The 144,179-nt window shown below is 39.3% G+C and overlaps 5 protein-coding genes and 1 long non-coding RNA gene across 15 annotated transcripts; 4 read left to right on the top strand and 2 right to left on the bottom strand.

Annotated features, from left to right (window-relative positions):
- The first annotated feature begins 19,688 nt into the window (after nt 1-19,688).
- Nucleotides 19,689-27,125, top strand: LOC146768194 (uncharacterized). The gene is made up of 2 exons (XM_085568911.1): nt 19,689-19,827; nt 25,604-27,125. The coding sequence occupies exon 2, from the start codon at nt 25,613-25,615 to the stop codon at nt 26,981-26,983; it is 1,371 nt and encodes a 456-aa protein (XP_085425037.1). The 5' UTR covers nt 19,689-19,827; nt 25,604-25,612; the 3' UTR covers nt 26,984-27,125.
- A 14,582-nt stretch (nt 27,126-41,707) lies between these two features.
- On the top strand, nt 41,708-46,721 carry SGO1 (shugoshin 1). 2 transcript variants are annotated; one of them, XM_085568900.1, is made up of 9 exons: nt 41,720-42,015; nt 42,378-42,520; nt 42,604-42,800; nt 43,212-43,316; nt 43,781-43,845; nt 44,005-44,144; nt 44,726-45,571; nt 45,756-45,933; nt 46,170-46,721. In XM_085568900.1, exons 2-9 carry the CDS (start codon nt 42,385-42,387, stop codon nt 46,309-46,311), a joined length of 1,809 nt encoding a protein of 602 aa, XP_085425026.1. In that variant the 5' UTR covers nt 41,720-42,015; nt 42,378-42,384; the 3' UTR covers nt 46,312-46,721. The 2 variants fall into 2 exon arrangements, with proteins under 2 accessions (XP_085425032.1, XP_085425026.1); XM_085568906.1 differs by lacking the exon at nt 43,212-43,316 and having other exon boundaries at nt 41,708-42,015.
- Nucleotides 46,722-49,373: 2,652 nt separating this feature from the next.
- Nucleotides 49,374-87,552, bottom strand: KAT2B (lysine acetyltransferase 2B). 3 transcript variants are annotated; one of them, XM_085568885.1, is made up of 18 exons: nt 87,316-87,552; nt 78,886-79,012; nt 73,828-73,973; nt 73,266-73,355; nt 71,356-71,537; nt 69,017-69,208; nt 66,513-66,619; nt 65,750-65,875; nt 64,209-64,345; nt 62,699-62,907; nt 60,511-60,637; nt 58,255-58,365; nt 57,108-57,251; nt 54,248-54,362; nt 53,445-53,481; nt 53,021-53,084; nt 52,839-52,949; nt 49,374-49,755 (listed from the first exon to the last, which is right to left on the bottom strand). In XM_085568885.1, exons 1-17 carry the CDS (start codon nt 87,535-87,537, stop codon nt 52,887-52,889), a joined length of 2,199 nt encoding a protein of 732 aa, XP_085425011.1. In that variant the 5' UTR covers nt 87,538-87,552; the 3' UTR covers nt 49,374-49,755; nt 52,839-52,886. The 3 variants fall into 3 exon arrangements, with proteins under 3 accessions (XP_085425011.1, XP_021393730.1, XP_085425017.1); XM_021538055.3 differs by having other exon boundaries at nt 52,839-52,923; XM_085568891.1 differs by lacking the exon at nt 52,839-52,949.
- Nucleotides 87,553-88,237: 685 nt separating this feature from the next.
- Nucleotides 88,238-97,480, top strand: LOC146768193 (uncharacterized). Its single transcript, XR_014951956.1, has 3 exons — nt 88,238-88,319; nt 92,925-92,999; nt 97,355-97,480. It is a non-coding gene; the product is annotated as an uncharacterized LOC146768193 (long non-coding RNA).
- A 5,077-nt stretch (nt 97,481-102,557) lies between these two features.
- RAB5A (RAB5A, member RAS oncogene family) lies at nt 102,558-119,443 on the bottom strand. Of its 7 annotated transcripts, none has more exons than XM_031503869.3 (6): nt 119,312-119,443; nt 112,647-112,899; nt 109,224-109,375; nt 108,029-108,151; nt 106,124-106,217; nt 102,558-103,748 (listed from the first exon to the last, which is right to left on the bottom strand). In XM_031503869.3, exons 2-6 carry the CDS (start codon nt 112,807-112,809, stop codon nt 103,633-103,635), a joined length of 648 nt encoding a protein of 215 aa, XP_031359729.1. In that variant the 5' UTR covers nt 112,810-112,899; nt 119,312-119,443; the 3' UTR covers nt 102,558-103,632. The 7 variants fall into 7 exon arrangements, with proteins under 7 accessions (XP_031359729.1, XP_021393792.1, XP_085425077.1 ...); XM_021538117.4 differs by lacking the exon at nt 119,312-119,443 and adding an exon at nt 118,855-119,096; XM_085568951.1 differs by lacking the exon at nt 119,312-119,443 and adding an exon at nt 119,018-119,096.
- Nucleotides 119,444-126,119: 6,676 nt separating this feature from the next.
- Nucleotides 126,120-141,272, top strand: EFHB (EF-hand domain family member B). The gene is made up of 13 exons (XM_077790945.2): nt 126,120-126,185; nt 126,472-126,531; nt 127,362-127,505; nt 128,844-129,024; nt 129,615-129,725; nt 131,286-131,412; nt 131,775-131,858; nt 133,579-133,646; nt 135,013-135,167; nt 135,963-136,170; nt 136,540-136,743; nt 137,235-137,416; nt 140,273-141,272. Exons 1-13 carry the CDS (start codon nt 126,120-126,122, stop codon nt 140,435-140,437), a joined length of 1,755 nt encoding a protein of 584 aa, XP_077647071.2. The 3' UTR covers nt 140,438-141,272.
- The last annotated feature ends 2,907 nt before the right edge of the window (nt 141,273-144,179 follow it).

The following is a 144,179-nucleotide window of genomic DNA, read 5'->3' as shown; positions in this document are numbered from 1 at the left end:
GAAGCATAAAAATATTTTTCATAAAAAATTATTAATTAATTAGTAGAAACCAGGGACATCAGATGAGATTGTGGCAATAAAACTGCTTAGGTTTTCTGGAAAGGAAATTTTTAATATAGAATGGGACCAGTTTACTGACAGGGCTGCCAGCAAACTTGAACTGTTTTGTATACCAGAGTAACTAGATTTTTTTAGTAACTAGTTTATTTCCCCATAGTGCTTATCCAGTTGACATTATTGATATAAATGCTTATAAAATGATAGCAAATGCTTCCAGTTAAGTTTTAAAAAATTAAATTAAAAATACATTTATCATTTCTACCCCCTTCCTCTTGCCCTTGTACTTTCTGGGAGATCATGTAATTCAGTTTCCTAAATAACTATTTCTTTAGAGATGAAATTAAATTCTCTTTTTCCAGCTGCCAATATCATATCATATCATATCATATCATATCATATCATATCAATCATATCATATCATCATATCTTAATCAGGTATCTTAATCAAGACACTCATATTTACCACTGGAAAGCCCTAATTATCAGACCATTAGAACAGCCTATCCCAGGATATCCATTCTCTCCTTTTGTGTTACACTTAATATTACTTAATATCATATGCAAATGGGACAGCAATACTCCTGTCTCCACTGAAAGATTATACTACCCATCATGCCCACCCTCCCCAAAGCTGCTAGGACTCAATTATTTATGTCCCAAAGAAGTTTAAGAATCAATCCCAAGTGACACACATAACCAGTTCTTTCTCTCTTTTGTGAATACCTCGTTTATTTCTGCATGTGTTCCAAAAGTAAGACCATCTAAATGCAGAGCAGAGCAGAATCAGGAAAGAGGACATAATATATTTTTATTCCTAAACAGACCAGTTCAGGATCTGCATATTTTTGTGTTGACCAACTTTACATCAAATGATCTGCTCTGGTTTTAACTTTGTTTCTGGTGGAAACCTGGTATTTTCTAGTTCCTAAGTTGTAAGACCACAAGCAGACCATGGATAAATGCCTAACTGTGCTCCCTCTGGGTCAAAGTCCCACCTGGATGTTTAGAAGTTCAAGGACCTTCCTTAAAGAAACACCAGATCATACAACCATATCTATTTGGTTTTAGGTTTTAGGAAAACTCTTCTGTTTTGCTAAAACAGATGTCAAAATTTGGAAAAGTCAAGGGTATCCCTTAACCCCTTTGCTGGAATGGCATGCATGTCTGCACCAGACCCACAAGACAGAATAATCTCAGGAATAAAGAAGGCGTTTACTTGGAGTATGCAGTAGTTCCTAAAAGGCAAAATTGGTTGGCTTCAACAACCTTGGTTCAAACAATTTCTTGCAAGATGTTTCATTTTAAAGATATTGAAGAACTTACGATCATCCAAGATTGCTAATGAAATCTAGAAGGTTTTCTGTAGGTTCTCCAGGAGATTTTTTTCATCATTCTTCTCAAACACTTATTTTACTTTCAGGAAAAAAAAGAATATACTCCTTTTGCTTGTTATAGTTTTTTTTTAGGTAGGATGTATGTATTTTTCATTCCTTTTATATTCTCTTAGGTTCCTCTTGTTCGCTCTTACCCATCTCTATTCAATAGTCTTGTTACTGAATGATTTCATCTCTTTTTAATTTTTTTTACCATATATTTTTGTGGTTATGTTAAAGAAAATTCTCTGAAAAAAAATAACAAGGTATCTAAGCAAACATTACTACACCACCTAAAGTTAGGGGCAATTGGTAGGGTTTTTTTGGGGGATGAGGTGATTCAGCCATAACTCTCAAGAAATAAATAAGAATCCCATTCAGGATGTTGGATTAGTCATTGGCTCTTTCCTTGACCATAAGTCTTTCTTTGAACAATTGGACTACAAAATTAACAGGCTGAATAACCATGCTGTTGAATTAATTAACATGTTACATTTATTAAACATATTGTTACAAATGCGTATAAATAGAGCAATTCAAGTGTTCAAGGAGGATTTAAAGGAAAGGAAATTTCAATTATTTCCTGAAGTTACAAAGCGAAAAAATTGAGCTATTTCCATACCAGGATCATTTTATCCTTGCTATAAGATGAAAAGACACATAACATAATTTAAAGAATAGCTGAGATTTAAGGACACCACAGGAAATTTCTTCAATAGTTTTGCAAAGAAGATATTATGATGAAGGGATCAAGTGCACCCTCAGCAAATTTCCAGATGACACCAAGTTGAGTGGTGCAGTTGGAGCACCTGAAGACTGGGAAGCCATCCAGAGGGACCTGGACAAGATCAAGAAGTGGACCCATGGGAATCTCATGCAGTTTAACAAGACCAAATGCAAGTGCTGCACCTGGGTCAGAACAACTCATGGTATCAACACAGGCTGGGGGATGAACAGATCAAATGCAGCCCTGGAGAAAAGGACTTGGGGGTGCTGGTGGGTGAGAGGCTGGACATGACCAAGCATTCACAGCCCAAAAAGCCAAACTTGTCCTGGGCTGCATGAAATGGAGTGTGGCCAGCAGGGCAAGGGAGTGATTCTGGCCCTCTGCTCTGCTCTGGTGACACCTCACCTGCAGTGCTGCGTTCAACTCTGGTATCCCCAGCACAGGAACCTGATGGAGCAAGTCCAGAGGAGAGCCACCAAAAATGATTAGAGGGCTGGAACACCTCTCCTACAATGGAACTCTGAAAGAATTGGGATTGTTCAGCCTGGAGAAGGCCCCATGGTGGCCTGATTGCAGCATTCCAATACCTAAAGGAACCCCACAAGAAAGATGGAGAGGAACCTTTTTACAAAGACCTGTAGTGACAGGAAAATAGGGAATGGTTTCTAAGTGAAAGTAGGTGGGTTTAGATTTGATATTAGGAAGAAATTCTTAACTGTGAGGTTGGTGAGGCAATGGAACAGGCTGCCCAGAGAAATTGTGGATGCATGATGCCTAGAAGTATTTAAGGACACTCCTGTTTAAGGACAGTGCCACATACCCATGGAAATCCAGGAAAGTTGTAAACCAGATTCCTGTGGCAGTATTACAGATTTCTCATGACAGAAATACTAAATACCATGGCTTGCTTTAAACTTGCACAATACAAACACACTATGGCTCCCTCCACAGAGATTATTGTATGTGGTTGGTTACTGTAATGACCTTTAAATTTTATTCAGATAAAGGTAAACCAGAATAGCACCTGAACTCTCCAAACCTTTTAATTCTCCACTGGAATTATGGTTCTATGCCACTTAACAAAAACATTTGCATTAATCAGTCCCAGGCACACTTTTAATCAATTAATATCATAGGCTTTCTATGAGTCAATGGAGACAGAAAAGCTCCTACAAGGGGAGAAACCCATAACACTCAAAATGAACTCACAATTTAAATTTCCCTTTTGTACAATGCTGTGATGACCCTTTTTTCCAGATGCAGAGAACACAAAGGAAACTGTGAGGTATCTGTCCTGGTTGTGATTTTCCAGCAGTGGCATTGGCTTCCCATCCCAATCCCAATACATGCCTCACCAGTCTAGCAGATCCAGATTTGCTCCAATTTATCATATGGTCATTTAGCCTCTGCTGCATGCTCTTTGCTTTTTATTTCTGTCAGAAAGATGTACAGAACTTTTTACAGCCCTGAAAGATATAGGAATGTCATTAAAATGAACATAACATTACTAGAATAGCAGAAGGAGAAAATGAGCTCTTACTGTTTAATCAGCCCACTTAACAGTTTAGATTTGTTTTATTATTCTAATTTTACCACTCTAATTTTATGAACATTTATCCTAACCCTCATCTTGTTCAGAATCCTCCTCTAGTCCCAATTCATGACTGTTTGCTTAATACTTGAGGGATTAAGCCAGTGGAATTTAAACAATTTACCACAGGTTTCTTTTCAGTTTTACTAGCGGCTTACTCACTTGATAGATCAGCCTACTTCTAAAGCCTGCCTCTGGTCCTGACATATTACCACAGTGGACAAGTGCATTTATCCAAAAGAGATCTTACGGAATTCAAGTCTCAGGCTGCAGCGTTTGCAGGCTCAAGCTTGAAGGTGTGCTGCAATTTCAGCTGTGATTTCCAGGTTGTGGAAGGTCCTCTGTCACAGAGGACAAGAGTGGAACATTTGGCTTGAAAATGAGAATGAAATTGTAAATTGAGGCCATGAAAACTGAAGAGAAGTTTGGGCATCCTTCTTTAAAGTTCCCCTGATCTGTTTGAGAGTTTGAGCTGGAACAAAAAGGATGATGGAGCAGAGTGTGGAAGGCTGTGACACACAGAACATGCCACTTGGGCCAAACTGCAAATATACCGATAGCCATGAAGTGGAAGCAAAAAATAATACTGATAATAATAGTGTCTTTGTGCTTACTATGCTTTGATAGAGGTAACAATGTGAGATACAAATTAGCTGAGAACCAGAAATTCTACATGATAACATACCACTTGCTTAGCAGAGTTTGGCTATCTGAAGGTAAATGGAAGTCAATCAGGTTAACTCCTACCCTGCATTCTCCTAAGCTGTCAGTCATATAAACAGACAGAATGCAAATGTGTTAAGATGATGTGAACCGAAATGAAAAAAAACAATAATGACACCAGAATATTTTGAACAAAACCTCAGACTTGCATTCATTCGACTTTTTCATTTTCCTGCATTTAAAATTTATGTTTTGCTTCATGTTATGGGAAATGTAATAAAAGCAGTTAACAACATGATGTTAAGCTTCATTTGTGAACTGTTTGAGAAGAATCAGAATCTGCCCAGCCCATTAGTGAAGTGAAAATTGTACAGGCAGAATTCCAGCACTTTTGAATAATTGAATCTAGATTTGTTCATTACAATAACCTTCAGGGAACTATAATGCAGATCCATGACATCAGCAGCTTTAATAGGAACAAAAATGTGAATTTGTCCAGAAGAGCACCATAAGGCTGAGCAGGGGGCTGGAGCAACTCTCCTATGAAGACAGATGGAAAGTGTTGGGATTGTTCTGCCTGCAGAAGAGACGGCTTCAGGGAGAACTTACAGCACCTTCCAGTGCCTAAAGGGGGTTACAAGAGAGTTGGGAAGGGATTTTTTACAAGGACATGCATTGACAGGACAAGGGATGATGGCTTCAAGATGAAAGTGGGTAAGTTTAGATTAGATATTAGGAAGAAATTCTTTACCACGAGGGTGGTGAGGCACTGGAACAAGTTTGCCCAGAGAAGTTGTGGATGCATGATACCTGGAAGTGTTTAAAGCCAGGTTGGATGGGGCTTTGAGCAATGTTTTCTAGTGGAAGGTGTCCCTGCCCATGGCAGGGGGATTGGAACTGAATTATCTGGTACTTCTGGTGCTTCCAACTCAAACCACTCTAGGATTCTATGGTGACAAATATTCTCAAAATTTTTCAATGCTAAATTTCGCTTTGCCTACATACAAGTATACACTCTATAACCCCTTACACAGAAAGTGATTAACTTTGTCTCATGCCACTTGTCAGTGGGAGAAAGTGACAAATATAAATATATACAAATGTTTTTTCAAGCATGAGGGCAGCAGCTGGGGTGTCAGTCTCCTCTGCCTTCTCCCATTACAGGGTTCTCAAGAGGCAGTGACCGTGACAGCATCTCAATCTCAATCATCTATACCTACCAGTCACACTTTTCCACTGATTTCTCCTCTGCCTGAGCACATCTTCATTTTTTGCCCAATCCTATGACCCATCAGAAATCTCTATTTTCTAGGCCTGTATGTCTGCAACAGATTTCTAATATCTTGTTCTCAACTTCTAAGTCTTACCTTACTTCACTTGATTCTAAAAGTTTGGCACTAAATTGGATGGGAAAAAAGTTTCCAAGTGGAAGTATATGGATCTCTTACTGTATTACACCTTACACCTTAGCCTAATGACTGTATATCTTAATCCTTCTCTATCTTGACTTCTTTCCGGATTAAGTCAGACTCCTTTGAAAGGGATAGGAACATTTCCTTTAATGTGGGAGCAGGGTGGCAGGGGAAGAGCAAAACTGGTGTCACATCTACCAGATCATCTCTTGCTTTTCTAGTCCATCAGTAAGGTACAAAGAAACACATGAAAAATGGTTGTGGGACTGCTTTATGTGGATAGCTGAAGCAGACCTGTGAAAATGACAAAATACCACCCTACTTTTGTAAGCAAGTGATGCTACATAAATTGGGTATTTTACTAAATTTGGTGGTCTATGCACTATTCCCCAACTACAAAACTGCCTGAGTTTCTACAGTTTGAAACTATTGCATAATAGAAATGACAGGGCAATCAAAATGCAAACAGTTTTTACTGGTTATGGCTTTCCATTATTTATAGCTTCATGTCCCTTTTGGGAAATGCCATCCCAAAATTAAACTTAATTTTAGTCTCCAAAATTAAGCAAGTCCTATGACTCAGTGGAGGAGAGAATGTTACACATGCATGCTTCTAAATGGAGCGGGCAGTTTAGTCTATTAGAATTCATTAGAGACTGAGTCATAATTGTGAAACTGAATTTACTTAGGACAATAACCTTCAAGAGAAAATAAGTATGACAGTGAGCCAGTTCTCATTTCAACAAGAAGTCAGGCAGCCTCCAAGCTTCCTTAAGTGTGCTAATCCCTTCAAGTTCCTGCCTGGCGGGATTTAGGCTGCCTCCTCTTCTTTCATATATAAGAACTTTACCACATATGACACCTGCAAAAAATGTCACATGAAACTGGCATTTGGCTGCCTGGAGTGTTTAGTCTATGTAACATCATTATCAAGACACTAAGAATTCATTCCCAGTCTAGTTAAGGAGTAAAATTAGAAAGGGACCACATACAAAAATAACATGAATAAGTGGAAACAGCTGAAATAATTCCCTCTGCACACAGCAAATAAAGTCTAATAATAATTTATTAAAATAAAATATTAAATGTCAGCTGAAGATCCAAGGTTAAGTATTGGGAGTAGTATTCCAAGAATGAGAAGACATGAGTGCATTACACTTGATCACAGATTATTGACTGTTGCTGACTTAAAAATCAGCACTTAAAGAATGAACTCATTGTCTGTCAACAGCTTTTCTGTTTGGCAGGAGAGAGCTGCACCCCACTATGGAAGGGTTTATTTCGGTACTTAATTCTCCCAGGTTGAGTACAGCAGATTCTTCAGAGTCAGATTCTTTCTCCGTTCTGACTTTGGAAAATATTTGGGGAAAGGGAACAGTAGAGAATTTCCATCTATTTGGCCTGTTACGTTATCATAGAAGTAACACTGGTGAAGACAGGTTAGCTGACTTACAAACTTTGACAGTGATTGCAGAACAGCAAGCACTCACTTTTCATTCATTCCTGGTTGAGTGGCTGCACAGTGTGTGATATTCATGTACACTCAGGTGGTTCCGAATTTAATTTTGTCCCTAAAGTACATCATTTACAATTAATAGTGATGCTTCACAATTCATTTAAGCATACAGCAGTCTTCTGTTTTCCACAGTGGCAGTTGCGTTCCAACTCAATTGGGACCCTCCCTAAATCTATCCTCTAATAGCTTGCTTAATTTTATTTTTGTATTCCACAGTCCTTGATAACAGCAAGCTAATTTCTGTAACTCCATTTGATGAAAATGTGCTGATGGAACTCATATTTCACTTCATTGACTGTAATGAGCTATTTCATCAAACTGTCCATGTGACACTATTATAGAGAAAATGATAAATTTACTAATTTATTCACTAGAAATTTCATTGGAAATTTAAAAAGGAAAAGAAAAGAGCCATGAAGTGAGTTACATTAGACTTCCACCAAATGATATGTCAGGGTCTACATGAAACAAAAGCACTGACTACTGCTACACTTAATGAGGTGTAAACATTAAGTATGTGTTGATTAATCAGTAGTTTGCTTGAAACTAAGAACAAAAACCTGCACCACAATACAGGTTTTCCCTTGTAAATATTTACAAGCTTTACCCTTTCATCATATGGGCTGCTGCTACCATTAGAAATCAGTTTCATTCACGCACCTCCTGCCTGCCAGTGAGACCTCTTACCATGTTAGGCACATGGATTGGGATGAATTCAGCAGCTGACAACCAAGCTGTCATAGCAAATAAGTATTTCCTCCAAAGATAATTTTTACAAAGATTATTTGCATTTACCTCTTTTAAAGAGGAGGAACTTACAACTACAACGTTGTGTGGGATGAAACACTATTTTGGAAGAACATTAGGAAGTATGTAATTATATGAGGCGATTCATCTCATGCTAATATTAGGCCTGGAAATAGAGAGAAGTATCACATGGCCTGCCTGGCTTATTTTAATTAGATGTCCTCCATCTGCTATTACAGTTATGATCCACATCTTTGATTGCTCTGCCACAGACCATCCGGAAAGCCAGGAACTAGCCTGGAGAGCATGCCACTGGAAATGCACAAAACCAACTAGGACAATTATTCATAATTATTCCTTGCATCACATTTTGTACATATTCAGTGGCTTTCTTCATCTGTACTCAAACCTTCAGCACACTCCTCCTGCAATACTAACTTCCTACACTTGTTCATTGTGGAAAAGGATTTTGTAGGAGGTTAAAAAATAATTTTAATACCCATAAAATTTTAATTACCTTCAAGAAATTGTAAAAGCAATAACAAGACTCAAAATAAAATAATATTTCATATAATGGTTAATTAATTAGTTTTCTGGTCCATATAGTTTAGAGGAAACCATTTTACACAGGGAAGTGTACTAGGGGCTTTTTTTTTTTTTTTTTTTTTTTTTTTGTTGGTTTGGGTTTTTAAATACACTTTACTTTCAGAAACTGCTTTCTTTGCTAGTATATCCTAGTCTTTGCTTGAGGGAGATAAAGTCTTTCCCTTTTTAGTCTGGAAGACTAAAATCCAAAACAGATGATTGCATCAGCCCAAGTAACTATTTGTAGGACATATCTTGTGTTCACTTAAAGATATGCCATTCAGCATAAATAGAAAACTACCATGGGGAGACAGAAAGAAGGCTTGTCTTTTCCCTCAGAAAAGACATTTTAAGACAGCCTACTCCCTACTCAAAGCTGAAGATAGCCACCTGAAGGCAGTGACTGAGGAGCAATCACCTTGCTGCTGCACAAAGGATGTCTTTTTAGGGTACATTACAAGAAAAAACTGCTCAATTCACATGCTTTAAATCAAACTATGAACAATGAAACCAGTGATTTAATATTGATGTGATTAGCTGGCAGTCAGTAAACTATACATTCAGGATTCACAACTTATAAACCACAATATTAGAATGAAATGTTAACTAATTCCTATAAATTTCTAAGCACACTGTAACTAATCCCAAGAGTTACAGCATCCCCCACATTCATAGTTACATACACACCACTCTCTCACAGGGCTCGAGGACAATGAGCCCTCACCATTCTCTTCTGGGGATGCAGTTTCTCCTACTTGCACCCCCATCTTGCTGGAAATGCAGGTGCTCTTGCTTTGTTTGTATCCCTCTACAATCCCTATGTGACTGAGACATCACACCACAAGTTAACATACACAGACCCTTATTTTTTTGCTCCCTGCCCTGTGACCACAGTGGCTGTATCACTCCGATGTAAAGGATGCTCTGCTATGTCTAGACAGAAATTGTCATGCCAGAAGATGACTTTTGGAAGCATCAAAATAGGCTTTGACTGCTGCTTTCTTCCAACTTCCCTCCCCCATCCTGTCACAAATTTACATGGTGCTTTCATACTTCTTTTCGAGTTGACTCATTCATTTATTATAAAAAATCCTTGGTTAGATGGAGGGCCATGTGGGTAACAAATGAGGTTATACCAACTGGTCTAAATAGGGAAAGAAGCCAGTGAGGAAGCTCTTCTGGAGAAGAATTTGTCAGTTTGGATATATTTCTACCCTTATCCATTTGAATAGCATCTCACAGTCCATCCAGGCAGCATTTGGGGCAGGCAGACTCATGGCAGGGGTTAGCTGACCAAGAACATGGTGCATTATAATGCTACCAGTCTCCTGCTGGATTGCACTCTCCTGGCTTGGATCAGGCACTGGGAAAGCCACATTTAACCTCCCACTCTGGCTTCAGCTTTAATTAGTTCTCAAATTGTCACATATATTCACATTAGTGAGCAGCACCTTGTTCTGCTAAGGTACCCAGTCCTCAGGAAGGTAACCTCCATAGAAGGTACTCTAGAAGTTCAAACTTGGCTTTAAAACTAGGCAAACATTGGAGAACGGAAGCTGCTCTCTTTTTATGAGAGCAAGTTCACCATGCTACAATTAAGATATATAATTATATAAGTCCTGAGTGCATCAAGTAGCAAGAGAGTCTTCCTAAGAGAATTGTGTGTAATAGGCCAATTAGTCTCTAGATCCCTATCCTGGATTTTGAAAACAGTGGGAAGATCCAAGAAAGACTAATTTTTTTTTTTTTTTTGCTATTAGTAATACATACCACATACCCATCTTCATACATGGTCAACCACTATGCTGATGATACTTGTTCAGTATCTGTCTGAGGAGAAAAGTTGTCTTTCAGCAGGCTTTTCATAACACATAATTAGATGAATTAAACTGTTCCTGCTAAATCTGCAGTCTCCAGCATTCCACTGTATGGTTAATTTTCTTGTCTTTGTTCCAGACCTATTGTGTTGGTTTTTGTATTCCATGGATTGATGTAGCAACCATCATAAACATGAATATAGTCCTGGCATAATAGGAAAAACACACAAACAAACAAACAGTTTCCTCTGCCATGCAAAGGAATACCTTTAGCTCAGGCCAGATAATTTTTATGCAGAGCATGGAGGTAACTAGGAGAAGCAATGCCCTCTGAAAATCACTTTTGCTCTCTTTGCTATATCAGGGAAGCAGAAGACACAAAATAAAGGAGGTATTAAAGATAGTTTCATCCTCTTCACCAAAGAGCTGAGTCTGGAGGCTGTTACTATAGGGGTTTAGGCTAGTCTAGGCTACTTTAAGGGATTTTCCTAGTCTGTTAACAGCAAACAGAATGAGAACACAGCAGAAATATCAGAAGCCTCCCAGTTCAATGCAATCAATATTAAATATTTAATCAAGTTTATTAAAATGGATAGCAATGCAATTCTTCAAGGAAAACAAGAACAAAAGCAATTTAACAGAAAAGCCTTATAAAATAGTTTTCAGAAGCTTATTCTGAAAGCAGAGTAACCAAGCATCAGAGACTACAGATTAGACAAGTCTTTTCCTTTTCCTGGTCTCATTACACATGTTCCAACTCATAGTTCAACTTTACAGCAAGACAGGTAGGACCCATCTATATGAATATGAAATAACCCACTTGCAACAGTCTCAGACCATGGTCTGCCCACAATCCCTCAAGCATCAACCATGTACATCATCCCAGTGCCTCTAATTTATGTCTAGTTTCTTAACAGCAGTGAGGAGAGTGATCCCAGAACCACTTTGTAGAGCAATGGACTATTAATGTGAGTAAAAACTGATCAAAGAAAGCTCACATTAAAAAGTCAACTATCCACCTGTCAGTCAAACATCTAAAACATACATTCTTTAATGGTGGTAAATGTAAGATCCTTGAAATTGAAGGGCTATTCAAGTAGCTCTATATAAGTATATATATAAGTAGAGGCATACAGAAGTAAAAAATTATTAACAAATCTCAGAATTAAAAGTGCATACAAATTTTGACTTTGACTGTCAAGCTGTTGGCAGTGGAACTGAAACAGCCATTCCTTGACTGAAGTGCTGTTATACCATGAATATCATACTCAATAAATACAAAGTAAACTTAGCAAAGAAGAGACCAGTCAGAACAGAATGATGCTTGACAATCACCAGGGTGACCTTTCAACCACATGGAAATTGCCAGCATTCAATTCCAATACTGAAATATCTTGTTTCACAACAATTAACATAGCACAAAAATTATTTCAAGTTACAAGTCATCATAAAATACAATCTTTCTATAAGGTGGTAAATTCTACCAACACTAAGGCCTGCCTATATTTTGCAGCATGCAATTCACCTAGAATTTCAAATTTAAGGCCCAGTTACTAAGATGAAGCCAAAACACTTTAAGTCAGCAGCCCTGGTACTAAAACACACCTTTGCACTGATTCAAGTGCACTCTTGCTTTGAGTTGGCACAAACCATTCTTTGGGCAGCTCAAGACAAAGTTTGCAAGCCCAACCAAACAGGTTTTTTTCATCAGCTCAGAAGAAACTCTTGTTTACATGGCTGTCCTTGTGGCAGTATAACTTGTTGGGTCCTGTTTGCACAGACAAGATCAAAACACTGGTCATGGTACTTGGAAGCCAACTGCAACTTGCATGTTCTATATCTGTAGGGAAAATATGAGCAAATTAGTTTTAAGAATGCTCCTAAAAATGCCAAGTTTTCTTTCAGAAGAGAGAAGGAAATTTTTAAGTTTTGGACATCTAATCTGAGTCATATTACATACTTGAACAATTTTGAGAGCTCAGAAAGAATAAAAATTAACTGCATTTAATAAAAGCAAAATTTCTTTGGCAATTTCTATCTTGCTAACCTTAAAACACCAGTTCCAAACTACATTCATGGGACACTTTATTGGTACAGCAGGCACTTTCTTGCACTGTATCACTGTTTGGTGATGGACATTTAACAACCTGGCTGATCAAGTGTATTAATGAGGCACTAAAATGTTTTAAAGCATAAAGTAGGTATTAAAATTTCTTTGATACATTGTATGCATTTAAAGGCAACTAATTTAATAGTTTCAGGTCTTCTTGATGGGCATATAAAAAGGTTTGTTATCCAGAGATTTTTCTCATTATTCGCTTTTGGAGTTCATTTACCCTTAATTCACTTATTAATTCCAGCAGGCTTCAGTGTTCTCAGACCAGGAAAAAACACCATTTCATATACTTTGGCACAGTTATGGTAGATTAGGAAAGAAAAAGACAGGAAAAAGAACAATCCATAACCCAAAAATGACAATAAACTTCACCCATATTGCTCATTCCTCCCCTAATTTATCTATCTTGCAACAATGATATACCTAAGGGCTGAATTCAGAAGGCTTCAGAAGAGAGAGACACTACTCTTTTCAGGGGCAATGTCAACTGGCCCTAACCATTCCAGGGATAATTATGTTTCACTAGCTAGTGAGGAGTTTTCAATGAACCCATTCATTAATTGAAATTCAGGGAGATTTTTCTGCAGTGCAAACCAGCAAGAGTTTTGCTTTATTTCCTGTACAAACAAGCAGAGGGTATGAAACTGAATTAACTGCTCTTCAGGAAGAAAGGAAATAACTAAGCAAGGCTCTGAATAGTTATCAGCTAGGGAAAAGCTGTAAGGAATAGCAAGCAACAAAATTGTCTGAATTACAATGGGTTGCCTTACCTACTCCTAGAGAAATATTACAAAACTTTAGGGAGGTTTTCAGGACTGTATCCTTAAAGTCTAGATGCTTATACTCACTAACAGCATTATAAACTTTTTTTTTTTTTTTTGAGATCTAAGGAGATCCACTGCAAGGCACCTGTAGTTTTTTTGCCCTACTATCATAGGCACGCTATTCTAAAACCTGCTTGTAAAAATAGCTACAAGCCTTTGTAAAGTCTAAGGCTATTTTTCCTTATGGCCAGATTTTACTTGTTTCCCTTTATACCAAGGCCAGCACTTGCCATTCTTTTACATTTTTTTTTCTCTCCTCTGTAGTGTATCTGGACTCAGAAGCTTTGCCTCCACCTCCTGCTTATTTTATTGAACAAGAAAACCAGGTTCTTCAAAATCATTACCTTGGCAAGAGCTGCCCACAAACAGTGCAAGTGTATCAAGGTGGTTTTACAGCTGAAGCAAATAGCCCTGCTGAGAAACAACAACTCCTAGCCCAGGGATTCAGTTAACTCACCCATGCTGCCCCAGACAGGCTAATATAATTGGACACTGCTTTTGGGGACAGGGCCATTCTTGGTGATGGACCATTTTGTTCTGGGATCTGCCAATAAATCCCTACTTCTCTTTTATATGATGTAGTTTCCGTAGAGCTTGCCAAAAGTCGCATTTGGCGAGTCAATTGATCAGGAAAAGCAACACATCTCTGTGAAACTGCATAAAGGACAGAACGGAAGCAGATGTGAAGCACAGATAAGCCAAGATGCCTTTTACCATTTGAGGTACTGATAAACTGTGCAGAGTTTTAAGGTAGAGTTGAATCACTGAGTTCTGCCCAGAAATGAAATTCCAAAGGTTTTACTTGGTTTAAATGTATTAGTTGTAATTTTCTGTTAGTAGTTTACTAGATGTTGGGACAAAAGGCAAAAGAGAATATGAGCAGTGGTTCATTTTTCATAATGGTTATTATTTTAAGGGGTTGACAGGGGCTTTTTTTTCCCTGATTATAGCTGCTGCTTTGAGAAGACAGTCAAATAACAATCCCCATATCCATGGCATAAATCTTTTTTTGTTAGGCTATGTTTTACCATTAGTGTTTGGCCTTCCTATGCAATTACAGTTCATCAAGCACAAAAAGTATTTGTCAATCTATTAACTTTCTGCTGGAATTCTCCATTATTGCTCACTTGAGTGTGCAGATCAAGCTTCTTCAGGATCCAGCTGGTACTGACCCCTGTCATTAAAGAGGAATTCCATCCACTGCTCAGCCCTCCTTTGCATCAGTGGCTCCTAACTTTCTTATGCAAATTCTGTCAAGCCAAAAATGTCTGTGCCTGTTCTCAGTCCAGTGATGAATTATTTTGGAAAGCATGAGTAAAATCAATTCAGTCACTTGAGTTAAGCCAGCATGAAAAATAAGCTGCGCTTTCACCATATGTGCTGATTGAAATTTTCAAGCATGGAAATCTTAAAAATGGCTAATTCTCCACATGTCATTCCAGGTTGTTTTATAAATCCTCACAGAGGAAGGAAAAATTATTCATGGCTAATGAAAAATGGTTCAATAATTGTAAACTTATGAGCATTTAAACTCACACATTTATTTCACTTTTCCCTGAAATAAGGGATAAGTTAATGCTACTCAACTTTAAAGCTAATCAATTATCAATAATGCCCCTTGCTTTAAGTCTGTTTTAGCATACAATAAGTGGGGCTGTATCACATTTTTAAGTACTTTTTCTTTAAAAATATACAATAAATAACACTGACACAACATTCATGATTCAAGATCTAGGATTCTAAGATATTCCTAGAAATATGTGATTCCTCCAATATCAACTCTACGATATTCAAAACACTCAGTACTTACACTGACTGTTCTTCACTCTGTAAATCTTGATAACCTTTTTTTTTCTGTTATTTAAACTGTTGTCTTGCATACAATATACAGAAAGAATACAGTGGCTAAAACAAGAAAATTATGCTAGTGGTCATGTGTCACGGGTTGGGATAGAGACAGCTCCAGCCAGTAGGGAGGGAGGGAGGAAGAATGGGCTGTGCAGTCAACACAACCATATTATCTACAAGTCAGGGTACACCAAGCTGTGAGGCACCACTTACAGAGAAAAGGGGAAGGAGCTTTGAGATTTTGGACACCACCCCACTAAACTGGCATTTGCTCATACAATGCAGGAGCCAAAACCTCCTTTGGACTCCATTGAGTCAAATGGAGGGAGACAAATCCTACTTTAAGAGCTTTCAGCTTTGAAGATAATTGAGGGCAAGGGAAAGTGAGATATGTCTTTGGACCATTACAGGTATGACAGTAACTGTCATCTATTTATTTTATTTGACAGCCATGGATGTAAGTCCAGACTTATGGCAGATATAGGGTTAAAACAGTCAAAGAAGTATAAAATAAGAAAATAGGGTCAAAATACTGAGATTAAGCAAATGAAAAGAGCTATAGTGCAGAGCATATGAAAAGATTAAAATGCCTACAATCCTTTAAGGAAATACCACTACCTAAAATGTAAATTAGTGAAGAGTATTGAGCTAACAACTATTTTTCTCTCCCAATTTCCTAACTGATCTCTCTGTAAAAAGTTTGATCCATCTAAAATAAAAAAGAGAAAAAAGTGCATTAAAATGAAATAAGGATCTCAGAGTTAGGCCTCTAGTATTTTCACCTGACCTATTTTTCACATCATCACTAACAAGCTACAGCTTTATGTTAGAAAGGTAAAGCATCTGTGTAATCTTAGTCAATAGTGTTCTCATTAGGAGTAACTAATGTTCTTACAATTGTTTGAAATGGTGTATTTGCTATAGGAGCAAGGTCAAAGTCTTGCAGAAGTAAATTAATTGTAGGAGTGTTTGTGCTAGTTGAGAACACCTACAGCTATTCCTGAGACCCAGTGGTCAATGACACTAACCTAACTGGGGAAGCAATCATATGAAAGTAATGACCTTGTCAGTTAAATAATCTTGCTGGTTTTAAAGATAAGGAATTTCAAAAAAACACCCCCCTCTCACAACCCTACAATATTTTAGCATAGCTAATATCTTTTAAATTATGATTCATCTGTAAAATCAACATCATGGAATCAGCACCTTCCATGGTGCTTTTTCATCTACATTTATTCCTTTATATTTCATTTTAGTGGGGTTGCATGTGTTCAACTGTGCCAAATATACAAGTGTACACTGTTCCAAGTTTACATTGAAGGCAGTGTCCACACAGGTTTGTTGACAGGTCTGCTGGATCTGATCAGAGCACAGGCTCTTTCCCCCAGACAGTGTCTAAATGAAACAGTCCATGGAATAGTGGAGCTCAGTAGTGAACTGAGTCTGTGACAGAGCTAATACCTTGATGCTAGTCAATGATCAAATGCTCTCAATGAGAAAATGCCTGCTGCCTCAGGCTATGTTTCAGATAAAAGTCATATCCAGTGTTAGGTTTTATATATATTATATATTTGTATTACATTTTTAAACTTTTATTGAAAGTTTTTAACAATATAAAAATATAATTGAGAGATTCATATATTTTGACCATTTTGATTCTCTCACAACATTTCATAAGTGTGAAGTCCTCATGTAACCACTTCCTGTAAAAACCAATAACAAAAAAAAAAATCTTTCATCTTGTTAATAGAGTGAACAGATGCCAGTAACAGTGGATCCTTCTACCCTAACAGAGCAGACATTACTGGACAGATGATCCATCCATATGAGAAACTAGCAGCAAGACACCTGATACGTATCTGCCCCATGCTAAGACAGCAGGGATTCCCTGATTTGCACAGGATTTTGAACCAATCTGCAGCAGCTGCATCTTTTCAGTGTAAGTGTTTTTGTTGTGACCCTTTTCTTCTATCCATAATTGCTTAGTGGCCAGTATGTTTAAACAGTGTGGAAGAGAGTAGAACTCATTTTTCTTTTACATCAGTGGTTTAAAACATGTTTTGACAGGAAACTTAATCACTTGAATCTAAGTTAAGAGGGCAGGAGATGCTCTGCACTGTTCTTGATGTAGTTACACTGCCATATAGCCAAGAGAACAAAGATTGCATGAGAGGTAATGTTTCAGCATGACTGTAGCTGAGGGTTTAAGCTTTTCAGTTCCCATACTGAGAATAAATTAACTTTTTAAAATCAACTGTACTTCTCTATTGTGACTTTTACAGGTTGGAAAACAGCAGACTTCCAGAATGGGCAAAAGGACTTAGTTATCATGTGGCCATTTTGCACACATGCCTGATAACCTGGTGTAACAAACCTCCTGAAATGTGACAGGACTATTTTAGCTGAAATTCAGTTCTTGGACCTAAATCAGGATTTTAATTTGTGGAGCTATAAATATTGGGTGAATATCTAGATCTTCACTCAACACAAGGAGAGGGTATTCCAAGCATTGTCACTGAGGCATTTTTTTGCAAGTGTACTGATGAAAATAAAATACACAGGGCCCCAAAGACCCTCAGTTAAATAAACACTGTTGCCATCTGTTATCCTTTCAGTTATTACAATCTCTAACTCAAACAGCTACAACTCAGTGCCAAATAGATGAAGCAGTGCTGCCATCTGAAAAACATATGAGTATATCCTGAGAATAGAGCATATACTGTGCACCACCTTATATTTAGTAAATAACTTCTGTTTAACATTAAACCTCCTTGTACTTCTCATGCAGTTGCCTAGTTGCAAATGCAATGTCAGGTATTTTTATCTTGTGCAAGACTATGCTTCCACGAGCAATTATAATCTAATTAAAGTCATTAATGTTTATGCCCTAGGGAAACATTCAGTTATTTGTAGGCATCTGAGTTTTTCCTGTCTTCCGATCCTTGTTGTAATTTATGCTTTGTTGAGCACTTCTAAATATCCCCAAGTTACTTCACTTGCCATCTTAAAGCTGTGCCACTATGTAGCCAATGGCACTGTTTTCAGTGCTTCTATTTAAAATTATACTGAATAAAAAATGGTAAAATATCTATTAAAGTTTCAGAACTGGAGCAGCTTTTGAAGCCAGTTGGTTTTTTTTTTTTCCTTTTACCAAAAGATGGTCAAGTTTTTCATACCACAAATAGTGCCTTAATAAGAGTTCAGTACTGTCTGTGCCTTTCAAATGCAAGCAGATACCTAGGAGTGTCTGAAAGAATACATCACTGATTTTAGAACCAAGAGCACTACTATAATCCTCTATAAAAACTATTTGGGAACTAAGAAGTGTCAGTGAGGTAAAGATTTAAGGTAGAGTTGGAAAATTTCCTATTATTTATTAATTATATAGCAAATCTTTTCACCACTAAATTAATAATATTTTGTCAAGTGCTAGAGTTTTATTTTCAGAGTTCTGCTGGTACTTGATCCATAGACACCAAAGCCAATCCAAAGGATCTCACTGATTTAAGTAAGCTCTGGATCTAACTTCAGTGTCTCTGCTTGGAATTGGGAATGTTTGGGTGCAAGGTGAAACATCCAGCCTGTGGTGGCGTGGTAGTTTCACAAGGGTTTATAAGGGTTTTGGTGATTAAGTTAGAAATTAATTGTTAGATAGGTTATGTTGGTATGTTCCATGTGTCCCCTATTCCTCCCTAGAATGGTCTTTCCCTATCTGCTGGCCACAAAAGTTTTCCTGCCACAGGGTTGTCAATCTCCCTCAGTATCTAGAAATATCCCTGTCAGTCCAGGTGGTACTGCCCTCTTTACCTGTCAATCCCTGAAACCACCCCCATTTTCTTCTAGAAAGTTCAATGTCAATCATCCCTGTTCTTGTCAGTATTGGTCCCTGGAAGCCTTTCCCCTCCCTAAATTCTCCTCATTGGCCCCCTGCAGTGATGTAATCCTTTCCTGTTGGCTGTTCTGTGTTCATCCCCCTCACGCCCACACCCTTTATAACCCCCTGTCAGACCCCAGGTTGTTGGACATCTGTCACTGTCCCGGTTTGGGAGAATAAAAGCTCTGCAGACCTCATACAGGTGTCCGCTCCCTATTCCTTTGCTTTGGATCATCGTGGCTTTGCCGTGCCTTCGTCACCCACGCCGAGGCAATCACTGCCACCCAGCGCTCTGAGACAGGAGCTGGGGGCAGCCACACTCGTGGCTCCCTCCGGTCACCTGAAGGGGATAAGCTAGCCGGCGTAGACAATCCCTGTGACGGAGCAAGCGAGAGCCACAGGTGGCGCGCCAACGTGCGGCTTTTCCAGAGCGTGGACACCGTCGAGGAACGTCGGACTCCACGTGAGCTAGCCTCACGAAAAGACTGTTGCCTTTGGGCATCGGCCCAGGGATTTTACAGTTTGGCAGCACCATCGCCCCTGTGTGAGCACGCCGATTTTTGTCCGGTGGTGCTCCCAGGGGAAGGAAGCACAATCCTTCCAGCACCAGGGAGGACGCCTCCGGATCCAAGGACCCCTACTGCAGCTTTCTTTCTAGGCGTCGGCGGTTTTTGGTGAGTCTCCTTGGTACCGGGGGGGGGCTCCTTAGGTTGGCAGCTGCGCTCCCGAGGTTAGGGGACACGTTGTGCACAGCGTGAGCAGACTGCCGCCGCTGGCGTTCTAGACCCTTTCTATTTTTTACGTTTTACATTTCCTGCAGTAGGTGGGTGGAATTTTAAGTTGTGTGGGCAGAATGGGTGTTAGGCTGTCCACACAACAAAGGGAGATTTATGTCCAGGTTGCGGGACTCCTGAGGGAGGGATGTTCGTTGAGGGAGGGAATTAGAAGTGTTTCAAAAAATTTAGTTAAAAAATTTGTCAGATGAATTTTCTTTCGTTTTCCCACTGTTTCTGTTGAGAGCGTTAGAGATCGGGAATTTTGGAGAAATGTTGGTTTACTATTGACTGAGGGCACCAGGAGGGGTGACCCTTCAGTCAAAAATGGGTATATGAAGCTGTTTGTGTTCATTTGGGATGTCGTTAAGGATAACAGTGCGGTGACAAATCCATCTGCAAAGTCCCCAGTTCTCCCTAGGTCTGTTTCCCTACCGCATTCTCCGATTCCCGCTTCCCCTAGACTGGAGATACAGGGGGGAGCTGACCGCCAGCAACAGGCGCAGGGAGCAGAATGTTTGCAGCAGCCACAGAGCTGCCGCCTTCTCCCTGGCTCCCCCAGGTCCCTCCGGTACCCTTGCTCTGGCAGTGCTGGCCACACTGTCGGAGATCCTGTCCCTGCCCTTTCTCCTAGTCCCTCTTACCGAGTTGCGAGTCCTAAATGTTTGCCAAGAGTTTTTGTTCCCCCAAATCCTTTCCTCGACTCTCCTACTCCCTATGTTAGTCCCTTTGGAGAAGCACCACAAAATGGCGCTGTAGAAACGCCCTCTCTAACATCACAAAATGGCTGTCGCCTCGTGGCGGGTGCTTCTCCTCCCCAGAATCCATTTTTACCCCTTCCTTCCTACCCCTCCCTTCCTATTCCGGACCCCTCCTCTTCCTTTGCGGCGGCCAGTCAGGCCCCTCCCACAATTTCTCATGCTGCTCCACCCTCAGCACCACCCCTTGAGGCCACGTCATCTACGCCCACCCCTTTTCCCATAACACCATCAGTACCACCCTCGAGTCACGTCACCTCGGGTCAGGGCTCCGCCCTCCAGGACCCTGCCCTCCAGCTTCCTGTTTCCCACGCCCTCACTTCCGGTTCCCACGATAACGTGGGGGCTGGGAGTAATGGGCCTAAAAGGCAGAAAGCTGATGATAACAACGAGTTTCCGTTCCTGGCCCCAGTCACGTATAATGGAAGAGGGCAACACCCAAGATGGGAGCCCCTCTCGTACGATTGCATCAAGGATCTCTGCAAAACTAAGCGAGAATTTGGATCCAAAAGTGAATTTTTCCGGAGCATTTTAAAGGCAACGTTCAATTCAAATATCATGGTCCCTGCAGATTTAAGGCGTTTATTCAGTTGCCTGCTCCCATCCTCTGAATATAAAATGTGGGAAAGAACCTGGAAGAGATTAGCAGGTGACCTCCTTCCAGAAATTTTGCAGAGCCCCGAGTATGCAACCGACATAGAACAAAATCCTATTACCTTAGACCACCTTGTTGGTGAGGGTGATTGGAGCCAAGCACAGAAACAAGCAGCAGGGATCCCGAGGCCAGTATTAGATCTCTCCAAAGATGCTGCTGAGCGGGCCTTTCTCAGCATGCCATCCAAGGAACCTGCTATTTCTTACATTTCTCTTAAGCAATCTGTTACAGAGCCCTTTACTGATTTTGTGGACCGAGTAAAAGAAGTTATAGAAAAAAGGGTGGAAGGTCAAGAAGCACAGGATCAACTAATCCGAGAGATTGTTACTACCAATGCAAATGAGGCGTGCCGACGAGTCATCTTGGCACTTCCAGCATCGCCTCCGCCAGCGCTAGAACAACTGATTGAGGAGTGCACACGAAAAGCCATTTTATTCGCAGAAGATCTAGCAAAAAAATCGCGAGACAAAGTAGTAGCTTCGACGGCATTACCTCCAGAACCTACACCACCAAAGCCGCGTAGATGCTTCCATTGTCAACAGGAAGGACATTTTATAGCTCAATGTCCCTTCATTGGAAGGGCACCGCCTCAACGGGGGAACACAGGGGAGGGGAAATCTGACAAACAGCATCAAAAAAACTAAAGGGGGAGCGCGGACCTACCCCGCGTGAGGACACAAATGGGGCAGGTCACGGTAATCAGGACATCACTGCTAGGGCTGCAATCCATTCCATCATTCCAAGTATCAGCAGCCAAGTTTATACAGACAGTACTGTAGAACCTTACCTGCTTAAAATAACGAAATCTGTATATCTCTCCAATCAGGATTGGCACTACATCGTTGCATCGCCAGAGCTTCTACCCCGCATTACCAACTGTGAGACTCAGAGGGCCAAGGATCTTCTAAACTGCAAGTACCTTGTCATTGGGGACACCAAACACACCCCGCTTGAGGTGGAAATTCCTCCAGCAATCCTTACATCGGATCCTAAGACTTTCTACCTCATGGCGCGCTGTGTCCACCCCCCCCTCTTCCTGCCGGAGGGACAGGTCATTGCACAGGCCATTCCAGTGCCTCAGTTTTTGTGCGATGACCTAGACCTCTCAATTTTTTACACTGAAATTCTGGGAGAGGAGAAGCCCCTCGTATGGTGTGGCCTTAAGAACGAGGGGCATTCCATCCAACTTCAGGGGATGATGGACACGGGAGCAGATGTGACGGTCATTCCACCACACAAGTGGCCGTCACAATGGGAGTTGCAGGACGTGGATAGCGCAGTCCTAGGCGTAGGGGGCACGCAATTAGCAAGGCAGTCAAAGAGCATAGTACAAATTAAGGGGCCGAATGGGCAATTAGCCTCTGTACGCCCATTCGTGTTAAATTCTAAGTTTACTCTCTGGGGGAGAGATGCCATGTCCCAGTGGGGGGCCAAATTGGAACTGCCGGCCCCTCAGGATTTTTAGGAGCGGCCACTGAGGAGCGCCTCACCCAGAAACTTAATTGGCTAACAGATTCACCTGTCTGGGTAGAGCAGTGGCCGCTGAGTAAGAAAAAATTAAAGGCGCTCAATCACATCGTGGAGGAGGAACTGGCCAAAGGCCACATTGTCGAGACTAATAGCCCTTGGAATTCTCCAGTCTTCGTTATCAAGAAGCCGGGGAAAGACAAGTGGCGCCTCCTTCACGATCTGAGAAGAATCAATAATGTCATCGAGGACATGGGGTCTCTCCAGCCAGGGATGCCATCCCCATCTATGCTCCCCCAAAATTGGAAATTGGCAATTTTAGACATAAAAGATTGTTTCTTCCATATTCCCTTACACCCAGCTGACGCGCCACGTTTTGCTTTCTCGGTGCCTTCCATCAACCGAGAAGCTCCCATGAAGCGCTACCACTGGCGAGTTCTCCCGCAAGGGATGAAGAACAGCCCTACCATCTGCCAGTGGTATGTCGCCAAAGTTCTGTCCTCGGTGCGCGCCAAGTGGGAAAATTGTATCATATACCACTACATGGATGATGTCCTTGTTTGTGCCCGCAGTGACAACGTACTTGCAGAAGCACTGGAGGACACTATCACAGCCTTGTCGGTGGCCGGATTTGAGCTTCAAAAAGAAAAGGTACAACGGCTGCCGCCTTGGAAGTATCTGGGCCTAGAAATCAGTAAGAGAACCATAACACCTCAAAAAATTATCATTAGTGATAACCCAAACACCTTACGTGACCTCCACCAGCTCTGTGGGTCCTTGAACTGGATCAGGCCCTGGCTGGGGCTCACCACGGGGGACCTGTCCCCTCTCTTCAACTTATTGAAGGGGAGGGAAGACCTAGATTCCCCGAGGGCGCTGACCCAGGAGGCCAGGACCGCATTAGAGAAAGTTCAGTCCACCATAGTGGGCAGACAAGCCCATCGCTGTCGTGAAGACCTCACATTCAGATTTATTGTTCTAGGAAAACTGCCACACCTTCACGGGCTCATTTTTCAATGGGACAAAGACCAACGGGACCCTCTCTTGATAATAGAGTGGGTGTTCCTTGGTCACCAAATGTCCAAGAGCATTACAACTCCGCAGGAGCTGATGGCTCAGCTGATTATGCGGGCCAGGGCTCGCCTGAGAGTGTTAGCGGGGTGTGATTTTACGTGCATACACCTTCCCATTAAAACATCGACGGGGAAATTAACTAAGGAGACCCTTGAGCATTTGCTTCATACCAATGAATGTTTACAATTCGCTCTGGACAGTTACACCGGACAAATTCTAATTAATCATCCAGGACACAAATTATTTGAAACACAATTCGACCTAATTCCAAAAAGCATTCAAAGCGAAAAGCCCCTAGAGGGACTGACAATTTTCACAGACGCGTCCGGAAGATCGCACAAGTCAGTAATGACTTGGAAAGACCCTCAAACTCAGCAGTGGGAAGCCGATGTTAAGGTTGTGGAGGGCTCTCCACAAGTTGCTGAGTTGGACGCAGTCGTCAGGGCCTTCGAAAAATTCCCAGAACCCATCAACATTGTTACTGATTCGGCATATGTTGCAGGTGTGGTGTCCAGGGCTGAGCATGCAGTGCTCAAGGAAGTCTCAAACCCTGTGATCTTCGGCTTGCTCTCGAAATTAATTTACCTGGTTTCCCACCGAGAGCAACCCTTTTTCGTGATGCACGTGAGATCGCACACCGACCTCCCTGGCTTCATTGCTGAGGGCAATCGCAAGGCGGATGCTCTGGCCGCCCCTTTACAGCTGGCTGGTCGGCCCAACATCGTCGAACAGGCCAAGCTGAGCCATCAGTTGTTCCACCAAAATGCTCCGGGTCTGGTCCGCCAATTCCACCTGCGGCGAGACCAGGCCAGAGCAATTGTGGCCGATTGCCCCAACTGCCAGGAGTCCTCACTTCCAACGGTGGTTTCCGGAGTGAACCCTAGGGGACTCCGCAGTTGTGAAGTGTGGCAGACTGACATAACACATGTAAAAGAGTTTGGAAGGTACCAGCATATACATGTGTCAGTGGACACTTTCTCTGGTGCAGTCTTCGCCTCAGCCCACAGAGGGCAGAAAACTGCGTATGCCAAGAACCATCTTATGCAGGCATTTGCAGTCTTGGGGGTCCCTAATACCATTAAGACCGACAGCGGCCCTACTTATACTTCTAAGGCGTTCAGTGAGTTTTTACAAGAGTGGGGAATTCAACATCGGACAGGGATTGCATACTCCCCCACCGGCCAAGCTGTGGTAGAGAGAACACATCAAACTTTGAAGAAAGTCCTCCAGCGCCAGCGGGGAGATACCAAGATGCTATCACCACAACTTAGGCTCTGCAAGGCCCTCTTTACCATCAATTTCCTCAATTGTTCCTTCGACAGGCCAGATCCACCAATCCTAAGACATTTTGGGAGAAGTGATCACCTGAGGCCAAAAGAACGGCCTCCGGTGCTGGTAAGGGATCCAGACTCTGGAAAAATCCAGGGTCCGTTCCAACTGGTCACATGGGGACGTGGATACGCCTGCGTGTCCACGCCCTCAGGTGTCAAATGGGTCCCCAAAAAATGGGTCAAACCATACACATCAACACAACAAGAAAAACAGATACAGAGTGATTCCCCCAACACGATGGAAGACCCCACCGATGATAGTGTTGCATCCAACCGAAGGCGCCGCAAGGGGGGAAGAGTTCCCTAACCTTTTTTCAGCCTTCCCAGATAGTCAGCAGGCGAAATTATTTTCTTATGCATTAATGTGTTATGTTTCTCTTCTCTCCCCTCAGGCAACAATTATGTTACCCTTCGGACTTTTGGTCTTTCTCTGGCTCTACCCTCTGACTCTATTCCAGTCCTCGGACGCGTGGGTCGTTCCACAACCCCGGAAGAATGTATGGGTAACCTTAGCCCATGCCCTCAAACAAGATCATATTTGTCTCTCTTCGTCCGCAGCAGAGAATCCCATGTCCACCTGCCTGGTGGGGATTCCATTTAAGTTAGAGGAGTATCCCACCTCGCTGCGCACCATCCAAAATCAGATTAACAATGAAAACCCTCCGAATAAATGGGTTGAAATCTTTAGGTATTGGGGAGTCGTCAATACTGCCAAAACGCCCATTACCAATCCCTTACAACTCTGGAGGAAGTGGGTGTACGATCTTCCCTATACGGAAGAGTATGCGGAGCCTCAAGAATTTGAACTATTGGGTTCTGCAAAAGCAATGTACTGCATACACTTTGAATATGAGCCCAGCTCTCGTAGGGACTCATATGAAGATGTAAAACAACATAAGATCGAATTTCAAGCAAAACAATGGTGCCAGTTTGTTATTAAGATGGGGGCTCCTTCAACTGATGACTCATATGCACGAAAATTGGAAAAGGGAATGTTCCTAATCTGCGGAGATAGGGCATATCCTGGAATCCCCTCTCGTCTCCTCGGAGGTCCCTGCACTCTGGGGCGTCTTTCCCTGGCTTCTCCCAACATGACCCAAATTCCAATTCGGCATGCCAAAAGGGTAACTAAAATTTCAAAACGGAGTGCAAGCCAATTCGACGAACATTGTGACGCCGAGATTTATCATTGGGCCAAATCTAAAAGGATTGCTGTCTCCGTGTTTTTGCCGTGGGTGGCAGCAGCCAAAGCATTGAGTGAATTGAGCAATTTAGAGTGTTGGGTTACGAAGCAGGCAAATTTGACATCGACAGCCTTAAGTAACCTCCTAGAAGACGAAGAAATAACCCGGAAGGCTACCCTGCAAAATCGGGCAGCCATTGATTTTCTGCTGCTGGCTCATGGGCATGGGTGCCAAGATTTTGAGGAGTTGTGCTGCTTTAATTTGTCATCTAAGAGCCAAAGCGTCCACGCATCCATCAAGGAGATAAAGAGCTTAATTGGGACAGTACAACAAGAAAATGAAGACTGGTTTAGAGACATGTTTAAAAACTGGAATTTATCAGGGTGGATGATTTCCATTATCAAGGACATTGCCTACCTTATTATAATAATTTTCTTAGTCTCCCTATCATTTGGAATCCTTAAACGCGTCATCACCTCCGCCACGACCTCGACTAAAACTAAAACTCCAAAAATTGTAGTCGCCGCCGCAGTCTCCACAGAAGAAGAATGGTGGGAGGGAGACCGGCAGGCGGGAACAGAAGTTTAAACCTACCTCCAGCGTCCCCTCAAATTTAAAAAATAAAAAAGGGGGAGATGTGGTGGCGTGGTAGTTTCACAAGGGTTTATAAGGGTTTTGGTGATTAAGTTAGAAATTAATTGTTAGATAGGTTATGTTGGTATGTTCCATGTGTCCCCTATTCCTCCCTAGAATGGTCTTTCCCTATCTGCTGGCCACAAAAGTTTTCCTGCCACAGGGTTGTCAATCTCCCTCAGTATCTAGAAATATCCCTGTCAGTCCAGGTGGTACTGCCCTCTTTACCTGTCAATCCCTGAAACCACCCCCATTTTCTTCTAGAAAGTTCAATGTCAATCATCCCTGTTCTTGTCAGTATTGGTCCCTGGAAGCCTTTCCCCTCCCTAAATTCTCCTCATTGGCCCCCTGCAGTGATGTAATCCTTTCCTGTTGGCTGTTCTGTGTTCATCCCCCTCACGCCCACACCCTTTATAACCCCCTGTCAGACCCCAGGTTGTTGGACATCTGTCACTGTCCCGGTTTGGGAGAATAAAAGCTCTGCAGACCTCATACAGGTGTCCGCTCCCTATTCCTTTGCTTTGGATCATCGTGGCTTTGCCGTGCCTTCGTCACCCACGCCGAGGCAATCACTGCCACCCAGCGCTCTGAGACAGGAGCTGGGGGCAGCCACACTCGTGGCTCCCTCCGGTCACCTGAAGGGGATAAGCTAGCCGGCGTAGACAATCCCTGTGACGGAGCAAGCGAGAGCCACACAGCCAAAGAACACATGATTTCATTTCAAGCAATCCAACTCAATTACTGCAAAGGGTGTGGGAAGTGATCTGTCTGTATCACTGCTGTCAGCCCAAGGGAGGATCACTGCTGATGGCCTGTGACAAGGAAAACATTTTCACAGCTATGTCTACTAGTCTATCACCAAAAAATGTTCCCTCACCACTTTTGATAAAAGGGGATTTTAAATACAGCTGTGAAAAAAAAGTATTTTCTCATGTAATTCCACATTTCAAATATTTTTCACTTCACATGAGGATGCAACTAAAGCTTCTTGAAGGTTCTCACCAAGAGAAAGCATGCTTTCCCTGACACTTCCAGATCAGGTTCACCATGGTATACAACCTGGTCTAAACAAGGCATGAGCACCAGGTTTTTTGGGGTGGAACTGTTGCATATATATGTTATCTATAAACACTCAAACATTTTACTGCAGCCAGGACTTGATCCCAGTAGTGTTTGTGAACTTGATTGTTGTGGTTTGGGACAACTACTTGTCCATCTTTATCCCTCTCCAGCATGGAGTCAAGATAGCTGTCCCAAACTAAGCTAAATATGCTTCAGTTTGACAACCAGTCACTTAATGACAAAAGTAATTTCAGTAAAATATTCTCAACCAGTGGCAGTATTGCTGTTTTTGGAACACATTCTAAATAGCAATCAGCATGGCCAGCCTGACCTTGTCTGAAATCTGTTCAGAAGACATTTAATGAATGAGACTAGAAAGCTAGAATAGAGTCTGACATGGCCTGTATTCTCCACAGACTGGGGTGCTTTTCAGCTAGAGTGCCCTTTAGTAGGGGTCTGTTGGCTGTAAAGTACAGTCCCATGGTCAAGGCAGTATGGTTCATTAACATGGAGTCAGCAGGACTTAGGCACATAATGTTACATACAAGTTCTTTTAAATATGGACTATGAAATCATTGATCCTCGGGAAATATTCTTAATATCTGCAGAATTAAGAAATGGAGACAGACATTCTGTCTCAATAGCATAAACATAACTTTATTTACAATGTTTTTAAAGTTGACTTAAGAAGATGTACATAAATAGTCTTCTACAAAGTGTGCATCAACAATCTAGGGGAAAAATAGTAAAAACTAAAATCTTTTTCTTTGTTTTCAAATTAGAAAGATGTCAAGTGGTTCTGAACAGCTGAGTTTCTTGTATTATTCAGGAGAAGTGTTCATCAACATTTAGGCATGTAAACTCCATATATTTTAGGTTCCTTTAGTATACCTTGTTTTGTGTGTATGTCAGGACATCTTAAGCTTAAACATTATGCCGAGAAGGTTTAATTATCTGCTACTTGCATCACATATCTTCAGCCCACTCTTTACTGTCCAAAATATTAACTGAAAGTTTGGAATATGACTACAGGTTAAAATGGATTTATTTGATTAATGTGTGTATACAAGCATGGGTTCTCTTGTGAACTATTCAAGTGTTGAGTTTAATTGAGCTACAGCTGGTGCTGACTGTGTTTCCAGGGAGTAGGGATTTACTGACTGATTGACTGTGTCTCCCTTTTAACCTGGATGAAGATGCATTCAGGAAGAAGTGAAATTTCCTGATGATACAAAACCACAGGGAGAATAGAAAAAAAGAAAAGAGCAATAAACTGAATGAAAATAAGAGCACATCAAAGCAAGTAGTTTATATAAAAGGAATGAAACTAGACATAGCAGTTAGGAAATGCATGAAATCAGGGATTTTGTTTGTAAATCTCCAATTCAACTGGGGAGGAAGGAAGAGGAAAAAACCCAGATAAGAGCTACTATATCAATGACAATGCAAATCTGTTTTGGAGAGGCAGAATAAATTAAATTAATGAACTTTTAAAACCCTTCAGCTGAGAACCTCTCTCCCTTGTTGGCAGAGCTAGAAACAGCTGTTCAAATGGTATCACAGAAGAAATACAGAAAAAGAAAAAAAATTCAAAAATTTTCTTTCCTGCTCAAGGATATCACACATCCTGTGTGACTTGTAATAAGTATGCTTATCCTAAGAAAAGGCAGAGAAACCAAATGCAAATTGACAGGGTGTAACCAAAAATATAAAAGAGAAATAGAGCTATCCAGTTAGAAACAAACCACAAAAAAAAAAAATCCCCCATCCCCAAAACCTCCACAGACTTCATCATCTGGAAAAACACTGAAAAATTTAACACTTGCCATCATTTTGCCTGAATAGAAGTTCTGGACAGTGATTCAGAAAGAGGCCACAAAAAGGTTCTTTCCGGATATTCTGGATGTGCAAAACCAACCCCTCATATCTATCCTGTCCCTATTCCATCTTCCAACATTAACAGAGCACATCCTGCCCTTCTGTAAGTGGGAAAGTCACTTCTGTATTTCAAGTTTTTCTTCTGTTGGACCTTTCCTCTTTTTTACCAGTAATGTCATTGCTGTCTTTCCATAAAACATGATCTGTTCTTTACATGAAGGTTTAATATACCTTTTTTTTCCTCCTCTCTTGCCAGGGAGAAACACAGTAAGTTTTAATTCTCCTTAACATATATCTTGTTGCTGCCCACAGTTATAAATGGAGATGTTCTAGAAATATGGTTAGTTTTCATTATGCATATTTTTATTCACTGAGAAAGAATGTGTTCTATGCAAAAATAATTGTGGAAATCTAATTATTTAGAAAATCAAAGTTGTTCTGAATAATGTCTCTATTATGATTTTGCATGTACAGTCTAGGAAGCTGGAATATCAGATTTTCAAGAAGCTTCTCACTTTTTTTATACTAGGCTAGGAAAAGTCATAAGAACACTCTGTGCCAGGTTTGCCAGTATCTCGAAGGCTTGAAAATCTCAACTGTCATCTGACTCGACAGGTCAGGGAAGCAGATGTACTTCTAAAAACACACACGGGAGCTGGGAGCAAAGACATACAATGTGTGGGACTGTGATGCCATTATGTCACTGAGAATTTTGTCTTTTAACTTGGATTTCAGAGTATAAACTGGCCAATCTTAAGCTCCTCTCCCCAGTGTTGTGGCTTCTCTCCTGTTCTATAGCCCTGGTTGCTGGATATATCTGTCAGATATATCAAATGACTGATTGGAAGAACTGGCTTTTTTTGGCACAGGGGGTCACCAACCAGGAAAGAACCATGTGCTCAATTTAATATGCAATAAAATATGAAGCTTGAGCTCAGATGACGGAGTCGATTCCTGGCAAATGAGATCTGACAAGTCTAAAGAATATATTGAAAGTGTAAGATTTTATTCACATGGTAGTCAGAACAACTCCTCAAAAATACCTATCCTTATCCATCTCAGAGGAACTCAATGCACAGAAACCCTAAAAATTAGAATAACAGGGAACAAAACCCACACAAAACCACAAGAAAATACACACACTCCCAGGAGTAACCTCTGATCACTGAGTATCACAATGGCAGAGAGAACCATACATTCCCCAAATTCTTTACTACAGTATGCACAGTACAGTACAGAATGAGTAGATGCTTCTACTGTTGACACTTTAAATAGTGTCCCATTCATATGGATAGAAAAGAAACAAGTTGTGAGGAAAAGTTAATGAGAGTTCTTCATATTTAGCAGAGTATAGAGAAAGTGTTTACAGTGTGGTATCTCCTCATTTTTTTCTCCAAGTATAATCTGTTCTCTACACAAGAAATAAATTAGGTGTCTTTCCAGATTTTATGAAGAACATTTAGAAGAGAGATACAAGTACGGAATAAATTTTAAGTATTCATGGAAAAATAACGTAAAAACATATAAATATTAACATTCTGAATTTTAAAAGATTGACACCTATGGCTTCATCCTTGCAGGTTTGCATGTATGTTATCAAATATACCAATATACTGTATTTCCATTTTATTCCAGCAAAAGGAGATAGCCTTTGTTTTGGCCAGCAAGTCTGATATTTCTTCTGTGCTGGAGTAATTAAAAGCAAAGACGAAAAGCTTCTAATTTTTAAAAGGATGTATTGAAGTGAAGTCCCACAATTTTTTTTATTATCTTCCTCCAAAGTACTATTTATAAATTCGGTCTTTTGATAGTTTTTCTGCAAACTATTTGTAAAACACATTCACTTGCAGAGTAATCTGGCTCCACCAAGTGACGATTGCTGTGATTGCTAGTCGACACTCAGACCTAACACAAAAGGGTACTAAATATTAACCTAATTTGGTGACATGGGATTTTGCTGGATGGCTTTGAACTTCACTATATCATACATTTTAAATAGATTATACTGATGTGTAGATGGTAAGTGAAACCACTGAAGCAATGCAAGGAACTTACTTGTCCCACTGGATGATGATGAAAATAAGTACCCATAGGTTTACTATTAGTAACTCCAGCAATAACACCTGTGAGAATCATAGGAAGGTAGGAGGGAGGCAGGAGAGTAAATCATTTTCCTAAAACTCATTCCACACCTTCCGGGTGCAGATAGATAATGAGAGAAAGCCTGCTGTAATATCAAGAATGTGTATGAATGAACTCGCTACACTGTCCTTAAGGTAGCAAGGACATGTAAGGTCTAAGAGAACATGCTCTAGACAGCTAAAAACAAAGGGGATGAAACTCACAGGTGTAAAGAAGATTATCGTAAAATGTGTTCTGCAAAACTAATTTTGAATGACCCCACATTCTGAAAGAGAAGTTTTTAAAGCACTTTAGGTGGCCAGGGAGAGACCTGAAAAGCCTGACTGTGAAACTGGAATTGCTTTGGATTCTGCCTGCATTGACTCTGTGAATCCACCCAAAGACCCTGGGCTTAGATTTTGCAAGCACACAGGGGCATGAAAAAGTAGCTCTGCTGAAATTGTAAACTACTGTGATGCAGTTGATAGGTTTTAAATATCACTGTTAATCAATTGTAAATTTTACCATAAACAGCAGGATTTCCTTTATCATCATTATTACATGCAGTTGTTATTTTTGGTGAGGAAGACTATGGAAAGGCTGAGCAATCTGTCTTTTTTTACCTCATAGTTTTACTTTGAATAATTCCTAACAGAAAAACCAATGCAAGGGGTCAGCAGCTATTGGAAAGAATCATAAACCAATGCCCATTAATACATACACACACATAGGACATTCAAACTATTAGAAATTAATATAGAAATTGCAAAGAGGACTACATAGAAATTTTGGGCGCACAGCAGCTCAAACCTAGGGTCTGTCTGCAGTGATAGTGGAAAAGAAAAGAAACAATGCATAAATCTCTTTGACTGAGGTGTGTGCCACCTCAAGTTGCCTTAAGTTTTCTTTATATAAAAAAGTAGAAATGCAATTATTTATTTAAATGAAGTTTAGCTTTTTTTAGCCTAGAATTGTTTGGATCTTTTGAGGGCACTCATTATAAGATGAAAGCCTGAGGCATTTCACATCAAAGCTGTATTCCACTCTGCATCTTGGCACAGGAGGGAACAGACAACCTTGCAGACCAATAGAAGCTGCTACTGTCCTAGATCCAGCTGTTATTCTGAGGAAGGGCAGGGGGTGTGAATAAAATAGCAAGGAAAATCACCTCTGGATCTGAACTGACTCCTTTTGAAGAATACATTAGGATGCTTCTAAAAGCCAAATTTTTGCTTAGATTCCTTGTAAGTCTGACACTGCACCTGGTGGGGGGGGGGGGGGGGGGGGACAGAATTACACATATTCTCCATGCTGAAGATCACAAGGGCAAAGAAAAATCTTAGGGTTTTTTTTCCTAGATTTTCACCAAGATCCTGTCCATAGCATTCTAGGACTTTATTCCTTCAAAATTGCAGACTTTTTATGGTTTATGGACTCCAGCATCAATTAGTGAGAAATGCAATTCTTTCAATCCTGAACAATTAGTGTTAACATTATTGTCTCTAACAAAAGCTAGCAGCACCAAATTCCACTGGCCCATCAGAAGACACCCATTCTAGGGTTAAAAATCAGTTATCCCAAACTGTAAATTGACTGTCCAGCAAACAGCAGCTTAGTCAGGAAGCAGAGACCAATAAGGTGGTAGAATACGATGCAAATTAAAAGAAGCAAGTGTAAATCTTAGTAAAATCTGTGCTGAAGGCTGCACTGAAGAAAAGAAATAATTGAAATAGCTGGTAATTCTGATTTTAAATTGTACTTTTGTGTAAGATTTCAGGATTAAAAAAAAGGCCAAGCGAGTTTTCATGAGGCAACATATAAGCTACAATAAGCAAGTACTAAGGGAGACATATGAAAACATTTTTAACAAAAGAATTATGGCAACTGCAGACTCCCTCATTTCTTGCTCACTAGTAAGTACTCCAGTTGACTACAGAAGACCATGCACTAAGACCTAAGCCTCTTTACTATAAAATAATGCACAGTCAGACAAATTATATAAAAATAATAGAATTAAAATGGGTTTCCAGCTGGGTAATATGTGGTTGTTCAGTCTACAGGCAATTAGATAAAATATGGCATGCACATTGAGCTCCTATTTTATGCATAGCAGTATTTTACTCCTATTTCTAGAACTTCTGTGTTTCTTTTAAAAAAGATAAAAAAGAGAGGCCTAGAGCTAGCTATCATTTCTTAGCTGGCCTAAGGTGACCAGGAGTATCTGTATGTTATTTCCTTTGCGGACTGGGGCAGCACCCAGGGTATCTGATGCAGGAAAGCCAGAAATAAGTATCTTTATTTAAATGTATATAACAGGAACTCGTAGACTCTTCTGCAATAGTCTACATCTAGTTTCCAGCACAAACATGGTAGGAGAGATATGTAGGAATGTGATTGCATGTTGAGTGGGCTCCATGTCTGCAATTTCATTTTCTCTATAGCATCTGCACAGAAAACTGTAATTTGAGAAACTCTGTTTAGATTTGTGCTTATTTCTTGGTAAACCATTACTTCAATCTAATTTATCTCATTAAGTTTCTATAAAACTGCTTTGTACTAAAGCATTTTGAAAGTTTTTTATTAGGTCTCCTCCCAACCTTTTATTTTAGAAATTGTTGGCTTAACTACAGTGAAAAAATTTCTGAGAACATACTGATTACATTAAAATTTGTGACATAATAGTTTAATTACTTATTTTTCAGTAATCCAGAATTTTATAATTGTTTTATCATGACAAATGCTGTGCTGTATTTCTATTGATTTAAATAGTTCAGATTTAAGGAAATTTTGTCACAGAATCTAATTTTTCAAATGTACTTAAATTTTTAAATATTTGAATTACACAAAATAAACTAAAAGAATCATGGAATATCCATTAAAACAGTCTTTTTCAACATACTGGTTTTTTGCTTCCCCTTTCTTAATACAATCCATAATTCTTACCATACCTATTGTATCTGCCTATAAATATAAAAAAAACAATATTGTATGTTTTTATTATAATTTTTCCAATAAAACTGGGAGAATATATTCTGAAAGGACAGAAAACCAGATGAAACTGTGGGAAGGAAAAGCTGTAACACTGGACACTACAGTACAGTTGCAAAGCACAGTAACAGAATGATAAAAGGTACCAAGATACAGAGGAGGAGAGAAGTGCAAAGATAACAGACCTTGGAGAATTCTGCCTCTGCTCCACTTTTCTGTCAGTCAAAAATCTTGTCATGTTTGAAGTTCACATCTGCAGCAGTTCAGCTGTCTTTCCATATCTCTTTACCATTGTCATGCCACTTACAGCTTTTGCTGGTGACAGATCTGTTTCAACTGTTCAAGTAAACATCAGGATGTTAGTGGCAAGCTAAGCTACAGAAACAAAACATCCTCAAACTTTAGAAGCCATTTTAATGTCAAATGTTATAATGTCATTTTGTCCATATAGTTATGATTTCAGTTGTTCCTCATGAGTATTTGTCATTCAAACCCCTCATTTTTTCAAAAGAAACTGCAGCCTCAGTGTGAGTAGATCTGTTATCAACAAAAGCACCAAATGATGTTGCAGGGTATTGCTTTATTTCGGAACTGACCACTCTTTCTTGGCCTTTGTTTTCTGTCTGGTGTTACCCACAGCATTTCCCACAAAGCATTAAGCAATAAAGCAATCCTGCTTATTTTAATATGGGCAACATACCTAGAGCAGAACTGAATGGAGTACTGTGGGGTAATGGTGTCTGCTTCTTTTTCTATCCTTGGCTATTACAGTTACATAGCTTATTATAACCTATCTTCCCCTGTCTACCCTGTCTTGTTCTCTGTGGTGGACTAAAGTCAGTAAAAAGTGTTTGTGCAGAACCTCTTGTGAGAGAACAAATCGTCAATCTATATCTCTGTCTCCTACCTATGAACAATGATTAGCTCTTTGAAAGTCATTCACCCATGACCCAAACCTCTGAGAGCTGACTGCAGCAATATAACCCCAGCAGGAAGGAAAATTGCTTTTCCACACTTCATAAAAATCCTCCTTAACTGAATATTCTGATCTAGAGGAAATGCTGCCTGTCAAGACATTTTTTCCCTACCCAGTACCAGTGTGCCCCAGCCAACGTGCATACCAAATGCTGCTGTTAATTTCTTCAGCCCTGTCTCTCATCATGTTTTACCAGTGGCTTTAGGAGCCAGTAAGGATTGTACACACTACTACAAGGCATCAAATAAATACTTGTATGTAATGTGTACACATAGGAGTAGTTGCGTTTAAAGAGAAAGCTCAGGTTTAACCTCAAGTTTGCCCATGTAAACCAAGACCCTCCCCACTGACACTTCAGCACCTAGAGAGAGAAGGTATGCAAGAGTGGGAAGCTGGTGGCACTCTGTTCCATCAGGATCCAGGATTTCTGTACTTATTATCATAAGGTTAATATTCACCTCTCAGATTATGGCAGGTGTATTAGCATTAAGAAAAGCTAAAAATATATTATTGTAGCCATGAATGAGTTTCGTTCTACTATACCTGACAGTATCATTATCATTATCATCATCATAATCATTAAGATCCACTAAGCAGGTCATTTTTGCCTTTGTCTCTTCATGCTACAGTGGCATATTCTACTACTGAGCTAGTTATTCATCAGGACAAACTAGGCAATAACTGGTGGAAACAGTAGAAGGAAAATAAATAGTTTTGTCAGTAAATATTCCATTCAATGGCTAAATGGCTAAAAAAAAACTCAAAACAAACAAACAAAAAAAAACCCTTCAAAGCTTAAAAAGAAAAAAGTTTACTGCCTGGTAACCTTGAACCAGGGCTAAGCTTCACTTCAATAATGTGAGACAGAGATGAGCAGGAGACTTGGGGATAGAAAATTTGAGGGGGAGGAGGCTGCTTCTGACTGCATGGTCTGGAACTGCTGTGTACTGGAGAAAGTCAGGGTTCTGGTCTACTGACAGGTGGTACAATGATAAATTAAGGTATGTACTCAACAGAAATGTTGAGAAAATGTTTAACATTTAATTTACACTTTTGACACATTATTCCTCTTTGCTCATTAGACCACTTAGTTTCAAGATTTCCAATTGGCACTTATATTGTTGCATACAGCTGGGGATTAAGACATTCTTTTGGGATTCTGGATTTTCCCTGGCACTAAAAGGAAAGATTTGGTGGCAACTCAGACATATATAATCCAGAGTTTTTAAAGTGGAAGACACAGCTGTATCTGATGCATATAATTATCACTGCATATATTTTTGTCTCTGGAATATTTCTCATGAACAGATCAAGATACTTATTAATCTTTCACATCCTTACTTACATTAAACGGATTAATAATTAAAAACATTTTAGAATTAGTTAGAACATAAAGATTTACATATATATATATGCATTTAGAACAATTTAGAATACATATTTGCATCAAAAAGACACTGATACAACTAATGTAGGAATGCTGATTTATAGCTAATTAATTTTAGCTTAATGAAACCCATGTTGCCTCATGTTTCAATTAACTCAGGCTTCTTTTCCTCTTATATTTGTAGTTTTGCTTGTAAGTAGAACAAAGTTATTTTTGAGAAAGAAAAAATTAGCATTTTAATTAGAAAGTGGTTATGGATAACTTAAAGAATATAATGCTAATAACATATTCCAAAATAGAAATGGTCTGAACTTTAGCAACTTATGGCTCTAATTTGATATATCTTTCTGAAATATGAAAGAAATAGCACATAGGGACATACATAAAAATAATGACACCCAAAAAATGCTCACAGCTCTTTTTAACCTTGCCGAAGGACAAATATCAATTATCCAGTCGTCAAAATCTTTTCAGGTCATTATTTCTACAGGATTTACAGCCAAACTTGCTCAAGCTAGTACACCTTATTTACTCAAATATGTCTGCACCAGCTTCTTCAAAAAATGTTTGCTGCTTTTCTGTTTTCGGGAAGAAGGGTGTGCATCAGCACCTTGCAGTTCCCACGCATCAAATATTCTTAGACTCCTGTCATGATACTTCCAAGACAATGATGGCTACAAACATCCCCCTCCAAGCTGATCAGAGCTGATCAGTTTGAAGGCAGCTCACAAATGAGCCATCCAAGGGCCAAGCAGAAAAGTACTGCAAGGCAGCAGCAGTAGCATGGCACAGCAAATGAGAACAGAGCTGATTCAGCAAAACATAAATGATCTTCCCAAACCCAAAAGGTAATGGAAAGCAAGACAGTCCTGTGTGCCACTAATCAGTCTCTCTCTCGGCTAAAGGAAGGAAATAATGCTGATGTGTAAAAGCCACTTCTAAGGATGTCCTCTAACAGGACACTTGCAGGATTCATTAATTTGGTACTACACAGAACAGTACATTGCATGCACTTTTCCTTTTGTCCACACAGTACGCACTGTATTCTGTACATTGTGATTTCCAGCTCTGTACCTCTTTGTGGTAGAGGTAGTAAAATATTAATCATATGTACCATCCTAACTCAGCTACTCTGATGGTTAACACCAGACAGTACCAATATCACCACTGTGGTTGTCTGATGTAGGCTTGGACATGGAGCAGTTTAAAAGATGGGTGGGGTATTTAAATTTGGTATCTGGAGGTTACCCAGCTGCCTGCATCAACAAAAGCTTGCCATTGGTCACCACATCATGGCTGCTCTTTGGTGCCCTACTGGTGATCACCAAAACAAGTGAAAAAGTAGATACAACAAATCTAAACGTCTGTTCTTATAAAGCCATACACTTCATCCTGTTATTGAAACCAGTAGAAGTTGTAAAAATATTTTCCATCAAGTACTGGTTTATCAATGTCTCTCATAAGCACTCACTAAAAAAGTTAAAATTCCATTTATTTGAAGTCATTGGTTTTGGTAGCAATAGAAGTAACTTATTTAAATTTGCACAGGATATTTAATACCTTGTTGTTTGCTTAGTTGAGAAAAACAACTTCCTTTGAGCCCTAACAGAATGTATTGGACATCACCATGTAATATCACATTCAAGACAACTCTGATAAGAAGAATCCAGAATGCTCCCGGAATCCCAGTTCAGATTCTTGTAATTTGCTGTCATTATATGAAACAACTTGCCTTGTAATGCAAGACAACAAATCTAAGATGAGAGCAAATCTTTCCATACTGCAATTCCAGTTGCAGCAGCAGCTGTTTTGCCACACAAGTACACCCGCTAGAAATAAACTAATAATCCACAGCAACTCTGGCATCAATGACAGAATCAATCTTTATAGAGGAAAACATGAAACTGCTTACAGCAAAGATTTAGTTGAGCTAGAAAAATTCACTACTTGGAATCCTCCACTATAAATAAGTAAAATGATACAGAGGGTGTAACCTGCAAATAATCTAATAGAAACAAAACTGTCTAGAGATGAGACTAATGCACAAAGGAGCACACCTCAGTAACAGGGAAAATGTGATTATCAGGATATAGAAATTAGAATACAGAAAATAAAAGATAATCTGCAGAAATAGTCCAAAGTGTTTCTAAAAGAGCTGTAATATGGGAACAATAGAATGAAAAAAAATGTGAAGAGAGGATTTTTAATCTTGATATAAATATACTCAGGACAAAAAAAAAAAAATTAAGAGTGGCACTTAGTAATGGGGAAAGCTTTATTTTTTAATCAAAACAGGGTTCATTTAATCACAACCAGTGTATTTATGTCAAGCTAATAAATGACTAATGGATAAAACACCTCACCAGCATTGCTGGGAACTATCAATTGCTACTTGGCCAAATGCAAAACACCTGCTGCCTTTAAGCAAGACAAAGTTTGTAGGGAAAGGTATTGCTTTGGGTTAGAATAGCTGTGCCTAGCTGGAAAAAAAATTTAAAAGGCTGAAAAACAACCCTCCAAGCCCCCAGATGCTGAGTTAAACTAGATATTTTCATCTATGTTTAGAAACAGAGATTTGCAAGGCTCCAGGTGACACTTTTTGCTGTGGCTGAGTAGAGGCATGCACCCAATTATGGCCTTTAAAACAGAAAGGGGCCTGAGGGAAGGGGATGTGAAGCTAATCATACAATAGCAAAAAAACAGCATTTCTACAAACTATGTGATTTTTAATGTCCACCGTGTCTCTGCTTTTTCTTCTGGTTTGGTGAGGGAGGGAGAAAGGGGAAGGGAAACTGAGGTGGTTTTGGGTTTTTTTGATTGCTTGGTTAGGTTTTTAAAAACATTTATTTTCCTTTCCCCCCAAGCCCGTGAGGTTTGGTTTTGTTTTGGGAGAGTTTTTTGGGGCTGGAAGGATGGCCTGGTGGATATTACTTAGATGCTGTCAAGCAGACAAGAAAATAGAAAATACATGTAATGAGAAAATAAGACTGTGTGTTGCTGTGGTTTTGTGTGTTACTAGTAAGTAAGTGTGTCTATATTGTGTGTGAATTGCTCATAATTTTTCATGCTGAATCCTAAAGAAAATATGGTTTTTTTACATGATCTCATGTCTCCAAAGGGAATTGTCACATTGCATCCAGGGCCGGGTTTGCAGGACAACTTCTTTGCTAATAGGAATGCAGCACCAACTTTAATGGTATCAATTGATGAAGTAGGAGAGTAAGTTAAATATTCATTTATACTACTGTAAAAACTACACAGATGAGGCCTTCAAGGCTGAACTGAAAAAAACAAAAATTACATGAACTTGCACGGAGCAGGAAAGGACAAAAGCATGTACAGCATGGTTTCTGTCACGATCCATGAGAATTTTTCAAGTTTGAAATCAGATTGCTACAACACATCCAAGCTGTAATGAATAAAACAGGAAATCAGGAATAGCTGTAAGACCAAAAAAAAGTGCAGCAGCTATGAAATGCTGTTTTAACAGAATCAAGAATACCATTTATTCTGTTAATAAGACATCGTTTAGGTGATTTTTTTTCTCTCATTTCTCTCAGTGGTTCAGCACACCGCAAAGATGTGTATAAGCACACTGAAGATGTAAATTCGCTCACGCTTGTCAGGAAAATCCACTTTACACCAGAGAGGCTTATGGCCAAAAAAGAGATAGAGGAGTCCTGTAAGTTTATTTGAATAGAGTTCACTGGGACATACACATGCAGAGTTTTCTCTCTTGAGGTTTCGGAGGACACAGCATCCTTTTATCCTGAGCTCCCAGCCGCAGGTTGCCCTCTTCCCTTCCCCACTGCTGAGGTACCAGGAAGGTGCAGCCTTTCCGAACCGCCTGGCACATATTCATTGCCCCATTGAACACACTATTTTACCCCAAAGTTCAGAAGTCCAGGCTATGCAGCCCCTTGTCTGTTTCACAAGCCAAGCTGCCTGGGCAACGCAACAAACCTGCTGCCCGAAGTTAGAGACACCGAGAGCCACTTCAGAGACTTTGGTACGCACACCTTCACCCGTCTAATCGTTAGCAAAGGCATTCTCCCTACACTTCGCGGCCTGGCCGTGGGTAACTCTCACAGTGCAGCTGCAGAGTGAGAGGCTGACTGCTGCAAGGAGCGGCCACAGGCAGTAAAGCACCCCAAATTACGGCGTTTAGCCCGCCGGACCGCAGCCCCTCACCCCGCCGCGGCGGGCGGGGCCAGGCGCGGGTGCGCGCGGCGCTCGCGGCGTGACGCGGGCTCGGGACGCACCAATGGGAGGCGGCGGCGGCGGCGTTTGAACGGCGCGTGGCGGCGGCGGGCGCGGAGGTGCCGCCCCGCGGGGCCGAGCGGCCGCTCCTGCGCCTCCCGGGCGCGGCCGGAGCACAGCCGGGCCGGGGCACTGCCGGGCCGCGGGGAGACGAGGCGCTGGACGTGCGCAGAGAGGGGACACCGAGCTGCGGGACGAGGGAAAATCCGGGCCGCGGCTGCGCCCGCAGTCGTGCGGCCCTCCCGCTTCCGCCGGGGCTCCGGCGGCCGCGGCCGGCGGGGAGGTGCCCGGCTCTGCGCTCGCCCTCCCGGGGAGGTACGGCCGGGCGGTGCGGGGTGCTGGGGCGCTGGGCCGGCAGCTAGAGGAGCAGGGGGCCGGCTGCCGGCACCTCGGGAGACCGAGCCGAGCTCTTGGCTCCGGTGTTTAGAGCTCTGCCGCGGGCACCGAGCGCTTTGCAGTTCCGGCACCGCGCGGCCGGGACGGCCTCGCCGCAGCAGCTGCGGTGAGAGTGGCCAGATCTGGTGTCTTTTCCTGGTTGTGGGTCTCTGCTGTGTGTGTACCTCCGCTTAAAACTGCCCCGAGCTTTATTCATCTGTCCCTGTGCCTTTTCTTTTGGTGCTGGGGGCGCGTGGTGCAACCCCAGCTTCGTGGGTTCCTCACATTTTCCACTTTTAAAGGTAGAAGATGGCGGAATACTCGAGGAAGTCCTTCAAAGACAGTCTGAGTGATATAAAACAACGCATGAAAGAGAAAAGAATTCAGAAATGGTCAAGACTGGGTAAAACTACCAAGTTTTCCACTGTAAAGGCCAAAAGAGCAAGTAAGATGCCCAAGTATCTTAGGATTTATCTTTTATTTGTTTTCTTTTCAAAGCCATTTGAAACACTTACTGTTGTGTTGCAGCCAACAACTCCAACAAAATTAAGATCATTCAAGCAAACAATAGAGACCTGGCTCTGTCCTTGCAAGAACACAAGCTCAAACTGAGGGAAGCTGAAGATACCATTCTTCAGCTAAGGAAAGATTATCACATTTTGAAGGCTCAGATGTTTGACTTGCAAAGAAATCATAGGTTCCAGCAAGAACAAGGACATGTGGAGGTATTTTTAATAATTACTATATGAGCTAGTGAAGCTGAACATCAAAATCTGTACCAATCCATTGATAGATATCGTTATGATCTTAAATGCTTCATAAAACATTAACTCAGTATGTTCAATGGGTTTTTTCACCTAACTTGGTATGCTGCTTTGGATACATTGACATGTGGTAATGAATTTTTTTTTTTCAATTCTCTTTCTCATTTATTTAAAATAAGAAAGAGTAAACATAAAATCTTAATTAACAAAAATTAAAGTCTGTCTTCTGTGAATTTTGTGGGGAGCTTATCACATGTGAACACACCTGACAGCGGTTTCTTCAGATTTTAGTTATCTCATAATGCTGATAAGTTTGTAATTGATAATAGAGTACAATAGTAACAGTGTTACTGTCCTTCCTTTGTCCATTAGAACCAACTGTCAGCCTTGAATGAGATAATTTCCAAAGTGTCTCAGAATTTACAGGACTCCATCATGCTCCTTGGCCCAGCAAAGAATTTGTGTTCCATAGGCCTAGTAAGTGCCTTTTCCTCTTGAGGAGCAGGATTTCTGTTACTGATTGTCTTCACTTCTTCCACCATAGATGCATGTAGATTTTTAGATCTGAGCCCTAGTTCAGAGGAAGGAGTAGTCCCACAGTTCCCAGTATTCCAGGGGTGCACACTGTGGGGAAGTGTCAGTAAGTTATAAATGGGATTGAGGCTCTGCTATGCAGTGGTTGGAGCACCCTGATTTCCTGGGATTTTATGCACAGTTCCTTCCCCTGCCCGCTTGTAGGATTGAGCTGGAGATGAATGCGCTGATGTGCAGAGGCTGAGAAGGTGGCTGGCTAACACCCACAGCACTTGGTGTTAGCTAGACAGAAAGAGTTAAGGGCCTCTTTGGTGCTTCCTGGGGTAACTTGGCTGTTGTCTAAAATTTGTAGATAGTGCAAGCCTGTTTCAGCCTTTTCATCACAGTAAGATTTATTTTGTTGACAGAATCAGAGAGTGCTTTCTTCAGGTCCTGGAAACAGTTGCAGTGTCACAGGACCAACACATCCGGTGTAAGTATCATTGATTAATGCCTGTCTATGTTTGGAAACTCTGTTACAGGGACTTTAATTTTCTGACTGGAAAAAGGGAAACAACCCCATGTAATGAAAACTTCCTTGTGTTAAATTCTATTGCTGTTCAGTAAACACTATCTTTGGTATTTTCTCTAGAGGACCTTTAAAGTGTGTTCTTGAAGATGGTCCAGTACTTCCGAATGAGATGGAAGCTCGTGGTGACAGAAATTCTTTGTCAAAGATCTGTGTGGAATCTGACAGTGACATTTCCTTTACCAATATAATTCCAAGCGAAGGTAACTAAATCAAAGTATCAGACATTGCTCTGTTTTTGAATTAGGAAAACAATGTGACAGTACAAGTTAAAAAAATTGCTGCTTGTGAAGGAACTAATAAGTAACTTTCTGTTTGTCATAAAGGGAAAATACTAATGCTGGTAAAATTTTTGAATGGAGATGTCTGGCAAAATGGGGAGGAATTTGAAACTGCTTTATCTTCTCTATAGCTGCAGTCCAGTTTCATTATCTATCAAAGAGTTCAACCAAGTAAAATTGCCTTTATACAGTTGTTAGCACTTATGAAATCAATAAAAACTTGTTAACAAAGCAAAATACTCAGGAAAATAAATGATCTGTCAATAACCTTTCCAAAAGGAACAGTTTATAGGAAAATACTAGTGTTATATTGCCTAACTGCTTTCTGCATGGAAGCTATATTAAACAGAGCTTATCTCAATTGCCAAATACTAGTTTATAAAAATCTGTAGAGAAAACCCAAAGAATAGTCTGAATTTTTGACAGGTTCAGATTTTTTGCACAAAATCTTAAAATGGTTTTTCTGTTTGCCTTTAATATGACATTTTCCCTTCAATTACAAGGACAGCCATCTGATTTTCATCTGAAAAACACAGAACCAGAGCTGGAAAATGTTTCTTCAAGTATAAAGTTTGGATTTGGTAACGGGTTACCAAAAAGTGTATCCACCAGACGTCGCTTTTTGACGATGAGGAACCCTGATGTAATTTGCACTGATGTCTTGGACCATTTAGAATTACCTGATTCAGTAGAAGAACTTTCTGAACAGAAGGAAATTAGGCTTGAGGAAAGTCTAGAGAAGTGTGCTACAGGAAATGTAAATGCAGCTATTCCTCACTTGAATGAAAGCAAGGTCAATTCAGAGCTAGTGTTGAGGCAGAAAACTTCTGAAACTGCAAAGTTCAAATTAAAATGTAATTCTGATCTTAAACAACCGAAGTGTAAAAGCAGAGAAAACCCTCAACGAAAGAAAGAAAAGCGCCAGAAAGGAAAACTGGAATGGCCACTTACTTCGCAACAAAGACAAGGAAAACTGGGTAAAGAGTCTTCTAAAGAAAAGCAGAATTTCTTGGGTGGCATCAGTGATGCTTATGACTTCCATTTTGAAGAGAGTGTCCATCTTACACCTTTTCGACAAAACACGACAGGCGGCAGTGATACTGAAGTGGAGGGTGAAGAAGACTCAGCTGAAACCAATACCATTGAGTCAAGCAGTACTGGAGGTGACTCAGATGACAGCCTCTATGAGCCTTACAAGAGTAAATCAAAGAAAAGGCAAAGTTCAGTGGATGAGAGCCCTACATCACCAATCCATCCAAGGCCAAGGTCTAAAAGATGTTTGGCACAGCGTGAGCAGAAGCTCAGTCATGAAGAAGAGACTGAAAACAAATCAAGTCGTAAGTCTATTAGTAAGTACAGAAAGTTTTCTGTCATTGGTTTTGTTTTCTTGAAAGATAACATTATTTAGGAGATATAGGCTTTTTTATTTTAGTTTTTTTTTGTTTTTAATAACAACCAACACAGTAATGTTTTAAGAATGGTTAGATTTTCCTTAAAGCTCACTTATCCGAACTGTGCCTAATTTCTTCACAGAGCAGCCTTCTGACCGATCTCGTGGGCATCTCTGTGATGTTACCAATAGAGCTGCAGTGCTCCCCAGCACTGGGGATGCAGAAATTGTCCCTGAAGGTGAAGGACTTCTTCAGTCTCCAAAACGCAAACGGCGAAGCTGTACTGTTACTGTGAACTACAAAGAACCAAGTATTGCAGGGTAGGTGTCTTTACTTTTCAGTTTGACATAAAGTACATGATATTCCATCCAATAGAGGATTTGAAAGGCTTATTTAGATCTTGAAATCAAGGTCTTAAAAAAAAGAGCTCAAAGAACTCAAATTCTAGAGTTAGTAATACAGCCTAGTTCATGTGAAATGGAGCTTACTAGCTAAAAGTTATTGTTTTAAGTAACATAGGGAACAGAACTCAGTTTTGCCCTTTTTTTTCAAACAGGAAACTCAGGAGAGGAGATCCATTTACAGATACAAAGTTCCTCTGCTCTCCAATTTTCAAGATGAAAAAAGACGCTAAACGACATTCTCATAAGAAAGATTCTATGAAAATATCCAATGAGAAATTGGTTAGTTGTCTTTGAGTTTCTCAGCAAAACCATGCTTCTGCCATGAAGAAAGTAATTTCCTGGATTAAATATTTTGTTGCACAATATGTTATATAAATATGTAAATAGTTGTGTGTCTAGTACTAAGGATATCAGATTAAGGGGGCCTGGATTTGTTTTAGTGACTTATTTTTAATGATATGGATTGATTACTTTTATAACTGAAGTGATTCTATTCAAGCTCCTTTTGAATGGATCTGCGAGCATATGAGAAATCTCTGATAGATAAGCTAGATGGTGAATGTCATTGTATGGGTGAACTTCAGGCACTTAAAATGTTTGGAGCAGCAAGTATTTTTAATAACTGTGTTTGTACAGATCTTGTTTATGTGATGGCTATAGTTTCATGTTGAATCTTAGAATAAACATCTTACTATCTGGAAATAGCTCTGAGTGAATTTGTTCTTTTGGTAGTTTCCATAGTTGCTCCAAGGGCACTAATGTCAGCAGTGGGCATTACAGGCCTGTGTACTCTGTCCCCATCTTATGTGGTGGCATAAGCACTGTTTAGAAGCAACTCAGCAGCTGCAATTTGATTCTGTAGCTGCAACTCTCAAAACCAGCAGTCTAGGCTTAGTTGGTCCTGCACTGAGTGCAAGTTAGCATCAACCAGACAGAAACAAAACAAATTTCTTGTAAAGATTGGTGAACAAGGCTCCACTTGGATCCTAGCTGTTGTGGAGCACTCATAACAGTTTATAATAATTTTGTCCCTGCTTTGCCCAGTGCCTTTCCCAGAAAAAGAGGTACCACATTTGAGCTTGTGCTATTTGGTGGCACACTAGGCTGCATATGAGAACAACAGTGTTATCAACTGTCCACTATTTAAACTACTTTTACTTTGCCTGACACACACCTAAGTATTAATAGGTTTGTGAATATCCAAATGAAAGCTATATTCTAAACACCTAATGGGAAAACACAAAACCTACAAGATCTTCCTTTGTTTTGTAAGACTGCCTGTTCCACGTCAATAGGTGCAAGATCTCTCCCTTTCAGCAACTATTAATTACTATTTTATTTGTAGCATCTTCCATGGCTCTCAATAATAATACTGGCTGCAGCTACCAACTTGTTCACAACACAGCCTTTGGATGTTTGAGTGGAAACTTAGTTTTACCTTTGTATCCCAAAATTCTAGCCACAAGGCCTTACCATCTCAGTCTGGAATTCCAGGACTAGAGGAACTTAAGCAGAGTGGTTGGACTATATTGATTATGGCCTGGTCCTAACAATGCCAAGGTTGTGGGTTCTATCCCTGTATCAGTCGTTCATGTTAGAGGTGCATTTAATGATCCTTCAGGGTATTCTGTGAACCTCAGGTGCTCTTTCATGAACAAATCTGCAACAGCTATTTTAGCAGGGAGAGAAAAACAACAGGGTGATTGTAGAGCAACTCAAGGTAGGTGTAGTGGGTCTGGGTAGTATTTTTCTTACTGGATTGAGGAAGCTTGAAAAATTGAAGTGATGAAGTACCAAGTAATGAAAAAAAGAGACCAAAATAAGTAGGGTTTTGTACATATATAATTTAAAACTATTCTGTACCAGTACAATATATTAATTTGACAAATGTAAAGTTCATCAGCTGTTAAAGCATTTGCAAAACCACATATCCTACCATAACTTTATTGCACAGTATCTATGAAAATATTAATTCTTAAATTAGAAAACACATTTCAGTATAGAAGAGACAATCTGATTGAAAGACAATAAGAAAATCTACTCTGAAAATAACAAAAATTCACAGGTTACCAAGCTTAACAGGTGCATCTGTAGGCCCAATCTACAAAACAGGTTTATAGTATCCTGTTCTGGCCATTTAAGAAAAAGTACTCACTGTACCTTTGTTATAGATCCCACATTTACTACTTCTAGATAGTTCCTGACATTTCCTTGCTGACATTGCACAGACATTTTGCAGGGATAGATTCTTTGACACAGCACAGGATTGTTTTTTTTTTTTCAGTCTCATAACTTGAATTTTACCAGTGTAACATCTGTAAATATAAAACACCAAGAATGAAAGTTTAATCTGTTTTTCACAAAAGCAGTTATAATTTACAAACTCTAATTTAGAAAATGTCAAGGGACAGCTTTTTGGCCTGTACTCATCTCCATTAAGGATTTAGGTGTACCTCTTAAATGTAGTGTAAGCAGCAAAATGTATATATATATTATATGTATATATGAGTGTGTGTTCTTTTTGAAGATATACTAAGAGTTGTATAATGTTACTATGTTCCTGGGTCTAAATAATCACAGTTAATATGCATTTACAATAAAGCTTGGTAGAAAAATCCAGTTTACCACAGAACCGAGTATCTAAGCTCAAAGCTGTCCTATGTTGTCTTTCCTTTGTGTATAATAGTCTTATTTCTGCTGAACAATCTAAAGAATTTAGCAGTGAGGAGTAGTAAGTAGGGTGGATAATGAAGTGCATAAAACCTTAACTCTACTAAGCCAATTAAAATTGTCTAGTAGATGCAAAGTAGTCTCTAAAGTTATTTTGGGTACTTATGTCCTGCATAAGCCAAGTCACTAAGACATTACGCACCTAGGCAGATTTTTTTTCCTTTTTTTTTTTTTTTTTTTTTTTTTTAAGAGTGGTTATGAGATTACAATTTGCAGGTAAAATAGTTATCAAAACTGAAAATGAATAGAAAAAACTTGCATCTATCAAAGATCACACGCAGTCCTTTTTCAGAACTGACTGCTCTTCTCTCACAGCTTCTCAACCAGCTGTTTCTTTTAAAAAATAATATCTTATAAAAAGATTCTACAAAGAAACAAGTGTTTTAGAACCCCCCCACACCTGTTGTTTTCCCTTATGATTTTCTTTTTTACTGGAAAAAATAATAAAACTTTATCAAATAGGTACTGCATTAGGTAAGCTATAACATCTGTTGTCTGGGAATTTTCTTCATCTTCCCAAACATGTGCAACTTCCCCCATGTTTGTGGGGTTTCTGAGGCTGTAGCTGATAAACTTATTTGGAACATAAGGTAATCGGCACACAAAAGAAATATTCCGTAATTAAATACATTATAAAGCATTTTAATAAAATAATTTTTGTAACTTCAGTATAATACATGTTTGCAAAACTAAAAGGGTTTTTAAAAGTGCTAAGTATTAAACAGAAGTTTCTTGAAAGTCCCACAACTCAGATATAGAACGGCTTTCCCTGTCCATAACATAGGCACACTATTTGGTTGTAAAAAAGACAGTGTCACTTGTCAATTAATCCAGCTTCTTTAATTTTTGTGTAGAAGAATTTCTCCAGTATATTGGCACATTTGTAGTATTCACTTTCGGGGGGGTTGTACTCTCTGCAGTTTGTAAAGACTCGCTGCAAGTCTGCCATGAATAATTTCTTAGACACGTAGTACCTGTTCTTGAGTCGCTCACTCATTGTTTTGAGATCTGCACAGAAGAAAAATAGATTAACAGTGTTGGATTCAAATATGTTTTGTGTGCAATGTCCCTTCAGACTGATTTGCCATTTAATGTGAACTGGCAAAGCTAGGATTTGGAATGGAAATTGCCTTCACCTAAGGCAGGGTCTATATTTTAGCTTCAAAAGCAACTGAGCTGCTGGAACTAAGCAATCTCACTGCAAGGATGAATTGATGTAGCGTTTATTTTTAATTCTTTAAACATTAAAGCTTATTTTGTTCTGTTCTCATACTTAGAGCTCTGAGTTTTCTTGGTTAGTAGATGTCCCTAATGCTCTTCTGACTGTCCTGAGACAACCTGTTCTCAGCTCTGCTGGAGGGGGCCTTAGGGATATATGGGCAAAGAATTCAAACATCATAAAACATGTATGTTAACCTAAAATCCTTACTGCTGTGCAAACACAGCAGAGAAGATACATTGCTCTACACTACAACCAGGATTTGCAGCCTTGGAAAAAAGAGATAAAATTTGTTCTATGCTCTACATATATTTTTATTACCTCTTCAGAGTTTATAATTGTATATCCTTTTTAAGAATCATGTAAGAACATGCTTTCAGAGCATCATGCAAAGCATTTACTTACAGAACATTCTTTAAGAAGTGTTCTTTATACTAAAATCAGTCATCCATAAAATATGTAAATCATCTCAGTGTTCTCCACACAGTCGCTTTCCCAGTAATTCTCATCAGGCATTTAAAAATTCTGTCTACATTACAAGTGTTCTAGGAGTGAGTACAGGAATAGAAGGAGTGGGAGGTGTGCTGGATGCCTTGGCTTTTCTCACCTCAGATGCTCTAACAACTATTTTTTTAGCAATGCTTGAGCCAGGCCTCAGCAGCACCTTTGTGAAACTGTAACAGAAGTAGCTGAATTGACTTAATGTCAATGAGTATTGCAAGGACACCAGAGACCAAAGACCTCCAATGCAAAGGAATTAAACATTTTAACTTCAGATTTAAAAATATGGTTGTATTTTTTGTTTTGGTAATGGTTTAGGGGGTTTTGGGGGGTGGGTTTGTTTTTTTTTTTAAGAGAGATTTGAATTTATTAAAAGAGAGGAAACCCTGTCAAATTGTCAAGATGTGATTATTCAAGGAAAGTTTGATGGACACTCTCAAATACTTTTTCCAATGGTACAGAACTTGCCACTCCCTAGATTTGCACAGTATTTTGCAAAAGCAAAGGCTCATTCAGCTCTGTCTGAAACTTCAAGTCTGAAATTCAGGCGCCTATACCTAATACCTAAACTAGATATCCATAGACTAATTATAGCACCCAGCTGAGAAGGCTGTTCAGCCCACCCTAAAGCAAATGTTGCCTGGCTAGACAGTTAAGCTGTTCTCCTCTAAGCACAGTGAAAATTTGGTTCAGCCATACAGCTTTTGAATGGCAGATGAAAAGGGGAAAAACCCCAGAGTATTTCTTGATACAGCACCTGAAGAGCACTTAAAAACGGGCAAAAAAAGCATGTATACATGAGAACTGAGCTTAGGAGGTAGTAAAAAAATTGCAGCCATACCTCTCAAAAACTGTACAATTTAGTCTGTACACAAACATAAAGGCAACTGTTATATCTTGTCTGGGCAACTTTTTACATTATCAGCATGCTGGCAGGGAGAGTAGAAAGAAATCTAAAGTTTATCATGAATCAAGGCACAGTTTAGTCATGCTGGCTTCCTTAGCTGAAAAAAACAAAGCAAATTTAAACGAAAGACCTCAGCTTAATCCTTAAAGTAAACTTGCTGCCCCTACCTCTAGTGTAATGCATCTGAACAAGGAAATGACAGACAACAGTCCTACTTTGAGTCTGCCAACTCAGGTAAATTATTTGCAACCACTGTTCAGATTAAACAGATTTCTGAGCTAGATCTGTCCAGAAAAGCAGATAGAGAAAACTCTGCCACAGAAGGGGACTCACATTGTTTTTCTTCATTGGTAGAAAATAAATTTTTTGGGGAGTACAGGAAGCCAGGGGTTGGTTTATAAAGTATATGTACATCTATTTGGGAATGCTATTTGGGAATAGTAATTTGAATATAAAAAAAAAATAATTGAACTAAATTGATAAACATGGGCTTGGAGTCCATGCAAGGCAACATGAACAAATGCTTTTATTCTCTGAGAAAATGATGGCTAGTAGCCTGCCATGAACCTGTATTTCATTCTCTAACAATATTTAAGGGTTCAGAAACTGTAATCAGATTGATAGAGGTGAGTATTGCATAAATGAGGGATGAGTACTAGAATTCAGTTTTAAATCTGGTGCAGTACAAATGAAGCATTTGTTTAGAGTATCACTGAATTATCATTGAAATTATATGTCCCAGAAGTCAGAAGCTGGGTCATAAGAGAATCAGGCAAAGGAAAAACATTATTAGTAGTTGTGTACTTCCCTTGCAAGCAATCCTACATAAACAATAGCTGTGTTACTTAGAAGTAAAAATAAATTAACAAATAAATGTAACCTCAGACAATTGTGGCAGATCTAAAAGATAAAGACAAAAGTTAGCTTAAAAATTAGTTGCATGAAACATTTTTCTAAACTTAGATTGAAGCAAAGTGTTAAGACTTAGTTAGAAAACCCTGTGACCTTTGAAAATGTTTTTTCTATATGATTTAGAAAACTTAAATCTGTATTTCAAAGCAACTCAAATGCTCAGGTGCTCCTGAAAGTTTGCCTTCAGGTTTTTTAACATGTGAGTAGGATCTGCAATGATCAGTTACCACACACAAGAATATATCTCTACAACTCACCTACACAAGCTACTCCTGAAAGCTTCTAGCTGACTGCACCATTTAAGAGCTTGTTAGAGTTCTCTAGGGCACACTAAGATTTCAGATATGTACACCACACGTGTTTCACAAAGGTCACAGAGCACTCATCAATTTCAAATGAGAGCATCACACTCTTGACACTTCAGAGCTGCAAGGTATTCATCTGCAGGTAACATACATCTTTTACCATAAAACAATCAGATTAAAATTTATCTGCTATGTCTGCAGCTATAATGATTTTTAAACTCTACTTAAAAAATGTTAATGGCATTACCCATGGGAAACCTTATAACTTCATAATATCCAGGAGCTTCTGTTCTCTTCACAGGTTCCATGAAGGGCCAAGCGCTTTGATGGCTCTTTGGTAAAGAAAAAAGTAAGGTATCTAATATGGAAACTAGATATTGGAAATAATTTAAAAATATTTACAGAAAGTAAACTAGAGCTAGCACTCACCTTCACTTGCTGCAGGATGGTTTTCAATGTGCTGTAAAGTTGATCTGGATCCTTGGCCTCCTTACTTGAAGGAAAATATCGATACAAAAAGATTAGTTTGAGTCCCTTATCTTCATTCTTAAAATTTGCATCTTACCTAAAAGCAACTCCAAAGTTTCATGCATTTAATGGCAGAAATAAAAGTTAAAACAAGCAAGCAAACCCAAACAAAAATCCTCAAAAAAGAACCCCACTACCCAAACCACACTTGCCCACAATAAAAAATAAAATAAAAAATACCACCAAAAAGCCACTTAAGAACTCATCTCTCATATCATCATTTGATTTCCAGTGGATGGAAGTAAATGTCAAGTGACATTGTTTAAAGACTTTTCTCAAAGGAATATCCCAACTTCTTCAACATTTTACTTTGTGTAGCACTTACCCTCTTTCTTTTCCACTTGGTTTCCAGCCAGTCTCTCCTGTACACCAACAATATGAGATATTACATGGGAACTACAGTAGGTCAAAACATTAACTGAGTTATTGCAACTCAAATAAGGAAAGCCATTTCAGCAGTACTGCAGTAAAATCGGTTTGTTTTAATGAAAGCAACTCCTAACAAATAACATAACCATCTAGTCCACAGCTTCATTCAGTTTCCTACATGACTCTTCCACCAGACTGCTGAAAAGATTCTAAAATATTTCTATATGAAACACATTTCTTTTCAATAATTCAATACCTATTTTATTGCAACTCACCCCTGTAAAGAATAATCATGACAAAGTTATCCAATCTGATTCCCCAGGGACAAATAATAAACTACAGAAAAGCATAGCTGAAAAAAAGTCCCCCAAAATATGATGCTTAATTTTTTTTTCAATTCTGTTTTGTCCTTTAAGTTCATGCCTAGCACAGAAATCATTGTTGTTCAGGAGTACAGTGCATTAAAATGGTGCCAGAGAGAAACTGCCACCTACACTGTGATACAAATCAAAGAGGGGTCACATATAAGTAAAATTATACACACGTCCATAAAATAGGATCAAGCTGGCATGCCTTGGGGAAATCTCAAAGACAGCAGTTGTAATGGAAACACAATAATCTTCACAGAAATCAAATCAGCAGACCAAAACAATTGCCTTCTAATCAAAAAGAACTATGTGACTACATTAGTATTTCTTGTCTCAGACCTTTCTTGGGCTATTCTGCTTATGAGCTACATTAAAAGAGATTGATACATACTAATTCCAGGAATGCTTTCTATAGGAATCTGCCGTACTCCATCTTTGAAGCAAGAAAGACCAGGATAAACTTTTCGTATTTGAGCTTGCTTCCTTTCTATGAGCTTTTTAATGATCTGTAATAAAGTAGCAGAGAAAACAAAAAATAGTTAGTTTGATCTAAAGTCACCCAGAAGATTAATGCAAAATTGTGATGAACAGAAACATTCTCACTTCCTAACCTTGCAGTCCTTTTCCATGAAGCTGGAAATGGGGCTGAGCTACCTGACCAAACACTGATTCTGCAACTGAAGCTACTAAGTCTGTCAGCTATTTTGGCACAAATCTGGAAAAAAAGGAGTCATTGCTGGTTCTACTATCACAAGCTGCACAGCTCTTGGGAAGACAGGAGCAGAGGCAGAAAAGGAAATTTTATGGAAGAAGGTTTGAGAACTGGCTATAAAATTTTAACAGCTGGAACTTCTGAAATGCTTCAGCACAGCTGATCAGAAATTTCAAGGTACATATTGAATGCATGTATTTTGATGTACATATATGTTCATATTCCAAAATTTTAAAAATTAGAAGCCCATTCACTTCAAAGTCTTCATATATCTATCTGTAGGAGTTGCTTATGTAACAAAGATACTCTCATGAAAGATTTTCTCTGGAGGATATCAGAATGATGCCACACTCTTCAGAACCAAAATTCTACTCTCTCTTGCAAATGTCAGGGAAAAGCTTTTCCTACTCCTGGATACACTCTGTTTAACTTTGCAATCTTATTACCTCAAATTCTAAGCAATTTGCTTTGGTGCATTTTATATCCACTTAGACACTTATCTAAGCTTTGTGTGTCCTGGATATGTGATTTTCAAAACTTCATAACTTGGAGTAAACAAATGCACAGCCATGCAGACCACCAGTCTGATAGAATATTTTCTTTGGAAATAATAAAAATGGACATGTTTTTATTTTTAAGGAACTTCACTCCCTCATACATAGTATTTCCTCTTAAAGAAGAGAAACAGGTAAAACCAGACTTTCAAAAGAGCGTAGAAATGTTAAGAGGAATACAATATACAACAGCACCACGAGCAGATTCCAGCATAATATGAAAATAATTTCAAATTAATTATTACATCCAACTTAAGCCCTTCTTATAATTTAGGAACTAGTGGCTCTTCCTGATTAAAGCAAGCTGTTCAATCAGTACCAGTGATTACTCACCAGTCAGGAGGTCACAAAGCTTTGCATGGAGGGAATTGTCATATTTGCCAGACTGACTATAAACAGTACTGATACTGATAGTGTCAGGTGATATGGTCTTAGCAGTCATAGGTTGCAATATACTGCAGTTCTTTATATAAAAGCCTAAATACCATGAAAAGTTTCACTTCTAGAAGGATAGATCCTGAAAAGTCTGATGTCTAGTACTGGCCAATACCAGCACTGAAGAAAATCAGTACATAGTACCAACTGTCAACATTCAAAATTCTTTTTATGTCCAGGCAGCATTGTCCCTGCCTTTAATATACACAGACAAGCAAACACTCTCCATGAGGCTGCAGACTGTGAGGGCTATTTCTAAATTTCCTTGCAACAGGGAGAGTAAAAGGCCTGATTGGTGTTTTTAATGATAGGTGGGCAATCAATCCTAAGATGCAGTTCCAAAGCTGTATGTAATTATTCTCAGAGATGATCAACAGCACAGATCAATGCATAACAGCAGCTTTCCTCCTAATAATTTTAGACATGAGCTGTCTACAGGACCAAGGCACTTTATCTACAAGAGGAGTGTCTCCAAGTTCTTTAGAATAATGTGAGTGAAGAGAGTGAAGAAAAAATAAGAGTGAAGAAACCTAACAACGCAGTACCAGAGGCAAAATTTTGAATACTAACAAGTTTTCAGAAGTGTTACATTGATGGCTTGGGCCCAGAACTGAACTACTATAATTAGGCATGCCTAAGATGTAACAGGCTACCAGAGACACATCCACTATCCACACTAAGAACATCCCATCCCTGAGGAGCAGCTGGCATGTCCAGCAGCAGCCTGAAGGGTAATGCAGCCAAGCAGAAATTACAGAGGAAAAACTTATGGTCCCTGTTGTATGGACATATGAAAACTTTCCCGGTAAGTAAAGTTTAAAAACCTTGTAAATTAAATGTAAAAACATCATCACATCAGAAAGTGTCTTTCCTTCTCCAAGCACAGGTCAAATCATTCTATTGGAAGAAAAATGATTGTTCCATAAAGAAGCTTTTTAACAAAATAAAAATTCAGGTTTGAACAATCTTGAAAAAACAAATTATAACTTGTATTTCTTTAAAAACCAAGGCTAATAAGCTGCTTTATTATTTAGAATATTATTAAGAACTAAATAAAGAATATCCCACATAAACTCCAAAGAGGGACAGACTGGAAATTAAGACAGTCCACCCTTGATTTATATATTTTAAAAATGGTGGAAAAAAAGAATCCTCTTTTTTTCAAGTAAAACAGGCCATTCAATACAAATACTTCATTTAAATGCTACTCTAATGAACACTACTGAGGGAAGAAAGGAACTGATAAAGCCATTAAAAAAATAAATCTAACAAGATTTTGCTTTGTTAACTACCACAAAATTGAACTATGAATTACTCCTCAAAATACCAGCACTTTAGCAGTCTTGTTCTTGCTAAATCAGAAAGTTAGAATTTAATGCTTCAACTACAAAATTTTGGCACTGGGACTTGAATGAAGGAATTATTCTAACTAATAAAACTATGCACTCAAATTTAAGCACCAAAGCAAAGAAAGCTAACCTGACACCCCCTGAACTGTTTCTAAACATCTGAATAGAGAATAATATTAAACATTTCATTTCAACCTTTACCTCTTTTTGCTTTTTGATGATGACAGAAAATTCTGTGTAGGGGATCCTTGGATTTAATTCACATCCCATTAATGTGGCACCCTCATAATCCTTGATGTAGCCAACATATTTTGCTTTTGGTACTTTAATATCTTTGGAGAAACCCTGACAAAGGAAAAAAAAAAAGAACTTATATTGTCATTATGCCATTTTCCTTTTACATTTGTTTTAACAGAAATGAGGATTTATAACCAAATTCATCATAATGTTAAAATACAAAAAATACAACAGTGAACTCACAGACGATGGTTCAGTGTTCCATAAACCTTTTCATGGGAGGCACTTGATAAAAGAATAGTTAATTGCTAAGAAAGGCAATAGGGGAGATTGTATTCATTTTGAATGTGTGAAGAGTAGATTGTGCCAGTTTTATATACAGAACCATAAAACTGGCTGGAAGGAACTTGAGGAAGTCATCTAGCCCCATCTCAGCTCAGAACAGGTCTCATCATATCTGGCTGATCAAGGCCATGACCAGTCCTGAATATTGCAAAAGGACAGAGATTCCACCACCTCCCTCATCAACATTTTTCAGTATTTCACCACCCTCAGGAGAGGAAAGGGGAAAAAAAAATTCCTTCTACCTAGTCGTAATTTCCTACTATCCAAGTCATCTTCACTGCCTAATGCTGTACACCTCTGAGAAAAATCTGACTCCATTTTGCTGATCACATAGCTGACACCTGTTTAACAAATCTATTTGAGAGATCTGACATTGCCATCTTTCCTGAATTTGAACCTCACGCTTCAAATCAGGAGGAGCTGTAAGTGCAGGTCAGGTAAGTTTTCATCTGTCACAGGTATGCCTAGTTCTTCTTTATACTTCTTATAGAATCAGAGAATCAACTGACATTTTACTAGTTGTTAGACTAGACAAATTATAGACTATGCTATATACTTATGTTCAGATGATTCTATCAAAGTAAAATGTATTAGAAGACAGAAACATTACCTGAGATGAACAGAGGGCAGATTTTATAGATAAAAAATATACATGTGAAATTGCACTATATATTTTATCCAATTACTTTGTCATGCCCAGTTATTTAGTTCAACCATGCTAGATATAAAACTTCTTGCACAAAGTAATTTCTTGCACTGAACTTACCTGTTTTTTGAAGTAGCCAATGGCATATTCATCTGCATATGTGAGAAAGTTGAGAATGTTGTGTTTGATGTGGTACTCCTTCAGATGGTTCATTAGGTGAGTCCCATAACCCTTTGTGAAACATAAGAAGAAAAAGCCATGACAAAGCCTTTGGGGGCTGCACCTGTGGACTCAAAGTCACTGTTTTTCAAAATGCAATCTTTCCTCTAGATCCTGTTTTAAAGTTTTTCTCTTAATTAACTTGCTGTTGCACACTCAAGAGCAAACTCTTTTGAGCCTTGTAGGGATACCTTTGTGACCCAGCATGGAAGTTGTAATTCAAGGTGCCCACCTTTTATTTCGTTCCACTTTTAAATTAAATATCAACTATTAAAATCATATACTGTAACAACAGAGAATCCTTTCGGAGCCATCTCACTTCAAAACTACAAAGCAGTAGCAATATTGAAATTATTCCAGTGTTCTGTGCACCTGTAGCTAAACAGGTCTTTGCCTCAAAGGATTTATTATCTAAGCTTATCGTTAAGCATAAAAAGGAACAGTGAACAGTTACCATAATAAGGAGCACAATTAAATAAACATCTATGCCTTCTGACTGCACACAGGCATGATTTCCATTTACATTTACCCCAAAGTTAACAAAAGGTTGCATTTATTCACATTGCCAAGTAAGCTACAGTCATCCCCTTCTGCTGTGATATGAAGAAATGTAAAGTAGATAGGTAAACCCATAATAATGTTTTGTTCTTGTATATGTTTCAATTTTCTCATCACGCAGACTAACAGGACACTTGGAGAAACATACATGGATTTCTTTTGGGTATTCTGTTTTTGAAAACTGGTATAATTTTTACTTATGTAAAAAAGCTAGAAAAAATAAATAAAAAAATACAAACTTCTGATTTAATTTACAATTTCATAGCCCCAAATATGGCAACTGCCAGATAGGAAACTCAGCAACATACAGTAAAACTTAATGTTATTTTGTAACAGGGGACCAAACTACTTAAAAACCAACTCAATTTGTATGGGAAAACAATACCTATAATTTTTACTCTAGCCTCAAATTGAACTAAAAATAGGAATTTATTTTTCCTAAGACTTGGCAGATCACCCATGTGTGAACAATTTTTTTTCCCTGTTGACAGGGTCAGCTTACTCAGAGCGATAAGCAGGAAAGCAAATTTTCAGAAACACTCAACTTATACACCAAAGTACCCAGAGGATAAAAAAAAATAAATGTGTTATGCAGCCCTGGGGCAATTTGATGGGTCATAATTATCTGCTCTATTATTTGGAAAGATTTTTTCCTAGAAAATCACAACACATCTTTGGCAGCCTCACGTGTGAAGTGCAGTTAAGCACAACTTGGGTTTGCATTTGATAAAACACTCTGAATGCTGACAGGTCTCTACTTAATGCAGGGAAATGCTCCTCTCTAACACCAGCATTGAATAAAAACAAATATAACCAGAGCATTAACAGTTGTTACAGACTTTCAATCCCACTGTGTTACTCTTTTGCACCAGGGTGTACAGTTTTTGCATGTTAACTGCTATACACTCTGAATTAACCCACATCTCAGCACTTGCTTCTTGAGATGAACATCATGAAGCTACAGCACCATCTAAAGGCAAAACCCTGAACCGAATAGTCAGTAGCTGGAAAAGCTGGAGGAATCTCATGTATTCATAGTGCTCCGTATTCTTTCAACACAGATGCTAATTCTCAAAATTCTGAGAAAATGTTGTGGCACTGACTCAAAAAAGAGTGTACAGAATAGACCCTGTGCTTATTTTGAGATGTAAAACTGCACTTAATTTTTTATTGTATCTCATTTAGATTGAAGTTATGTGATGTCACAAAGTGCTTGAACACAAATTACTGCCCCACACAAGCAATACAAATTTCAGTCAACCATGAGATGTTACACTACACAGAGACAAAACTACTGGGGACAGAGGCATGAAAACTCCAAGAATGGCAGACTACTAGCCACTATTGCTCTGCTGAGAAAAAAATTATTTAATTAATTAAAGACAGGTAATCCTACTATTATGATGATGATACTAAATCTGCATGTTTTAGTTTGGTTTTTGTGTATTATATTCAGAATTGCTGTATCTTTCAAAATCTATTTCTGTCTGGTAACTCAGCAGTATATCCAATAGCAGTAAAAATATTAGGAACACATGCAGTAGGTGAATGGGACTCAAATCTATTTAATAAACATTTGCAATACAGAATTCTTTTTACCTTGACTTGCTCATTGGAAGTCACAGCACAGAAAACAATCTCTGTAAATCCCTGGGAGGGGAACATCCGGAAGCAGATACCACCAATGACACGACCATCTTTTATTAATGCAAGGGTTTTATGTTTCCTGAGCAGACAAAAATAACAATCACTTTAATTCATGTACATAGTACATAAAGTGCCATTAACCTTCCTTTTTTCAGAAACTTGATTCTCTTCTTTCCATGATGACAATGCAATTGTACATGCCTCCTAAATTAGCCACTATAGACGAGTTGTTATTTTAATATCATGCTTTCAATATACCATAAAGGTAATCATCACAAAGCAAGTTCCTGGCCTTGCCAAGTACTCTGAGATAAACTTGGGTAAAGCCCAATAAATAAAAGTTATATTGCTTTTGTTGAATATATTCCTGATAGCTATACCATTGCACAGTTCTCAGGATGATTTTATCCTGAAGAAAATAGAAATTAATGGAGTTACAGGAGAGCAAGTCCTTTCTAAGGCATTCCTGTTTCTTTCCATGCACTCTCCATAGTTAACCTATCAGTCTCCAATGCAGCTGATGAAGTAAGAGAGGACATTTCTTATTTCTAACCATCCACTCCTCCTGGAATCATGACCAGAATAAAGATCCATTTCTGTTGCGCTTATAGGGACTGCCAGGAAAGATGTGACAAGGTGCAATCTCAACTCTTATGTCAAGGATAAGGAATTTTAGTACAATCCTCAAGGTGTGAAAACAGTGCACCATCCTTTAAATTATTCAATGCACAGTATCATATAAATGATACAGTCAATATACAGATGATGTATTTTGGGGAAAAAAGTTGGTGCCAAAAGTGACCCCCTGCCAAAAAGCCCAAAGTGTAGTTATATTTTATGTGTCACCACTGAAGAAGATTTTATACATATTATATATTCTTTTTTTCTTGTACATATTTTAGTGCTTTTTTTACTAGTGGAATGACAGCAGCAATGCAGTGGCTTGAGCTTTTGTGATGGTTTTGCCCTGGCTGGATGCCAGGTGTCCATCAAAGCTGCTCTATCACTCCTCAGATGGACAGAGGAGACAAAAGATAATGAAAGACTTGTGAGTTGAGGTAAGAGCAGGGAGAAATAACTCAACAACTACCATCACAGGCCAAACAGACTTCACTTGGGGAAATCAACTGAATTTATTACCAGTCAAAATCAGAGCAGGATGACAGAAATTAAAACAAATCCTAAAACTACCTTTCCCCTCCTCCTTCCTGATTCTCTGCCTTCTCTCCCAAGCAGTGCAGGGCATGGGGAATAGGGCTAGGGTCAGTTCACCACATTTTCTATGTCACAGTTTCCTCCTCAGGCAGAGGAGTTCTCCTCCTGCTCCAGTGTTGGATCCCTTCCATGGGCTACAGTCCTTCAGGAACTGCAGTGGCACGGGTCCCTTTCCACAGGGACACAAGTCCTGCCAGCAAAGCTGCTCTAGCAGGCAGGGTGGGCAACTCTCTTCACAGGCCACAGGAGCTGCCAGGAGGCGGCTCCAGGGTGGGCTTCCCACAGGGCCACAGCCTTCCTTCAGGCATTCACCTGCTCCAGCATGGGCTTCCTTCACGGGCTGCAGAGGGACCAGAGCCTGTGGGAAGGACCCATGTTGGAAGAGTTCATGGAGAACTGTCTTACATGCGAGGCACCCCATACTGGAGCTGGGAGAGAGAGTGTGAAGTTCTTCCCTGTGGAAGAAGCAGCATACACCACATGGGAACCAACTGCAGCCTCCATTCCCCATCCCCCAGCACTGCTTGTGGGGGAAGGTAGAGAATCATGAATGAAGCTAAGCTTGGGAAGAAGGGAGACATGGGGCAAAGGTATTTTAAGATGTAGTTTATATTTTCTCGTTACCCTACTCTGATCTGATTTGTAAAAAATTAAACTAGTTTCCCCAAGTTGAGTCTATTTTGCCTGTGATACTTATCAGTGACTGATCACTCCCTGTCCTTTTAGCCAAGAACTTTGTACTTTCCCTGTCCAGCTGAGGAGGGGAGCAATGGAGCAGGTTTTCTGGGAATCTGGCATCCAGCCAATGACAACCCAGCACAGTCCCACAACAAGAATCCACTTATTATTAATACAGCCACCAAGATGGCATTTGGGTACAACCCAATTAGATTGACCAGGAGTCAATCTCTCCAAGGATACCCACGGATCAAAGACCAAGCGGGTGATGTATTCCTTCGGCATTCGAGGCAGCTGATGGGAGAACACATTCTGCAAACCAACCAGCCACATCATGATCTTCTTGTTGGGCTTCTGGTTCAGGGAGTTGCCGACTACATGGAATTCAATCACCCCTCTGCGCTCCTCCAGCCTCGCTGCCTCGTCCCGGGCCGAGTGTGCCGAGAGGAAGTTGGTCTGTACCACACAAACAATGAACAAAATCACAGTTTTGAGATTTCACATCCTCTGACAGAACAGCCTGTGAGTAAACAAACCAATAAAACCCACCCTCTTTTTCCAACAGAACTGCCAATGAGTGCCTTTGTAATGTACCTTTGCAGAAGGGACACCACCAAATAAGCCAGATGTAAGTGTACACGACAGTCTAGAAAGACCAATCTGAATTTATATTGATACAGATTAGATAATAACAATGGTTATGAATCAAAAAGTTCCAAAACCCCTTGAGGGATAGCACTCATCCAGTTGAAGTCTATGCCACTAAGTCTTCATATTTTCTTTACTTGTAGCCAGCTTGGGCATGACTTGAGGATTCGCCTACATGTACTGCAAATCACATATTTTAATGGCAGTGTAGAAAAAGTAATTTTTTTTCATTTTATTATTGCTTTCCACTATCTTTGCCACTACTGTAAGAGCCAAAGAAAAAGATTTTAATTCCTACAAAATTTGCTGTTACATATCTAGCAATTGCATCTATATATCTAAATGCAGATTAAATTAATGCAGAAAATTTATTTAACTTATTTTTTTCAAGATCATTTTACAATGCCAAAACATCTCTGTATGCACATACTGTTTACTTTTTTGAGCAAAGTTTGGCTGCTGGGTTTCTAGTCACTGCCAGCCCCAACAGCCAGGCTGGCACAGCATTTGTAATATGCAGAGCCATCAGTCACAGTACATAGTTTGAATAAGAAATGTAGGTGGTTTCAAATCTTCAGCAGTTTCTAGCTGAATCTTGGCAAATGAGCTGCTGGCAAAACATAGCCTGGCAGAGAGAACAGAAGGAGGAAAAGCCAGCCAAGGGGAAAAAAGTGCACTTCTGTACATGGCACAATTCTGCAATTATGTTTGTTTTTCTCTTCCAGGCGAAAAATGAGCAACTGAGGAAGACAGAGCAAATAACAGTTTAGATCAGTTTCTGCACCAGAGAGAGGTTTTAACTTTGGATCATTCATTCTGCTGCAATTCTTGAACCCTGTTTAACCTTATCTTATGAGCTGTATCTATGATTAGCAGTAAAAAAGCATACTCTGGAACCGTTCTGTAACAAAAGCACCTTGCAGGATAACCTGAGAGCTACGTTTTTACTATCAATAGTTTACAAGTCTCTTTGCTAACTCTACACAACACATTAAGAAAATGGTAGAACTATTTTTCATGTTAATGAAGTATTTCACCAGAAATTTTTGTTCACCTAATCATACCCTCATTCACAAACAGACCATTTGCAGCACCAAGTCATATCTCACCTCTGGCCCAAGCATTGCTGCAGGATCTGTAATTGTTGACATTACTTCATTGATTAACTCAATAGGGATATCTCCTACAACCCTTGGTCTCTTTGAATCCTCCAGTGAATATGGTTCATTATTTTTTCTCTTTTCCCCTGTAAAACAAAACTCAGATAAATTAGAAATAACCAAACTGCCACACATTAGCACTATGAAGTCTAGCACTTCTGTCATATGCTGTAGTTTAGTTGGATTTTTTGTTTGTTTGTTTGTTTTTTGGTTTTTTTATCCCCACAGACAAAGAGAAATAAATAAAATCTGAAAAATAGTTATCACTTCTCAATTTTCACTTTGCATTGGGGTATTAGCATGAAGCAGAAAAATAATACCTCTCCTTCCACTACACCTTTGTGAATTCACAGTTAAACTATTTGGTTTTATTTTTTTGCTTCAAAATCCTCTGCATGGAACCCCTGCACAGCTGTCTTGGAAGGTCAGTGCTCAATAGACAAATTGCAGTGCCTATTTCTTGATAACATGAAACCCCCCTTTTAGGATTCACTGGAACTAAGTATCCATCATATAATTCCCTTCACCTCTTCTGTAAACCAAGCAGCACATACAGTCTGTCATACATATTTAAAAGCCATATAAAATTTCCAAATCAAAATATACCAAGTTAATTATTAACTGCCCTACTGACTGCAGAGCCAAATGTATTATATAGCAAAATAAACTACTTAAATTTATAGAACGGTCCACCAAGGACTAGCAGAGGTACAGTAACAGAGATCCAGCTGCTAGCTGAGGATTATCCCACTCATCATCCTACTCATTCCACTTCTGAGGGACAAGTTGAGAAATAACCTTAAGGAAAACTGCAGTTTAGATGCTGCCCTAAGTTTCTCTGTAGTGAACACCGAGACTAAAAATTCACTTCGGTTTTGGTTTTTCTCCTTCCTTGAGGACTCACTTTACACAAGCTTGGGATCATCTCTCTGACCTAGCAACCTCTCTTGACAGCTTCATTAATCCTGAGGTGTTTGAAAACCAATTTATTAGGAGGATTTATGCACCAACTTTTTTTCTTACATAGTTTTTTTTTACCTTTGACCTGACCTCATTCAGGTTTTTAATTTAACCTAGTTGGTATAGCTGTGGTTTTTTTCACTGCTCAAATGTATTCATTTTCAGTATCTTGGAAGATTAAAAAACCCAAATGTGATGGCCCCTTCTACTCTGCCATCATTTAAATGAAACCACTCCTCATGGCTTACAATAGATGTACTCCAAGAAAAGTATTTTTCAAAAACCTCTGACACCACCAGACCTGTTCCCATTTTAATTTAATTTCAACAAACCAATTGGGTTTTTTGCAAATACAGTTGTGATTTCTGTTAGTTAAACATTACCATAGTGGAGAAAAAGGTATGTGTTCACAAATCTTTCAGCAAAAATACCTCAAGTTTGCTAATGTAGAGTGAAGACAAATGTTACCATATACTGCAACTACTGATAATGTCAACAGAAGTCAAAAGGCAAAGTTCCTTCTCCATTACCTAAGTTTGGGTCAAGGGCAGAAGAAACTTTACAAGCTGGACTCATATTACCACTGTTGGATTGCTCCAGAGATGAAGGACTCGCACTGTATGCAATAGATCTTGCAACAGGAGGTGGACTGATAACTGCAATGACATAAAAAAAAAAAAAAAAAAAAACACACAAGAAAAACCAGGCCATGGAACCCATTCTGGTGATGGAAAGACTGCCAAAAAGATGGACACCCACCACCCAAAAAGTAACAGTGAACACTGTGCAACAGAGCAATGCCACCAGTTCACAAGTAGAGACATTAAAGCTTTATCACAGTGTATTTTTCTAAATTAAATTCCGCCTAAGGGGGGACTGCTGGATAACAGGGATTGCAAACATCAGGCTTCATTGTATCGCAGTGCTGAGCAAAAGCTAAGAAAGCAAACTTCTTTCACATACCTGCCAAGCCTACTGGCATTTCGCTTAATGAAAAGGTTTTTTGTAGGGCTCTATTGAAAAGCAAAATCTCATCATTCAGCTCCATCTGTCCAATTTACAGTGCTCTAAGACTGCTTGGACAAATCAAACTCGATAAAGGAGGAAGTTGTTTCACCAATTACGAGAAGGAAACTATTATTTTAAAAGGTCACAGACTAACATCTCTCTCTTTCTAGTATATAACATCTCTCTCTTTCTAGTATATATATATATACACATACATATAAGCCCCACATTAGTTCTAAATCATGCAGTTTTCATGTGTGTTATACATCACTAAATGTAAATTACCTGTCTGGATTCCCAGCTGGCCAGTTCGGGAACTGGACACCAAGAAATCCTGATCCCAAATGGGAGAATTCTGGCTGTATACTTCTTCTTCCAGCATAGACAGAAACCTAGGCACAAAACCAGGCAAAATAACAACTAATGGGATCATTCTACACAGGTTCTTTTTCAAAATAAGTACTTGCAATGTTTTTAAATTAAAAACATTTACTAAGTCAGTAAGAAAATGCTGTTGGCCAATGCTATTAAAAAAAAAACACATGCGCAAAAATCACAAGCCAGAGTAGACACAAAGTATCATAATTCAGTAGAGTGTTTTCACTTACTAAACCTTACCTCTGATTACAAACAAGTTATCTAATTTGCAAGTGCAGAAAAAGAGTTACAAACTACTTTTACAGAACAAAACTCCACTAATGAGAAAGCTATGAGTTGATTGATGTTATAAAATGATGGCAAAATCAGTATTTTGCAGATGTATTTGTTTTCTGCCTTTGATAAAATCCCAGTGTTACTAACAATGCTCTTAGGAAGATATTTTCATTCCTTTAAATGTCCTGCTGTAACTTTTAATTGCATGTTTGTGGTTGCATAACAGTATTTTTGACCTTACTTTGGTACAGCTACAGAAACAGCACGATGTTAAATCTCTCTTAGCATTATTGTATTCTACAGATCACTCTCAGCCTCTCAGAGCTAATACACCAATTCCCTCCCAGCAGCAAGACAACTGCTTATCCTACATTGCACAAAAGGGGTTTTCAGACCAGTAGATGACATAACACATTTCTACTCTCTGGAATCCTCTGTATGTATAGAAACTGTTCAGCTGAAACCAATAGGACTGTTGAGTAAAACTTCCCTGAACAGGACAGGGATTTTCAGGACCAAGACAGACTCGTACTGTATATATGACAGCCATACCTAAGCAATGTGTAGAGTTGGCTGCTGTCTGTACAGCTGATAATGGCTAAAAATTTTGTAACAGTGAGCTAACCATCTGTGACAGAGCAGAAGGACAAATTCAACTTTTGCTAAAGCTCCATTTCCAGGCAGGACAGAGGCTCTGCCTTCAGCCCTGTTAGGACTCCTTTCTAGGTATGCACAGACACAGCCCCTGGGTGCTCCCTTTGCCCAAAAGGAGAGCCCAGGGCAGAGGAGGGCCCTGTGCCAATACCAGGCTCCATCCTCTGAGACACAGGTCCTCTGCAGGGCTCACTCAGAACAATGCCAGAGGAAAGACAAATGCTTCAGATAAGTACAGCCCATGAAAGATTTAAAACGTTATTCATGCTTCCCACAGATCATCTGCAAACTGTACTCGTTTTTTTTTTTTTCCCCAGCAGAACATCAGAAGGAATTGCAGTGAATAATAATGCTTTTCAAATCACTGCAAAAGGCTTTAAAAGGCAGTGGAAACAGGGGCATATGCACACCTGCTTCCTCCACAAATCTGCTCCTTGCATCAATGGGGTGTCAAGTCATTTTTGTATCTGTTTCAGGGCCTGTATCCATAACAGTCTACCCCAAAGACAGTGCATATTTTTCAAAGTGGTAAAATAAATTATTCATTACAGGAGGAGCAATGAATCCTGACTCTATTTTGCTTAGAAAAGTTCATGTTGTTTTTCATTCCCCTGAGCTCTAACCTCTCTTCTGGCCCAACACAGTAACTTGTATAGATAGCATCAGTGCCACCAGGTCTTCTGTAGGTTCAGTTCATTTGTTGTTAGGAGAGACAGGGTTTTAAAGTATGATTTGGAGAACCAACCTACCCTTGTAAAATAAGGATATTTTTTAAGTGATACACTATTTCAAAAGGAATTCATTACAATGAATGATCCTGTCATCATCACTACCCCTCTTTACCACCAGTAAAATGTTTGAAAGTAATGACTGTCAAAGTTGAGCATGTTTCAATACCCCTGTAGGTAATTACTGCTGTTCTATTGTGAGAGATTGTCATCAGCATTCCAGTACTGGAAAAGATAGTCAGTATGAAATTTATGAGTTTAGGATTCTATTATGCAGTTTTATACTGACTCCTCTCTAATAAACCCATCTCTTCTAAGGGTGGGGTGACTACTTTGTTCACTATTACAATGTTGAATTAAATTGAAATTCTTGTAAACTTTGCAAAATGCTGCCTTTTTTTAATGCTTCATCACCAAAGCAGATGTGAGCGTGTTCTTGGAAGTCTGGACCTACACTGTTTCCAAGGACTATAGAGAAAGAAAGTGATTGACCTACAATACCTGCTAATAGGCGAAAAGCACAATCCCCCAGCAATATGAACAATCCTTTTCATAAAGTAAACCTTAGGACAAAACAAAACAAGCAGTTGTGTACATAAAGTACACTAATCTAAGTTATGGCAGTAAAGAATGTTGCAGTATCTAGTTGCTACTGAATAAAAAGATTAATTATTTTAAGCTGCAGGTAATTTCTCCCTTTCCACAAGGAAGTTGCTGGTTACCTCTGAATACAGGCACACTGTGACCACTTACTTTGGAAAATGAGTGAGGATTAGTGTTCGTTTTTCTTGAGGAAGTTTGTCTTTTTCTTGCCTGGCCTGCTCCAGCAGCTGACGTCTCATTACAGTAAAAACAGAGCGAAGTAAGGTCCTACCAAAAACCTGGGTGGTTTCATACCGAGGTAGACTGTCACAAAACTGAGGGACATTGCAGTAACAAAGCCACCTGTAAAGAGGAAAAAAGCCAGATAATTGTCACCACCCAATATATTCCTTAATGCAATAAAACCAGTATCCACATCATTTATAATGCAGCTGAGAGCTATATGACTGTATAAATCAGTTCCACTACAAGGCTGGACAGAGTTAAGCAGCATTTATATTGCCCAGTTTTTTACAGAAATGACAACCAAGTACTTTTAAGTTTCCATATATTATTTTTTGCTGCAGTCTAGTTTACACAAAGTGCTCTTATTCCAGACAATAATCATAAATTACAGACAATTCATGGGTATGTCAGGGAATCTCTTCACAGCTCATCCATTCAGCCTCTCATATCTCCTGTCACTGACTCCAAAGACCCTTAGCATGGCCTGTTTTACCCTCTAAACTTCTACCTTTCCCCACTCAGAGGCCAAATGGATGACACTTTTAACTAGCTCCATCCCAATCCAACTGGATTCCTGCCCTGGTCTTCCACCAGTTGGCTTCTTCCCATCATACCCTGCCTTGTTATTCTTTCATCACCAGTATCTCCATCCATAAAAAAATTTGCACTAAGGAAAATTACGGCATGTCATGTTTCTTTTCTAGGAAAAGAGATTATGGTATCAAAGAGATTACTCAGGAGTACACTGCCTATGTAGATCACAGTATCTGTTAATCCTATAAACAAGATTTTGATATCTGTGTGCAATTGAACAGTCATTGGAATCTGGAGTTTTAGCTGAATCAGACCACAACCACTATGAAAGCTCCAGCAATGAAAAGAAAATATTAGGAATTGCATGCAAACATACTGTGCTGGATCCTGCACACATTTCCTCATCCAGACCCAAAGTACAGCCTGTCTCAAAATGTTCTCCCAGACTCTTGCACCTTAATCTTTGCAAACATGTGTTGCAAAAGACTTGTGAGATAGAGCTGTTCACAGACTTCTACTCCCTGTTCTTGACTGATAAAGCACAGCTCTCAGAACACAAGAATGCATGTGAAATTCTGATAGTTTCATTCAAATCCTCAGGTTCTCAAATGAAATTCACAAAAATTCCTGTGTGCCCATGGTGCCCAGCAGCACCCTGAGCAATGCCTCAGTCAACACAGAGAGAAGCTCACAATGACAAGTGAGATTTGGTGAGAAGAGCACTTTGGGTCGTGGGGAGAACTTGGGGACTATGGCAGGATAATTTGAGAAAACACAAATGACAAAATAATTAACAACAAAAAGCCAACAACCAGAACCAATTAGCTATTGATTCCTAGTAAAATTTAACTCCAATCACCCCTGGCTGACACCAGTTATCACAAACAAATGGAGGTCAAACACCCACCAAACACAGTCTTAGGAGCACCATAGATTTTAAGTGTTCTGCAGTTCTCCTTCGTGGAGAGGAGGTGTGTGAGAGGAAAGGCGACCAGGAAAGCAGCCAGAAGGTGGTGCTCACCCTGGGCCAGCAGAGATGTTCCTGAGTTCCTGAGAACAGCGTGCTGACAGAGGTTAATAACTACGTGCTGCCTGACCAGCAGGACCCTGGAATGCTCTCACTGAACTGCTCACTGAAAAAGGCACTGCACTACTCCCGTGAGAAAAAGAAAATAAATAGAAACATGTCTTTTTATCTTAGCTCTTCATCCTCCAGCGACTCAGTTATTCCTTTAAATTCTAACAGTGCATTAAATGGTCATAAAAAGAACTATAATTTTAAGGAACCTACAAGTATCTGTTCCCCATTTAGCATTCAAACACTTGCAAAATTAGTTTGATTTTTCAACTCCTCTGTGATTTGGTTTCAAACAGTAATGCTTTACAATGCTAAGTGTTATTTTCTCTCTTTTTAAGTTGAATAATAAATAGGGAACTTACACGAGGCTCAAATATTAAGACTGAGAGCATTTCACAAACACAGACCTTGCAGAAGCATTGTTAGAAGTGTTCCAGCCCCTACTCCCCGTTCTTGGCTGATAAAGCACATCTCAAGACCCAAGGATGCATGTGAAACTGATATAGTATCACTAAAACCCTTAGGTCTTCCTATTAAATCCATGGCTGCAAGAATTTACAAGGTTCCATCTATGGCATAAAGATACTGGTTTACTTTTTTTGTACATGCCCTGTTTGTAAGGAAGACTCCCAACAAGCAAAAGCAGCATTACCTGGTATAATTCACTTTATAGCCTGCAATATCATCATTGGGTGATCTTAGTCTTCTCTGAGAAGGTGTCTCCAGGTGCCAGTAGTTAATGCGGTTCAGAAACATTTTAGCCAGTTCCACTATTGTTTGCCTTTCCTTCGAGGGTAAGTGGCTAAATTTGTACTGCACAAAATTATTCACACCCTTAAAAAGTAAGAAAATTCTGTTTAATAATTTAACCATAAATTTTACAGGAGCATCCTCCAATATTTCACGCTTTATGTTGATCATGAATTTGCATTGCAAAATGAAAAGAAATATCAGAAAAAGGGAAAGAAAAGAAATATCAGAAACCATGAACTCCTTGCTCAGCTACTCATGCAGATACCACAGGCTGGTACCTGTGTACACAGCAGGAGATACATCTAGGTATTTTTAACCTGCTCTCTGCAGCTGATGGAAAGAGAAAGAAAAAAATTCTTTTTTTCCTTTCTTTTCAAAGTCAGTGAACAGAAAAAGCTCTGGTAGGCTTTCATCTTTACATAAATCAACTGTCACCCTCAAAACTCACCAACTCCTTTAAATAATAGATTAGGGCTTATAGACTTCTACTTAAGTTTATGTCTAGAAACCACATTATTTCTTCAAGAAGTTTTAATACTTCACACTCATGTCTCCTCATTGCACTTTGGATGCTGTCCAGTTTGAAGAAAAATCTACTGAACATGATTAAAATGGGTGACTAAAAGTGTTGCAATACATATATTTTATAAACCCATTATAACACCAGTGCTTAGCAAACAATTTGTTTGATTGAATGGCTGAGCTGCCAAAAACAGAACTGAAAATACTGGCCTTCTTTAAAGGGAAAATTATTTCAAAATAAGATGTAAGAAGAATTCCCCTTTAATCTCTATGCTTTATTTTCTTAAGCAACTTGAACATTATGAAGAAATGGACAAAAAACTGCATTGTACAAAACATTTTTAATAGTGTATTTTACAGATTAGGAGCCTATGGGGTTACATACACATTTTTTGTTTATAGTCAAAGGAGAACTTAAAGTGAAGACTTCTCAGAAATTCAGCAATGAAGTGGTTTGATCTTCCTACATGGTAAGAAGTGAGAGCTGCAAAGAAATAATTACTACAAGTAGCAGTCTTCACATTTAAATTATCCTGCTTAACAATAGAATATCCATTCATCCACGGATGGGAAAACATCAAGCTCCTGTTTCAGCGAGGTCTGTGAGCCTCTGCATACTCTCACTGGATTTCATGGGCCCACTTGTCTGCCAGGAGTGCATTCTTAGGAGCTTGCTTAACCAAAAACTGAGTTTGTCATATGTTCTTTATGTACTGAGAGTCACAAAAGCCTCAATTATTCTTTGGTTTCAGCTTTGTTTTTTTCTTGTGTACCCTTTGAAAGGGAAGGCTATGATCTCACTGAATTGGACTGTAACATTTTTCTTGATATACAGAAGGCAAGCTTCATTTTAATATTGGATTTCAAAACTTCAACAGCATTTTTCATCACTTGAAACAAAGAGAGACTAGAACTGCCCACATAAAAGTAGCATTTCAAGTTAATTCTCTGAACCCACAAAAAAAGTCAGTTTCATTAAAGCCTAAGACCAGTGATGAGAAATAGAATACAAATAATGTAACTATTGTACAAACACTAAAAGGAGAACCAAGAACAACCTCCTATAGCCCCCTGTTTTGTCCTGAGCAGAACACAGAAACATCTGCAAATGGCCTAAAAAATGCCACGTTTTCAAAACCAGTGCTTATATTTACAAAAAGAAAAACAAACCACAAAAAATCCCAAACAAAGCCTCCGAACCCCCATCCAAAATAAAATTTAAATAGATATAAATAAACAACAAAAAACCCACCACACACCAGTGAAACCCACATTTTGAATCTTTACCTGTTCAATGCTAGGTTTCTCAAATGGGGGACTTTCCAAAGATCCTTCTACTACAGGTTTTCCCATCTGTAAAATGCACTTCCTCAAAAGCTGTTAAAAATACATGAATTTTTAAAAGTTAGTCTAATACAGAGAGTCAATGGAAGTCACAAGGGGGCAACACACTGTGAGCAGTGTTGGAATTCTCTTGGCTATATATCTGCTTGTTTAATCATCTGAATTTGTAATTACTAAACTTCACTGTGAAATCACCTTCTCTGAAATGCGTGCAAGAGGCTCCTCTGAGGAAATGCAAGCAGCTAAGTCACCATTCATGTTAACTGACTCTTCCTGGTCAGTGAAGGACTCAGGGTCAGTTCCTCAATCCTCTGGATGACTTTTGGAATAAGAATCAGAACACTGCAAGTACCAGAACATCCAGCCCACAGTTACTCAGTAGAGTATCATCCTAGAGAAGAACTGTCTTGGCAGATAACGTCAATGCACGCCCGAGTGGCAATGAAACTGGCTTATGTGTGAGAAAGTGAAAAATCTGAGCAGATACTCCACAAGTTCAGCTTACTTTGAACAGGTAGAAATAAACTTGCTTGGTGTCGGCATCTTCTTCTTTGTGGACACAGGTGAACAGATATTCCACATCCAATACAATCCCCAGGAGCCTGTTCATTTCTTCTTCAGACACATTCTCCAGATGAGAAACATGAGCAGCTAAACAAAATAAAAACCCAAACTTGTAAAAGGCTACTGAGAGAACCCACAGCACAACTATAGCCCATGGGATCTCCAACTAAGCCTTAACTGTAAAGGCACTGATCCTGTAATAACCTGCTTAAACAGAACACATCTTATCAGAGGTAACTGAAACCTCTGAGCATCAGAGCAGCTTGTAAAGGTTGACCAGGGGTGGCAATTTCCACAACTGAGGAATGGCAGCTGATTGGAATCACATCATCTTTTAACACTTCAGGCTGACTACACGAGTCCTGCTTGTATTAATATGTTGCATACATACATTTTTGTCCTAGAGCTATGTATTTGAGACAAGAATTCTTGACTTGAGAAAATAAATCCAAAATTTACATAAATTATGTAATCTAGATATAAGCAGCACCTTATTTTGGGGGGAGTGAAAAAAACTCAGTTCCAAAAATCACCTTTTTGTTTTAAATTGGGCATTACTGGCTAAGCCCCCTGCTTTCATATCATGTAAAATCAAACTGTGCTTTGTGCACACTATATTAACAGAGATTTTGCAGACTGTGTGTGCTTATTTGTTCATTTCCAAGTGACAAACACCCTTTTATCATTTCCAAAGGTAAATACAGTTCCACATCTGTAATTTTCAAAAGCTTGAGGTTTCTTCCTGTAAAACGGGACAGTCATTTCAAGCTGGTTTGAACAACTGGCCCGGAGAAAAAGGAAATCAGTGTAACAGAAAAAGTCAACTCTGAGAAAGATATTTGCATTACAAAAAGCAATGATCTTAGCTGACTCCAGGCCAGTGTAGATGGCCTGCATATCCTTTCCTCTGAAAGTATAAGAAAATACTTTTAAGTTTGGGCATATTAGCTTTTTATATTTTAAGAAATTTTATCTATATTTACTTCTTAAGATTAACATATTTTTTCAGTGGAAATCTGATGCCTTAGTTGGGGAGCTAGTGAGGAAAAATAACACTTGACTTTAAAACAATCACATTTATTTGCCACGCAGCAAAGATGGTTGTTTTGAGAAGTTTAATATGATACCAAAACATTTTAATTCAATACCTTTATTAGGCTTCAAGTAAAATGTACACTGTAATGCAGAACTTTAAAAATATGTCAGCAACTGTTACCACTTAAATGAAAATTCATAATATAGTGTCTTAGGCACATGGCCATCATGAGCCTCCTTTGAGGATAAATATTCTGTGCCGAATAAAATCATTTAACTTCTGTCCTTAAGACAGGTATGAAGGGTTAATATTCCCAGCAGTCTGTCTTGATCATTTGCAAGTAATAAATATCCTTCTAACAGCTTTACATTAGAAACTGATAACTACCAAAGAAACCTTGCCTTCAACAAATGAATAAAACATCAGCATAAGAAGCCATTTCTATGCAGTTTCCATAACAATACTGAACCTTGACTACTTGGTGGTGTTTAAACATTTTATTAAACTAGAGAATTATTATCCATACTGTGAATCTAAAATTTAAATATATTACCAGCAGGTATTTGCCAAAGGGAAACCAATATTTATACAAGGCCAAATAACTATCTTTCTTCAGATATTCACAGCCCATTCCCAAATTTTGTGGCTGTTAGTAAGTGTTTTATTAAAATTAAAGTTTTGGTACACTGACATCAAATACTGCATTCACTCTTGACTAGAGTTACACAGCCCCAATCAATGCACTGCCCAACTGGTACACCCTTCCTCAGTTGCTGTTATGCCTGAAAAAAAAATTAAATATCACATGTATAGGTTGTTTGAGCATGCACAAAAAAGCAAGCAGAAAGAACAAGGCTCAGTGACAGGAAGACCTGCAATTTAAGCAAGCACTGGAGTGCACAAACTAGGAAAACAGTGAAAAAACAGATTAACAAGGAATGTGTCCAGCCTATCTCAAAGCACTAAACCCAAGAAATAACCAAATATGATACAGGAACCAAACACAGTGACAGGGAAAAAAAAAAGAGACTGAATGTGTATACGGTGTATTAGCACATTAATTAACTAGTTTTAAAAGTTATTCAAGACTGACAGTATTTACCAATTTAAAAAATGCACCCTGCAACACAAGAGAAATAATGAAATAGAAAAGTGTCTCTGACCATGCAACACCTGGTCTTGTGGCTGGTGGACAGTAAATTGTCCCAGCATCTAATCCAGTCACAGTGTTAGAAAATATGTAATATAATAAATAATAAAATAAATATTCATTAAAACAACCACATTGAGCCAAACTGTGGGGCTGAGCATGAAAAGGATGAATATATATGTTGTAGACAATAATACACACAATCAAATAGATTTATGTACCAAAAGCTGCACTGGCTTGAAGATAAAACAACACCCCCAGAAAGGGACATCTCAAGCAAGATGGTATGTAGGATTACTTCTGGATGAAATAAATAAAAATCAGAAAAGAAAAGAAAAAGAGGTAAAAAAGAGAAATCCTACATTTTTACTTCGAGTACAGCTTTAAGTAGCACACTTCTATATTGCTACTTCAATGGCTTTCTGAGAAGAAAAGGCAGCACAGCTAATGTGAAGCCCACACACCTTGTGGTAAATCTGGTTTTAAAGGTATTCAGTAGAAACACACTAATGTAGAAGAGATGAATAGGAAAATTATTTGGGAAAACACAGCTGAAAGACATATCTTTCCAGCAGTATGAGGAAGCGCACAGCAACTCATTTGAGTTATTTTAAATGAACTGTCAGGAATGACACCATCTTCCTCATTAGCTGCAGTCAGAAGTCTTTTCTAAAAAAAACAGTAAATAAAAATACAGTTTCTTCATAGAATATTATTGCTGGTTTTACTACTTTGCTGGTTAGTTCTAGTTTTCCCTGGTTCCCTAGCTAAAGAATGATGCAATACTTTTTAATAGACCAAAACCAAGCCCAGCTTTTGGAAGAGTTGAGTTTTTCTACAGAATACAAAGCATCCACAAATTCTGCTGAAGAACAGAAAACTGACAGGCATATCTTGTAAGTTTAAAAAAAAATTCAAGAAAAAAACGAAAGAAAGGAAAAAAAGAAAGAAAAAGAAAGAAAGAAAGAAAAAGCTATTTCTTCAAAGGCCAGGATTGAAAGTGATGGGTAACACAAGCCACCCTAATTGCACAAACAGAAGCAGCACAGAGAAGCTGTGTGATGAAAAGTTGAAACTAACTTGGCTAAAGTGACTAAATTTTCTGTGATACTATGCATTTGTTAATCTTCTCCTGCAAGCAAACCCAGAGATTTGGGAGATCCGGAAAAAATTTGGCTGAAAAGGCTAGAAATAAATCACATGTAATGAGAGCATAAAAAAGAAGAGATCAGAAATAAAAATAAATGTCACGCAAAAAAAAAAAAAGGTATTTCATGCAAACTACAATATTTTTTTCAAAAGTAAAATAATAAATGATCTATTGTGAAGGTTTGAAATTTCCCTTGGTTTTTTTTTTTTTCATTTCATTGTCCTAAGTTTTAGGCAGCAACAAAAATTAAATAGTAAGTACTTAATCTGAATTTTATTTTAGCTGAATTTTTATTCAGTATTTGCTGAGAAGGATGTGGATCTATGACAGAGCAAGTCAATAGGAGGGCAATGGTGATCTGAGGGCTACCTATGAAGTCAGGCTGAGAGTGTGAGGTTGTTCAGGCTAGAAAAGGCTCCAGAGAGATCTTAAAGCAGATCTCCAGGACTCAAAGGTGGCCCACAAGAAAGCCAAAGGGGACTTTTGCAAGGACATGTAGTGACAGTAACAAGGGGTGGTGGCTTTAGATTGGTTTAGATTAGATATCAGAAGAAGGCTTTTTTACTATGAGTGTGGTACTGGAACAAGTTGCCCAGAGAGGTGATGGATGCCCCATCTCTAGAAACATCCAAGTTAGAGTTGATTGTGGCTCAGAGCAATGTGATCTAACAGAAAGTATCCCTGCTGACTCCAGGGAGGCTGGACTAGATGATCTTTAAAAGGTCCCTTCCAACTCAAACTGTTCTGTGATTCTGATATATATAGAAACAGCCATCAGCTTTTATTTTAGATAAGTATAAATTCTTAAAATAATAATACAGTTATTCAGCACTGTTTTTCAGGCTATGTGGGTAACAAATTGTTATTTATTCTAAGGCTGAAAAACAAAACCAAAAGCCACAACAGTATTTAACAGTGGATTTTGAGCAGTTGCTTCAAAGACATGCAAAGGGTATGCACAATAACTCACACCATGCTAAGATGGACAACCCTAGTTTTATTTTCTGTGACTCAGAAAAGATACAGTTTGTTTTGCAGGTAGGTGTACCTGTTTTAGCGCTGTTCGAGGATATTTTATACTTTGTTCTAAAGTAAGGAAACATAATACAGCCTAGAGAAGAGAGTCATTCACCTTGTAACAAAGACAGCTGGCAAATAAAGCTATGTAAGGTTAAGGCATAGTAACACAAAGTATTAAAATAGTTCCTGGTAGGTTAATGGTGCTTTTGCACTTTAACAACTTTGCATCTAGGTGCTGTTAGAAGTTGCACCTTAGCTGGTCTTCTTTAAAACTAATTTTAGGGTATTTCCACATTAAACATATCTTTCAAATATTAAACATATTCCAATCGAAGCTATTGACATTTACACCTAATCAGAAGTCCCACGAGGTTGCCCGGAGGATGAGGAGGAGGAGGATGAGGAGGAGGGTGAGGAGGAGGATGAGGAGGAGGATGAGGAGGAGGATGAGGAGGAGGATGAGGAGGAGGGTGAGGAGGAGGGTGAGGAGGAGGGTGAGGAGGAGGGTGAGGAGGAGGGTGAGGAGGAGGGTGAGGAGGAGGGTGAGGAGGAGGGTGAGGAGGAGGGTGAGGATGAGGATGAGGAGGAGGGTGAGGAGGAGGAGGAGGATGAGAATGAGGATGAGGAGGAGGAGGGCGCTCACCCAGCGCGTGGCTGCAGCTGCGGCAGGGCTCGGCCAGGCTGGCCGCCGCCTGCTGCAGCTCGGCCCGCGGCGGCGTGGGAGGCGGGTTCGGGTTCTTCCAGCCGTTGCATTTACAGGATTCCTCGGCCTGAAATCGAAACAGAGGAATATCGATCAACGCCACAGAACACAGGAACTTGCTGGAAATGGCTTATTTAAAAAAGAATAAAAAGAATTACAGGTTACTTTTCTCTTTTTTTTTTTTACTAACCTTTATTTTCTGGAAATTATCAGAAACAGGACAGTATCCCAAGCAGAGAGATTAATACAATTTGGTAAGTAGAATACATAAAAAACACTGCCTAGCTCCTTTACAAACAGCCCTCACTCTACTGAAGAATGTATTCAAATATTTACTAGTAAATCAGCATTTACAGTTCCTGCTGTATCCTATCCTACAGATAAACAGATTATCTAACAGGCAACATTTGTCTCTGCCTCATCAGCTACACTGGCACCAAGGAATCACAGAACTGAAACCAAGCCCATGACAGCCTAGGCAGGGTTACTAATGCTGAAATAACCAAACAATAAACGCACTATTGGAGAAGGCTGTTTAAAGCAAGGAATCCTTGGCCGCAAAAGCAACAGATGCCAAAGACAGTGACACTTCACTGCAACCTGCTGCTTTCCCTAGGAAGTTTACTTACACTCACTGAGTGTGAAACAACCACCAAGAGAATGCAGCTAAAAGGGAAGACCATGAAGGGAGAGGTTGTGACTCTGGTAATCGTGTCTCAAATCATTCAGAAGAGCAAAGTACCAACTCTGGTTATCCAAAAAGCAGCTTCACAGGAGGGAGTTTTCTTCTACATGTCCAAAAGATCTTGCTTGTTCTAACATCATTCATACTCCCATTTGAAGATCTAATTGGAAAGAAAGCCTGCTTTTCTACTCTTCAGAGATATCTGTGCACCGGGTTGTAAAAAGATAGTCATGAAATTGCACTGCCGAGACCTCAGTGAGGAAAGTATGCCAATTGCTGCATAATATTTATGGCTGAAACAACCTTAGTAGGAAAAATTGTGATGGTAATATATGCAGCACTAATGTATCATTTTTCAAAACTGATTCTGCATGCATTTAGTGTGATCTATTTCAGGAACCCATTTCATTTTCCTTTTAAGTTTCCAATTCCCATCTTACCTAAGGAAGAAGAACCCAGGAGAAGCAGAAAGGATCACAGCTTGACAGCTCCTAACACTGACAGCTTTGTAAATGGCTGGTAAATTGTTCTTTTAAACTCATTTCAATATTCAGTAACCTGAGAACCAAGAAAACTGCTGCCTGCAGTTTGCTGAGCACCACATGATGTTTTTACCATCTCTGAGGCTTAAGCATTTATCCAGCTGGGCTCCTGGTCCTGGGTGCCACAGCCTCTGCCTGGCCCAGGGAGGTCTGGCAGGCACCAAGTAGCATTTTCTGTAGGTATGGGGGTGACTCAGAAATGCACCTGCAAGTGCCCAGCAAAACCATCTCCCTTATTTTCCTTGAAAAAGGGACAATCTGCGTGGTCTGAACCTCCTGGCTCTCCAAACTGAGTGGGTGCAGACCGCCTGCCAACCCATGCATTTATAAAGTGAAATCAGTGAAGCTTCAGGATTAAATGAAGGGAAGATGAAAACAATTTTTTTTCTGTGTCTCATAAAACACAATCTGAAAAGATTTATGGTGAAGTTTATGTTCTTTTCCTATCGTGTTTTTTGTGAGTAATATGACTGCCAGAGAACTGAAGTGTAATTTTATGGCAGAAGCCGTCTCTTACAGTTTCACAGGCATTGAGCCAGTTGTGTTTTTCATCCAGCCCTACAGGCCCTCCAAGGTAAATGGACTAGAGGGATCAGAGACTGAGGGATACCTGCAAAGCAAGACTGCCCCAGAGCAAGGACTCTGGACATCTGGTAGATGACACAAATCCCCTTATTTTCAATTAGCTCCCCAATGCAAAATCAATGCCAAATAAACTACATATATTTGTTTTGTGAGAAAGGCAATGTTGCCATGAAATTTTTTGCATTTAATCTGAGGCTAAAGAAACTGTCACTAAAAAAAAGAAAAAGTCTGAAAATGAGATTATTGACAAGCAAAATGCAAGAGACAATTGTGAAGGAGTTGTCAAACAAAAAAAGATTTAATATGTTACGGAAGTAAGATTTGACCCTTCCCATACAGCTGTCAGGACAAATGTTCAACCCTGTAAATTACTGACATATCACCATGCTTATTATTTATTGCCTTAAATCATGCCACAATGAAGCATATACAGAACTCCTTCCTAAAAATAGGCACAAGCTTTTTGAGATTTTTCTTCTCTGAGTGGAAGCACTATGTCACAGAATCTCACCAAACAATGTTTACTATCAAGCCAAAAAACTATAAACAGTGAGTAACTATGCAAACTTTAGTGTCACACCATAATTAACAGCAAAGATGCAAACAGATGTACGAATCGTGATAACAGCTCAGTTAAACTGACAAAAATAAATATCAACCCACCCACAGAAGAATAAAACTAGCACCCTCAATGACAATTTTTTTCTGCTCTTGTTGGTATTTCCTCACCAGATCTTTTTGCAACAGCTGTTAATTGATATTGTTCAAATTATTCTAGACCTTAACCAACCAATCACAAGGGTGGGGTTTTTTTGGTTAATCTCAATAAAACACCAGAATCAGCATAAATATTCTGTTAACCAAGGCGAAACAGAACCTAAAAAGGTCCTTTTTAAAACTTAGCTTTCATTGTAGATGTTGACAGTGCAAGTATTTTGCAGTGAATATGCAATGTGCATTCCTCAGTGGCTTAAATTGCTGAGTTGTTTTAAATGTTCCACAGCATTTTGCTCATTCAATCCTTTCTTTTACTATCTTCAGCTTTTTCCTTTCTTCTTTTTTTTTTTTTTTTTGTGTCAGTCATCTGCTTTTCATTAGAAAATAAAGTATGACTTCACCTCTGCAAAAACTTAATGTAAGATCAAAACAGTTTTGAGGGAAGGAAGGAAAAAGTATTTGAACTAGCACATCCAGTCCTTGAAGTCTTGTTTTCTGGGACATCTGCAGAGCTTTGATAAATCCACTGTAGAACGATGGGGACTTCTACACTAATGAGGCCTGAAAAGTAATGACCGTCATCTTTGTACGCCCAGGCACCATGAACACCACCCCTTCATTGGTGGGTTTTAATAACATTAGAGGAGTGCAATAAAATAAAACACAACAAGTACATGCTGTCACCTGCCCCCTCCTCTCAAACAAACAAAGAAAAAAAAAAAAGCCAACCACAAAACAAGCAAAAAAACCCCACTGCAGAAATTATGTACATTTTGCAGTGCATGACGCAATTTTAATTTTCTTTTTAACTCCTTCCATGTTTGGTGGAGTGTTACAATGAGAGGAATCAAACTGTCCAGTAGCTCTGGGCAGTGAAAACTATAACTCTAGGAGAACTAAAGTTATAATTTCCTTTAGAATACTGAATATACTGATAGGTCAAATATGGACAGTGAAAAAATACAGCATGTTTTAACAAAAATATTTTCAGTATTGTATTTAAAAAGGAAGCACCTGAAAATTACAATATTGCACATATCTCAGCCCATTTTAGGTGAGCTTCAACTGTCCAAATAATAAAGAATAAATGAAGAATATTACAATAACCTATTGACTAAAATATCCCTCCCCCTTTTGGATAGTGAAATAAGCCTTAGATGTGCAAACTTCAAGCTAACTTAATTATTAGGTAAAAGATCACAACACTTCTAAATCTGAGTTTCAAATAGCTGTTGTGTGGGATTTTTCTTTCCACCTAAAAATCATACAGGTTACCCTATTTGGTAATTGAGATGCAAAACAGGCTCAACAGATTATACACAGAACATTACAGATCTTCTTCATTTCCAGCAAGTATAATTACTCTAGAAAACATCTTCCTCCCAACACAAAAGCTATGTAGAATACCCTATAAGCTTTTTCCTGCTGGCAGCAAGATCAGAATGATGACTATCAAAGAGTATCACATAAATGATAATAAATACATTGATGAATTTAAATAATATATTTTTCCTACTCATATATCAAGTACCCAAGAACCAGACAGCTGGACACTACTCAAAGAGCCACTCATATGTATCAGGAAATTAACTGACCCATTTAATTTTAACAATACAAAACAAGCAGTTTAATGGGAAGCTTAAAGGACATGTTCTTCATTTATTGATTGATCCAATTATTTTATTCCCTGGACTTTCCAGTTTCACTTATAGAAGTAGGCTACCATATAAAGCTTTTATTAATAATAAGCACCCAGTTCCTACCTTGTAAAGTTGATGGTAGATTTCCTATTTAAAGAAAGATGGTTTAATTTGGCCTGTAAGACATTATAAAACAGATTCACTCCACAATGAAAGTGATAAGAAAACTTCAGATGACTTCTTTGTCTCCTATACACTTTTGCAGAAAACAATCTTAATACATTTCAAGTTGAGCTTCAAAGAGCTGTACTCCCACTGTACAGTGCCCAGCAGTAACAGAGCCAAATTGGCCTCTTCTTAATCTGCCTTACAAAAATCAGGAAATAAAATATTTTATTATGGAAAAGGTGGTACAAGTTTACCTTATGAACTCTTTTTATTTTATGTGTGGGAAAACTAGAGGTCACTCTAGAATGAGAAGTGGGAAGAAGTGCTTCAAGAAAGAATAAGCAGCTGTTCTGGAGCCTGGAGCTGGGATTTTACTTCCACATCTGCCCGTTTCTCACCTGCTGCAGGGCCTTGGCCAAGTCATCTCATCACATCTCACTCTATCTACTTTGCTTATCTAAAGCAAAAAGTTTTCTTCAAGGAGGTATTATTCTTTGTGCAAGTGCTTTAGGCTACTGGGCTCTAATTATATCTGTAAACACCCAGGCATTACTGTAAGATATGTATAAAGAAAAATAAACAAGTTTACAGAAAACCTTGTTACTAAAATAGTACATATTTCCCCTTATTTACCAAAAAATCTCCCAGTGACACAAGAGAGAAAGTCGTATTTTCACATATTGTAAACCCATAGGGAAAAAAACGCAGAGGAGGCTTCCTCCTATATCTTCATTAAATATATTTATGTGTGTAAGTCACACAGTGCTGCTTTTATATAAAATGCTGCCAGCTCACATGCCTAATGCTCAATTTCACAGTGGACAAAACCAAAATTATGTATGCAGCCATTCATGCACACAGATACAGCAAGTGCCAAATACAAAACCCCTCACAGCACTACTGTGTACCTCCAAAAGTCATGAAAACTGTACCAACTCCTCTCATACATATTGTTCAGAATGCCACCCTGCTCCTTGAGACTTGAGCTTTTAAGAAGGTTTTTTACTAAGAAGAACTTGTTCTATGCCTTCCACCCAGACTTTTCTCATAGAGGAACAAGTCAAGTGGAGCAGCTCAACACCTACAACACTCTCCTGTCCAGTTCCCTTATCAAGAAAAAACCCAACTCCACATTTGTCTAGTCTCAGCTCCCTAAACTTCAGGCTCACTCTGCTCAGGATCCATGCACACCAAATACATACTTACCAGCAGCCTTCATCCATGTTTCCCATGATGAAAAGGGATGGGTTGTAAAGAAGGACCAGGAGGTCCTTCTTGGGGACCAAGCACCCTGCCCCAGAGCAGTGCCTTTTACTCTCCCCTGCTCAGCATTTCTGCTGTCACCAGTGAGATTCACCCTCTGTACAGTCACTGATCTGTCCATCTTTGTGTGTTCTGACTTCATCCCTAGCAGACAGGTGCTCCCTGGCTGTTACTCCAAACATCTCTGAGGTTAAGCTCCTAATAAATTCTGCATGCTGAATTTTGCAATGAAATTCATGTAGGAGAAGGTGATTGATGTTAAGGATGCCGTTACATATTTTAGCACTCCAACTTGCACAACTCTTTGTAGATTTACATAAGATCTACGTATAATCACTACTTGAATGAGAACAGATGTCCCCTTCAGAGACGGGGCGAGTGTTTGCCTTCTCTCACTCTTTTGCACTCACATCCACAACTGCAAAATCAATGGAAGAGAAATTGCAACCCAAAGTAAGAAAAAGTTTAAAATTACATACTGCACTGCTACATTTGGCAAACCAGCTTCTCTAGGCTACAGTTTCCAGCAAACCACTAATGTTCCAAGCCAAGAAGTATCCTTCTGGAGCATCTGCCAGGTGCTCAGGAAGAAAAATAAAACATTCTTCCATCCTGCACCATCCTTCCCACCTTATCCCACCGGAGAAGCTTGCGAGAAGCTTCCAGTCTGCTTACTTGCTTTTGTCACGAGATCTGAAAGCAAGCTGCCTGCCACCAAACTACTGTAGAGAAGTTGAACAGCAATTTTGATCTGAACAAAGCACAGCGTTTAGTGCTGGAACTGTGCCTACATCCTGGCAGGACAAAGACTCCCTGACCATGGGTCCTGCTCCATTCATCATTGCAGTACCAATGGGACACACATCTAAGATTTGTCACAGATGATGGCCAGCAAGGGCACCCAAGAGAGCACTGACAATAGGAGCTGTTCCTTCTCTGTACCCCATCACCAGAGTCCTGCAAGAGAGAAAGAGGAACTGACAGCAGGCCACAGTGTGCCTTCTCCCCTCCCAAATGGCGCTCATCCCCCTTACTGCAAAGCACCTGCAAGAGAGAGGCTGGTGAGCCCCCAAAAAAGCAAAGGGTTTCAGAGGAGACAAGGCTTCACTACAGCACAGCAACCTCTGCACGTAGAGCAGTACAGGAGAAGGCTTTCACCCTCAAAAACATCATCTGGAGCTGCATCAGAGGGGAAGAAAAAAAAAAAAAAAAAACAGCACCAACCAGGGAAGAAAAAAACCAATTCAAACACACACACTCTTCCCTAACAGCCCACGAAAAATTCACCCACTTCACAGCCAGCTTCATTTATTAGCAAGCCTTAGTAACATTAAAATATGGGGGTGCAAAGAGGAATTATCACTGGGAAAGCTTCAAACCATAACGTTCTGACCACAGTTAGTGCTGCAAAGTTCAAATACAGCAGCTGCTCTTTAATCTTATTGGCACCGGTCTAATCTCGCACTGTCCCATGCACGAACCAAAGCTGAAGTGTAGGTGCCTGCACATGTGGAAACAGCTAAGACATTGCAATGTGTGGTTTCTGTAATTTGCCCTCCCATGGCAGCATTGCGCCATGCCCTCAGCATACAGCTAAATCTCCTCGCACCATCAGCCAGGACAACAGAGCTATTGTGCAATGATGCTTCACCTTGTTTGTTAGTTTGGCCTTTCACTTAATATCTGCCAAGGTAAGAGAACAGAGAAAATAAGATGCACTTTTTTCACACACAGCTACTCTCAAAGATGAAAGCATTACTAGAGGATCTGACATCAGCACTGCCAATCTAAATATGTCAGCCCCGCTGTGCATCCAGAAATTGCCTTGACAGCAGCAGCGCAGGCAGCGGCCCGTGCTCTGAGCACAGGCGACAATGCCCGCGGTCAGCGCTCAAAAGGCGGGAGCGACAGCTCTGACCGAGCTCCCTTCGTCTACAATAAACAGGCGAGTCCTCCTTCTCCGAGCAAGAAGAAAATCGCAGGTGGACAGGAAGTGCTTGTGATGGGAAGCCAGGAGCAGCACTCCTGAATGAGAGCGCCGGGCAGACACGGAGCAGAGAGCCCCACTGGGGCAGGGCACAGGTGGACAGGGGACCCCGCCGCCCACTCGGACACCACACACCGGCCACCGGCCTGGCGCTACGTGACCGCAGGGAACGCAACTTCCACAACCGCGGAGGCCGCGCCCCTTCACTCCTCTGCCAGAGCTGCTGGCGACAGTGGCAGCTCCGGCTCGGAGCAGCGGCTTCAGCAGCATCAACAGCTCCGGGCTGCCACACCGCCGCCAGCCCTCGCCCGGGGCCGGGGCCGCGACCCCTCTGGGCGGAGCAGAGGGGTGCCCCGTTCCCCGCCCGGGATGTTTACGCGGGGAGCGCTGCAGCAGCGCTGCTAACCCAGCGCTCAGCGCCGGCACCGGGAGCCGCCCCGCCCGCCGCCGCCTCCCGTGGAGGGACTGACGGAGCGGCGGCGCCGGGACGGGCAGCTCCCCGGCGGGCGGGAGGGAGGGAGGCGGCGCTACCCGCGGGTCCCCTGTTCGGTGAGCGCGGGTTTGATTTTTGCGGCCACCGGCCGGAAAGCTCCGGCGGGAGCGGGATCCACCGGCACCGCCGTAGCCACCGCTTCCTCGGGCAGCGCCGGGCGGCAGCCGGGCCGCCCCCGCGCCCGGCAGGGCACGGCCCTCCCCCACCACCTCCCTCCCTTCCTCCCTCCCCTCCCGTCAATCCCCACCCTCCGTGGGCGGGGGGGCTCCCGCGGCCGCCCGGCCCGGTACCTTGCAGGCGGAGTAGACGCCCAGCTTCTCCAGCTTCTTGGCCCGCGGCGCGGCGCGCAGCTGCGCCTTTTTCCCCGCGGTGCGCGCCGAGCCGGGCCCCCCGGGATTCTCGGCGGCGCTGCGGACCGGCCCCCCGGCGGCCACCCCCGCGGCGGCCGGGGAGCCCTGCTGCGGCCCGCCGCCGCCCGCCGCCCCGGCCCCGCCGCCGCCAGGCTCCGCCATGCCCGCGGCGCGGCGGCAGCCGCCCGTCCGTCCGGCCAGCCGGCGCGGCGCGGCGCGGTGCGCCCGGCCTTAGACCCTCCCCTTCACCGCTCCGCCACCGCCGCCGGCTGCTCCCCAGGGGCGGGAGGAGGGACCCGCCGCTCCGCGGGCGGCTCCTGCCCCGCCGGCGGGGGTGGGGGGCCGGCGCCCGCCTCCCGCCGCTGCGCACCGCAAGGGCGCGCCCGCCGCCCGCCTCCCTGCGCGGGGGCTGCGCGGGGCGGGCGGCGCCCCCGCGGGAAGGGCGGCGGCGGCACTCGCTGTGGAGCCGGCCCGGCCCTCCGGGAGGCTGCGCGCAAAGTTGCCCCAAAAAGAGGCGGCATCGCTGGCGGTGTCAAGCGGTCCCGAACCCCGGTGAGCCCGCGGTGCTGCCGCAGCCGCTGTGGCCACTCGGAGTGCCGCTACTTTGTTTGGCTTAACCATTGCCTTCCCACACCGTGTACTCTGCGGCCACCTCTGAAGCGTTCAGTCTTTTTCCCAAGATGATTTATAATTGAATGTAAAAGTACGGGTCAGTTTGAAATACCGATTAATTCAAAAACTCTGCTCAGTTTCTCGTGTCACGGTTCTGGGGCTTGTTTTTTTTGTTGTGTCCAGAAACAAGTGTTGAGAGCAGGTCCGTTTATACCTTAAAGGGATTACCCTTCAATTGAAAGTTAAATTAAGGAAATGGCCCTGCTCCAGAGAGCGCACTCCATGCACAGCAGCAAGTGTAGCGGCTGTGAGGCGGTTCTGCCCCGTTGCACGTATGTAAAAACCGTGGTTGAGCCGTGAGAAACCACAAATGGCAATTCCGTACTACGGCACCACGGTTTAAAGGGTTGGGATTGAGGCTGGGCGTTTGCGTGGGATTTACGGTTCTTTGATGTGTGAAGCTAAACTATCAAAGAAACAGTATGAGTTTGGAGAGAAGTCCCAGCGCACAGGGAGCTCTTGCAGGCGCAGGGCCTTGGCAGCTTGCATGGGGAAAGCAAAAATAACTCTAGGTTTATGCGAAGCAGAATTTGGGGGGAAGGGTGGGTGACAAAACCCTGCGGTGTCCTTCTTCCCTCCGCAGCTCCTGGGGGTATTTTCAAGAATAGTGTTATACAGCGAATTGGCATATTCATGAAATGATAGGAAACCAGAATGGAATAAAATGAGGGATTTAATGAAACAAGGGGATCTGTTGGTTTCCCCTATTTACTTATTGCTATTTTTATTTTGCTGAGGTTTTAAAATCGACAGGGCGCTGGTGGGGGTGGAGGTCAGACCTGTTCCCCGGATTCCGCCGCGGGCTCGCCGGAGCCGGGGTACCCCGGGGAGCCCGCGGCGGAGGCCGGGGCTGGCTCCGGGCTTCCCAGCAGCTGTGACAGCGACCCGTAAGATGGCTGCTGCCATCCCCGCCGCTTTAAGACGGACTGGTTAAGGTGGAGGAGCCGCTGCCCTTGGCGGTAGCAGCCTCAAGATTCATAGGAAATTAAGCGTGATACAAAAATACAATTTATCTGGAATTTAGGAGAGAATTCTATTCGTCTTTTATTTTTAAATGTTTGTTGCAAGTGTCCGAATCCCGTTTTAAAATAGCAAATAGCCGCTGTATGTTAGCAGCCCCTAAGAAGATCTTTGCTTGCATTTTCTTTATGCCGGTTAGGTTTCTGCTTTCGGACTTGAAAATGAAACTGTTCTTGCTTAGTTTCGCTTTCATCTTTCCCACGATTCCTCTTCGGCGGAGCAAGTGTTAAAAGCAAGGAGCCCATCTGGAACAACACGCTGGCTACAATGGACCACTTAATAACCCCGCCTGAACATAGACTCCTAGTTTTCCTGGGAGCTGATGTACCTTTATATCCCCCTGTATGTTTTTCCTTTTTTTTTTTTTTTTCCCCAGATCACCAGGTTCTCCTTTAACCAGGTAGATAATGATATTTAACCTAGCATTAAGTGTGCACACTTGCATGCAATGAATTACAGTTTTTATACTGAAAATACATTTACTGCTTTCACACTCCACTGATGTGCATTGAGGCCACTCGGGGGGCATTTATGTCTGAAGCTGCACAGGTGAATGCTCACAGGATCACAGCCTAGGTGAACAACCTTATGCTTTAGGAACCTTAAAAGCCTGAAAACTTATTACTTCCATTAAAGTCAAATCAAAGATGAAAGTTGTCAGGAAGCAAATAATTTTACTGCAGTTCCTTCTTGAATCCTCAAGAGATGTCTGCCTTACAATACCATGTCTATTTTTTCCCATTATACCGTGATGCTCAGCAGATAACCAGAAATTTAAGTCTACCAGCTTGTGGCTACAGATACAGTTACTATAGTAACATTTATAAACACTAATTTCACTACACTTGCAGAACTCTTACCTTCTAGATGCTGCTTAGAAAGAAACCACTCTAAGCCTTTCTCTTTTTTTTTAACATTAAGCCTGATCATTGCTCACATTCTAACTTTGTGCAAATATGCTGTTAAAAACAAAAAGAAAAAAAGCTTTATTTTATCTTAAACTGCTCTAGTGAAAATAATATTACATTCAAAATTTTAGCAAGACTAAAGGAGCGAAAAGACAAACAAACCAAACCCCCTATGCTTTGACATACGAGTGGATACATGTCATTGTTGCATATATCCAAGCTTTTTTTCTTCTGTTGGCTGAATGCACAAGTACAGTACATACTAATTTTCTAATTATAATGCATGCATAAATCTGAGCACCACATAACCCCTCTGCTGCTTGGTTTTCATCATTAAACATGAATATATATAATTATATTCAAACTCATTCTATTGTCTGAAAAACCCTCACCACATTTTTCAGTTTCTGTCCTTTGGGGCATGTCAGTGGGTTTGCACAAGTTGAGCTGACTCTGAAACCCGAGTTGAGGAAGCACAGGTGGGAGCAGATGATCCTGCCTGTGCTGCTCAGCTCACAAGCTCAGGTGAGTAGCCAGGTGACTTCAGGAATGCTACTCATCTGCATCAAATTAGGGAAGCCAGGAACTAGGTGAGACACAAGTGCCAGCTCATGTGGGTTTCAGGTCTCACTCAGGCTGCTGATAGCCCCGAGGAGATGCCTGTTCAGAGCCCATGCTCCCAGCAGATCAGACATGCATTTAACATTTGTTGCTCCTGCATGAATTCACCGTGAACACCTGACAGGCTTAAATGCAAGAGCCTGTGTGTTGCTATTGTTCCAAAGAGGCAAAGGAGGCAGCTGCATTCCTGAGTCACAAAAGAAGAAATCAAAATACAGTTTAGGGTGTGCCGGACTCCTGGTTATTACCGAGTTGTCATTTAGGGCTTTTGGGGCCTATCTTGCTCCCATAAATTAAAGAATGACTCAGTTAATAGCAGCCTAATGCTGAATGCTACTGCTCTGACAGGGACCACCCAGCCTGCAGTTGAGCTCTGGGAGTCTACCCCTAGCCCTCATCCCTGTCTCACAGCCCAGTCAGATCCAGCATGCCCAACCCAGCCTTGTCTCCCTCCTTTTGTTCAAGTCAGATTTTCTTCCAGCACTCCCACCTGTTTTAATTCTTGCCATTCGATTCCAATAGGAAAAGCATTGCTCTTGCTCTTCCAGGCAACTTCTCTGACTATGAAGTCCTATTGCATCCTTTCATTAGTGCATTCCTTGTGGGTGAAGTGGCCTCCCTCCTGGCTACCATCCATTCAGGAGTGCTATCAATAATTTATGAATCACTGGAAGTATTAACAATACAAAAGTTTTGCTCATTAGGCTGTCTCATCTCTAGCATCTCATCAGCTTCACATGGTGCTTACATGTGACTAACAACACAGACCTTCCTATCAGGTTTTTGCTTTGGTAGGAAACTTCACACCCCAATTACCTTGTTTCTAAAGGCAAAATGCAGAAAAATAAACTGAGAAAATGTCATTGCAACACTCATGGCTGTTCCAGTCACACAAATTTCTTGTTAGTGATGGACCATTTAGCAGTTTTTATATGCTTCTTACCCAGAGGATGCTCTTCTTGACTCCACTCAGACTTTTGATTTAACCTAAACCAAGTGAGAAAACTAAAGTCTGGAGTCACTCCTGCCTTTGTACAATTTGAGCTGTGTATGAGAAGTCCAGAAGATGTTTGTTGAAGTTATTACTGTTATTATCAGCAGTAATTGCATAGGCTTAAACTGTATTATTTTGTGGTAGTGAGAGCTCTGGATTTCTTCTTGCAAACATGGGATGCACTATCTATATTTCCCTTACCTTCTCTTTGATTCTCCACAATTCTTTTGTTTATTCCTTTCTCTAATGTATTTTTCTGTTCTTTCTATTCCTTAATTCGTGGCAGAGATCCCTGCAAACCTCTTGGACTCCACTTGATGTATTTTGACTGCTTGTGCCATGTAGGACAGGTCATTTGGTGCTGGAAGCCTGAAATACCCCTAGGAGACTGGCACAGGCACTGCTGGCAGGGATGGGAGAGAAAGGCCTTCTTTCTCCATCCTGCACACAAGGTGCAAGTGCCAGCCAGCACCCTTGATACAACACTGACATAGATATGATTTCTGTAAGATGAAGTTACAGTGGCCTAAGCACATTTGATTGGGCAAACCTAGTCATGGGCCTTCCACATATCTGTGTGGGGCACCACCTGGAAATCCTAGATTTTCCAGGAACTAGAGGCACAACTGCAGGCACCACTGCTAAACCACTCAGCCAGGCAGCAGAAACTAAACAGGCTGAAAACTTCCATTTGGACCAGCTGTAATAGCGCTGTGTACAGCTGAAAAAAGCAGAGGAACCCCAGGAGTACAGCACCAACCCCAGATGGGGCTTTGTGGGGTAAGGGAGGATGTCACCAGGAGTGCAGGACGCACAGTTACGTTACCACCATCCATCTTCTACCTTCTGCCACAGCTTTCTTTGTGGGTCCCCAAACTCTCACATCCCTCACCTCCTGTGCCAAGGCCAGCAGCCTCGTCATCCCCACTCGATGTTTCACAGCCTCTGCCCCATGCAGGCCCTTGGGGGATAGCAAACTGCTACTTCTGCTTTACTGAGACTGACCCAAGGAAGAGCTGCAAAATGTCTGGAGTGTAGAAAGAGCTGGTTTGCCATTGTTTCACTACTCCCATTTCCCATTTTGAAGTTTTCTCCCAGCTGAGGAGATGCACCTCTGCACAAGTGGACAGTGTCACAAACTATAACTCTCTCCCAAGAAGACCTAATGATGGGGACTTTTATTTTATAGGGTGGCACAAAACTAGAGGGCCTGGAATCCTGAGATTCCAGTTTTGGACAACACTTTAGAAGATAAATAAGAAGACTAATTATCTTAATTTATTCCATAATTATTTTAATTATCAATCACTTCCTTCTTTCTTACCTATTATCAGGTTCACAGGTGGGAGTACAGGATTCCGAGTCCTGAATGCAGGCTCTGCCCCTGGCATCCTCCTGTGATTCACCAGGTTTGTCTACATTTCTTCCCACACCTTTCATAACTAGACTTTCTTGAAGCTGCATCACTGCTTCTGGGGATGCAGTAAGTAGACTGTATATGCACACCTAAGTTGACTCACCTGGGAGAAGATGTCTTGCTCCTTCTGTATCATTCCCTCGGATGTTTTTAGGGAATGAGAGGGCCAACTCTGATTAAAAAAAAATATAGAAGGTATAGGGCATGGCTCCTGGGTTAATAAACAAGTTTGTTTTTTCAGGTAAAGACTATTTCAGAGGTCTTACATGAGTTTAAGGAAGGCTTGGTAAGGGTTTTCACATAAGATATATGCTTTTTGCTGCTTTGGCCAAAGATGACCATGTGAACCTGGGACCTGCTAAGGCAGCACCCACCCAGCAGAGGCTGGCTCTGACTGTGCTGTGGGACATGAGCTGCACAGCACAGTCACACTGCACCAGGCAAATGCTAATGCCTCACTGGCCATCCAGGGTGGCTCCTTGACAGATGCTGGTGGCATCAGGCACCCTGCAGCTCAGGCACAGACAGTCCTGGCCATGCTGAGAGTCTCTGTCATGGTTGCTGTATGTGGGCGTGATGCATTCAGTTTTCCAGAAGAGGTGCTGCTGCTGGAACTGTGCTGAACGTGTGGAGGCAATGAAGCCATGTCCTGGTGTCACAGGTACATGGGAAAGAGAGGACTGAGAGGGAAGCACTGGCTGAGACATGAGCAATAAGTAAATCCAGGAAGCAGGAAAAGACAGGTAAGGAAGCTGGTACTCATTCAGCAAGAATTTGCAGTAAGGTCTGTTTATATGTACTAGTTGATAATATAACAATTATATTATGTTAATATAACAATTATAATATATATATTATGATAATATAACTATTATAAACAGGTTGATAACCTGTTTATAATAACTAGCTGATAATATTTTGATGAGAAATTCAGGGAGACCATGACCTCCATTTTACATCACACAGTCCTCTGCCTCTTCCCATCACCCACAGGCAGGCAGGCAGGCATCTTTCCAGAACTGGTTTCAGCACCAATAACAGTCACCATTTTCTAAGACCACAAGTATGTAGCAAATAATAAAATCCCCAAATCTAACAGAGGAAGAAGTTCAGGCCTGGAGATTGTGCAAGCTAAGTTCTGACTGTGTCAAAGGGAAATGAGGAAGAAGCACTCTGGGTGGAGATAGGAAGAACAAGTGTCAAAGGGAGATAACTGCACATGGGACTTGTCTGTTTGGATACAAATCAGATCCTCCATCCTCAAAGCTCAGGAACATCTTCCATCTTTGGTAATTAAAAAATTACGATTGTAGTGCCAAACTGCAGAAACAGAAAATAATCTTGCCCTACCTTATTAACAGCAAGCAGCTCCAAGTGCCATAGAAAGAAAGGGTTTCCAGAAAGATGAGATTTACTGAGACAATGGTATCGTCTGCCATATGAGCCTCATGCTCTCTCTGCCTCATTCTGGTCCTTTTAGACAGGCCAGCGTATGGCAGACTAAGCACTGACCAGGAGGTTCTTTGACATACACAGTAAATACAGTTTTTTTGCCCTTGAAAACATGTATAATCTCAAACAGTGGTTCACCCCCGCATTCTTCTATATCTAATTTCTTTTTATCTGCTTCTATTTTAATCTCAGGGCATTAAACTGTGTTGGGTTTTGACTCCCTAAATAGGCACAGGGAAACTGCAATGAGCTAGAAAACTGAATTTTATCTTTCACTGTGAGGCTGGCAGTACTTTAGCTTGGTGTGTTGTGCTGTCAGTATCTCACTGTTATCCTTTAACCTGACAGCAAAAAACCTCCCAGTCTATATTTGTTCCTGATGAGAGAAATGCAAGGAGAGGACATACAGACTAATCTTTTTACTTCATAAGAAATCAGCAAAGCAAATTTTTTTGTTTTGTTTTGGTTTTTTTTTTAGATTTTTATTTTTACAAGGTTTTTTTTGCTATTAACATAAGCAATTTATGCATAGCATAAAAATTAACATCAGGGCTGCCCTTTTAATAATTATAAGCAAAGTTATTGCAACTGAAGAGTTATAGCCTATCTTGCTACATGAATTATTATATTATCCTGGTTATTTACATATTGTAATTAACTGGGACTGTTTTGGTGCTTTTTAAATGTGATTTGTTAGCACTTGCAGCCACTTACGGAGATACAAACCCATGTAAAATGTATGTGAGTGTTAAGAATTCAGTTTACTGAGATCAAACTAAAATTTTGCTCAAAGTTTCCAATTTCCTGTCTCTAATCCAAGGGGCTTTTATATACACTAAATATAAAATGGGTTAATTTAAAAAGATTTACAAAAAATAGCTTACCAGGTGTTTTGTATACATTAGTCCTAATTTTTCTCAGGCCTGAATGCATCATTGTAATGAAAGCACTGAAGTTTTGTGCCATCTCTCAGTCTCAAATTCAAATCATGCAGAAAAAAAAGGGACCTGCACAAGTGGTTTTAGCCATGTACCTCCTTACCTTTCCCTGCTAGAGTGGTGCAGCATTTTCAGAAGTCTGATGTTCACCTCTTGTATAGAGACAGACTTTCCTATAAACTGATCCTACAGCAGATTGAGAGTTGTAGCCAGCTGCAAGCTGTCTCTGAAAGGATAAGCTATACTAAACTGTCATAAGGGGTTTTTAAATGGTTCTGCTTAATATCACCCTTGGCAGTAATTGATCTACCTCAGCTGATCAGAGGCACTTGATTCATTAAGATGTATTAGGATTAATTTGAGCTCAAGGAGGTTAGGGCTTTGACTTTAGTGATATTTTATCTAACTGCCATGACAGAAACACAAACTGCAGAAATCCTTACAATACACAGGTGATGGAGAGAAGTAGTGTGATCAAAAATAAATGTACTTGCTAGCTGAAATCCTGGAAAACAGGTGCAAAATAGTTCATTCAGGTGTGGCTGTATGGAATGCAAAGAGAGAGCCCCAGTAAAGGAATGAGGTTAAAGTAGGATGAAATTCCCAAAGGCTGGTTTTGTAATGTGGCTGTGAGGTATTACTGCTGCTCAACTTTGCCCTGGTGATGAATTATCAGTGGTTAACAAAGACTAACTGAAACAGAAATCTCATAACAGAGAATACAATAGCATATGCATTTTTGTCTGATTTTTCTCATCCATAAATGCTAGATATGCTAGATACTAAAAAAAAAAAGCATAATCAACTTGAATATAAACACTGTTTTCATACTTAGTAGATATATGAAGTATAGGCTGGCAAACTTAGCTGCTCACATGGTGTCAGGATTTTGTGTTATGGTGTCTGTGCATGTATGTCACGTGCCAGTTTAGGGGGAGAGGATGTTATGCAAGCAGCAGTTCATACTGAATTTTTCCAAGCCTGAAGCAGAATCACTTGAGAAAAAATTCTAGGTAAAACAGCTCAGCTGTTTCTGAGAATAGGATTTGGAAAATATGTTTTGAATGTGTTAAGCCAAATGTCTTTTTTTTTTCTAGGAAAGCTCCAAGACAGTCAGGTTTTCAACTACCACTTGGCAATTTGGCTGAAATGGCATCAGCAGTGCTTCTTTTGTCATTCTTGTCAATTTGCCCAAATCAGAGCAAGTAACAATATTTCGAAAGCAGCATCAGTTTGCCCATGCCAGGTAGAGACATGCCAATGTGCAGATAGTGAATTCAGACAGGTCCCTCTGCACCACCGGGGCTCTGTCGGAAGTGCCTTGCTTGGAGGCTCTACAGCTCTGACTCTTGGCTTTGCAGCACCAGGTGCCAGGCCAGGGAACAGCACTGGGGATGCACAGTGAGGTGAGAGACTGAGCTGATGGGGGACACTGGAGCAAGGAGCTGGAGTGGAAAAATTGGAGGTACATGGGGACAGGAGGAAAATAAAAGCTCTGCCTGGAGGACAGGCAGACAGGCAGAGGTGCTGATTAGAGTCAGGTCCTTGGAGTACCTAAATTCTACACTGCTAAATTCTCTGAGACACATAGGCAGAAGATTAATTCCTCACTTGAATTCCTTGTGGATTAATTCCCACTCCCACACCATTTTGTGATCTTGCCAATATCAACAATCCTGGTACTTCTAAGAAAATAAATAATTCTTTAATAAAAACAATACTGATTTGCTAAGATAAAAATTCCACATGGAAGAGAGACATGGAAGACAGGTTTATTGTGCTGGACAACCATGAAAGTAGGTCAGATACATGCTTTCTGAAGATTTTTGATGGCTGTCACAGTGTCACAGCTACTGAAACAAAAGCTTCCACTTTTATTGTTTGAACAGCTTTCTCACACAGATTCCTTCCACAAAAATAAAAATGACAAAGAGCAAATTCTTTAATTTTTTGCCAGACTAATCAAGGCTGATTACTGGGAAAAAGAGAAGAACCAGGCAATGAGGAGACCAACAAGACCAGTCTATTATGAAAGTGTATGCTCAGTCCTTTTGGAGAATGCAGATTTTTACAGCTGATAAGGAATGTAAGGAATGAGGTTTCCAAAGTTCACTGGAATGGAAGGTGTTGCTGGGCTAATGCATGTTGCTATTATAGGTAAGTATATTCCACACCAGGATTTTTTTCCCTTAATCCAATTAAGTTAAAAAAAAAAAAAAAAAAAAGCAAAAGTAAGCATAAATTAATCTATAGATTTGTTGGCAGTTGGTATCTAGAGATAAAAAGCAGCAATTCCTTTAGCTTGACAATGTGAAGGAGACATGATAAATTCCCTCACAACTGAAACTGCTATTGGACAATTCAAACCATGACAAGTATTCAGCTTATTAGATAAGTAGCCTGAGCACAATATTTGAATTAAAGCATTTACTTCAATTTACTAATATAATAGAGTTATGAAGCATTCCATAATACACAAGTGACCTCTGTAAGAATAGTATGATTGTTTTTTTTAAATCAAGAGGTGTAAAGTGTCATCACTTTATGACAGGCTTCTGATTTTTTACCTGATAAAGTCCTTGTGTCAATGAACCATGCTTAAGATATTATTTAAATTCATTTGTTTCATTGGACTAAGTGCCACCACATTTTGCTACCAGCAAAGTGAAAACATGATTTGAATAATCCGAATTATTACTTTCTGGAATAGGAATCTATTGTGTTTTACTCTTATGAAAGAACTATTCAGACCTGTTTCCTTATGAAGTAGAACCTTGCTTTTCTTTAGTACAGAATCAGTTATTTATTACAATGAGAAACAATGATACATTCCTAATGCTTCTTCACCCACCCCTGTTACAAGGGACATTAGAAGAAGCTCTTGCAGACTAGCAACTCTAGTCATTATATCTTCCCACCTGGTGATTTTTGTTACAGTTAAGCCCTCTCTGTACATCAACCAGCTGTGAGATTACAAGCAAGATACTTGCTTTCCTACAAAGGGGTGCACAAGCAAAGTTACATAAAAAAGCTGGTGTGTGAAGAGTTGTGCCTGCAGTTACATTCTCTTCCAGCCTCTGCTTGAAGTACATGCCCAGCAGTACACCACTTCTCTATCACTCTCCCTGGCACTAGTAAGGAGTGGACTGACACTGCAGCTGACACCAGAAGCACTCTTTCTTCCTGTGATGTGTGCGCATTCACACATCTTGTAAAAGACTTCTTCATATTTCTCCATATGAAATTTGACCAAAATTAATGAAGAGTCAAAGATATTAGAAAAAGGGAGGACCATTTGCGAGAATTCCTTGTGGTCAAGACCAAAAAAAAAAATGTTCTATACTTGAAAAAAGCAATTCCAGATATTAAAAAAATACAACAACTTGCACTCATCTGCCAGCCTGAGAAACACTGTAAACCAACTTTATCATGCACTGACACTGATCTAGGTAACTGTGGTGTACCCCACCACCTCCATTTTTCAATGCTGCTGTTAAAGCTGTTTTTTACCTCAAATAAGCTTTCTGCAGCTATGTGACCTTTACTGGTACGGGTATCAAAACAGGTAGTTCAGCAGTAGCCCATCTATTCTTTCAGAAATTCAGTCACACCTTTACTGGAATACAGCATTAACTCACAAAAAGGCTGCAATGTTTTCAGAGGCATTAGTGCGATAGAAACACATTTTATTCCAAAGAGACTGATGAAGGCAAGAACTGAGGCTGGATGAATTCTTTACCAAATTGCTTCTGGGTCTTTTTACCTGCCTCCAGCCATTCCTTACAGAGAGGGTTTCATGCTGGCTGCAATTAAGGATACCATAAATTCAAGCTCTGCTAACAAGTTAAGGTTTGAAGTTCATCAGAGGTACTTTAAACTTTTTATGATTAAAATCCACATTTCTGAACCACTTCTAGAATACACATTTATTTAATCTAATACAATTAATTTTCCACCAAATGTACCACATCAAAGAAAAAAATTCACGCAATGTGAGCCTTGATTTTTCCTCAAGGATTGTGTTCTTACAAGAAGTATAGACATGTTTCTTCAGCTCCAGATAAGCAACAAAAGAGGATGGTCAGATACAAGGAGCAGGAGGTGGTGACATGGGCCATCTTCTTAATTTAGTCCTACATTGATAGGTCAGCTAAGTTTTGTTGATTCTTTTGCCCTGACTCTGGTCTGCAGACAAGAAAGACTTGTATCCAAAAGGGACAAGATTTTTACTCTTTCTTGCAGATTGTTCCACGTGGGTTATTATTATGGCCTTGGTTAAGCATACAGTTGGTGGTCCTGCACCAAGGGTCCAAAGGGTATTTTACACATTCTTCTAGCTCTCCATGGAAATCAGAGGAAGAAGTGTGAAACAAGCACAAAGAAACATACAGAGCACAACTTAAGGCATCTAAAAGTTATAATTAAAAAGGTATGTCCTTCAGTTTGGTGTTTTGAATCCCTTTCTGATTTAAGACAGAAGAAATCTGCCTTCACAGACTACACTTAGCTGTCTCCTACACTCGATGATGCCAATACTGCCCAAGAAACACAACTACTGCGTAAGCAATGCCAAATCATACACCCCTTTTCAGAGGTCAATCCCCCATCTAGCCAGATTATATTAAAAATACAATATAAATGAACACACTGCAGCCAGCTTCATTGTCTAGAAAGCCACCACATCCCAAACAAGTTCCTTCTGCCTGGAATCGCTTTTGCCTTTATGCCAACACATCGGAGGGGACAGAACATCTCCCCTAACACAAGAAATGGCTTCCCAGGGCAGCCACAGAGGATCTCCAATACAGCACTTTGGTTCAGAGCTCTTTCCTTTATGCTCTGTGTTCAAATCTGACATGATCAGCCCCCTGTACCGTTACAATTTCTAACACTTTTAATTCTCTTATTTCAGAAATGTTGAGGGACAGGGTTAGTCCTCAACTTCCAACAATGACTAAGAATTCTTGCTCCCTTGGGTGCCTTAACCAAGTAAGATATTTAAAGTATCCTCTAAGTAAACAGTAAATCCTAATAATGTCCAAATTATTTTCAAGTACTAGAATTTGTAGGCTGCCAGAAACAGTCTGAGCTGAAACATCTTGCTGAGTTCATTCAGACACTTGAAAGCACATGTTCTCATAGGAGAAAAAGAATTTGAGAAAAATAGAGAAGTTACACCTTGACTGGCTTTTAAACAAAAGTGCATGATCTTCATATTAGACTGCACTTTTAAGCTGAATTAAATGTCACCTAAGACTCCTCATAAGACTTTATTTGCAGTCAAGAGATTAAGATTCCAGAACAGTCTTCTAAGAATGGAAGGGGGAAAAAAAAGAGAAAACTTTGCTGTAAAACCAGAAATAGATTCAATGACATATATATTGTTGCCTGTGAACTAGATTATTAACTATGATCTCAGGTTTTTTCCCATTCCTTAACACAAGGCTGATACTGTAACAGCAGTATGTTTTAAAAACACAGTATACTATAAATACTATTTCAACTTCAGATGATGCATATGAAGTCTTACATAAAAATGGAGTCATGTCTCTCAAGAGCACAGCTCTTCTAATGTGAGAGAAAACACCAGAATGGTGGAAATATCAGCACTAATAAACCAGATTCGTAGAGGGATACTAGAGAACTACAAGGGCTCTTGGAAATCACAGAGCAACAGTAAAAAGAACATCTGTTACCCCTGTACCTCATACTGCATCTGTCCCTAACAATGTTACTTGCCAGTTTCTTATTTTGGTTTCTAATGGGTTTTGAGGGGTTTTGGACTACCTGAAGTACTTGCACCAACTCTTAACATTCACTCATTATTTGAGAATGCATGAATGCCGTTCAACAAAACAGGACTTAGTGTGCCAGCATCTAGTATCTCTCACAGGAGACAACTGACTCAAACACTATTAATCATCTGCAAGATAGAATACAGCTATTTTATTCCAATAAAGGTATTTTTCAGAGTGACTCAAAAGGCAACCTGAAACAAAATCAGTGAAAATATTTTAGGAAGAATTATAGGCATAGTAAAAATGGAATTCCTAATAAGGAAACAAAAAAAAAAAAAATCAAACTAATCCAGAACTGTCTCTTTTCAGTAACAATGAAGTAAATTCAAAGAACATAGATACACTACTCCAATTCTAGCACACAAAGGTGACTCTGAAGAACTCAATTTGAAGACAGAAAATTTTATCTAAGTTTTCATCCACAGTGAGACTTCAGAGCAAGAAGAAACCGACACCTTCTTTGCAACAGGTCCAAGTCACAGCTGTAAGAACTGCAAGAGAATGTGCTGGTATCAAGGTCTAAAGCCATGAAAATGCCTCCAAAATAGACAAAACCATGCCATCTAATCTGACTCAAATACACATCTGGCAGAAAAAACAGACTCTAATTCATTTCATGACAAACTCCAGGTGATGTTGGTCAAGAACTGCTAAAGACTGTATCACCACTGGGTTCTAAACCACCACCAGAGCTTGAAAAAGACACAAAAATCAATTACAAATCACAAGCTGCAGAAGAAACACAGTCAGCTCAGAGACACTGCAATGCAATAAGTCACCTTGTGAACAACTGGCAAAGACTGCATTAGCTGCAGGTTCAAGAGACAATATTACTATTTTGATCATACTTCTAAATGGATATGGTAAGATACCCAATTACCTCAACATTTAAAGATTTATCATAGAATAACTGGAGTGCCACAATATAATAGGACAAGCTTATATTTAGCTGTGCTATAAATTTATTGTAAGCATCTTAAATGCTGACCCATACAGTGAATCAAGACATCTTGTCTGGAACTGTACAAATGTGATAAAACCTCCTGAAACTCTCAATAAGAACCAGTAATCAAAATTTTTTTAAACCACTTTATTCAAACCTGAGCACCTCAATATAAAACTAAACACTGGTGAACTGTCATTTTTCTTGCTAAACCCAGTTTACTGCAAATTTAAAATCTGCACAAGTAAGTTTCTATCAGTTCAACATTTAAATAGACTAATTCATCTCTTCTGACACACTTTGTAGATTTCATATAATGAAAATAACTAAAAGAATTAGTGCAATATACTGGACTGATCAAAATAAAATGTACTTTGGAAAACAAAGTTGCGAAGTTCATTACTGACAGACAGCAGTACTTATGTTACAGATACAGGAGCATCATTTATTACTGTTCTAGCCATAAAGGAAGAACTCAGAACCCCCTTTGATTAGAGAGGAAAAAAGTTAGCTTTAAGTAACTGTACATTCTGTATACCTTTAAGCAACTCTTAAATATTACAGAAAGTATTAAACAAATGTAGACTACAATGCAGAGTACCTATTTACAGTACATTAATATCCAAATTTAAAATCAAGTTGGATGTACATAATCGTTAGTGCACTATTTTTTTCCTTAGGGGAAAAACAAACTGTAATGGCCAGCAATGATCAGAAACAAGAAAGAAGTCACAGACACCGAGTTTGTTGTGGTTTTACTTGAAGAGCTCTTACAGTTTGTAGAGGACAAAAAACCCCATATCCTAAGTTGTAGAGTTGAATTTACTGGTCTGTACCCTCTGAACAGATTAGAAATGAAGTTAGACTTGATTCATCACTAATTCATTAAGATAACTAACTGGGTTGATATAATTTACATACAGTGTACCAACTAAAACTCCACTTTCTCACAAGCATAGGATTTTTAAAGATTGTTAATGTATTATTTGTAATAAAATTATTAACCTATGGAATGTATAACTAAACAGTGGATACCTGCAGAAACAAGTGGTTGCATCAATACTGCAATTAAGTAATTTTTAGACCCTGTTTCTAAGGAGGTTTTAAAGCACAGTTGAGAATTATGGAAAGACCCAATTCTATTTATTATAACAGTGATCAGTACTGAGGCTACAGGAACTGGCCAATTAGGTCCACAGAAAGTAGTTCTTCTACACCCCTAATAATAACAACTGAATTTTAAAACCTTTCAAGTGAAGGAAGTTTATTCCGCCTCCATCTCTCCTCTACTGCTGAAACATTACAGCCAGTGGTGGATACATGCATGTTAAAATTTTAGGTGAAAAAAAAACTCTGTATCATGAACTTGACTATTATCGTAAGTCTCTTCGCTGTTTGGAAGCTGTACTGGACCAGGTTAAGCACTCCAATTCCATGGTTATTAACAGTTAGGAAGCAGAAGAATATTCAGAACAGTTTAAAGCAATTGATCTTTTAGTTACTACAACATTGAGTCTTGGGTGGTTGTGTAGGTTCAGTAAGGTCTACTCCTCTTCCTCTGGCAGAGCTGGCTCCTGCATTCTGTGGTTCATTCTTAGGCAATTTTTTTGCTGTAAGGTGAACAGGAAGTAGAGTTAAACCTGAGATTTTACTAAGATTAAATCACCTGAGTAAACAGAACAACACATTATAGACATATCAGTATACTGTTTATATATTCTGATTTGATTCAGTGCATTGGGAATGAAAGAAGTGAAGACACTTCTTAATGATTAGCTACTTTATTATTTTCAGGAGTGAAATGCATTAGTAACTCAAGCAGTACAATGTATCTGCACAGGTGTGCTATGCCAGTAAATAACAGTTCTTGTGGGAATCCACCCACACAGGAAAGTCTTTAAGATCAGGATGTTAGTGCAAAAAGATACAGAAACATTAAAAACGCACAAAACACTGACAGAAATGGGTCAAACAATTCCCAGATATCCAGCCAGAATAAGTGTTTGCAAACAACATATAAAATGGCCCTCAACACCAGATCAAGCCACGCCTGGTTTTTTTTGGTTGTTTTTTTTTTCAATCTGTCTCTTCAATTCTTATGAGTCAATTGACTGGTAATTTCTTTGTTGCCATTGTAGCTACAAGGTTCCTCCTCAGTCTTAACACAAAAAATAAGGGTGAAAGCAGTCACCCTTCTGAGCAGTAGCTTCTCCTAGATTTCTCTCCATCAGAAAATTGCTAAGTTCTACACAAAAGGACTTCCATAGGCCTATCTTACCAGGGCCCAACAACCACCCTTGTTCTACAGTTTGGCCAAAATGTTTCACTCCAAATTAATTACTTCTGTCAGTTTTTAAAAGAACTTTTTCCAAAATGAACAAAACACAGCCAAAAAAACCTGCAGAGCAGCTATCAACATGTTGTGGTACCAGATAACCTCAGGGTGCTGGGCAAAAGGGTAAGCCACTCTGAGGTCCCCTCTAACTTGAGCCATTCTACAGTTCTGTGGTAAAACCCAAGAATCCACACGGTACTAAGCTGCTGAGCCAGTTTAAAGGGTCAATGCACCAGAAGAAAAATGTCTTCAGAGTAATGTTCTGGATTCTAGAACTGTATCTAGAACTGAATTAGCATTGGGTTTTTTTAACTGGAAGTTCTGAATGAGTGCTGAAGCAGTCACTTTACAAGCAGCTGCAGCATGTATCCAACAATTCTTTCAACATTTTCATTTTTCATTTTCTCTCAGCTTTAACATCATATTTATACATGGTCCTGAGGATTGCATCCGTATTTCCAGGCCATTCCAAATGACATGCAATACTTATAATCTCATCAGAATTTCCATTCAGAGTCTATTGCTGCACAGATCTTGTTCTGAGGTACTGACAAAGCTGAATTTCACCCCACTGATGTAAAATTCTGACATGGAAAAACATTACAGACAAAACACACAACTGTGTGGGCATTTTTTCCCCTAATTGGATATTTTTTTCCTCAAATTTATGTTGTAGGCTTCATTCAAATATGGAGGCAATAATTATTATTGATATATCCAATTTAAAAAACCATCAGATTTTTGGGGATTTTTTTTTAAACAGGAAGCAACCTGCACCATTAAACATAATTTTGAAATTTCACCAGAATACTAAAATTTAGCATTTCTAATCATTAAATGCAGGCCTATCTTGAACATTTATGAGAAAAATATACTTTGCTGTCAGACACAGTGTCTGCATCTATCCCCCTTTTTCAAGTATTTACAGTTAATATGAAGTAAGTACTTGTTATAAAGTGTTGCTATCCTGGCAATTTAATTTCATCTGCTGGAAGTTTGAAAGACACCACAAATTATCTCCTGCTTTCCTGGCTTGGAAAGCAGAAGATTAAGACCTCTTTAAAAATATTTAACTTTAACATCAATGATGATTTTTCACAAATAGCAGGTTAGAGAGGTGCAACAGACAAAACAGATTGAGTGAGGTTATTTGATGCTATACATTACTACTACCAACTAGCAAAGCATCTATTATAATTAAGGTTACTACTGAATAGATTAGTGGCCAGACTAAAAAATTAATTCTTTTTCCTCCACTTTCAGAAGTTTATTAACAATTAAATACAATTCTGGGTACACATGAAACACAAAAGTTTTTGGGTTGTACTTCGTACTACACATTAGCATCTTTACAGAAATCCCTAAGATTATGTTACATTAAAAATATATGAGTAGTTTTACTTTTCACATGCAGGATCCTTTACTTATAACTTGGACACTGAATTTAAGCACACATTGCCATCTTTGGCACAGCTTTTGGATTTCAGACAGTTGCTTAAATAAAATTAAACAAATGAAAGGGAGTAAGAACACTTCAATACCAAAAATAATTTACATTAAAAACACAGATCTTAGGTTAGGAGGATTGCCATGGTCTGAATCACATGAAAACCATTCCCTTTAAAGTTTTCGTTTTGTTCATAAACTCACCAATTGCCATGAATATTTCATTTACGTTCATAGATGTTTTGGCAGACGTCTCCATGAACAATAAGCTGTTGTCATCTGCATAAGCCTGTGCTTCCTGAAAGTTAAAATAAGAATACATTACTTCATTAAAAAAAAAAAAAGAAAACTCATACAATCATTACACACTGTACTTTTAATTGCTACAAAGGAACAATCTCTACAGCATTTTGAAAGAAAGACAGTTTGTGGAAACACTCATCTGACAATGTTATATACCAGCTATGGAGAAGTTAAAATTTCACCAATCAGTTCAACGACTAGAAGTGGAATCTTGAAGATCCCTAATAATCTTAAAAATATCCAGGTGAAAAAATCTCATGCAAAACTAAATAATAAATGAAAATATTTATGAAAGAGACAGCCCCAATGCAGAGCATTAGCTCTGATAGTAAGAACAAATAAGTTTCAGAAAGTGCCACCAAATGCCATCAAGTCCATTATTACCCTGGAAAAAGGCAGTCTATGAACTATCTTGAATCTTTCAACCACTGAGGCAGATGGATCAGAAAAGTTTTATTATCCTGATACAAATTCACAGTTCCAGCAAATAAGTGGCATTCAGTATTTTACCATGTTACCTCCCTTTTCAGTATGAATTTTAATCTGAAACACTGCTCTTAAGAACCTTACTATTTTTGCCGCTTCTTATTAGTCAATTCAGCTGAGAATCTCCAGCTTATGCTTATGTAACTGCCTTTGCATTCAATAAGAAATCTGTGAAAAAACTGAACTACAGAACACCTATGATGATAAGAATAATCTACAGTGCTCTATAATTGTGTCATCTGCTAAGATCTATGTAATTTATACCTGAAACAACACATTAACAAATACTCATTGCTATCTGCAATGAGAAAGGTCTGTCAAGCCCACAAGGAGTCCATAAATCCACAGTAGCAAACCCCCTAACATTTAAAAAACATTGAAATTGTAATTGTTCAAGAAATAGTACAGGTAGATCTACTGTGATACTTAAATGCGCTTATATTATTGACAGCAGTCATGCATGAACTTTTTGTTAAATGTAACAATTTTTCATAAAACACCAAAGTCTCATGTCAATTGTCATGAAAGTATAAAATTAAAAAATTGGCAGAAAAACATCTAAACCACTGCTAACCTTATAATTCAACCCTCCAGAGTTATAAAAGGTTTCATTATTATATGCAGCTGTATCTCAGTGACACCAAACAGATTAAAAACTGTAAATTACTGACTAATAAACAGTATCTTAATTCAAAGTCAGTCAATCATGAATGGACCAAAACTACCTGTAGTTAATTTAATTCAGCTTAAAGACTATTTTCTGATGACTTGATTAAACTTTCTAGAAGATGATCTGTGAGAGCACAGATGTAATCACTAAACCAAAAGAAATACCATGAAAAGCTCCATTAAAATTTCAACATTGCTTCAACAGTACAGCTTAAGCAAGTTAGGCACATCAATCATCTTTGTATCATATGATAATCAAAATTCTCTGGCTGACAAGCCAGACAGAACAGCTTGCACTGAGTTACTGCTATCTCATCCACCGAAACTCTAGTTACTGATAATTTTGGGTAGAAGACAGAAAGAGGTCACATCAAAGAACAGATACTCAATTAGCCTTAAAGATACGCAAATAAATTAATTATTCCTCAAAGTCAAATTAATTATTCCAAAAAGCCTATTCCTCCATATTACTTGTACAGAAATAGGTTTTTTGGTAGCGTGTATAATTTAATTAGTCTCAGTTGACATTTATATTTAACAACATGACCCCCATAATAACTAGCTAGGCTATGTGTATAAGCTCCCCGTAGGTTTATTTACTATCTATTCAAACAAAATGCAATATCTATGAACAAAAAATAATGTACATACCTGGAAATCCACAGCTCTTTTGTTAGCTAGATCAGCTTTGTTTCCTGCTAAAGCTATTACAATATTAGGACTTGCTTGTCGCTGAAGTTCTTTGACCCAATTTTTCGCTCTGGCAAAGGACTCCTGTTAATGATTATAAATGATGCAACTGAGTTTTATCATCCTTTTTTACTCACCTATTATCCTCATCTCTGTTATCTACACTTCAAGCACAAAACGCCAATGCAAGGCTGCTACCTTAGTCCAAAGGCACACTCCAAATTGCCAACCGAGCTTTTTAAAATGAAACATTCCTGCCTTAGTTCTCAACTGTGCTTAGCTGTGATAATGCTGAAGTAAACAGGTAGGAAGATCTTTGTGTAGACAGAGTAAGGAAAGAAGTGGTTAAGAGAGAAAACAGCAATTTCAGTTTCTCTGGAAGATTCATTGAAAAGGCCTCAAAATTACTTTTTAATTACTGGGGACTGTTCATTATGGTACATGATTGCTGTGGATTTTTTGAAAGTTTTGGGTTGTAAGTCAAATTTTATCAGAAACTAGTGAAGCTTATCTCATCCAAGTTCAAATAAAAAGAAATCTAATAACCTCTAGGTTATGGTCTCAATAGACTGTGCTACCTTTCCAATCCTTAATCAAAATTTGCAAAAATACAATATTAAAATAATGTCTTCACTACCATGGTGCCACCAGCAATGTGATGAGAGTAACAGCTCAAACTCCATGAACTAACTGATTTAAGGGTGGGTTAGAAAACACTTTTACAAGAGGATTTTTCCTCTTCCTTTCCCTCTTTTTAATAAAGAAAACCACCCCAAAGCAAACAAAAAAACCAAAAACAAACAAAAAACCAACCAAACAAAAAACAAACCAAAAGACAATAACAATAACCCAAAAACAACAACAAACAAAAACCCAACTCTAGAAACAGTCTTTTAGCCAGAAAAGTTTAGAGACACAAATTGACATTACACAGTGCAGTATGAAATGAGCAATCTGGTCCAGCAGAAGGCATCCCTGCCCATGGCAGGAGCATTGGACTAGACAACCTTTAAAGGCTTCTTCCTATCCAAACCATTCTATGATTCTGCAAAATGATGAATCGATTTACACAAGTCAGTGAGAAAAAATAAGTAAAGATCAGTGCAAGACTGGTAACTTCCAAATCCCCTTTGTGCATCCCTAATCCAGTACTTACCTCGTTTGTAATGTCGTATACCACTATAGCTGCTTGTGCTCCTCTGTAGTACATGGGTGCTAAACTGTGGTACCGCTCTTGGCCAGCTGTATCCCAAATTTCAAATTTTACTGTTGTATCATCCAGACAAACGGTCTGGGTTAGAAAAGCAGCTACAAAAAAAACAGAGGTGCTGAAACCAGAAGTTTGCTTGTATCTCTATAGTCATATATATAGTTATGCTCACAGAGATGCAAAACATTTCAAGCCTACTATTTAAATACAACAAGTTTGATGCAAGCATTAGCTGACAGTCTGTGACTCTGATGAACATAGAGGAGTTATTTAAACAACTGGACATTCCTCAGGTTAGACATAAGAAAGCAAAAATTGTAAAGAATTTCTGTTTTCATTATAGTGAATCTGAGTAACCATAAGCCTTCTCTTAAAGCTTCTAGATACAGTCTGTTGAAGAAGGATGTATACTAGTGTACCAGTAGCAGAACCCCATCATACTCTAATACAACAGTTCAGATATTTTAATTCTACACATTTATATTGCTTGAATATCATCTTCAAACTTTGATTTTCAGCCCCTAACAACTTCACCTTAGCTAACAGGTCTGAAGAAAGAAGCACTTCTTCTAAGTTCTTGTTGTCAAAGCAACTATATTTTTGACTTTGCAAGTAATCTCAACAATTAACTTCAGCAAAATTTCAACAGCCTGCAGTTTCAGGGAAACTTGCAGCCATTTCTACTACAGCTGAACACATTACCATAAATAATGGTCTTCCAGTTACAGAAAATACTAACTCATTCCAAGTCCTCAAACAGTTACTACTAGTAAAAGTTTTCCATTCAGATTAAGGAATAATCAGAAGTATGGAGGTGAGAGCCCACACAGTACAGAAATCAGTATTAAAAACTAAACTAAGGAACTCTCACTACTTAGCTGAAGCAGGAACTCTGATCACTAGGCTCACTGACAGACTGTGGCCAATTTAAATCAAAAGACTGAAGAGACACCAGCCCCTAATGCTTGCATATCTGGGATTTCATCCTGTCCTACACACTCTGCGACATCATAGTGTAAGAATCATTCCAAAACTGCTCCAACCTTCAACTCAGCTCATAACAGAAGCCAAAATGAAGCCAATCTTGCTCTGTAAAGGACATTGTAACTAGCATACAGAAGTGTCCCTGTCTCAGCTGTAAGCAGCAGCTGCATGGTACTTAGCTGCTGGCTGGGGTTAAACTGTGACCAGAAGCTGACTCCTTAAGTGGTCAGGTGCTCCTGCTTCAGGGGTATTAGCATCCATCACAGATGAGCAGGCAGGCTGGAGAAGGTAAAAGCTTTGATGTTCCAATGTTAAATCAACATAAATCTCTCTAAATGTTACATATCCGAACACTGGTAGAACAGGCTCCACTTGGCAGCTCCCTAAGCAGCACAGAAGCAAAACAGAGTGGAAAAACACCATACATCCTGCACTAAACTAAGGCTTCCTCCCCAGAACCAGCTCAATATTGTATTTCTTCAAGGCAGAGACAAGATGATTTTCAAGTTCTCAGAATTATTCTCTTAACATAAAAATGTACCTACACTGTATAAATGAAGGTAGGTACTTGGAAAGAGAATTAAACAAGAAGTTTATTCTTTTCAATCCTCTTTTGTTTTTGTCAAAAATAACATTTCAACCACTTTAAAATGCCAATTAATCTCTGAAAAAAAGGCTAACTTTCTTCGACCTTGCCAAGGCCATAGTAAATTGACAATTAATCATCTGTTAATTATCTGAAAGTCTATCATCTTTAACAGCCATACTTTTGTCTTAAGCAACTAACAGGCCTGGCTACAATCTGAAGTGGCAAAACCACACCACCACCATCCACCATGTCTGCCTTTAACTGCACTCCCTTTCAGATGTTTTTATCCAGATTCACAATGCACATAAGCCTCTCTTTGTTAGAAGGCCCTTCTGTATACAAAGAAAATTATGCCTTAGGCAACTACAAGCCACAGAGTTAGACAGCTTTCTCTATAGAAAACTTTTCTGAATCCTAACATTGCTGCATGTAATAGTTCTCAGCTGTATTATATAGAATTTCCTTGTTTCTACTTGATAGAGAAGAGGCACAAGTTAATACAGATTACACTAAACCTTACACATCTGAACTTGAACTTAGGCTCTTGTATAACCTTTGTTTAGATTTTGAACAGTGTAACAGGGTTTTGGTTATTCCAAACACTAAAACAAGAAAAAACTAAACAGAGGTTAAATTAATTTTACTTAAATTTAACTGGTTTTAAACTAAAAACCTTGTTGTTATTGGAAAGTTAATTCACAACACATCTTTGAGAATGCTCTCTGTATTACCACACAGCTGTTTATCAGAACATACAGAAACTTTCATACTAACACCTATCCTCAAGCCATGACAAAAGGCACAAAGCCAAAAGTGTGCAATAGTAAGACTGCTAAAGTAGAAAATATATGGTTGTCTATTTATGCTGACAGATAGAAAAAATAAATACATTTAACAGCTAGATACAGGGCAAAAGAATAATGCAATGAAATTCAGCTTGTATCTATTTTTGTAAGCTTTCCAGTGTTTTTACACTTCAACAACTGTTGGTATGTGAAGACATACAGACCACTAGAAGGCCTTCACATAAATATTACAATGGCTGACTCATGCAAGCTGCAACAGCAACTACTGGAGAGTATTTATCAATTCACAAAATTCATACCTTGTAAAGTCTGTATGCTGTTAGGTAGTTTTAGGAAATGTTTAAATTTATCCAAGGAGGAATACAGCTCAAAGCACAAACACAAACTACAATATAATTTAAGAAATCTGTCAAGCAGAAAAGTGTGATAAAATCTGTTTAAAGTTAAACAGATTTTTAAAAATTCTGGTAGCCAGCACCTGTTTTGTTTGAAATCAAAAAATGGAAAACCAGCACAATAAATTCTGCGATTAACACAAAAATATTTCCAGAAATGTAGCAAGTTCTCCAAAATCAAAGTCAGAATGCATAAGAGACAAACACAAGCCTTATGGAAGATGCAATGCTAGGGTTTTTTTCACAGAAACTAGCTTCTACTTTCATAGAAGCTTATAGTTCTTACTAAGCAGTTATTTAATGCATTAAGCATGCAGCACAATTAAAAGAGCCACACACCCACTTACAAACAAAATGTAACATTTAGCTCAGGTTTCAAAACTATGCAGTTCAAGAACACGTTTAATACCTCCGCTTGAAAAGGATGCTTGTGTTTAACTCAGAAAGTTATAGTTCTCAATTAGTGACGCAGGGCTCAGATTTGATCCCTGCTGTCAATGACCCACTCTAGAAGTGCTGTTACATTAAAGGTTTTCAAGGGCAAGGACAATATAAACACATAACACGTAACAAACTAACAGGGTAATTTTCTCACCTCCAATCGTACTTTCTTGAAATTCATGAAACTGTCCTTTTACAAAACGAAGCACCAAACTTGATTTGCCAACTGCAGACTCTCCTAAAAGTACTAGTTTGAATTGGCAAATTTTATTTCCAGCATTTGGCCCGTTGGGCCTTGTTGCTCCTCGATTAGCCATGTCCAAATTAGAAAGCAGTCCTTTGTTTCAACAGCTTTTGAAACCAAGTTCCACTGAGATCTGAGTTCTGGTTCTTCTGCCAGTAACAACCTAGTTTGTGAAAAGACAGTGTGTGCATTAGATTTACAAACCAAGTAAGAAAAGTCTCATTCACTAATGCAATATATTTTATATAACTTCACCTAGTATTTACCGAAGTCAACAGTCTAGACTCCAGGTACCATCACTGATAAGTTGTCAGCTATAGCTAGAATTTATGATACATGAACAAGTTATCTTCTTCAACACCTAGTCTTCCCATCAAAGCTTCAAATTAGCACATTAAAATCCAGTTATGCTGTTTCTTGCAAGACCTCAGTCTCCAGTTATGTCTTAACAAATCAAGATTGATTTAAAACACAATAGATTCAGACTTTCAAATTGTCAGTAAAATAACAAATGACAAGCAGGAATAACTTTTCATAATTATGCTATTGCTAACCAATATTCCAAAGTCTTGAACACTGCTCAAGGATGCTAAAAATCCGAGCAATTTGGGAAAACTCAAATACCACAGTACCTTCTTTGCAAGTGTAGTTCATCAATTCACTTCTATCCCATCTATCAAACACAGTTTCCTTACATAAAAGTACAGATCTTCACACACAAACCACTAATACCCTCTCTAATTAACAACTGTACTGAGAAGCAAAAGTGAAGCCTTCCATATGAAAACCAAATGACCATAAGAATTCCAGACCACTTTGCACAAATCACCAGAGAACCACCATACTATGATAAATTTCTATTTCCAATACTTACACATGTCCTAGACCAATATTAACAACAGAGATTTTGATAAGAACAAGTATGAACAGCGCATTACTTAGTCTGCTTACTCTTCTTTCCAGCTGCTTAAAAAAAACCCCATCCACAGTACTTACTCATAAAGAAAGAGAAGCCTTTAGACTCTGCTGGTACCACTTGTGACCCTAATATTTATGCTTTTACACACTTAACAGCAGATACAAAAGACCTCTCAAAATTAGTTCATAATTTTGTCCTACTCCAGCTGATCATTTATTTGAATTAAGCAGATTTTGCAGGGATACACCTTTTCTAACATCTATGACGTGAGTTAGGTTAGAGTACATGCTCCTGGTGCAAAAAATGGCTTTAATTCGTATATTGCAAAAAAAGAAGCAAACATAAAAGTTTCAAATGACTCCCTGTTCTTTATTATTTGTGATGAAGCAACTACATTTTAAACCAAGTAGTAGTCTTTAGCCATCTTCCTATTTCAAACCCCTCAGCACATAGATTAGGCACTTAAGTATTCCTGTTTACTACAGGCCTAGCTCAGATGCTAAGCCCACTCTCTCCTTCCTAACTCTCCCCTTCCCTCAACCCAAGTCTTGAAGACCCTTCTTTCCTGGAAAGTGCTTCAGCAGCCTAGCTGAACCTTACCCTTCAGTAACATACTCCCTTGCAAACTAATATTCATGGAGTAAATGAGGACAAAAATCTTAGCATTATTTACTGAAAAATGTAACAGCTGAAAAACAGATACTTAATTTCTCATTGTAAGCAGAATATAGGTCTTAAAAATATTTACAGCATCTTAGAGGCACTTTTATTTGCTCATGTTCCTCCTTTTCTCATATCTCTCAAAATAATTTACCTTCTTTAAGGGAGGTTACAATGATTTTGCATTCTGTCCTGAGTTTGTGTCCCATTTGACAATTACATCACACTTAAAAATATGTATTTTTAAAATTTAAATTGTATAGCAATCCATCAAGTAGTAACTTTTAGCTATATATTCTTAGAAACGTGTGAAAGTATTCCACAGTGAAAGGATGAAGCAAAAAAGCCCCTGCAAATCCTACCATCGTTGTTATTAACTACCACATTAATTCTATACTACAGTTCTTATTCATTAAACTAATTTTGGGGAAGTATTTCAGAATACAGGAATGGATCCAGTTATTTTAAAAATACTAGACCTCTCATCCTTATACCATAAATCAACAATTTTGCCCTACTAGTGTGTTGGTTCTCAGGCAAGACTCTTCTCCCCTCCATGATGTGGAAATATGCTTCAGAAGTTGTGGAGTGATTTGGCTAAAAATGGATCAGTGACAACAGTTAATCTCTCCTTAACTGTACAACAATAGAGAATGCAGCAAGGCATAACCAAAATAGAGGTGGTTCAGAATACTGTTACCCATTTGTTTATCTTTTCCTCTGGAAAAGAAAATAAGACTTTAAACTTAAAAAATTCCCATCCGTTTGCTGTAGCATTCTAGTGTGTTTGGACAACCATGAAATAATTAAAAACCCTGTTTTTTAATATGCCCCATGTTTCTCCAGACTCTGCAGCATTCAAAGAAACATAAGGACAATATCCAATGACTGTGTGACTTAGTACTCCTGGGAGCAAGTGACTTCTAGATGACACACAGTGAGGAAATCAAGCCACTGCACAGGTTACTCCCGATGACTGCTTTTTTGCTTGCTGTTTCCCATACTGACAGCAAAAGGAGGTATGAGAAAAAAAAATTGCATAATATTTATCAATTTCACCTGAGCATTTACAGGTGGCTGTTATTTCAGGTTTTTATCACTTTCAAAACACTAATTATACCCCTTGCAAAACTACTTCAGAACACAAAGCTGACATAGGTTGTGAATAAAAATATCTGATTCAATTTTTACAGATGCCCAAGCTACAGAAGTTTACATTCTTACAGCATCCCTCCCCTGAAATCATCCTAGACAGTCAGATACCATGTACAAAAATAACCAGCTCTCAAGCTGATAGCAGACCACAGCACCTGATAGGAAGGCCATCTAAGAAACATACTGTAAACCTCATTCATTCAACAGTCACTTCAATACATCTAATAAATTAATAATGAAACCTACTAGTCATACCACCCACTTTTCAACAGCTCAGGATAAAAGAAAATGCAAGACTGAAAACCTGATAGAACACATTTAGATGATTGTGACATATTAATAAAAGTCACTAACACCTTCTATAAGTGTATACAGAAATCATCATCTTTTGAAGTTTCAGATGATGCCAAAACTCTGTAGTTGAATTTCACAACATGGCAGCATACACAAAAAGCAAGGGAAGTACCTGCTTAATCTGAAGAGAAGCAGTACTGCAGTTTGACACAGCCACTGCACAATGGTTTTGGGCTGTTCTTTGCACATCTGTGAGCTGAGCACACAGTGCCTCAGAAAGATTCAGAAGAAAATTTCAATGCTACAGTCCCCCATGCACACTCCAAGTCTCAGGTCACATTCATTCTACTACTTCTTAATTCATCAGTAAAATACAAACCTGGAGAACCTGGGAGGAACAGTAAATTCAGTACCCTACCTATACACTACAAACTCAGCTCTGGTAAAAACTTCCTGGGAAAAATTCCACTGATATGGCTCCCCTTCTAATTTTGTACGCAATGTAATCAATATGTTTGGACTATGTAAAGGAAGAAAACCTGGGCAAGACATTTTCATTCACCTACACATAGGCAAGTACACAACTGTTTGGCTTGAAACAGCTCTTAAACAGATACATATGGGAGTTATGGAAGTGATCTACTAGTATAAAAATCTGCTAAAGAAAATACTTTATGTGGGAAATGGATTTGTAGAGATTTCTTAGGGATTGACAGAAGGGTTTTCTTTGGAGAAACAGAACTATGAAAGATGCACTGTATTGGGATGCACGAGGGGTAGTTTTAGATGATTGGCTTTAAGGCATCTACAGCATGGCGTGACAAAAAGCTGATAGGCCAAGAAACACTTATGGTTTATTATAATTAGGAAATAGTCAGCTTCTGATTGTGATGGTGTGAATTATAATAACTGTACTGCCTCACCCTTCTCATGAGACTGAAAATGGAATAAAGGTTTTTAAAATGCCTCTCAGTTGCCCCAACTCCAGGTCAGGAAAAGGGTATTGTCCAACAAATATAAAATTTTTTGAGACAGATGGCTTCAGATAGATGGAAATGAGGGAGATTTTCTTACTTTTATAGAGTTTAACATAAAAACTCCATTTTGCAGTCTTGGGTGGTATAAATACATAGGTCACTATGCTAAGTAGGAACTTTCACTCTTCTGAATATCCCCCCCATGACTGAGCAGGTCCATGCTGAAATGCCAGAACACAAAGCCTGGAGTATATTATGAGCTAAGTACTCCTCATAATCCCACCAACTAATTTACTGTATGCTGCATATTCTCCTCACTCCAGAAGAGAAATTTGTATGCTGTTGGACAGTCTGAGTTTTATTTATGAAAGAGTACTAAGTATTTTAACAGATCAAACACAAATCTTATTATGCTTGAGCCTCTGTACAAAATACGAACAGCCCCAGCCAATACACACAAACCCTCAATTTAATGGCATAATTCAGTCATGCAAGCATAAGCACTGGACTATTTCAACTACAAGACAGCTAATAAGAAGTATCAAAGTAACACTGGTGACAAAAGCCAGCCAGAAGAGATTAAGACAGTGAGTACTGTTCCTACAACTAATGTGATTAAACATATTATCAAATAGAAAGGCCACAGGAAAAAATTCATGATAAATTTAAAACTGGAACATTCCACCACTTTTATATGCCATAGCAAACAACACTGTTTCTTACTGCTAAACTTTTGTATGCTGCATTAACAGACATAAAGCATACAATGCTGAGGCTGCAACTATTATCTACTTTAAATTTTTTTATACTGGACTTTCTTGAATGTTTTAAAAGTCAGTAAGTAAAAAGCCTTATGTATTAGCCACTCCTACTAACTGAATTTTTCTTCTAGGTTCAGCAGAATTAGTGTGATACCTTACTGTAGTGTTCAAGACAGTGACAGGGACAACCAGCAAAATGCTTGCAATATGTAAGCCAGTTTACATAGAAACATAATGAGACTAAGTTAAACAAGTGCATCAACACAGTTGCTGCAAAAAAATCACAGCCCTACAATTAAAGGTATTAGCCATCTCAAAAGCTCATCTGAATGATGAATGGTAGCAATTGCTTTCAGATAAACTGGTTTATCTTACAGGAAATGTAAGTGATGACTACAATACCATTGTCTCTAGTTACCTCACTTCAGCCAACATCTACCTCTTCCTGACATTTCTCATTATGGAAGAACAATATCTATAAGCAATCTGTAGGTAAGCATGACTGTAATTCTGAACAGACACTATAAAACTGGAAAAAATAAAAAATACTACGATTTTTACTTTGCTTGAATGTTATATGAAAGAAATGTATTAATTTCAGCTGCTTAATTTGCTGTTTAGCCTCTCGTTACCATCCTCAAGCTCTTAAAGAGGCATAAGGTAGAAAAAAAATCATTACAAATGCCGAGCGAACAGCCTTTCATGGCCCCGTTTGGAACATTTTGATACTTCTCATGCAATTCAGCTCTTCTCTAAAGCACAAAAAGCTTAGGTTTGGTCCTCCACCCTACCCCAGCTTTGTCTAGTTCCAATTGCGTGCGATGCAGAAGATATCCAGCATACTAGGCCTGTTGCGATCCCCCCGATGGCGACGCATTTTCGGGAGCATTTTACTTCCCACCTAGTTCACCGTCCTTCTTCCAGACGCAAGCGAAAGGGAAAGCGAGGGACCCACCACCCAACCTCCCCTTCCATATCTCACAAGCAACTCGAGGGGCACAGCCCTGAGGGCCGGCCCCAGACAGCGATACCTCTCCGCAGGAGCGCCCGCACATAGGGGAGGATCCCCGCTCTCCCGGGCCCAGCCCCTCCATCCCCCGCCGCCACCTCCCCTCCCCCGCGGCTCCCTTCCAGGCGCAGGAATAAGGGGAAGTGGGAAAACCGGGGGCGCCATTTTGAGCCGGGAAAGGAGAGAGCAGCGTCCCCGCTCCGCACGCCGCGCTGCCCACCTCGGCCACCCGTACCGCGGCACGGCGCTCCCGCAGCGCCGGGGGAGCGGCTGCCGGCAGGAGCCCGGACGAGGCGCGTCTCGCCGCCGCCGGAGCCCCCCCGCGCCGCCTCCGCCGCCTCACCTGGCCGGGCTGGGGGAGCCGGGGCGGCGGCGCAGCGGCGTCCGTCCGTCGGGCGCGTCGGTCGGGGCCGGCGGGCGCGCCGGAGCAGGGTGGGCGGAGGAGGGGTAAGAGGGGAGGCGGCTCCTCGGTGGGGGCGAGGGGCGGGGGCGCAGCCGTGCCTCACCCAGCCCCGCCGCCGACTTCCGCCGCCGCCTCTGCCCCGACCAAAACACGCTCACACACACACAGCACGCACTTCCGCCGCCGCCACGTCACGCCCGCACGCGCCGTGCCCTTCCGGTGCGCCCGCGCCACGCGTCACGTGGCTCCCTTCCCTTCCCACCTTTCCCTCCTCCCTTTGTTCCCGCTCCCGGCCGAGCCGCACTCGGCTGTAGGGTGTTCCCTGTCTCCCGCTTCTCCCCAGCGCTGCGGGAAGAGTCCCTGGGAGCGACCCGCGCCTCCTCCATCTTCCACTTACGGTGGGGGTGGTGAGGCACTGGAGCGGGTTGCTCAGACAAATGCAGGACGCCCCATCCCTGACAGTTTCCAAGGCCAGGCTGGGTGGGGCTCTGAGCAACCTGCTGGAGTAGGAGGTGTCCCGGCTCAAGGCAGGGGAGTTGGGACTGGAGGATCTTTAAGGTCCCTCCCACCCCAAACTATTCCGTGAGTTTCTGCCACCCCGAACTATTCCGTGAGTTTCTGCCACCCCGAACTATTCCGTGAGTTTCTGCCGATGCTTCAGGGAGTGCACTGCAGCCTGAGGAGGCCACTGAGGAGCGCGGGATGGGAGCTGGGTATCACGCACACAGACAAGTCCTGGTTTAATCCTCTCAAAGAACCAGTTTCCAAAGCTATTAGTCAAATGAGTTGAAAGGAGGAACTACATAGGAAAACCTGCATTGCCATCGGGAATTTACCTTTTTTGAGCAGTCTCTGATAAAGCCCAGAACAAGTCTTGACTGCTTCATAGCACAAAGCATGACCTTGTGAGAAAGCAGCATAAAGGCCACTTGGCCACAAGCTGTAAGTGGATTGTAGTGGAAACAACAATAATGATAAGCATTTCTTCAGTATAGCAGCTTTAACAAGGTCTAAGAGTTGGCATTTTAAAGAAAGAAAGAAAGAAACCAACTTGTAAGACATTTAGTAAGTGTATCAATAATGGTATTTGGTAATTGATACAATTTAATGAAGATTGTTGAGATACTCCACCACAGGAAATAATCAAATTGTTGCATTCTCAAAATATATTTTTTATTTCAACCACATATATTTAAATGAAGCAAAAATCAAGTTGGGTAAAGCCTGTGGTTTGTGTTACGCTGCTTTCCCCTTCCTTAGTATCACATATAAATACTTGAACATACTGAAGTGAATGGAATGAAAACAGATTGTTTTTTTAGTCTTCATCAGTTCTTCTTTTCCATACACTTTTCCACTGGTACCAGTTTGGTCTCAGAGTAACAATTTCCCCTTTCTCCTTTATTAAGTTGAAGTTAATCACTTAACATAAGTGCATTGTGAAAGGCCAATATGTAACTTCAAAAAAAGTAAAATAGTCTGCATTCACCAGTGATGTAGAATGCCAGACTAGCTCCAGAGAAACATGTTTGTTTAAGTAAAGTATACAAACTTTTTTGAGCTGTGAGTTTCCTAAATGTTTGAAAGAGTTGTCCTTTAACTCATGTAATCCTGCCCTAGTACACTGCTTATTTGCCATAACCCATTGACTGGTCTCAATATGTTCAACTGGATTGCAGGATTTGCTGAGCAAACAGCAGATTCCTGATAACCAAATGTGTTTTACTACACACCTGACATGCATGCATTGGAGCACCAGGCACCAGCATCCAGTCAACCTGGCAGCCACTCACTCAACTCACTCACTCACTCACTCACTCACTCACTCACTCACTCACTCACTCGCTCACCCACCTCCCTGCAGTAAGACAGAGAACATAACAGAAAGAACAAAAGCAGGAAAACTTGTGGGTTAAGATAAAGACAGTGTAATAGATGAAGGAAAGTGGAAGTTAAAAGGCAAGGAAATCACTGGCAACCTCCCATAAGCAGGACAGTGTCAGCCCATCTCCAAGCAGCAGCCACCTTGGAAGACAATCTCCTTTGTCTACCTCCATTTTCTATTGCTGATTGTAATGCTGTGTGAGATGGAATATCCCTTTGATCAATTTGGGTCAGCTGTCCTAGCTGTATTCCACTCCCACATTTCTGGACCATCAGCAGCATTTCTTCCTGGGTGGGGCTGATGACAAAGTGGGGAAAAAGAGAAAGTCCTTACTCTGTGCAAGCACTGTTCAGCAGTAGTTGAGGTACTGCTGTGTTACCAACAGTAGTTTAGTCACAAATCCACAACACAGCACCATTCAGTCTGCTATGAAGAAAATGAACTCTGCCTCAGCCAGACACAGTACATACATGAACAGTTTTTGTGGAAAAATATCACACTCAATCTTTAGAATAACTTGAACTAAATTCAATTTAGAGATTAAACACATCATACATGACATTTTGTGTTTCACTTAATCCTATAAAATAAAGGACCATACTATTCTATATGTAAGGAAAATTTCCTATGCTTCTAACATAAATAATAATTCTAATATGAATTTAATTAATAAAATTGAAATAATATTTCAGATTATCAGATGTATCTGAAGTTCAAGGCTAAATGAAATTTTTTATGCAGGAATTCTATTCACATGATATAATTGCTGTTAGGAAGCCTGTTTTGCATGCAGGAGGTTCCTGCTGGCTATCTTAACTCTCTGACTGCAGGGCAGAGCTGTAGCATGTCTTTCTCACTTTGTGAAATGCCCAAATTCTTCTCATGTGGTTGATGCTGACAGAGTAGGACAGTAAACACCAAAGGTTCACTGTGAATGTGTGAAATATGTGAAAGAGAGGCATGAGAGAATGTGGCAGTAATCAAATGACCAAGTTCCAGCTACTGTATTTCAGGCTTGACAGGTCTCTGTGGGTTCTAGTGGTGAAGACAAGTTTCTTCTCTTGTAGTCTGCACAAAAAGATGTTGAAGGAAAGCTCTGAAATCACACAGATAGCCCCTACTTGTGGTCATGTTTTCATATTTTATTTCATCATGGTTCATATATCACATTCCAAAAGTGAAACTGCTGGGTGATATTAATAAATTTATGTTGGTTATGTTTTCACCAGGTGGCTTTCCATCTATTTTAGCATTTCTCTGCAGTTTATGTGCAGAATCTCTTTATTGTGTTTGAACTTCCCCCCCTCTTTTTTTTCCCTATGACATTCTTTTTTTCAGTCTCCTATCTCTACTTGTGTACATTTTCTCTGTACTTATATTGGCTTGCGTATTGCATACAGAAAGCGTGCAGCACATAGAAAACAGTAATTTCCTATCTGTAAATGTATTGAATAAGAAACTATGAAAGCAACCAGGCAGTAACAGTGAAGTGCATTGGCATGGCTGATGTAATTCAGATGTTTCACAACATTTGGAGTGTTTTACATGAACTCCTCTGGCCTTCAGAGACCTTCAGGAACCTACAAACTTAGTGTTTTGACTCTGGTCTAGGCCAGCACCATAGTCAGAGTGAGAGCTGTGTTGCAGAACATGGGGTGCTTGCGCTTCATAAAGAAAGTAAAATGCAGGAGTTTAGACAGTTTCCATTCCTCTGTTTTAGCCTAAACAACACAAAAAAATGCATTAGCTTGTGGGAATTGGATGTCAGAAACTTGTGAAATGTCAAGTACTGTTGAGGAAAAGAAGTGCTGCTGTGGAATGGAAAATTTTGTTCAACTTTTTCCAAACAGCTTTCTCTAGAGATCCTACTTTTGACATAGGAGATGACAAATTCATGCTTAAGTAAAGAAAGTTTTAATCTTTTTTTCCCCATAAAATTGAATTCAATTGGTTTTTGTTAATGCTTCATCTTATCTTTAAAATTACAAGTCCTTCATACTCCACAAATGTTCTTTCTGTGGCCAAAATAACTTTCAGTATAAGAAAGAATGGATATGACACTGATACCAGAATGAGAGGAATTATAGGAAGGAATGTATATTGTCAGTAGGTTTCAAATTGATTTATAGGGACCCATGTTTCTGCAAAAAAGGAAAGAAGCATAGAGGCAAAAAAAAAAAAAAAAGGCTCTACTTGTTTCTGCAACAGGCACTCTTTTTACATATCCAAGTCCTATTTTTATGCCTTAACACAACCCACTCCATTGGGGCTGAGTGGATGATTTCAATTAGCAAGTGTGGCCACCTGCTGGGGAAAAAACAAGGTAAAAATAAATCAGCAATGCACAGAATGTATAAAAATGGTACCACCTTGAGCACAGGTAGAGAGCCATCTAGAAATACAACAAACACAAAAATTCCATTTCCTGAATTTTATTCTGGGATAAAAAAGTCCCAGTTTCCTGTACCCTATAATTACCATCTAATTTTTACACTACTGTACTTTGCTCTCCCTCTCCATAGATCTCCCTTCTGACAACTTTACTAGATAGAAGTTTAACCTTACAGATTAATGGATCACAAGACATAACCAATAATTTTATTTATTAAACTACCAAAAATTATTGTTTTATTTCGCAGAAATGCTCTAAACTTCAGGCAACAACAAATATAACTGAAATATGAAAAGAACTGAACACACTAAGACTTTATGAGAGCTTCTTTAGTTCCCAAGTGGACATGGATATTCCATACTAGGTGTGTGATGCAGCCACGTCTACAGCAAAAAAACACATAACTTCTTTTGAGAAAGGGCATCTGCATTGCCACAGCTAGATCACAGTTGATGTTATACATGATGCTTCTTGCCTGGAGAAGACCAAGATACATTTATATGTGCTGGAAGTTCATGGATCATGGCACTGGCAAGTACTATTGGTGACTGGACAGCCAGAGCACATCATCGGACAGCTGTGGCTGTCTGAGCCTCTCACTTTCCATTTGTAGAGAAGGAATTTAGTTTTAATGAAGTCCTTACCAAACGAATGTTAGAGTAGAGAATAAAATGATGACACATGGTAACATTTGATCAATTACAATTAAGGTCTGTATATTTATCTAAAGTTGGTTTTGCCATCGAAGGACTATGGAGAATGGAGCAGGATGTGATTAAATTGCGATATTTTGCTGGGAAGAACGGGATAGTTTGCTAAATGTCATATGCGAATAAAAGTCTTTGTAACAACTGAGGGTCTGTTAAACGTCAATGAAACTTGTTCAGTCTTACCCACACTGCTTTTCTGAAATAATCCACATCTGTTTCTAAAAGGCAAATACAGTGGGTTAGATATATGAGGTGTTGACTCATTTAAGACAAACAGTGACAGCACTCACGTGTCTGATACATGGGGTAGTGCTGACGGGCTTCTCTCACCCACCTCCAAGCTATGTGTGGGTGGGGGCTACAGTTTTCTCTAGAGGAACAGCCCCAATATTTTAATAGCATGTGACAACATTTGTGAAAGGAGCAGTATTTTTTATTAATTAAGATTCAAAGTTGGATCAAATCTTTGAGCATGTAAGACCTCATTTCAACTTCAAGATTCAACCCACCTGTCTTAAAGCTGGTAGATTTTCAAAGATTTAACAATAGGTCTGTTATATGTGTATATGATAATTTGTGCAAATAAAATTGTCATATATTTTATAGTTATGTACTGTTAAGATATACTCTTATAAGAAGTTTTTAAAAACACACAGGCCAGCGGCGGTGAAACCACATGGATAAAAGAGGGAGGACTCGATTCACAAGCAATTGAACATGGTCAGCCCAAAGATGGATCACCCATCAAAGTAGGCCAAGGAACGTCCGATAAAAATGCGATAAATATGCGATAAAGATCCGAAATTGAGATAGCCAGAGCCATCAGTGAGATACATCTCAATGTTGAATTCCTGGAACTCCAACTAAACACGTGCATTCCAAAAAGGAAGAAAAGGGGCTCTGCCTCGAGCAAGAAAAATCGTATAAAAATCGGCCAGACAGAAGGGTTGGTGTGGAGCATAGGAGACCCTTTGCTGCACCGGTCAAACCTGCGTCTCACCCAGCGCCGACACACGGGCTCAGCACTGACCTTTTTTTTCCATTTTGATAGTGGCATTTCTTTATTTGTTGTTATTCTCTAAATTTATATTTGGTAAATTTAATAAATTTTCTTAAATTAACAAATTGGAGCTTTCATTTATAAAAGGTCTAAGGAATGTGCGACCTCTGCGGCTGGACCTTAATTATTTTTCTAGATCATGACATGTACAAAAACAGCCCAATGCAATACTTTTCGAGGGGGGTGTGAGACGTAAGTGGGGTGGCGGGTGCTGAAGGCGGTGGTGGGAGGGTTGTGAGGGGAGAAGAGGTGGGCGCTGGGGGAGAGGGGGATGGCGGGGCGCTGTGAGGGGCAGGACGGGCGCTGGGTGTGAGGGGATGGCGGGGCGCTGTGAGGGGCAGGACGGGCGCTGGGTGTGAGGGGATGGCGGGGCGCTGTGAGGGGCAGACAGGGGCATTGAGTGTGAGGGGATGGCAGGGCGCTGTGAGGAGCAGGACGGGCGCTGGGTGTGAGGGGATGGCGGGGCGCTGTGAGGGGCAGGACGGGCGCTGGGTGTGAGGGGATGGCGGGGCGCTGTGAGGAGCAGGACGGGCGCTGGGTGTGAGGGGATGGCGGGGCGCTGTGAGGGGCAGGACGGGGGCACTCAGTGTGAGGGGATGGCGGGGCGCTGTGAGGGGCAGGACGGGCGCTGGGTGTGAGGGGATGGCGGGCCGCTGTGAGGAGCAGGACGGGCGCTGGGTGTGAGGGGAATGGCGGGGCGCTGTGAGGGGCAGGACGGGGGCATTGAGTGTGAGGGGAATGGCGGGGCGCTGTGAGGGGCAGGACGGGCGCTGGGTGTGAGGGGATGGCGGGGCGCTGTGAGGGGCAGGACGGGCGCTGGGTGTGAGGGGATGGCGGGGCGCTGTGAGGGGCAGGACGGGCGCTGGGTGTGAGGGGATGGCGGGGCGCTGTGAGGGGCAGGACGGGGGCACTCAGTGTGAGGGGATGGCGGGGCGCTGTGAGGGGCAGGACGGGCGCTGGGTGTGAGGGGATGGCGGGGCGCTGTGAGGGGCAGGACGGGCGCTGGGTGTGAGGGGATGGCGGGGCGCTGTGAGGGGCAGGACGGGCGCTGGGTGTGAGGGGATGGCGGGGCGCTGTGAGCGCCGGCGGCACCGCGCGCCGCGCACGAGCGCTGCCAGCGCCGCCGCCGTTACCGAGCGAGCAGGGTAAGCCGTGGCCATGGCGGAGCAGCCACGGACATGTCCCGAGGAGACGCTTCCCCACGGGACCCGGGAGGTGCCGAACGTGAGCGCCTTCGCCAAAGAGGTTCCACCCATACCCCTGTCACTGCTGTCTGGGGCGGAGTCTCGCCGAAGGAAGGGGCTGGAGGAGGGACGGCGAGTGGGAGGGGAAGGCGCATCTCCCAGCCAGCCCCTTCGCTCCCAGAACGGGGGAGGCTCCTTCCCACCCCCATCAAAACGGGCACACTTGGACAATGTCCCGTGCGTAGTGTCAGATCCCAATTTGACTAGTTGTGTGTATTATTACGAGGTTAGTTATACGCTATTTATTTTTTCATGGCATTGTTTAGGCTGGAAAGTTGAGTCCCGCGGACAATACGGTTGCGAGTTGTCTCAAAGAGGCGCCCAAGGTGAGCTGGTTTTGTAGAGGCTCCTGGTTTGTTTTTTTTCCCTCTACAGCACTTCGCTTTTGAAACTACTGTTTATTTCAATTTTTTTTTAATATATATATATATTTTTTTTTTAAATCGCATGGAATTACAGAGGCTAGCTGGCAAGACTGGAAATCACTTCTGGCAGTTCATTTTCATTCCACATGTTTTACAAAAGTCACCATGCTTGCTTTGTTGGGACTAAATATAATTGTTTTAGGCGGTTTTTCCCTCTGGTAATGCAATGAAAGTAATTATTGGGAATTATTATTGCTTTTGATGGAGGTTCTTCTTTACAAGGATGCCTGCCAGAATTGTGATTCCCATTGGCCCTTCCCTGTGGACCTGAAGAGTCAGAGGCTACTGAGACACAAATAGATCCTGTAAATAGCAGGTCTCCCTTTAAACAATAATTAAAGAAACCCCAACACTGTGGTTTAAATAATTTCGAAAACTGCTTCATTGATAGTGGAATTGCTGTGAATCAGGTTAAAGGCTTCTAAAATTTATAGTTGGAACATCTAGTTTTCCTCTAGAGCATGTGAAGTAGCTGTTACCCAAATTAAAAAAAAATAAAATTATGGGAAGTGTTGAAACTTAGCAATGCTGTTTTGATAAAATTTAGTCTGGGTTACGTTGACCTTATGCTCACAGTATCAGCATCTGCAGGAGCATATGCGTGTACTATAGCCCTAAAGCATCTTCGTATTTTGTTCTTATATCTGGAATGACACAAATGTCTGCAGTACATTTTCTTTTCATTAATGTTTGTCTGGTGCAAACTTGTTTTTGCTTTGTCTTACATATAGCCTGTTACTCCCATCGCTGTACGAAAGTTTCGAAATACAACAGATCCAGCTCCTGGTGCTAAAATAATATTCTACGGCAGTGCGGGTGATCCCGACGTTGCAACTCACTTGACACATGGCATAAAGTCAACCTCCAAATTCACTGTAAGAATGTGACTCATTTACTCTTGTTTAAGACTGAACTTCTTAAGAGCATTCTTAATAAAAGCAACTGATTTCTTCATAGTCAGTGATAAAGGCAAGTGATTTATACTTCAGCATTTCACAGTTGCTGTGAATTACCTGAGTTCTGAGGTCAAATCATAGGTCTTATTTAGCATTATTGAAACTGGAAACTATTTGAAGTGCAGTGACTGTTGTCAGTGATGTAACTTTCATAGTGAATGCTGAATTATTAATTTCATTTCAAGATTTAAGTTAATGAACAGTCTTCTTCCCACAAATTTTTCTGCTTGCTTTTTTTCTTTTTTTTTTTTTTGTAGGTTGCAGAGATAAAACCAGTTGAGCTCTTAGCAAAAGAGCTGTTTTCTGTGAATGTGTTCACAGTTTGGTGTAATTATTCTGTATGCTTTCTTGCCTTTGGATTGAAACTGATCTTTTTAGCTAAAAATGATAGTTTGGATATGTCAGACTATGTTGTGTGTATTCTCTAGAAATTATCTTTGTAATATGCAATAAACAAGTGATGAGATCATCCATAGTCTTATCACACAGTTAGTGTTCCTATCTCTAAAAATAGCAGTTGTGTTAGTAAAGTGCATTTTTATGAAGGAAGTAAGTCCTAGTGTTCCAGGATGTTAAGTAGGACATTTATTAGGCATATCTAAAATGAAAGACAGCCAGGTTTTGATGTCCTTTCTTAGAAGGTTTTTGTTGAATGGATTGATCTGTACTGGATTAACCTGTACTGTCTGTTGAAGATTTTGCATTATTAATTAAATATTATCTGTAGGAAGGGTTAGAAGCCTATTCCATTTGCTAAGCATGAGTTTGGATCAATTGTATTTGCTACTACTTTTTCAATATTTATTTATATAATATTTAATATGAATCTAATAATAAATCTTCTCTAGAATCCCCATTACTTTGATAGATAGCCTGAAAAATCGAGTCACTTCAGTTTTGGTCACATTATAATTTGACTATAGTTTCTAATATGTGCTAAGAAAAGAAAGATTGCAGTCAGAAAATGCAGAAAATGTACATATTAAAAAGTGGAAAATCTAGAATAAAAAATATCTCACAAAAAGTATTTTATTTAGCTGGAAATTTAGTATAGCATTGGTTATTAGGGTTGTAGTCTTCTCTCAAGATACAGGTTTGGTTTGCAACTCAATGGATAAAATTATGTCAGTGTAACCATGAAGATCTCATTAGAACACTTATGAGGAAACTTTTGTTTGTGTGGGTAGTTGTAGTGATGTGTGAATGATCAAAGATTGTTGGTTTTCCTGCCTTTGGTGTTGTTTGTGATGTCCTCAGGTAGCTTCATTGGTAAGTCCAGTTGCTAAAAGTGAATTTCAAGAAAAGATGCAAGACATGAAAGAAGCAATTTACTCCAGTAATCGCGAAGCACCTTTGGGTAAATCACATGATCAATCTTTGAAGTTACCTGAGGGCTTGGATATAATTAATACTACATTTGGAGTGAAAGTCTTCAAAGGTAGGAAAGTGTGACATTAAAATATATTTCCTGTAAATACAAGATAATCTGCAATTTAGTATCTAGCACATGCTCTATGATTTCAACAACTCCATTTTAAGAGAAGAGTTATTATATGATAGCTACTGAAAGGCCTAAACATTTTTCAGTTACAATGAAGATACAAGCAACTGAGAACATATGGTAACTACCAGGGCGTTTGGCTCTCTTCCTGATCTGTCTTTATAGATTTCCTGGGAGAACTGTAGGGTAGCTGTCAACTTACCTTCCTTTTCCCAACAACTCTTATAGAAGAAACTTCCTTGACATGTGTACCTTTCCTCCATAGATCGGAGGAAATCACATCTGTGTTACCCATGTAGCTTTCTTGAAAAAGTTCTGTTCTTCTGGAGTTCTGTGATTCTCTCCCTAATCTCATGTCATTATGTTATTAGATGAATATAGACTGACTAGCAATGTGGTAAGAAGTATTGTCCTTCCACAGTATTAGCAACTTCTCTAACAAGGTATTGTTTACAATTAAGAATGAATGAAACAAGATATCCACCTCCCTTAGCTCCCCCAACCATACATTCTTTATTTGTTTCCAGATTTAACAGCTGGAGAGCTTGTAAATCCACCAAAAACCTTTGAGGAAGTGGATACAGAAGCAAGAGAAGGACATGATTTGTATGTTCTGTCACATGAGGATTATTACGTGGGTAAGTTAAAAGACTGATAAGAAACCACATAAGAAGGTTTTTTATGTGTGTTCAGTGCCTACTGTATGCTATTTTTTGAGGTGTAAACTACTAATTTTAACCGCTGTATTAATACAATATAAATTATTTTTTAAAATTATGTGAAAAAAAGCAACTGAGAGAGCATGATCTCCATTTCCAGAACTGTCAATCACTTCAGGATGGGCATTTAAAACAGTATAAGAACTTCATGGAGGAATTGGAAGCCTGATTTCTTTTGAGTGCTGTTTGAAAAGCAAAATATTTCTGGGAAACGAGAAACTCACAGATGCCCTGGTTGCTTACTGAGTTTGGTATTGTCTTGCTACTGAAAGCAAGTTCAGATTTGAAGTCACAGACTGTGAGCTCAGCCCATTCCAGTACTTTTTCTTCTAGTTCCTCTCTTTCATCAGGATCCAAACAGAATTGTAGAGCAGACAGACTTTCTGATGAGGAGCTTAGCATTAAGATCTGATTGTGAAGAATGTCAGGCTGCTGGGTGGCTCTCTGGAATGAAGGTTCCTCAGCCTACAGAATCCTCCTCGTGAGTCTGTGGGCTTCTGCATTGCTTCAGCCCCTGGGGGCTGTACCTGTGTGATGTGGTCTGCTCAGAGATGGTTACCCTTTATTTCATAGGCCTGCACAGGAGCAGAGTGACAAATAGTACTCTAAAATGCATACAGTTCTATTTTTCCCAGTTCTGTGACTTTCACATAGGCTGAAAATGGAAATTTTATGTGGAGACTATTACATAGATGTGAAATTATGGTACTTTGTTGTTTCACTGAGAAATAATTCTATAAATAGTATTGGTATAAATTGGCGAAATCTGTAACCTTATTTCCTCCCTTCCCTGCCTTTCTTGGGTGTTTTAGTGGAATTATTCATTATCTGTTTCTGTCTTGTAACATCCATCCAGCATGGAGAGGCTAAGTCAGAAGCAGACTGACAGGAAAAAGTCAACTATGTGCCCCAGCAATAGTGTAAAAAATTCCATGCTGCCATACCCCCATATGGAGCCCTTATTAGAAAACATGCAGTGAATAATATTTTTGAAAGTTCTAATTATCATTCTTTTTAAAAGGTGATTGAAAAGACATTGAAGAAATAGAATGACTGCTTTTTCTGTGACAAAAAGACATAGCAAGAGTATATCTGAAAATGCAGCATGTCAAAAACATTTTTTGCATTTTTGAAAACAATAAATCAAATGGTACAAGTTTCTGCTCAAGTGTAGATTTTATAAAGCAATGTTTTGCATGACCTTCACCACTTAGGCTACATGGTTTCTTTTATTCTCTTGGGCTTGTCTTTAATCAGACATAAAAAAACAACTGACACAGTTTTTGCTTTTTATTTTACCTTTTATCTTCAGTTTGGACAATGAGATTGTTCCTAACTACTCAATAATCAGGGAGAATGCAAATTTTTTATCTTTATTTGAACAGGTTTTTTAGTTATTTGCCTTTTTGTCTTAAGAATGAAGATACTGGGTACATTTTTCTTCCTTAGGTGTTTTTGAAATGCCTGCTTTTCCTGCAGGGGAATCAGTCAATAGGAAGTATAACTCACACTTTGACAAGTCTTCTGTTTATGGAATGGAAACCCCTCACTATGAAGATGGGCGAAATACAGCCAAGACCTTAAATTGGGTCTTGGACCTGGATTCGTAAGTTACAATGCGTTAACTAGTTAATTAATGGGATGACTTATCAGGAAGAGTAGGTCTTTGTATTTGAAGAAAATTGTATCTCTCACAATTCTATCCTTAGCTGTATTGAACTGAATAGAAAATGCAAGATGCGGTTTTCAGGACAGTTTATCCAAATAACTTTTACCATATAACAGGACTTGGCATGTCTTAAGCATTGTATAAAGCCCTTTGATTTTAAGTAGCAAGATATTTTAATTACTAAGTTGAGAGAAGTTGCTGTTTTCTTTTAATATATAATAATATTTTAAAATATTATTGAAAAAATATTGAATATTTTTTCAATAAATATGTGCAGGAGTTATTTTTATAATTTTTAGGAAGAGAGCACCACACCTTGTGTCAATACAAAGTGATGATTTCAAGGAAAAATACCAGCCTCTGGTTGGAAAAGCTCTTGATCCGTAAGTAAGCAAAGATACCTTCTGTTACAAATAGATCAAGGACAAAATTCACTCACTTTTGCCATTTCTCTAATATCTTTTTATGTCTTAGATAAAAAATATAACTATGTGCTTAATGCTTCCAGTGCAGCGCTCATTTAACAGAAAAGGACCTTTTACCTGACCTAATTATGCTGCTAAGTGCACAAGTTACTAGTAAGGGCTGTACTGTGTCCATGCAGTGAAGTTAGATCTTACTGTTTAAGTGGCCAAGCAGTCTTTAAGACATTTTTCCCCCTGTATTTTGCAATTAGGAAGGCTTGAAAGGACTGATGCATCTCACCTAATGTTTTGGGACTTGACCATTTTGCTTACTCTCGCACTATTTTTGATCTTCTTCGTTGCATCATCCGTAATCTCACCATATTACTTCCTTGGAAAAGGACATGGAACTAAATTTTATTACCTAGCAGCATCTACTGATCTCTGTTGAATCATTAGAATGACTGACATTTATGAAGCAATCTGGGACAGTTTTGTAATTTTACAGAACAGCATTTAAGAAGCACCACCGAAGTCATAAGGTACAGTGAGGTTAGGATCCAGGTGTGCTGCAGGTCTAGGGCTCCTGAATGTATCCAAAGGCTGTCTTTGCAGATGCTGTAGATTTCTGCAAAAATATATCTGAAGGCTCACTAACATTGTGTTAGCAAAAGGTAATTTTAAACTCAAGATCCCAGGCTTAAGTTGATCTGGGGAAGTGTTCTCATAAATGCATGTGAGCACAAATATGAATCAGTTTCTTCTCTCCCTGTCACTGTGTCCCAGTTTACTGTGAGACAGACATGGAGCATGGGCAACACAAAGCAGGGTGATCAGTCAGGGATGGGTTACAGCACAGGCTGAAGCCCAGTAGTAAGATTACAAGACAGATACAGGCTAACTTAATCTTATTTAGTGAATTTTATGTCATCCACATCCTATGTGTGACATGAAAATGATAAGAGAAAAATATGCATAGTAGTTTTAGATTGTGGTATTTCCATTTCTGTGTGTGGGTTTTTGTTTGTTTTGTGTTTTAGAACAAAGCACTGATTATATTTTAAATTCTGATGGGGATTTTTGATTGAGATAAGTGGTTTAATTATTTAATTACTCAAAATAAAATGAGCATTGTATCTTTTTAAAATTAAAAAAGGAAACAGTTCTTTAATGTCAAAAGCAGAACCATCAATTTTTGGAAAACAGAACTGAGTAAAGTTTTCCGCATGGATATGGGCTTGGTTGCTGGTTTTGGTAGATGCAAAATTATGTGTGGAAAAGCGGAGATGCGATTCAATTTTTCACTTTAGCCAAAAGTAGCTTATTTCAGATATTTCAGTTGAAGATTTTATCTAAATATTCCTATTATTTGACTACAAGTACTTTTCATAATGTTCCTATAATTTGCTTTGGAAAAATGGCATAGAATATTTTTATTTTTAATGAACATAAATGTTCAAAAAGTTAATGTCTACATTTGGCTGTGTTATGTTACAAACAGTGAATGTTCTAGTCAGCTTTGTAAAGGGTTGCTTTTCTGGAATGGTAACGTTGAAACAAACTCCTGATAAACAAATTTCAGGTAAGCTATGAGTATCATCTCTATTATTAATCACTTTTTTTTAAATAGTAGCTGAGATTTTATTTTGGCTAGTAATAAACTATTTGACAATTAACAAAAAAATGTCTTTATTGACAGTATAGCAGAAACTATGAATGTTCCCCGAGACCATACATTTGGATTGGTCACCCCTCCAGATGAATATGGTAAGTTAGAGAGCAGAATAAAATCTTACCTTGCTAATGAAACTCTGCTGAAATAATAGTTATTGGTTGTATATACAATTTTTCTAAAATTTTAAGAGGCAAAGTACAATAATTTGTTGACAGTACATTTTTGAAATGTAAATTCGAGTGAATTTGAAGTTTCTAGTGAGAAAAAAGTAAATGTCGAAAATAAAGAAGATTTAGGTTTGGGATTATCATTCTGGTTCTTTTTTCTTTTTTAAAGCCTTTGTATCTGTAACAAAATGGGAGATGGCAGAAAACCCTTATTGGCATCAAAGTGACAAACTAAAATGTCTATTTAAATCAATAATGTATATTCTCTCAATGATTTCTCAAGCACTTCTCTAAAAAGAGTAAAAATCACAAGCAATAAATAGGAATAATAAGTTTTTGAAAGTTGCAAGGAGACAGAAAGCAGAGTAAGAAAAAAACCTCTTAATATTCATTATGACAAAACTCTGAAAGCTAGTCAACTCAAATAGTGGATTGATGATGTTTTAACATTGTTTTTAATAATTAGGGAATACAGACAATAATTGGGAAGCAACAAAATGAAGTGGATGAAAGTAATACAGTTAATCTGGGCCAGAGAAAGTCTGTTAAAGAGTGCATAATCTTTTACATGTTTTACTATGTAGTGTAATAAAGAAGAGCAGAAGGAACTGAACAAAAGGGTACACAACAAGTAGGAAATAATGCTTGTATGCTGCTGTTAGAGGGGGATTAGGTGAGCTACTCATGTTACTGTACTCTCGATGAACTTGCACTTCAGAAAGTGACACTGACACCTTGGGAATTTGGATGAAGATTGTAGTTCAGTGTGCTTGTGCTTAAAAATACTGATAAAGTTAGGATACATGGAAAATGGGAACAGTAACGTAAAAATAGTGCATTGTCTTTCTAGAAACCAGTGATGTATAATTATCCAAAATACTAAATTTGCTGTCATAAGTGTATGGAACGTGACAGACTGGAAGTGGTACATCAATAATATATGTTATTTTTTTCTCAATTATCTGGACATTGAGTAAAAACTACTGCTTTTAGAAGCTTTTGGAAGCAGTGGATAGATTTGTGATAGATTTTGGATACATTATGATGTTCCAAAATTTTTGATATTAACTGTGTGTGAGTAGAGGAAATATTATATGGACCATTTGATCTTGCAATGAAATGGTTGTATCAACTGTTCATCAGTGCTGAACAGATGCTGAACAGAAAATCAGCATCTTGAAACTGAAATTCTCCTTTTCTTAAGAAATGCAAGCTTTTTTTTTTTTTTTTTTTTTGTAAATTTCTTATTACTGTATTCCTCAGCTAATTGAGGAATTGTTCATTTTTATAGACGTTCATGATCTTCTTCATGTGCGGGTTCCGTGTGAGTTCCTCCGTGGGAAGGACAGAGAAAGAGTTATCTTGATTGCAGTTCGGGAAAGTCTGAAGAAAGCTGACTATAGGAATTTTGATGTGTTACTGGAAGCATTGAAACATTTTGATAAGGTTAGTGCTCTGAAAAGTTATAAATGTAAAGGAATTTGTGACATTAGCGCTCCTGTGCTGTAGAGATATAGTCATGAAGAAACACAAGCATAACAAGGTAAATATGGATGAAGACTGTAACTGTGAAGATAACTTCATAGGTATTGAATGTCTCATCTACTGTGATATGCTATGGAATTAGAGACAATAGTATTTGGAGCTTTTTGTAATATTATTTGGAATATCCAGGTTAGAGACAGCAAAGGACACACAAGCAGGAGTAATCTTAACAATTTTTGGACTTCAAAATTTGGCATCCCTTTGTAAAGAGAAAAGAGTGGAAGGGGTTATGTTCATATTTTCTTCCAAGGTGTACTTTTTGACTGAGTTGCCAAGCCTCAGAATTTCAGATATTTTCTTTTTTCTCTCTAGAAAAAAATTTGTAATTGACATTTCATATGTAACATTAATTGTAATGTATACAGAATGCTTGATGTCTTACTTTTAAAGATATCTTGGCTTTTTCCCAACATTTATGATTAGATTGTTATCTTGTCACAATAACCTATCACACCTTTACTCTCAAATCAATGTAAGCTGAAATTTACTTTTTGACAGTTTTCAGATTTCTAATTTCTAAAATACTTAGGGTTTATTTTTGTATTCAGCAATATTACTCTCATTGAAATAGTGTGTCTGGTGCTATTTATATATATATATGTATAAATGTGTATGTGTTTCTTTTGGTGAAGTTATTTTATGATGGCTTTTAGGGAATCACAGAATATAGCACCTGTTTTGTTTTCTTTGTAATAGAATGGTGATGGAACCATACACAAGGACAACCTACGAAAGATCTTTTTTCAGCTGAACATGAATCTAGATGATGAGCTCCTGGAATCCTTATTTGACTGCTGTGATTTGGATAAGGATGGTCTGATTAATTACTGGGACTTTGCAAACTTTCTGAACTGGAAAGATAAAATGGGTGTTAAAGAGTTTGAAGAAAAAATAATTACAAAAGGTAGATGCCTTAATACTGGGAAAATATAAGGATGATCTTGTTCTTAGGATAGCTGTTGAAAGGACACTGATGTTATAAACTAGGTGCTCCTTTAGAAGGGTAGGATTTAGAGAGTGATTTAACTACCAGCAGAGTCTCAGGTACAGATATGTTTCAGAATCCTGGAGTTCTGCGTTGCACACTGAGATTAACTCTGGGAAGTTTCCTTAATAATACAGATCAACAGAAAGTAAAACATCTCCTAGAAGCGTTATCAGAAATGTAGATGAATTATGTTACCTCATTTACAGTTATTCCAGCAGTTTTTTGCCTCTTAGTCTATAATAAGTTGATAATATATCTTGGTTGTCCCATAACTTTTGTATATAGGGAAAAAATTAGATGCCTATCTTCCCAAAGACACAAAGAAAGAGGACAAACCACTGCCGGAACAGGAAGATCTTGAGTTAAAAGAACCAGAAACCTCAGAAAAGATGTCAAAACCACTTACAAGATCAACAGACCGTGTATATACAAACTATCAAACATCATCTTCTCAGTATAATGCTGTAGTAGGTGGTATCCCAACGTCCTGTAAGTACAGGGGACTGTGCTGGTCACTTCTGAGCATTATTTAAGACAAAATCAGGAACAAAGTTAAAAAGTATTGCTATAGGTTCTACTAATGTAAAATAGCAAATTAATTTTCCAAGCTAAGTTTTTTTTAGATTAGGACTTGGAAGTTGGAAGGGATGGTCTATTCAAAAAACTGAAATTAATCTAGATGTCTTTGAGAAATTATGCTAGTAATTTTGGGAGAGCTGTATCTCCTTGCAATCACCTAAAATACTTTAATCTGGGAATACTAAGTAAGTAAGTACTTTACTGCAAGAGTCCTTGTTTTCACATTTCATGATGTAGCTGAAACCAGGATTTCTATAAATGTGAAAAAAGATATGAGGAAGAAAATTATATAATTTGTAATTGAACCTATGTCAAGCATCCCATTTCTTCTTATTTCACGCAAAATGTTTTATCCTCCCTGGCACTATTTATCCGTGCTGCTTGTTGATTGATTTTCACAGGTTATCCATTGTGTGGTGTTCCAAGTATTCGTTCCGATATTCCTGCTCCTCGAGTTTGCCGCCTCAGTGACACAACTAATTATGGTGACCAGGGCAATAGTTTTTCAGTAATGTTCCCTTCTGTCTTCAGTCAAAAGGGAGTGTATGAAAAAGATCTTTTAAAAAAGCGACCAAAGGCAGAGGTATAGTGAATTTCTTCAGAATATTCTTCCAAGATAATGATTCTGCTAGCCATATGGGAGTGGGAAGTCATCAAGTAAACAGGTTGTAAAATTCATAGTGCAACATTACCATCTTGTTTTACATCCATTCAGCTATCTGAAAAATATGTACTCTTCTCATTTTGAATTACTCATAAAGCTGGTAGATATTAATTTTATTGAGATCCAACCTATTTAAATTTATGAGCAAGGTCTAAAGCAACATGGTTTAATAGTAAAGTTAGCCCTGCTTTGATTATGTCATTGGATGAATGATCTCCAGAGATCTCTTCCAACCTAAGTTGTTCTATGATTCCATGAAATATCTTAAAAAGTCCCACAAGAAGATTTTTACAGGTGTATAAAAATAATTTCTATCACATAGGGGTGTTTAGTGGAAGATTTTACCAAAAGCGTCTCTCCTCAGAGAAACTTGACAGGTTTTGCTAATGACAAATTCAACAAACCACTTGAAAGTATTTTTCAAGTGCTCTGCTGAGTCACAGTTGTAGCCTCAGATCTGCAAAGGATCTGTACAGTGATGGAAGACATTGGGAGTCACACAGCAATGCTGTGGCATCTCATAATTCTGAAGACAAAAATAGGACATGAGATTCTAGGGATTTACTTGGGGACTCCGTGGTTTTTCTGATATATCCTCAGCCTCCTACCACTCTGTTTTCTCACAGACCAGTGTTTCTCTCACATAAATACTAAAACAACTTTACTGTTTCTTCAGTACTGTTTACCACTTTGTTTTTACATTTGTATACAATTTATAGGGAAAAATATGAAGAGAGAACTTAATTACATGAAATACAATTTATTTGACAATTGTAATGAAATGTGAAATTCCAGTCTAAAATGGGAAAAGAAGACATGGCAACCTCTTCCTCTCTGCTACTCATTATATTAAATATTCAGCATTCACCTTTGAAAGTTGATGTAGAACTTGAATGTATATTTTATATAAAATAGTGTTGTTGGTTGGTGACTGGGGGCAGAAGGTGTGGTGCCATGCTCATCAAACACCTTGTCAGAATGTTGTGTACATGAGCATTTACCACTCTATAATCTAGATCATGTAAGAAAGCATGAAATGTGTGTTTCCAGCAAATAACTAACAGTAAATGGAATTCATACTTCATTGGGAAGCCAATTACATCTGCCAGTTATATCTGTCAGGCACTAGATAGAGCTGTTCTTTGAAGTTATAACATGTCCTGAGATGTCATATTGTATTGTAGACTATACCAGCTATATAGAATTCAGTGCAGAACCACCTCTGAGTCTGTTGAAACACCCTAAATTCATGAAATGGGCTATTTGGGCATTTTATGATTATTGTTTTGATATGTATAATTAATGTTTCCAAAAAAGTAATTGTTAATGAAATTATTCTATGATTATATTATATTATTATTAGATGAGAGCTCAGAGTAATTTAATACTATTTTTGTGCAGTGTGGTAGAAATAAATGCAAATTCTGACTATGAAATTGTTTCATGAGGTGACTCATCTTGTTACAAAAGAGCAAAATAATTATTGGGCTTGCTGTTTTGTTCACTGAAATTCTCTCTAGTCTGTTGAAGAGAATAAAAGTTATGTAGTTGATGAATAGTGTGTAATTTGTATGCAGCATGTTGATCATAGGTGAGATTGAGTTTTATCCTGTCTGCACACAATAGTCCATGGTTTGGTCAGTGATGATTTTGCAGCAGTTGATGAGTCAGGATAGAGCTTTCTCTTAACATGGTGAAGCCAAATTAAGAGAGAGTGTAGTCCTTTATTCTACCTGCATTGGTGTCCTGTGAAGGAACATTGCTTTTAGTTGAATTTCTATATTTCACTAGCTTGTTGAGGACACTGGATCAGATCTGGTTTGTTTTATTCATGGGTAGTGTGATTGATTAACTGAAAGAACACCTATGCTTAAAGAAACAAAATTCAGTCTTTTTTTTCCTCCTGCAATTTCAGCTTGCACAAACTCTCATATATTTATTGGCTAAGATGAAGCTGAAGATTTGCTGTACTGGGGATCAAGCCTATATTTATTCAAGACAGTATAACAAGGTTGATTTAACTGTGTTAAAGGTCTTAATTTATCAAAGCATGCATAAAGTCTCCATAGCATAAATATAACAAACATGTACACGCATATAATACAATTGAAGAAGCCAAATGTTTGCTGATACTAACAGAAGCACAGGGTGCATCAATATTCTTCTGAAGTTACCTTTCTCTAGTGAGTCAACAGGTCAGTGTAATGAGGCATACAACAGGAAGCACCCAAGTGAGAAAATATGGAAAAAATCCCTTCTGCTGAATTATTTTGGTGTAAAATTATAGCAAGGCTCAAAGCTGATGTAAACCATTTCATTTTTAGTCACTTCACCCACTTATCTATACCAGCTGATGACCTTTGTATAGTACTCTTGCTGTGAAATGCAGATAATAGTATAATATGATTTGTGTTTGTAACTGCAGACAGCAAAAATAGAGTGGATAAACAGAACTTTACTTAGGGCTTTTGAAAAACATTTACTTTTCCCTGAGTCTTCTGTATTTGATTTTTTCCTAGTGTTGAAGTAGTACGTCAACATTACTGTATTACAGACAATTTTATACAGCTTTCATTGCAATAAGATTCAGATTTACTTAAATATGAACTTAGTTTGTTAAGGATGCAGGATGTGGTATGTAGTTTCAGTTTAAGAGTGGGAAAATGTTCTTTGGAAAATAGAGATTGCTAAATGTGTCAAAGCCAGACACTGTAGAGTTTAACAAAATGCTGACTAGAATTACATGAATTGCATTATTTTGTATTATTTTTGTAGATTAAACAAGTTCTCCACAATATGGGCCTGAATGCTGCAGATGAAAGGTTTGAAGAAGTATGGAAGCAAGTGTGTACAAAACATGAGATAAAAGAGCTTTGTGATTGTGAAGAAAGTATGTGGAATATACTGAATAAGATACATGAATCAGGCATAAAATTCTAGTCTCTGATTCCAGTCTCTGAACACTGCTTTTATTTAAAATCAGTCATAATTCTGGTGCTGAATAAATAACAAACAATAAATATTTATATGTGTATTGTCTTTCTGCACATATATATGAATAATTGCATTTTATAGGAACTGGTCCATGATTGTAAATGTAATACAAATATTTACAAATATGTTATATTCCATTTTGCATTTTCTTGAATTTATTTTTTTCTCTTATAAATGGAAAGACACTTTTGAAAATGCTAAAGATAAATGTTTAATATATTCAAGGCCTCTCAAATATTATTATAATATCATGGCATTTTCCCCTTTTTTCTTATGTTCCATAATTCTTGTTAACAGAGATCCTGTTGTGGCAAAGTATTTGAGATGTTTGATCCTTCATGTTATCAAAGTGCTTTACAGTAAAATAGTAAGGAAGATACATAGCAATAGATGTGAAATAGACTCCATAAAAACCTATAGGTTAAGAAGTGCCAGAAATGAGTGTCCAGTTTATGGCAGAGGGCTCCTATTCTTTATGCAAGCTTATGACTATTACTTAATAGTATTCATCTTTCACAATGAAGAAAAAAGAATGGATATTAAGAGGTGTTTATGTAATAAGCATTACATTACTGAGTAGTCAGAAAAGTTTGTGAGGGCTTTCAGAGAGCCAACTGTTCATTTGTGACCAGTGTAGTTTCTTGGGAAGAGGTAGAGTCATTAATAGAAAACACTTAAAGATTATTATGCAAATCTCAATGAATACATATAAAGTACAACAAGAATAAACAATGGAAATAAAATAGTATGAACAATGGAAATAAAATAGTATGAAAACCTGCAATTGAGTTGGAATGTTCACTCTTCCACTACAGTACTGAACTTTGTTGGAAAACAGATGGAAATTGTTCACTATTAACAGTAAGAAATATTACTTCTAGACTTTCAAATTCAAATGAAAGATCCTTGCTCAATGTAATCTTAATATACAGGATTTCAAGAAGGATGTTATTTTGTCACCTATTAGTGATTTGAATACCTTAATGAGATTTGGAGGATGTTGCCAGCCAAAAGCATTATTGAGTTTTACAATGAAAGTAAAGGTTTGTTTTGTTAAATACTAGAAATGCACATGTAATGCCAGCTTAACATTTTAGTTCCTTCTCCTCTCCCGTTTGTTAAGATTCCTTTTTTGCCGATGTTCTAGGAGTTGGTCATTTACATGTAACTAGCTTGCTATATAAAATCTGCAAACCAGACCCTTTTGTACATTATTTTTGTATCATTAACATCAGCTGTCTTACATCAAGTAGAAAGAATTCGCTTTCTGGTATCTCCAAGGGGCAGGTGGTGGAAATGCTTCTTGATGAAGGCAACTTCTTTCCTGCTGTGAATGAATATTCTGCACTGTTGCTGCCTTGCCTCCCCATCCTTCTGGAACTCTGCATGCACTCAGAAGCGTGCAGGAAGCAGACTGACTCTCCCAAGTGGAACCATGACTGAAAGATAAATGTACAGCTGATTACAATTTAATTTATAATGTTAGAATTTTACCACCTTCAGTGAAATCATCTAAAGCTTCTTTTCTGCTCATATTATGTGGGAAGGAAGAATCCTTTACCTTTGTGGCAGCAAACTTTCAGAAGCACTGGAGAGAATTACTTTAGAAAAAACAAAATATTTTTCCTCTTCAATAGAAGATTTTAGATGAAATATTCAAGCTCGTGCCAGGGGAAAATTAAAAAAACTTACTGGATCTCTGTGTGTGTGTATTTATGCATACGTATATGTATATACATGAGATCTGTTGTGTTTGTTCAGCAGCTTGAAATTCTGTGAACCCTATTTATTTTTAATCTACCATAAAGATACTCACTTGCACTCCTCTTTCAGTAGAATCTTTTCCTTTGTCAGTGGAATGGAATTAATGTTGTATTGGTCAGTCTGCTAAATAAGTTCTGAGTAAAGAAGACTGATAAATCATGGTTTAGTATTTTGTGAGTATATTTGTAACCACAGACTAAAGATTTTCTTTCAGGTTTTTGTTTGAAATTACCCCTCTGAAGCTTTCAAAGATAAATTACTGAAAAGACCTGTAATTCTGCTTGTAGGTACTTGTTTTTCATCATGAAATTGATTAGGAAGCCCCTGAATGATTTAATCACTGTGACACAGACTGCTCAGGAGTTCTCCAATTCTTTTGCTTCCTTTTGTTAAACACTTTGTGTACACGGAACTTTGGTTTTTCTGTTTCATGTCTGTTTAACTTCCCAATATGTGAATTCAATTACATGTTTTTAGGCTTTTAAGCTGCAAGTTGTATTCTGTAATTTTTGGGGGTGCTTCAATATATTCTAAAAGACAGAAAATATAAGGTTTGCTTTTTTCTATATTTCAGTGTGATTCTAGGTATGGAGCTGGTGTAACCAGGATAGCACACTACCTTGTACTAACCCAAGGGCTATATCCAAGGTAAAGTTTTTGGGAAGAGACGTGAAAACAGCTCAAAAGCCATGTGTTCTAAGAGTAAATGTATAAATTTAGTGCTTCAGGCAATTTATTCTGTTAACAGTTATATTAAAAAATCACTGACTGAGATGGTGGACAAAACTAATAAACTGCAAATTGTAGCAAAGGTAAATATTTTGTTGAAAATTGGTGAGTTCTAGATATTTTGTGTCAAATTTTCTTGCTAGAATTTTCATAAAAATTCTGGATAAAAGACACAGCACATTCAGATACTTGTGCATTATTTCTCCATTAATCTCTGATTCACTTTAATGAGTATCCAAAGAATAATGTATTTAATAATGATGCATTTTTAATCAGCTCTGTCAAATGAACAAAGTTCATTTTAAAGCAGATGTATTGGTTTTCAGGAGCAGAGCAGGGAGCTCTTCCTATATACAGAAATAGAGACCAGTGTTTGCTAATCCTGAAAAGCCATGACAGGAAAACTGATTTTCAATACCTAAAGACACCTGTAAAAGATAAAGTTGAAGATTTGAATGTGCAAAATTACTTTTCATTCATTCTGTATTTGTGGCTCTTTTTCTTTAGAATGTGAATATTAGCATATATAAGAATGGGAATATGAATGTACACAGCTAGCATGACTTTCTTGGTGGTGACTTGTGCTAAGTAAAGCAGATGTTGGACTTGATTATTCCGTTATTATTACTGTTATTATTTCTGTTCTCTAATGAAAAAAAAAATCATCTGTGCAATGACTTTTGTTTGAGATACTGGAAGATCCAGCCCACTTTCTTCATAAAAATGTCTGTCCAAATAAATGTAGGCCTTTCCTTGATATTATTACTAGATTATTGATATTATTACTATATTATTACTAGAACATTATTGTATCTGTCTTAAAAAGATCTCGTGTTTTTGTTCTGTACATCAAGAACTACTGGTTTTCAGAGATATATCTGATCAAATAAATTTCCTGGTCCTTGAACTCATTCCTTGAAGTAAATGGCCAGTTTTGTTTGCTTATTTTATTATCAGCTGCATATAATTATTTGTGTGCTAAATAGAATGCTAATAATCTTTTATACTAAGAACAGTACTTAAAATGGATGTCAAAGCAGAAAAGATACTGGGGAAAAGTGCCTAGAAAGATGATTAAAATCTTTGTGTTGCCAACACACGGGAGCAGGTATGATGATTTTGGAATGACTTACACAGCCTAATTAGTTGATGTTTGCCATTAGGATGCATTTCTTTGGACAGTAGTTATTTACAT

The sequence above is a fragment of the Lonchura striata genome, chromosome 2 (assembly GCF_050655825.1).
Source record: "Lonchura striata isolate lonStrDom1 chromosome 2, ASM5065582v1, whole genome shotgun sequence".
NCBI lineage: Eukaryota > Metazoa > Chordata > Aves > Passeriformes > Estrildidae > Lonchura > Lonchura striata.
The sequence above is the reverse complement of the archived record's forward strand: the minus strand, read 5'-3'. Positions and strand labels throughout refer to the sequence as shown.

Bases quoted from the DNA above. Each gene is read 5' to 3' on its own strand.
- EFHB (XM_077790945.2), top strand. From the start codon at position 126,120: ATGGCGGAGCAGCCACGGACATGTCCCGAGGAGACGCTTCCCCACGGG. The intron at 127,506-128,843 runs GTAAGAATGTGA...TGATGTCCTCAG, and splicing joins AGTCAACCTCCAAATTCACT to GTAGCTTCATTGGTAAGTCC. The intron at 133,647-135,012 runs GTAAGTTAGAGA...TCATTTTTATAG, and splicing joins CACCCCTCCAGATGAATATG to ACGTTCATGATCTTCTTCAT.
- RAB5A (XM_031503869.3), bottom strand. From the start codon at position 112,809: ATGGCTAATCGAGGAGCAACAAGGCCCAACGGGCCAAATGCTGGAAAT. The intron at 109,376-112,646 runs GTGAGAAAATTA...TTTTTTTTGTAG, and splicing joins TCAAGAAAGTACGATTGGAG to CTGCTTTTCTAACCCAGACC. The intron at 108,152-109,223 runs GTAAGTACTGGA...AATCATTAACAG, and splicing joins TATACGACATTACAAACGAG to GAGTCCTTTGCCAGAGCGAA.
- KAT2B (XM_021538055.3), bottom strand. From the start codon at position 87,537: ATGGCGGAGCCTGGCGGCGGCGGGGCCGGGGCGGCGGGCGGCGGCGGG. The intron at 66,620-69,016 runs GTAAGTGGTCAC...TTTTGTGCCTAG, and splicing joins ATCCTCACTCATTTTCCAAA to GTTTCTGTCTATGCTGGAAG. The intron at 57,252-58,254 runs GTAAGTTCAGTG...TTCCTTTGTCAG, and splicing joins TTGGCTACTTCAAAAAACAG to GGTTTCTCCAAAGATATTAA.
- LOC146768194 (XM_085568911.1), top strand. From the start codon at position 25,613: ATGTTACCCTTCGGACTTTTGGTCTTTCTCTGGCTCTACCCTCTGACT.
- SGO1 (XM_085568900.1), top strand. From the start codon at position 42,385: ATGGCGGAATACTCGAGGAAGTCCTTCAAAGACAGTCTGAGTGATATA. The intron at 42,801-43,211 runs GTATTTTTAATA...TTTGTCCATTAG, and splicing joins AAGAACAAGGACATGTGGAG to AACCAACTGTCAGCCTTGAA. The intron at 43,317-43,780 runs GTAAGTGCCTTT...TTTTGTTGACAG, and splicing joins ATTTGTGTTCCATAGGCCTA to AATCAGAGAGTGCTTTCTTC.